Source organism: Mesoplodon bidens (genome assembly GCF_964165515.1).
Source record: "Mesoplodon bidens genome assembly, chromosome: 15".
NCBI lineage: Eukaryota > Metazoa > Chordata > Mammalia > Artiodactyla > Ziphiidae > Mesoplodon > Mesoplodon bidens.
In genome coordinates this window covers 72,176,142-72,320,320 of record NC_138171.1, presented here as the reverse complement: position 1 = coordinate 72,320,320, position 144,179 = coordinate 72,176,142, and the positions used below count along the sequence as shown (strand labels likewise).

General features: G+C 41.9%; 1 protein-coding gene and 1 pseudogene across 5 annotated transcripts; one reads left to right on the top strand and one right to left on the bottom strand.

Annotated features, from left to right (window-relative positions):
* Nucleotides 1-26,721: 26,721 nt before the first annotated feature.
* SHLD1 (shieldin complex subunit 1) lies at nucleotides 26,722-129,811 on the bottom strand. Of its 4 annotated transcripts, none has more exons than XM_081256670.1 (3): nucleotides 129,777-129,811; nucleotides 118,950-119,131; nucleotides 26,722-31,160 (listed from the first exon to the last, which is right to left on the bottom strand). In XM_081256670.1, exons 2-3 carry the CDS (start codon nucleotides 119,125-119,127, stop codon nucleotides 30,718-30,720), a joined length of 621 nt encoding a protein of 206 aa, XP_081112796.1. In that variant the 5' UTR covers nucleotides 119,128-119,131; nucleotides 129,777-129,811; the 3' UTR covers nucleotides 26,722-30,717. The 4 variants fall into 4 exon arrangements, with proteins under 4 accessions (XP_081112796.1, XP_081112795.1, XP_081112797.1 ...); XM_081256669.1 differs by lacking the exon at nucleotides 129,777-129,811 and adding an exon at nucleotides 120,935-121,055; XM_081256671.1 differs by lacking the exon at nucleotides 129,777-129,811 and adding an exon at nucleotides 120,838-120,912.
* Nucleotides 107,796-112,630, top strand: LOC308629138 (RNA guanine-N7 methyltransferase-activating subunit-like protein; annotated as a pseudogene). Its single transcript has one exon. The product of its transcript is annotated as an RNA guanine-N7 methyltransferase-activating subunit-like protein (transcript).
* Nucleotides 129,812-144,179: the final 14,368 nt, after the last annotated feature.

Genomic DNA, 144,179 nt, shown 5'->3' with positions numbered 1-144,179 from the left:
TAAGGGAACACTACAGATACAAACCTAGAAATGCAAAACTATAAAGGGACTGGCTGGAGAAAGAACTTTTTTGAAGAGAGTTTGTAGGGAGCCCTGTACTGTTTCATGATGCTTCTTCCTATCTCTGCCAAGTTGGGGGCCGCAAGAAGCTAACATAAAGTGGAGTTGTCTGCAGGAAGGGAGACTGAGATCTCATTTCCTTGCCAGATGCTGGCTGAGCTGCAGAAACCCACAGACTCGCTCCAATGCCAATAGAGGAGAGTGGGAAGGAGATCACAGGGCAGTTTAATCTGTGTCCCCAAGAGTTTGAGAGTGAAGTGAGCAAGGTGGAAGTGGGCAGGGGGTCAGCTGGGGCAGCCTCAATGGCAAGTTGAGGGGAGAGGACAGTGGCTGGAACATCTGCATGTGCAGAGTTTTCCCTGGGCTAAGTGGCCTCCACAGAATGCTACTGGTCTCAAGTCACCCCAAAAAGCCCCTGCTTGAAGGAGCAAGGGGATCCCCAAGATGTGCTGATAATGGTAGCGGAGAGGTGTTATGAGAGGTCAGAGAGCATCACTCTTGTCAGGGACTGGGAAATCAGAGAACATTAAATAGCTTCACGGCACACTCTGTTAATGAGACTGTGGTGCAAATAGACCCTCTGAGACACGCCAGTGAGAATCCGAGTTGCTGCCGCTCTGGAGAAGGGGAACCTGGCAACGGCGAACAAAACTACACAGGCACCTGCCTTTGACCCAGCAACACCAATTCAAGGAATTTACGCTAAAGATGCAGATTGAACAATGCAAAAGCACACATACGTGAGATTATTCACTGCAGCATTGTTTATCGTTGCAAAGTGCTGAAACCTTCCTGGGGCCCAATGGAGGACTCTAAAGAATCCACAAAGGTCCCTTGTGAAAGGGCCAGCCAGCATGTGGAGCTGTGCCATAGTAGAGGGCACTGAAAACCAACAGAGGACCACAGACAACACTGGCCGTCTCTGAACCCTCCTCCATCTCTGTCATCCTCCTCTTCGGTCCAGACTTGAAGGAGCTGAAGGGAGGGGTAGGATAGGAAAGAAAGAAACAAGGGAACAAAAGGAGAGGCCAGCCCTTTCCTCTTCCCCATGACTTGTTCCAGGTCAGGCAGCAGGTGGGAGTTAGAGGGGCTTTGAATTGGGTGAAAAGTAGAAGTTTGGACTATTGTAGTAGTCCAGAGTTAATGAAAAGCTATTGTTTCTGCCTGAGATATGGTTCAAGGGTCAGAAAAGGAGCTTTGACAGAAATGCTTGCAGACAGTTGTAAGAGAAGATTGAAGCTGTTTCCTGAGTGTACCCGCCAAGTTCATCATGTTCAAATGCGTTATGTGTAACATAGGATAGAAAAATGCTTGCACATTGTTTACACATATGAGTACTGTAGTATAAGGGGGAATGCTCCAATAGGACCAGAAATCATGAAGAATCCTCGAGAGATAAAGGCAGCTGGGTAGAGAGTGAAGGAGAAAAATCACAGCTCCTAAGATAGGACTAATGCAAAAAATCAGAGGAGGTTTGGAGTTCTGTCAAGCCCAGAAGCAGGGGAGGAATGTGGGTGTGAATATTGAGGAGTTTGAGTGGGGTCCCTAGTGGAAGCACACACAGATGGTGTGGTCCTCCCCTCTTCCAGCACTTGTGCCAAGCAGTAAGTAGCAGAGATGTCAAGACCTGCATCCTGTTCCGTTGGGTTCTTTCCACCTCTTAGGAGCAACCTCTTTCTATCTCTGATACCTTGATGTCCAGGGGCCTATTTCTCCTCTTTTCCTAAAAAATCCTTCTCTATATGACACTCTTCATAGGGATTTTTGAAGTTTGGTTTCATTCCAAAATATGTATCTCAATTTGTGGAATTTCTAGCAACAAGCCAGAAATAATGGTCATGACCTTGAAATCACAGTAACTTCAGGCCAACATGTCTGATACTGGAAAGCAGAAGCAGTCCTGTGCTGATTGTTTTGAAATCTCCCTCGTGTACTCTGTCTGGCCTTTTTCTCTGTGCTCATCCTCAGGAGTCATGAGCTGTAAGTTGGTTCCATCTCGTGATTCTGAGAGATCTGGTGGACTTAATAAGCACTCTTTGCTCTGAGAGGAGGCATTCTTTTGGCGGTGCTGAATTTTAAATTATTTATGATGAAGATTAGAGCTTACCAACTCCCAGGCAGGCCTCTCCTTTACAAAAATGTATTCTGTAGAAGTAAACTCCAGAAAAAAATCCATGTAGGCTAATTACAGTTTTATACCTATGAATATTTTATTTCTCAATAATTCATAATGGTCCTCAAGGAGCCATTACCACTAAGTAAATATGCATAATCAGAAACCTCCCAAGACTCTAATTGCCCATATTCTTGTTCTGGGTAACATGTATATATATAGTGGGCCACTTATCAGTTTTATTAAAGGATTGTTCTCCATCTCTTTCTCCCACTTTCCTAGCTGCTTTCCTTTCTTTTGCATTCACTCACAAAGCTGAGAAAACACACCGAATAATATTATCCTGCCATAAAAACTCAGTACTGCCTAAAACTAAGTTACCAATGGATGGGCCAGTCTCAACGTTTTTGTCTTTTAGAAGGCATATTATCCTATTACATATGAAAATAAATATTGGAAGACTTACTGGATTTGGTCTTTTCCCCCCAGAAGTAAAGTGAAGGCAGACTTCATAGCTCACTAAGGAAAGGAGAAAGAACCTTTGCAGGCATATGACCCAAGGGGCAAATAGGTACCCGGCTCCTGCAGACTAAAGCAAAAGTCTCAGGGTTCATCAGACCTGAATCTTGGGCCAGTTTCTAGCCTAGATGTGGAAGAGGAAGTAAAGGGGCATCCAAAAGTCCCCACTGAATCTATAGCCCAAGGAGAGGTTGAAGAAAGGCCAGAGCAGCCCGAAGAAAAGCAGTTGCTTCAAGGGAAATGGTTGAGTCACTGAAAAGTGAACTTGAATTACCCCCACTCCGGAATTCACCCAAAATGCCATGAAATGGATAGACAATATTTCTTCAAAGCTAGAGCAATGGTTTGTCTGCATAATAAGTAAGTGTTTTATTGTGATACTCTGGACACTGTTTTGACAGTGGGAATGTAGAGCAAGAAAGAAAACAAGAAGAGTATATAAGAGACAGAGTGTCATACACACAAGTTCCTAGCCCCTGCTCTAAGTAAACCCACACAAGGGTGTTTTTGGATGCTGCTACCTCTTGATTTGAGGTAAAAGGGCACAAAGAGGGACTTCCCTGGTGGTCTAGTGGTTAAGACTCCATGCTCCTAATGCAGGGGGCCTGGGTTCAATCCCTGGTCAGGGAACTAGATCCCGCATGCTGCAACTAAGAGCCCGCATGCCACAGCTAAAGATCCTGCATGCGGCAACGAAGATCCCACATGCCACAACTAAGACCCAGCTCAGCCAAATAAGTAAATAAATAAATTTTTAAAAGGCACAAAGAGGCAATGAAAAACTCAGAGAAGGCATTGAAATGCCAAGTCAGTCAGTGGTCCCCAAGCCTCTCATTTCCATAACCTCTTTTCCATTTCTCCCAGGCCCTCTAGACAAAAGGGAGACACCAAGATAACTGGGAGGTGAGGAAGAAGTAACCTGGGGACGACGCTCTGTCGCTTGTCATTCTGCTCTAGAGTAAGCATCCAGATGACCCAGCTTCCATCATCTTCCTGTCTCAGTACCTGATAACATCCCACCATACCAGTTCTAAAAGTGAAGGGGTAATCTGTACAAAATGTGCTATTACAAAGCGCTAATGAATGCTGGGAGGCTCCAAACAAAGCCAACATTACTCCTGGAGGCATTTCAGAGCAACATGTCCCTAGAGACCTCCAAAGGGAGAGAATCCATGAGTACAATGTCACACACAGCGAGAGGTTCCCCAGGGACCCACTTCAGTTAAGGATCTTCTCAGGATCTCTCAGCTCATACCTGTGGGTTATGGCCCACTTGGTGAGCCAGCTCTGCTCTTGCCTCACACGGAAACAATAACTCCCATAATTATATTCTTGGGGTGAGGGTGGGGCTGCTTAAGTGGACATTTCTGTGAACACTGCAAAGTGTGTGGTGGGAAGCCCTTCCAGAACTCCTGGGAGGAGGGTGCAGGCCTTTTTTAATCTCTGTCCCCTGACAGCATTTGATCCAACTTCAGTGGGTTAAGAAGGTTTTCGTCTTGGGGTGTCACTTGATTGCCTCTGCTGATTTCAAGTGTCCACAACGAATACACTTTACCCTGTGCCTATGGGCTCAGCCTTGCCCGAATCTTAGGACCCCTCTTAGCCTCTGTTAGGAGAGATTCACAGAGTTTAGCATCAGGCCACGTTTCTATGTGGTCGGGTTCAATCTGGAGTCTGACTTTTTGTGACTAGTCTCATTTCTGATTCGTCTCTGACCTGTCCTCAGCCAGCTCTACTGTAGCCCAAAACTGTATAATGTATGATTAAGAGTTTGGGACCTCACTCCTGTAAATGGTGTCTCCATATTTTCAGGTGCTCTCAAGACTTGGGGTCATCCTCAACTCCTCTATTCTCTCACACCAATAGCTGATCTTTTAGAAAATCCTGAAGACACTTAATTGAAAATAAATACAGAATCTAACTGCTGGTTTCCACCTCTAACTACTACTACCACTACTACAAGTCACCACCATCCCTCAGCTAGCTAAATGAATGACCTCCTCACTGCTCTCCCTGCCTCCACTCTGGTCTCTTTATAGTTCATCCTCCATATAGTAGCCAGACAGAGACTGAAATGTTTAGTCATGTCACTGCTCTGTTCAATATGCTCCAGTGGCTCCCATTTCACTCACAACCAGCCTTTCACGACTTGGCTTCCTTTACCCCTCTCACTTCTCGTCTCATGCACCCTGCTTCAGCCACACAGGCCTCTGTGCTCTTCCTAAAACATGCCAAGCATCCTTCTGCCTCAGATCCTTGGCGCTTTCTGTGGCTTCATTGCCACCTTTTCAGGGAGGCCTTCCCAGACCTCCCCTCTCCCACTTTGCCAGGTTTCCTTATCCTTTCTCCAGATTTATTGTTCTCCAAAGTACTTACTACCACTAATAAAACAGCACATTTATTTTACTTATTTGTTTGCTGCCTACCTCTCCCACTAGATTGCAAGCTCCATGAGGGCAGGGGTTTTTGCCCTTTTCATTCTGTACTCTATTCCTGGCACCTAGAACAGGGCCTGGTACATTGTGGCTGCTCAGTGCATGCTGCTGAGTGAGTGACTGCTGAACAACCAAATGTGGGAATCATCATTAGGGAGGACATTCAACCAATAGGGGGGTGGGTCGTCTACTTTTGAGAACATTAAAACTATGACACTGTGTAGCATTTACTGGGTTAAATTCAAATGTTAGATTATTTTTAAAAACTATTCAATTATGTTCATTGGCATTTACAATGTTTGGATATTTGCTGTAGGCTACAGTTTTTCGTAAATACTGCTAAGCTGTATGTTTCTTATATATTGAAATATTTTAAGAAATCCATAATAATGAGTAAAGAATTGCTATTTTTTCACTTTCAGTTTCTAAAAATTAATAGTTTTTGAAAAGTTAGAAACACTACAACGAGTGAGGATACAAAAAGTTTACTGAGAATTTGTTTTGAAACTTTACCCAGAGTCAGTCTTGTTCCTGGAGGACAAGTAACAGTTTCCAGGAGGCGTGGGCTTCTACAGGAAGCATAGATATTTAGTAAATGTCATAGGAAGCCACAGACAGTTGCTTTTGTTTGTCTTGTCTCCCATGTTCTCAGTTTCATTTAAAACATCATTTTACTTTTGCCTTGGCTGACAAGTCAGCTCATATGCCCATGGGGGCTTAAAAGAATGTGGCAACCTGAGTTGCCGTTTGGTTGTAGGATAAGCAGTTTCTTAACTACTCTGAGGCCCAAGTGCCCAGGGTGAAATCACAAGATCTGTGGCTTCCCACGTGCCAACTGTATGTTTTCCAGCCCAGATGAGTTTAGGTGGAGCAAGATGTGATCCAACCATACCAAGTTCTCAAAGGGCAGTGACTGCTCTCTTGAAAGTAAATTATTCTTTATCACAATAGTAGAGACAATTGTGTCTGCAGCAGATGCCCTCTGGTCCTGGGGGCTGGCAAGCAAAGAGAGGGCGTGAATGAAAATCATCAAGCACATGCTTAACTTCTCACCTCAAGCCAAGTCAAAATGGAAGTCTCTTTGGCTTCTTCTAGCAGGAACCAAAGTTGTCCTTTGAAGCCAGGACAAAGCCAGCAAAGAGTTCACAATTCCTACACTTTAGCAAGTGTCATCGACTGTGGTCATGCTCTGTTCCACTCACATTTTAGTATGTGGCTAGAGGAGGGAAGAATTAAAATTAAATTTTAATTTTAGATTAAATGGACCATTCAATCTGATGTAACATATTTGTATGTGGCCTGTGATACTGTGATCTATAATAAGAAATATACATTTAGTCTCTGTCCCTGTTTCTGGCAAAGAGCTCTTAAAACCCTTGGAATTTCCTAAGAGTGATAAAGTTGCCTTGATATTCAGAACAAACATCTTTTGACTGAGTTTATGTTAAGAAGGTGACTTTTGAAAGCACCTAAGGATGGGAACTGGTTGCTGGGGGAACCAACCACATGACTGGAGAGTTGGAACTTTCAGTCTCATCCCCTGACCTCCAAGGAAGGGAGAGGGGCTGGAAGTTGAATTCATTAATCAATCATGACTATGTAATGAAACCTCCATAAAAATCCCAAAGGATGGGGTTTGGAGAGCTTCCTGGTTGGTGAACCAAAGTGCTTGCATGTGCCATCATGCTAGGCCCCAAACTCCATGAGAACAGAAGCCCCTTTGTCTGAGACTTTGCCTTGTGCATGTTTTCATCTGGCAGTTGATTCATGTCTTTTAATATCCTTTGTAAAAAAACAGAGGTCTAGTGACTAAACTGGTTTCCTGAGTTTTGTTAGCCACTCTAGCAAACTAATTAAATCCAAGGAGGGGGTCATGGGAACCCTTCATTTACAGTCAGTCAGTCTTGAACTTGTGATTGGCACCTGAAATGGAGGGCAGTCTTGTGGAACTGAGCCCTCAACCAATGGCATCTGATGCTATCTCTGGGTTGACGGTGTCAGAATTGAGTTGACTTGTAAGACTCCCAGTTGCTGTCTTACAGTTGCTTGGTGGTGTAGGGAAACCCCAAACTGCCCCCCCCGACCACACACATTTGAATTGGTTCATCAGAATCTTTATGGTCAGAGGAGGGGAGAATTAAGATTAGATTTTAATTTTAGATTAAATGGATCACTCATTCCAATGTAACAAACATGCTCTGAGCTGCTAATTAGATACACAGGTAGATGTAGATGTAAAAGATGTAGGTTACGTAGATGCAGGTGCTGATATAGATGATGTGGTTTACGTAGGTATTGTAGATGTTGCTGTCAATCACATAGATGTAAATGCACATGTAAATGCTGTGGATATAAAGACAGATGTAGACAGAGTAGATTTCAATATAGGTGCAGATGTGCATGGCATAGCTGTAAACATGGATGTAGATTAAATTTTTTCAATCTCAGCACTATTGATATTTTGGGCTGGATATTTCTTTGCTGTTAGGGGCTGTTCTGTATATTGTCCTAGTTGCCAGGGGCACTCTCTCCCCCACCCACAAGTTGTGACAATCAAAAATGTTTCTGGATGTTGCTAAATGCCTCTTGGGTGCAAAGTTGCCCGGGTTGAGAGCCAGTGATGTAGCCAACGTAGATACTGATGTAGATTTAAGCATCAGTGTAGATGATGCATATGATGAACGTGAAAATGTAGCTGTAGATGATATAGATGTAAACATAGATGTAGGTAAAGTGTATTTAAATATGGATGTAGATGATGATGTAAGAGTGGATATGAATGATATAGCTCTAAACATAGATGTAGATGATGTGTTTGATAGAGATAGATGGCATAAATATAAATTTTATGATCTGGGCAGGAAAATGTAGGTGTTAATGATGCAGATGACATAGATTAAGTATAGGTGGTGAGATAGATATCTAGACAGATCAATATAGAAGTAAGTTTCCCAACTTGAATTTAAGTTCTTTGAAGGTGGTATATATTCATATCTCCAAGAGTAATTTGGAGGTGTTCATTAATGATCTGTTGATTGTTTAATTAGTTCTACCACTTAGGAGCCAATGAAGTTCTCTTTAGTATTTCAAGTATGCTTTCTATTAAGAAAAGATTATCTTTAGGAAACTTTGTGGTAATTTAAAACCCCAAGTTATAAACAAATGTATGTGGGTAGACATTTAATACACTTAAAAAAATATCCTTCAGGGCTTCCCTGGTGGTGCAGTGGTTGAGGGTCCGCCTGCCAATGCAGGGGACACGGGTTCATGCCCCAGTCCAAGAAGATCCCACATGCCGTGGAGCGGCTGGGCCCATGAGCCATGGCCGCTGAGCCTGCGCATCCGGAGCCTGTGCTCTGCAACGGGAGATGCCAAAACAGTGAGAGGCCTGCGTACTGAAAAAAAAAAATCCTTCATATATTTTCCCAACATTTTATTATGAAAAATTTCAAACATGCAGAAAACTTGATAAAAATTTTTATTTTTGGTTGCACTGGGTCTTCATTGCTGCATGCAGGCTTTCTCTAGTTGTGGCGAGTGGGGGCTATACTTCGTTGCAGTGCATGGGCTTCTCAGTTGCGGTGGCTTCTCTTGTTGCAGAGCACGGACTCTAGGCGTGCAGGCTTCAGTGGTTGTGGCATGAGGGCTCAGTAGTTGCAGCACGCAGATCCTAGAGCACACGGGCTTCAGTAGTTGTGGTGCTCAGGCTTAGTAGTTGTGGCACACAGGCTTAGTTGCTCCACAGCATGTGGGACCTTCCCGGACCAGGGATCGAACCTGTGTCTCCTGCATTGGCAGGCGGATTCTTAACCACTGCACCACCAGGCAAGTCCCTTGATAAAAATTTACAAATAAGAGCTGTATACCCACCAGCTTTTACCATTAACATTTACTATCCTTACTTATCTCATGTCTATCCATCTAGCCACCATCTATCCATCCATCACCTCATCTTACTTGTTGATGAATTTCAAAGCAAGTCCTACTTATGTTTTTAATTGATTTCTTAGAAGACTAAATTCCTGAAAAACTACTTACTTCCTATATTTAAATACTATAATTTTACTTGTGATGGTCATAGGTCACTTGGGATGTTCTGCAGAATAAATCTTTGTATTTATTTAGTGTTGAGAAGGTCACCATGACATTTACTAAAAATTTGAAGCTGAAATTCAAGCAAGGATAAGCCCAGAGTTTATTAAGGAGAGACACTGAGAACAGGGAGGCTGTGGCATTTCTCCCACCTCTCTTTTGGGAGAGTCTTCAGACCAAGGGTAAGCAGCTTCCTGTCAGGAATGGTTTAGTGTGGTGTTGCCTGAAGGCAGAGAAACTTCCCAGGTGATCTATTAAGGTCCTTTTCATTAGAGCCAACTGACTGAGATCTCCCAGTCTTTACTAAAGGTTGACAATCAGGGTGGAAGAAGAAAAAAAATGATGAAAACCAGAAAGACATCAGATTCAAGCTATCCCTTCATTAATATAAGATTATACATCAAGCCTCAGATGGCCTTTCAACTCACTCAGTGAATCTTGGTAGGATGTTCATACACCAGACAACAACTGAGTAAATGTTTCTGCTCTCCCTGAGGTCCCAGCCTTTCTTCCCAGACATCGCCACGTTGCCAACTCACAGCTGGCTGGCCCACAGTTTACACTGATGCTATCCATAGTCCTAAAGGAATCTGACCTTTTCCTTTGGAGATGAGAAATACTATATCCCCTCAAGATCCCATACCCCAAACTTATCATGTTTAGCAAATAGTAAATCTCTCCAAAACATCAAAGCTGACAGGGACCTGTCTAAAGTTCATTGGCTGTGGACTGTGGCATTTTCAAATATCTAGGATGTTACTGAATGGATGGAGGTTGGAGTCAGTCAGTCAGTGAGGTTTATTCAGTTATTCCAGGGCTGTGGTCAGGGTCTGAGGTGTTAGCATGTTACCAGACAGGGAGGAAGGAGGACTAAACCACAGGGCGACCCTGTGACATGGGTGGAGAGCTACTGAACAACGAGTAGTGAAGTAAGCAATCTGTATCAGTTGGAAATTTGGTTTGGGGGAGGCAGAGGATGTGCATCTCCCAGTTGATTCTGGGAAGATTTACTCTGGGCTCTGAATGGATGGGAAGCAGAAAGTGTGTCCACTAGTCTGGAGGATGAGAGAACACAGTGTAGCAGATGCTGAGGATACCCTGCCCATATCACCGTGGGCCTTGACATTTTGTGCACAGCAGACTGACTTCCAACTGCTGGAGGGCTTTGTCTGGTGCTTTGGGTTTGCTCTGCCTAGACACACAGCAGGCCAGAAGTGCTGGGGAGTTAGTGCCTTCCCAGCTGCAGCCTTCGACCAAACACTGTGGAACTGGTGTTTTTATACCCCAGCTCCATAACTCCTTGTTCAGGATAACTGAGGCTTACATTCTGCACTGCCCCCCGCCAGAGTCCCCCAATAGGGTTGAGTTCCAATTGTCCACAGTGGCATCTTCCTTAAGCAAGCACCTCCTATTGGCTTCCATCCCTCATGTCTCAGTTCCCCACTCCCCTACTCAAATAAACTACTTGCACTTGAACTTGTGCCTCAGAGTCTGCTTCTAAGGGAACCTAAACTAAGACACACAAGCAGCTGACAAATGCTTTGAAGATCCCTCTGTCTCATTATTTTCTCTCTTGTAATCTGTTAAGACGATCAGAAAACAGAGAAGACAGGGACTGCCAAGCACTCTTACCTCAGCCCAGGAAACGCAAGGACATCTTTTCCTGGTAACAAAAAAATTCTTTGCCTTTGGGAACAGCTGTCACAGTGTCAGTTCTGGCTTCATATTACTTACTCACACAATACTACCTCCCATTATAGAATTTGAGAGCCATCAGAAATACACTGAGAGAACAGTGGCAGAATCCTAGCTGTTGCCTCAACAAATCTCCTATGTTCCAGCTCATCTCTGCCCCAATCTGATATGTAGCAACATGAAATATTTTCAAATGCAAATCCAGTCACTAATGGAATCCTTGTAGAAGAAGTTTTAATGCCCTTGGAAGTCACTGCTCACACTGAGCATCTGAGTAAAAGTCAGGTGGACAGATCGATCTTCAGTGTTCCCCCAGAAATTAGGCCAGGAGACAGTCATTGGACTACTAGGACACAAAAGAAACTGTTTCTCCTTCAATGAGGTTAAATCCTTTGCAAAATCAGCACTTAGAATAGTGATGTTTGTCTGGGGATGTAATCCATTTTCTGGAGGTGGTAGGAAATATCTCTATATTTCATAGAATTAAAATAACTCCTGTTGTCTATGTCCTTACACTAACAGAACTTCAATTGTGGAGATAAAGTGTCATCTGCTATCATGGGAGGATAATTAGCATCCTAAGGCTCTTTCCTCTATGATGTGGGTCATGGTGGGAAGCAGGATTCACTTCCTACTGTAGAAGCAAGCCAAGCCAGATGGCCCTTTCCCTGACCCCTGGCTGAAGAGGACAGTCACATTATCTAGCCTCAGCAACTCAGGTGTTCCCACCCCGGATTTTTAATTTAGACTCAGGGACAGTTCAGAATTCCATGGCAGCAGAGGCACTTGGGCTCTTGGCCTCAGCTGTGGTGGTGTCCATCGGCCAGAGGAGCAGCAGGGCCAGGGTTAGAGACATTCAAATCAGTCCGTCCCTGCAGCATGACCTCAGCTGTGTTCCTGCTGCCCAGCCTCTCTCAGATCCTGCCTGTCCTTAAAACCCAGTTATCCAGGCTTCTGGTCAATTATGTTAGCTCCCATTATCCTTCTACTAAAGTTAGCCAGTCTACTCCTGTTATGTGCCATCCAGAACCCTGAGGGGCACAGAGAGTGATATCCCCAAGTGTACAGAGTCTCCCCTGTAGGTCAGAGACCTAGCTCTTGTCTAGGGGGCATCTAGATGTCTAGATAACTAGTCAAAGGGGCCTTATCTCCTTCGCTGCAGGGAGCTTGATTGCATAATTGTTAAGTTTCCTTTCCTGTTCTAAAAGTCTATGACTCTACATGGAGTGTTGGACAGTGAAGACACAAAACTACTTGAGCTTCTGTATCCTTAGTGGTAATAAGAGGGTTTCTGGAAAAGAAAAATGCCATTGTGTGAAGTCCACAGATGGATCTGGTCCAAATCGAACAATCAAAGGGTATCTCAAGTCTATATTGTGCATATGTCGCCAAATATCTCAATTCTATATCGTGCATATGATTGTATCTGGTAAACATTGTCTGGGGCATATCAAGGCAAAGGAAACCCATAGTTCAATTAACAATGTTCACAGGTGTCTGTTATATGAATGGTCCTATTGGAGACAAAGAATCAGAGATGTTAAGACAGGGAGAGTGACTGGCACTTTTACGTACTCAGTAATGTGAATGACTTTGTAGCCATGAAAACAGTCTGGAGAGTGGGCAGTGTGGTCATAACATGCATAGATCATGGAGTTTGGTGGGGAGAGTAGAGGTCATTTGTTTTTAAGCCCTTCCCATGGGCACACTATAAAAATTTCAGGAAAAACCCACTTGAAACATTATGAATCAGGGAAACTTTTGTAGTTAATGATAAACCAATCTAGAGAGTGGTTCAAAACAGTCTTTGAAGGAAAGGGAGACGATTATAGATTAAAAGAGGCTTAAGAGATATGTCAGCCAAAAGCAATGGTAGATCCTTGTTTAAATCCTGATTCAACTAAAACTGTAAGAACACGGACTATTAGATGATGTTAAGGAGTTATTGATGATTATCTTGGAGGTATTAGTGGTTGGTGGTGTGTTTTTTTTCCCCAAGTCCTTATCCATTAGACATACATGCTGAATCTATGGGTGAAATAAAAGAATGTCTTGGATTTGCCTTAAAATACTGTAGCACAGTGTTACTGAAAGTGTGGTCTGTGGTCCAATGGTGTGCTATTAGTCTGTGGTAAGTGCAGACATTGACAATGAGTGTTTAGAAACTGTGACAGAACTTTGCATTGTCATGGCATCCAAGCAGCTATGAGTGGACTTGTCTCATTGACCAGCGCAGAGCCCAGTTGGGTATTGTTGAACTTGCATGCCCAACTGCATGTGGTCCATGACGGATTGGAAATTAAACAGAAGGATTCTTCACCACAGATAGCTTAAGAAGAATTGCTTTAGCACACACACAAAGAGGGGCAGGGGTGGGTAGAGATAGATGAAAAAGAATGGCAGAAAGTTGATGACTGTTGAAGCTAGGTGATGGGCACATAGTACAATTCTCTCTATTTTTGTGAAGGTTTGAAAATCTACATCATTTGGTTTATTAAATAGTTTTTAAACACCCAGCCTGTTAATGGAGATATTTTAAATACATACATTTTCAATGCATATATTTATATCTAAACATATAGTATATATGTATGTGTGTATTTCAAATAAAATAATATAGAAATGACACAGAATTCATAGCTCACACAGCTTACATAACATATGTAACTTTATTTTACAGAAATCTTAGGTAAACAAAGTAATTTCCTGGATCATAAGCTTGGTGAGCTTTTATTTTATATAATTATAATAAACAGATTATATAATAAACACCTTAAGGCCAAGGATCCTGTGAGACATCACTTCTGTTCCTCCACAGCACTCAACCCACAGTACTGCAGAGTTAGTCGTCTCTAATAAACCCTGGCTGATAGGCTAAACTCAGGAACTGAATTGTTATGAAGAGTGGTTTAACTCTCCATGCACTAACAACACACCACTCAATCAATTTGAAAATCAGTTTCCTGAATCCACCCTCACAGAGATTTGTCACGGAACATTTGAGACTGAGGAGGACTTGGAGTTTTGCTAATGTCCTCATTTTGCAAATGGAAATGAGGGTCAGAGAAGTTGTATGAGCCTCACTGGATATTCTGCTTGTTAGTGGCAGTGCTGTTGCTTCTGATGCCTACAATTGGACTGTTCCTTCTGCCATGATGTTTCTCAGAACGTACAAGTCCACCTCCCACCCCCTGCCCCTTGCTCCTGGTTTAAAATTATATGGTTTCAGTTGTAGGAAAGAGAAAGAAGTTGTCAAGCTGACTCCACCAGGAGGCTGAACAAGAGGTGCGACTATAGAATAGGTTCATGTAATGGTCAGTATTTGCCCAACACTGCTCTGTGCCTCTGGCCTTCAGGAACTTTCTGTCTATACGGGGAAAACAGATGTACACATGTTAATAGAGGATGGTCCTGATGTGTAGGATTAAAGCATAAATGAGTAGCTGGGTACAGCCGTGGGTGGGGGGTGGGGCTGGAGAAGGGAGGAATATCTTGGAGGCCATAGAGCTTGGGCATGAGGTCAGAGAACCAAGGAGAGGGAAGAATCCTAGGGTTAGAATCACACAGACCTGGGTTTGTGCTTCACCCTGTTGGTATTAAAGAGCTTGGGAGGTTTCTGTGGGGAACAGGATGGGATCCAACACTGACTGGATTTAGAAAGACCAATATGGTAGCAACAGTGTGTGGAAGTGTCTGGCAGCAGGGAGAACCATGAGGAGGGCCTAAGGAGAGGAAAGCGTGGAGCAGGTGATGGCAGTAGGAAGAGAGAGAAAAGGCAGATGTGAGAACTTTGACTTTTAAGTAAAAAAAAAAACAACAACACCCAAAATCCCCCCAAGACTATGTGATGTGCCAGATGCTGTTCTAATACCATACAAATCTGAACTTATTTCAACACCCTGAACTAGTATTATTGTTATTCCTGTTTTACAGATGAAGAAACTGAGACACAGGTAGGTTAAGTCACATGCTCAAGGACACACACTGATAAATGGTAAAGTCAAGATCACACCCAGGCATTTTGGCTGCTGGGTCTCAGCTCTTCACCACTGCATGCTATAGTGAAGTAAAGGCGTTAGAGGTTAAAGTCATGATGACTCCATCATGACTAAGTGACTTAGAAAATGTTAATGCCATTGACAATTTAGATACATTAAATGAGAATATTAGCCTGAGGGAAAGCAGATACATATACTTGGATTTTATATATTTTGTTTAAGTGGACGAGGCTGCATCTGAGTAGAATGTCCTGTGGGAAATTAGAACTACAGGACAGGAACTCAGGAGAGATGTGGTTGTTAGTTCCTTTCTGCCAGCACTTGAAAAAAGTTGTGCCACTTCATTCTGGCCTCCATGATTTCAGATGAGAAATCTGCTGTCATTTGAATTGGTATTTGCCTGTAAGTAATGCATCATTTCTCTCTTGTTGCTCTGAAGATTTTTTTCTTTAGTTTTCAGAAGTTTAATTATGATATGTTTTGATGAGGAGTTTTTTAGATTTATCTTATTTCAGGTTCACTTAGCTCTTGAATCTGTAGGTTTCTGTCTTTCACCACTACTTCAGCCATTATTTCTTTGAATGTTTGTTTAGTCCTACAGTCTCTCTTGTCTTCTGGGATTCTGATGATATATATGTTAGAGCTTTTGTTACTGTCCCACAGGTCCCTCTTTTTCCCTAGTCTCTTTTAGCTCTTTTTCAGATTGAGTGAATTTGATTGAATAGTCCTCAAGTCCAGTGATTCCATCTTTTGTAATCTTCACTTTACCATTAAGCCTATCCTGTGAGTTTTTTATTTTAGTGGTTGTACTTTTCAGTTCTATAATTTTCACTTGGTTCTTTTTTGTAACTTCTATTTCTTTGCTGAGGTTTTCAATTTTTTCATGTTTCTGGGGATTTCATAATTGCTTGCTGAAACCATTTTATAGTGGCTGCTTTAAAATCTTTGCCAGGGCTTCCCTGGTGGCGCAGTGGTTGAGAGTCCACCTGCCGATGCAGGGGACACGGGTTCGTGCCCCGGTCCGGGAAGATCCCACATGCCGCAGAGTGGCTGGGCCCATGAGCCATGGCCGCTGAGCCTGTGCGTCTGGAGCCTGTGCTCCGCAGCGGGAGAGGCCACAGCGATGAGAGGCCCGTGTACCACAAAAAAAAAACACACAAAAAACAAACAAACAAATAAAATCTTTGCCAGATAATTCCAACAAATGATTCGTCTCACTAGTGGTGTCATTTGATTATCTTTTCTCATTCAAGTTGTGATTTTCCTGCTTCTTGGTATGACAAGTGATTTTTTTATAGTATTTGGACATTTTGCATATAATGTTAGGAGACTCTTGATCTTATATAAATCTTCTATTTTACTAGGCAGCCACCCTTTTTAGTTTTTTCTTTAAGGTTTACTTTTGTAGGCTATCATTTCAATGACAGTTTAGTTTTCTGAGCCCTTGCAATGCTGTTCTGATCCACATTGTTCTTCTGGCTCTGCTTATGCTCCAACTGGATCCCTACACATGATGCCTACATGAGTTAAAGGTGCTTCCCTGGGCTGCTTGGTGTCATTAGGCAGATGAAGGGAGATGCCCTGGGTTACCTTCTGTCACTGCATAGAGGCTGGAGACACTGAGCCTGCTGGCACTACTAGTGAATTTGGAGGGGCTTGCCTGTTGTCACCTGGTGTGGGACAGTGGATGAGCTTGGCTTCTGGGTTTCTCTGTTTCCACTGATGTGGGCAGATTGGGTTGACTGTTGTTGGGGGTTGGAGGGTAGGGCATGGGATGGGTTGGCCGACGTGCATTTTGCTATTACCACCACTATGGGCAGATCAGTCTGCTGCTGTCTGTGACTGTGGGGTGAAGGATGGGTTGGAAATTCATTTCTGCTTCTTGCTGCTGCTGTGAGCGGGTTGGGCCTGCTGCTACCACAGGGTATGAGTCTCCCCACTAAGGCTTTGCTATCATTGTCTTTTCCAGGTCCTTTAGCCAGAGAGAACAGGCTTTGCTTCCTTCCTCCTCTCCTTCCTTCCTTCCTTCCCTCCTTCCTTCCATCTCTTTCTTGCTTGCTTCTTCTTGCTCTTTCTTTCTCTTTCTCTCTTTTTGTCCATTTTTTTTTAATCTGTTGTCTGTTGTTGGTTTCAGGTTGCAGGCTGGCTGGTACCCAGGATCTATGGAAGATAAAAGAACACCCAGGGAATTCACCATGGTGTTGTTCTTCAAGACATGAGGTCCCCAGCCAGTCCACTTTCTTCTTTCCATCTTTAAGAGTCCTTCAGAGTAGGATTGTCTGTAGAAGTCTTTCCATGGCATTTGGTTGTTTTTAGATGGGAGGAGCCAGGAAAAATGAGTCTATATCATCTTCTCCTGGAACTGGAAGCTGCCTCAGGATTTTGAGTAAATGTTTTTGTTTAAGCCACTGTATTAGCTGCTGACTGCTGCTGTAAAAAATTACCACAACCTTAATGGCTTAAAACAATACAAATATATTATCTTGGGGCTGCATTCCTTCCAGAGGCTCTGGGGAGAATCCATTATTTGCCTTTCCAAAGAATGCTATCTGTGGTCCCCTTCCAGCAATGGCATCACTCTGACCTCTGCTTCCATCATCACATCTCCTTCTCTGACGCTCAAACTCCTGCCTCCCCTATATAAGGACACTTGTGATGATATCAGGTCTACCTGGACAATCCAGGATGACCTTTTCATTTCAAGATCCTTAACTGAATCATACCAATCATATCTGCAAAGTCCTTTTTGCCACATAAAGTGACATATTCCCAGGTTTCAGGGATTAGGTCATGGACATCTTTGGGGACCAGTCTTTTGTTTGTTACAAAGCTAATAGATGTACTTTTGGATATAGATTCCCCAGCTCCCCAGCTCTTCTTCACAGAGGCAGCAAGAGTTATGTTTCTTCTGCATGTCTCCAAAGATATTTTATGCATCCACAAACATTTCTCTTTTGCCTCCATTTCCCCCACACAAATGGTAATTTACTGCATAGACTCTTTTTCTCCTTGCTTTTGTTTTCCAGTTAATAATAGAGTTTGGAGATCTTTCCACATCAGAATAAAAAGAACTTCCTCATTCTTTTACAGCTGCATAGTGGTCCATAATGTGGATATGCCATAATCTATCTAACCACTCCTTACTATGGGACATTAAAGGCTCTGCTGGGATTTGAGGGGGTGACTAACAATGGCCTTACTTTCAGGGGGGGAGGGTGCTAGTCACAGTCATGGCTGAAAGGGGCTTCAACTGAGCAGCAGTAGGGTAGAGGCCAGATTAGAAAGGGATGATGAACTAGTGAGCACAGAACATTACTGCCATTCTTACAAATTCACAATTTCACTGTGCTCTATAATTTACAAAGGGCTTTCAGGCACATTTTATATTAAGATATGTTGAATATTCATTAACTTATGAGAGCCTCATAAAGACTTTGAGACATAACAATCACCTATTATGTATAATTTGCAGATAAGTAAATTCAAGCCCAGAGAGGTTAAGTGACATGCTTGGGGGTGAATAGCAGCAGAGCCATCTCAGGGTCTTCTCTGTTTCCAAATTCCGGCATCTTGTGTCTTAGCTATTTCCTTGGTCCAGAAGGTGGAAGCAAAGGGAAGAAGAGGAGCTGGACAGAGCTAACATCATTAAATGAAGGTTTTGTTTTTTTTGTTTTTTTTTTGCTGTGTGTGTGTGTGTATGGGTGCGTGTGTGTGTAAGTTTTTTTTTTAAGATAAAGGAAACCTGGAAATACATGATGGAAAAGTGAGAGGAAATGGGAGAAAGCTGAGGATACAAGACAGTGGGGAGAGAATGTGAAAGATCAGGGAAGGGTTAGGCAATGCATCCTTGAGCCAGGAGTTCTTGAACCAGAGTATCTGAGAATTCCACACCTTATATCCAAATGGGCCACACACCTTCTAGAGAGTCAGTGGGGCAAGCATTAATCAGGATCCCAGGGGTATCTGGCAACGGTAACCAGAACACTTTCATAGCTCGAATACACATGAATTACATTCTCATAAAATAATAAAGTGTGCTTAAGGCATCTGACATTAAGCTGCAAATGCTGAAGGAGGCCAAGGAAAAAATAACAGTGACAGAGGGGTCCTGAGTCTTGTGTCTTCTGTGAATGCGCTACCCAGAGAGACCGCAGTTGGAAAGGATTCACTTGCGTGGATTTGTAGAATTCTTGCTTCAGCTGCTGGTAAAACCACTTTCTCCAATGCACAGCTTTCAGGTATTTAAGAAAAAAGCAATGAGAGAATAAGGCCAGTGGGTTGCAAGCAGGTAAGCAGGCTTGAGTCTGGTCCACAAGCCTATTTGCTGAGAGAATCATTTATCCCAAAGGGGCTGTCATTTGGGTCTCCTTAACATGGGCTTTCTCCATCCAAGCAAGAAACTGGCATAGGTCGCCACAGAAATGACTGCGCAGAGGTAGTCCAAGCCCGCAAGGGACAGTTTGGGTTTTCTGAACACTGTGTTTTTCTGGTAAACGAACCATGAGGACTGATCAGCTCTGAAAGGTCTAAAACCATGGCCCATGGACCAATAACATTCAAGGATGTGGCCATAGAGTTCTGTCAGCATGAGTGGGAATTTCTCGACCTTGTTCAGGAGAAGTTGTACTGGGATGTGATGATGGAGAACTATAGTAACTTGGTCTCAGTGGGCCATTCCATTTCTAAGCCAGACATAATTGTTTTATTGGAGCAAGAGAAAGAACCCTGGATGGTTGTGAGGGAAGAAACAAGAAGCTGGAGTACAGATTTGGATTCAAGTTATAAAATAATCAGCGATAGAAAAACTTTTATATCTGGAAAACGTTCATCTCTTTTTCTGCATCAGAGAATTCATAGTGGTGAGAAACTCTATGAAGATAAAGAATGTGGGAAGGCCTTTAGTGATGCTTCAAACCTTGCTCAACATGGAAGAGTTCATATTGGAGCAGATAGCCAGGACTCCAAGATGGCATCAGTTGTACCACTGAAGGAGAAGTTCCTGGATGTCAAATTAGGGGAGCTGCCACACTGGATACTAATGCAGGATTTCATCCTTAAATACATTGCTGGAGCATTTCAAAGAGGTTATTACCGGTATTACCACAAGTATTTTAACGTGAAGAGGGGAAGTGTTGCTGGGCTTTCTATGGTGCTGGCAGCTTATGTGCTTTTCAACTACTGCCATTCTTATAAGGAACTTAAACATGTGAATTCCCTGGCAGTCCCGTGGTTAGGACTCCACACTTTCACTGGCTAGGGCCTGAGTTCAATCCCTGCTCACGGAACTACGATCCTGGATTTTGGGGTCTTGGTTCCCCAGCTGGGGGTCAAATCTGAGTCCCTGTGGTGGGAGTGCCAAGTCCTGACCGCTGGACCACCAGAGAATTCCTGGCCCCAGGGAATATTAATTGGCATGAGCTCTTCCAGAGGTCCCCATTTCAGCACCAAGACCTGGCTCCACCCAACAGCCTGCAAGCTCCAGTGCAGGACGCCTCATGCCAAACAACCAGCAAGACAGGAACACAGTCCCACCCATCACCCATCAGCCTAAAGTTGTACTAAGCTCACAGACACCTCAAAACACACCCCTTGACATGGCCCTGCCCACCAGAGGGACAAGACCCAGCTCCACCCACCAGAGCACAGGCACCAATCCCTCCCACCAGGAAGCCTACACAAGCCCCTGGACCAATCTCACCCACTGGGGGCAGAGACCAGAAGCAAGAGGAACTATGACCCTGCAGCCTGCAGAAAGGAGACCACAAACACAGTAAATTAGACAAAATGAGATGACAGAGGAATATGTTGCAGATGAAGGAATAAGGTAAAAAGAAAATAAATCTTCCATAAACATGAGTAGCCAAATGAGTACCACTGAAGAGGACACACTCTACATTCCTGACCATGACCTTTGCCTGGCAGCCCAGAATCCTTTCATATCCTAATGGAAAATTAACAATAAAAGATGACTGGTTAAAAAAAAAAAAAGGATCTCTCTCTCAGCAACTTTCAAGTATGTAATACAGTAGTATTAACTCTGCACACCATGTTGTATGTTACATTCCCATGACTTATTTTATAATTGGAAATTTGTAGCTTTTGACTACCTTCACCCATTTCGCCCACTGCCTCTGGCAATCATCAATATGTTCTCTATCTACGGCTTTGGTCTCACTTTTGGGGTATTTTTTTTTAGATTTCACATATAAGTGAGATCATACAGTATTGGTATTTGTCTTTCTCTGTCTGACTTCACTTAGTGTGATGCCCTCAATATCCATCCATGTCGTCAAAAATGGCAGGATTTCCTTCTTTTTATGACTAATATTTGACTGTATATATGCCACATTTTAAAAAACCCATTCATCTCTTGATGAACTCTTGTTGTTTCCATGTCTTGGCTATTGTGGGTGGTGCTGCATTGAACACTGGGTTATAGATATATTTTCAAGATAGGGATTTTGTTTCCTTTGGATGGATGCCAAGAAGTGGAACTGCTGAGTTATATAGTAGTTCTAGTTTTAATTTTTTGAGGAACCTCCTCACTGTTTTCCATGGTGGTTGCACTAATTTGCATTCCCTCCGGCAGTGCATAAGGGTTCCCTTTCTTCCACATCCTTGCCAACACTTGTTATTTCTTGTCTTTTTGGTAATAGCCATTCTTACAGGTGTGAGGTGATATTTTATTGCAGTTTTGATTTGCATTTCCCTGATGATTAGTGATGTTGAGCACCTTTTCCTGTACCTGTTGGCCATTTGTATGTCTTTTTTGGAAAAATGTCTATTCAGATCCCCTCTCTATTTTTTAATTGGGTTGTTTGTTTTATTTTCTATTAAGTTGTATACATTTTTGAAAATATATTGTGGATTGTAAATCAACTATACTCCAGTATAAAGTAAAAATTAAAAAAAAAACAAAAACAAAAAACGTGGGCTTTCTCTGAATGTAAACTTGCTCATGGAGATTGTGCTCTCTGACAGATAGGGAAAGTGGTTTTCCCCTGGAAAAGAAAGTAGAGTCTGAGAGAGTCAGCCACTGCAAAGTTACCTGGGAAAATGGGAATAGAGAGAGGAAAGGAATAAAAAAATGTTTTGAGTAAAAATGCAGACAAAAGCAAACTGGCTTGTCATTTACTTGGATGTACACAAACCAACATGTGAATGAAATTGATCGTATCTGCTTCATCTTGCTTCCACTGAAGTATTTTAAAGTAAATTACAACCATCAAAATGTTTTACCGCTGAATGCTTCAGTACACATCTCTAAAAAATACGGACATTTCCTACATTTTATTTTATAAATATAAATAAGTATCACTGTTTGCCAGTCTGGACGTGCTAGGCATGGGTGAACAAGATAGAGCTCATGTTCCTTTGGTGGGAGTGGGAGATAGAGAGGTGGGAAGAGACTTAAACCATGTACCACATCGTTACATTTGTTTGGTGTAATCAAGTTATGAAGGTGATGCTCTGTGCTGTAGCCATCACCTATGGAAGGTAGCCCCTCCCATAAGGGAAGGTGGGAGGGAGTGGTCCCAGAAGGCTTCTCTGAGGAAGGCACACTGTGGGTGACCCTGGGGTGGGAGGAAGGCCAGCATTCTGGAGCAGGGAGCAGAGAAGGATAGCTTGGGGTTAGGTATGGGCTCTGACACCACCTCCACTACCTATTAGTTCTCTGTGCCTCTCTTTCCCCATCTGTAAAATGGGGCCAGTAACAGGGGTGTTTGAAATGATGGTTGACACTTATTAAGGAATCCACAGTCCTACCCAAAACCTGTTGGTTAAGGAGATGGCATGTTGAGCAACTGAGAAGCCACTGTGGCTGCAGCAAAGAAAGTAAGGGTGAAGCCCTGGGATGGGCAGGACCAACTGCTAGACCAAGGGCAGCAAGAAGCATGGAAGGCAAGTGGCAAGGTTGGGTCTATATTTTTAATTTTTCAGTTACTTATTTCATTGCAAAGGTAATACATGCTTTAATTTTGGACTGCCATGTCCCCCCACCTTTGTTAACACTTCACGGGATTGATCTTTTCAATTTCTTACCAATCATATATATTCTAAAATGGCAACACTTTTTAGAAACTGCATTTCTTTTTTCTTGGCTGTGTTGCATCTTCATTGCTGTGCACAGGCTTTCTCTAATTGCAGCGAGCAAGGACTACTCTTTGTTGCGGGCGTGGGCTTCTCATTGCAGTGGCTTCTCTTGTTGTGGAGTGTGAGCTCTAGGCGCACGGGCTTCAGTAGTTGCCCTGCATGGGCTTCAGTAGCCCTGGCGCGCAGGCTCTAGAGCTCAAGCTCAGTAGTTGTGGCTCACAGACTTAGTTGCTCGTGGAATGTGGGATCTTCCCAGACCAGGGATAGAACCTGTGTCCCCTGCATTGGCAGGCAGATTCTTAACCACTGTGCCACCAGGGAAGTCCCTAAAAACTGCACTTCTGTGATAACTTACATCAAGCGGCTATTCATACTGTCCATTGAGAAAAAATTGCACAACCTAACAGTTTGGAGTTATGTTTTTATTCAAGGAACTTACTGAGGACTATAGCTTGGGAAGGCAGCCTCCCAGATAGCTCTGGGGAACTGTTCCAAAGAGCTAAGGGAGGAGCCAGGATATACAGGAGCTTTTGCTGAAAAGCACAAAACAAAACATGTAGTTGAACATCAAAAGATTACTGCTAATGCCCCAAACCAGACATTTCAAGTTAATGATTTTAGTGCTTTAGTATGGGAAGATGCAAGAGTCTGGGCTCATTGAAATTATTCCTTTGATATGCACCTTAACTATGAAGGGCCAGCATCTAGTTTTTCTCTGTCCTGAGTTCCCCTCAGGGTGCACCATCAGGGCAGCTGCCTTGGCTGAGGGCGTGATGGCTGCAACAGTAATTGTTTACTGAAATGCCAGGCAATGCTTTTTGTCCACAATATTTACTGACAATTTGCATTTCTTCTGTGAAGTACCTGTTCATACTCTCAGTTCATCTTTCTATTCATTTGCCATTTTAGCATTTATTTACAGAAACTCTTCATATATTACAACATTAAACTCTTGTTTGTTAATATCTGAGCAAATTTTTTCTCAAGTCTATCTCTTGTCTTTCAACATTTCTTTCCTTCTTTTTTAAATAAACATTTTTTTTCTATTATTAAGATTTCATACATAGAAAAGTAGAAAGACTAGTGAATCTCCATATACTCATTACCTAGATGTGGTAACTGATAACATTTTGTCATATTTGTTTCATTATCTTGTTTCTGATAAAGTATTTTAAGTATTATAAAATTTTTTTAATTTAATAAAAAATTATAGACATTAAGACATTTACCCTAAATCCTCCAGTATACATCTCTATTTTTTTTTACAAAACCATAATACCATTATCACATATTTATGATATCTTTCAAAGTTTTTTACTTTTATGTAGTCATAACTGTCAGTCTTTTATTGTTTTGCATTGCTGTTTTAGGAAGTGCTTTCTCATGCAAAGATTATTAAAAAACTTATCTTTATTGTCATCTGCAATTCTATAGAGTTTTTTTTTTGCACTTAGATCTTTAATCATCTGGAATTTATTTTTGTATATATTGTGAGGTGGAGATCTCACCATTTATAGAATATTTAGGTAGTTCAACATTTACCAGAGTTTTGAAATGTTGCCCTTAACACAGACTAAGTTCCCATGGGGACTTCCCTGGTGGTCCAGTGATTAAGAATCTGCCTTCCAGTGCAGGGGATGTGGGTTCAATCCCTGGTTAGGGAACTAAGATCCCACATGCCGAGGGACAACTAAGCCCACGCGCCACAACTACTGAGACCGTGTGCTCTGGTGCCTGCATTCCACAACTAGAGAGAAGCCCGAGAGCTGCAATTAGAGAAGCTTGTACACCGCAGCGAAGAGCCCATGTGCCGCAATGGAAGGATGCCACATGCTGCAACCAAGACCCAAAACAGCCAAATAAATTAATTAATTAATTTTAAAAACTTCCATGAATATGGCAACTTATCTTAATTTTGCTTAAAATCTTAAAGTCCCACTGTCTTTAGAATAAAATTCTAATTCCTCATCTGGGCTTAAAAGGCCTCCCCCTGCTTACGAAACTCATCTACCACTCTGCCCTCTGCAGACTGTGCTCTAGCCCCAGGGACCTCCTTCCATCTGGGCACTCAGAGCTCATACCAGGCTGTTTCACACTGATTTCGCATATGCCATTCCCTCTGCCTGGATGCTCCAGCCTCTGTGCGGCTGGCTCTGGCAAACTTTGCAGCTCTTAGTTCAATGGCACTTCTTAGAGTCCTTCTCAGACCACCCAGTCTAAGCACCCACCCCAGGCACTACTACATCCCTTTTATTGCCCCAAAGCACCTCTCACTATTTGAAGTTACCTTGCCTTTGTCCGTCACCCTCACTAGAGGGTAAACTCCATGACAGCAGGAGACCTTCCAGGTCTGGTTCCCTGCTGTTGGGTCAAAGAAAGTAGACTTTCATCATTTTGATAGAAGTCGCCAAATTGCCCTGAGAAAAGCTTTGCCACTTTACTTTCCCCTTGATAGTCAATCAGAGCACTTGTCTCCCTGTACCCTTGCCAGAACTAGCGTCCTTCCAACTTTTTACCACCTCCAAAATACAAAAATCAAGAAACAAAAACAGACAAACCCAAAACAACTAAGGGTATCTTATTTAAATAAATTAAAATTTAACCTCATAAATTGCAGTTCTTCATGTTTGAGTATGGTTGTTATGCTTATTAGACATTTTTCCCCTCATTTTGATCTTGTTTATGACCTTAAATATTTTTTGCCTGCAGAATTTTAATATTTCTAAAAAGTCAAATTTATCACATTTTTCCTTCAGGATTTTCAGGTCTTGTGCCATTCTTAGAAAGATCTTCTCTATTCCAAAATAGCTAGATAGCTCTTTCCATATATGTATATGTATACACTCATTTTCTATTCTAACATTTTTATGATTTTATTTTAAAAATGTGAACTCTTTAATCCATCTGGAATTCATTTTGATATCAGGAGTGAGGTGAAGAATCTAACCTTTTTTCCTTTCCTCCTCCAGGGTGGGGAGCCAAATGTGCTAAGACCATTTGCTAAAAAATCCACTTTTCCTCATGGATTTGAAATGCTACCTTCATCATATATTCACTTTCCATCTACATTTATATCTATTTATGGGCTGAACTATTTTTCTTTCTTTGTTTTTCTTTTCTAGTTGCTTTAATCACTGTAGAGTTAGAAACATTTTCACATTTGACAAGGCTAGCTCCTCTTTAATTTGCTAGCTATTGATGCATATTTTGCTTTTTAAAAGGATTTGCACTGGGAATTCCCTGGTGGTCTAGTGGTTAGGACTCTGCCCTTCCACTGCTGGGGTGGGGGTGGGGGGCCCAGGTTCCATCCCTGGTCAGGGAAATAAGATCCCACAAGCCACGTGGTATGGCCAAAAAATAAAATAAAATAAAATGATTTGCACTACGGCTATAGGGTAAAGAGAATGGAAAAGGTGGATGTGGCTTCACCTGATGGAACTTCCTTGCAGTATTCCAGGAGAGAGATGGTAGAATAGAGAATAGAACACAGAAGTTACCATAGATTACCCCATTGTATTCCAAATTTTAGTCATTTTCCAGTATACCACCTTTCATAATTATTGATATATCTAAATGTCACCTACACTATTAAGTTAATTTTTCACTACTTCAACTCATTTTAAAATTTTAAATACTTACATTAGGTGTATCCTATGTAATATCTGTAAAAGCATAGATCAGACATAGTAGTTATAATATTTTATAGTTATAAATGAATAGATAACAATGAAAATAAACATTGTCCATCTAGCACCTAAAGTTCTTTTGTGTACAACCAGTGGTTTGAGAAACACTGATCTGAGCAAACCATTCTGATCAGTTCTTTGAAAATCTCCACTCAGCCTGGGCTGGCTGGTAGTGCCTGCTGCCTGAGCAGGACGCTGGTTAACAGGTGGGTTCAGTTTGCAAAAATCTTCAAGATGTTCACTTATAAATACTTTTCTGTGTGATTATAACCAATAAAAAGTTTAAAAAGTAAGTTTTTAAAAGTTTTAAAAGTATCACTGTATTGTTTTGTGCTAATTACCGGTAATAAAATCTATTACATATATAGGTCATGCAAAGAAACAGATTAATGAAATGAATAACAGTTACACAAACTTAAAACACTGGTAGCAGTTCTCTTCCTTAGAATTCTGAGGTTTCTGCAAGCAAATCCATCCTCCCATAGATCTCTGAAATGGGCCACAGATGATATCCTAGATAGAATGCTCAGAGGATCATAAGATGTCAGTGAAGTGATGTGTAGGGCAGAATTAGACAATGATGCCAGAGGCCAGAGCCTTAATATCCTTATCTCTTAGTCTTTATTAAAGGTAAACAGTGATAAATGGAAAATGCCATCCTAACTGCATGAAGATCAAATTAAGGAGCGAGATTGCAGGGAATCAAATATTTTGTACTGACCTGTCACAAGCACTTACTCAGAAACAAGTAAACACACACCAGTCTTTTTTTACCCTAAGGTGATCCTGGTTTTTAGACTTCTAAATTCTCTGCTTTCAGAGTTTACCTTTTTTTCTGAACAGCCACAGCACTGATATTAATAAAGTTTACAAAGTCACTGATATTAAAATCTCACTGCCAAACAGAAGCTGCTGCTTCCCAGCATGGAAATTCAAATAGCTTGTATCTTTTGTCCTTCAAAAACAGTATAAAATAATCTAGTTTCCTTCTGTTGGTAGCCATGGAAACTAAAGTCCAATATTTCGGTGACAGAATCATGCTACAGACTACAGCATTCAAGGGCATCTATGGATTTGCTACACATCAATAAACAATAAAACTAGCAACTTCAAAATTCAACCTGTAGATTTTCAATTATAAGTCCCCCTGGTTTCATAATTATTGGGTGGGGGGCCATTGAAGTGGAGAAAATGCAGATGATTGCTTGTCAGAGGAAGATCTGGAGTCTTGTTTTCTCAAAGACATGTTCATTTCCTATTTCCTTTCTGTTAGGTCTCCTTCCAGTGGTGCCTGACCTTCGAGGTGGATATTCTTCCTACCTCTAATCATCCCAAAGCTGGAAGCCTGACTATGTAATTCCCGACTTTTAAAAGGGCTTCTCTCTCCAGTCAAGCGTCCCTAAGATACCCGGCCTGAGAGGGTGCCCTCACTCTTAACATACACATGTAGGCTGATCTATTTGCATAATCTGCTTTCTGGAAATCTTACGGAGTCTTATGCCAATTAAATTTCATCCAGAGTTTCTCAAAATCGAATTGTTCAGTATTTCCAGCTTCTCTCACTGTTCCCCCAGTCAAGTGATAGAGCCCTTTCTGTCGGTACAATTTGTTCGAAGGACCTTCGAGAGAGGGATTAGCGCGGGGATTAGCGCGAGGCTTCTGATTACAATTTCAGGGAGCTCAGTGCAGGGAGATGTCCTTCTACCAACCAAATCTCAAACGAATATTCGGGACACAGCTGAGGAGGAGAGGACCTGCCATCACAGGCCTGCTCAGGCTATTTAAAGCTGCTCTCCATAAAAAAGAATGAAATAATGCCATTTTCAGCAACATGGATGGACCTAGAGATTGTCATACTGAGTGAAGTGAGACAAAGAAGGACACATATAATATGATTTCACTTATGTGTGGAATCTAAAAGAAAGGGTACGGGGACTTCCCTGGTGGCGCAGTGGTTAAGAATCCGCCTGCCAATGCAGGGGACACAGGTTTGATCCCTGGTCTGGGAAGATCCCACATGCCGCAGAGCAACTAAACCCATGCGCCACAACTACTGAAGCCCGTGCGCCTAGAGCCCATTCTCCACAACAAGAGAAGCCACCGCAATGAGAAGCCTGCACACCACAACGAAGAGTAGCCCCAGCTTGCCTCAACTAGAGAAAAGCCCGCGTGCAGCAGTGAAGACCCAAAACAGCCAAACGTAAAAAAATTAAATAAAAATTAAAAATATAAAAAAAAGGGTACAAATGAACTTATCTACAAAACAGAAATAGAGTCACAGATGTAGAAAACAAACAAAACAAAGGGGGAAAGGGGGGGAGGGATAAATTAGAAGATTGGGATTGACATATACACACCACTATATATAAAATAGATAACTAATAAGGACCTACTATACAGCACAGGGAACTCTACTCAATACTCTGTAATGGCCTGTATGGGAAAAGAATCTAAAAAAGAGGTAATATATGTATATGTATAACTGAGTCACTTTGTTGTACACCTGAAACTAACACAACGTTGTAAATCAACTAAACTCCAATAAAATTTTTTTAAAATTATAAATAAATAAAGCTGCTCCCTGGCAAAGCAAGGGAAGGACAGGGGTGAGGGGCCAGCCATTCAGAGGGTGACAGAGGGTGCTGGCAGCAGGCAGGCAGAAGACAAAAATAATGAGAGGAACGAGTCCACTTGGGCAAAGGATTCCTTTTTCTTTTCCACCACAAATTGACAAGCCTGCATCCATCAGCCTAGCTTATCATAAGTGAGCTTACACATACTTTGGTGGGTGGTACACAATTTTTTTTCTCACCTTTAATGTTTACAATCTGGTGGAGATGAAAAGACTTTTTAAAAAAAATTTGCAAATCTTAGCTGTCATTTTAGATGGTTCAAATGTTCCTTCCATACCCAGTTAATGTTATAAAACAGGAAACTCTGGTTTTGGAGAGGCAAAGGTATGATTAAGATGTGATGCACTTTTTGGAACCATATTTAAATCTTTGTATTATTGGGGGACGTACGTTCCCAATCACATGGTCACAGTTTTACAATTTGTTAAAATTCTTATACTCGATTCAGCATAAGGCTTTGTTCCCTTCAAAAAAACTCACTGAGGGCTTCCCTGGTAGTGCAATGGTTACGAATCCCCCCGCCAATGCAGGGGACACAGGTTTGAGCCCTGGTCCGGGAAGATCCCACATACCGCAGAGCACCTAAGCCCGTGCTCCACAACTACTGAGCCTGCGCTCTAGACCCCGCGAGCCACACCTACTGAGCCTGCGTGCCACAACTACTGAGGCCCGCGTGCCTAGAGCCCATGCTCCACAACAAGAGAATACAACACAGTGAGAAGCCCGTGAACAGCAACGAAGAGTAGCCCCTGCTCGCCGCAACTAGAGAAAACCCCCCATGCAGCAACGAAGACCCAACGCAGCCAAAACTAAATAAGAATAAAATAAATACATTAAAAACAATAAAAAAACCTCATTGAACGGAAGCCTATTCTCTTAGGTCGGCTTCTTCCAGAAGTAGAATCTGAGTCAAGCGTTCAGGTGCAAGAGATTTACTAAGGAAACGCTCCCAGGAGACACCAGTGAGTGGGAGAAGGACAGGGGAAGGAAGGAGCCAGGCAAGAGTGAGCTTTCACGTGAAGCCCCAGCCTTGGCTTGGTCAGGAGGAGAGCTCTGGAACTTGAATCACGCCTCAGAGCATGTCCTTCCTGGAGATAAGGAAGCTGGACTTTCAGACTCCCAAACCAGTTGGTCACCAGCCTTAGGTCAAAGGGTCGGGTAGGAGATGGGGTGGCCATGGAGGCAATAAAACCCCCAGACACTGCTGGCTCTCCATTCGGGCCGAATTGGCTCCAGGACCAGATCACAGATGCCAGCCTTTGCCTGCAAAGCACTTAGCTGGGGGTTGGGCACACAGAGCTGGCAAGAGACCTGAGGGGTTCTGGGTGATGCACCAACAGTCTCAGCCACAGGGCTACCCCCCATATGCTTGCTCTCACCACCAGGCAACAGTTATGGGTCTTTCATCAAGTTCTGCTGCAAGAGGAAATGAATAATTTCTTTTGAAAGTCCTGGGGTCAGCTTTTCATCCTCCAGAGACGCACTTCCTTCTCTGGTTGGGTAAAAGTGGGCGTCCCTGGAATGCTTCTGTAAGATGGAGCAGCCGTCCCGGTTGAAGATGACCCGCGCCATTTGAAAACTGCGGAGGGTGTACTTTTGGTTCTCCTTGGCCTTCAGTTCATTGATTTTCTGAGACAGGCACTGGTAGACAGATGTGGAGAGTGAATTTCCAGAGGCTGGCTGTGGATGGCCAAATACTTCATAGAATCTGTCCAGAGATTTCCGAAGTCCAGCATCCTCTGCCTTGGTCTCTGGTGGGCCCTTCCCAGAAGGGTCAAGCCAGGAGTTCTCAGAGGTCCAGGAATCATTTTGTTCAGTATTTAAGTTACTACTGTCTGCAAGACAAAACATATTCCAATACTCAGACACATATTTTAAAATATCAGAAAGCAAGGCAAGAGCAGATGATGTTTCTTTTCAATGTAACACACTCACTATTCCTGGGTAACTGGCAATGGACAGAATTAGCTGATTTCAGAATCTGTTCCCACTATCCCGGGGTTCTGCCACTTGTTTGCTCAAAGTAAGATACTTGCATGTGTCAGGGGTTCTTAACCTGGGAGTCCTTATATAGAAATTCAGGGTGGCTGTGAACTAGTATGGGGGAAAAAAATCTTATTTTCATTAACCTCTACCTGAAATTAGGAATTTCATGATGAATGTAGGCAACAAACTTATTAGCAGCAGCACCTGTAACCCTGTTACCAACAGATCACAGTTCTTTTCATTTCATATTAGAGCTTGTTGAAGATGTTTTAAAAATACCATTTATGCTTATCATTATGCTATAGAACAAACTGTGTCCCTCCAAAATTCATATGCTGAAGGCCTAATCCTTAATGTGACTATAATTGGAGATGGGGCTTTTAGGAGGTTCTTAAGGTTAAGTGAGGTCATAAGGGTGTGGCCCTAATCGGACAGGACTGAAGGCCTTATAAGAAGAGGAAGAGACCCCTCTCTCTCCCTATTGCCTCCTACCCCCCACCAGATGTGCAAAAACCAAGGAAAGGCCATGTGAGCCTGTGAGGACACAATGAAAAAGTGACCTTCTGTAAGCCAGAAAGAGAGTCCTAACCACAACATGACCATGGTGGCACCCTGATCTCAGACTTTCAGCCTCTGGAACTGTGAGAAAATACATTTCTGTTGTGTGAGCCACCCAGTTTACAGTACTTTGTTAGGGCAGCCCGAGCAGCCTAAGACACACTACTCTGAAATCACCATAGTTATTAGTTCGGACACTAGATCTTATTATGTAAGTCAATAAAAAAGCATTACAGGGCTTCCCTGGTGGCGCAGTGGTTGAGAGTCCGCCTGCCGATGCAGGGGACACGAGTTCGTGCCCCGGTCTGGGAAGATCCCACATGCCACGGAGTGGCTGGGCCCGTGAGCCATGGCTGCTGAGCCTGCGCGTCCGGAGCCTGTGCTCCGCAACTGGAGAGGCCACAACAGTGAGAGGCTCGCGTACCGCAACAACAACAACAAAAAAAGCATTTCATATTCTTTACAATGTCATATCTTTGTTCTTTAAATATTTTAATAACTACATTTCAATATTTTTTCCTTAGTAATCCCATATGTTTTACTTCATGCATTTAAAAACATTATTCTGAGAAGGGGTCGAGAGGCTTCACCAGATGCCAAAGGGATCCATGGCACAAACACAGCAGTGACCCCTAATGTAGACGATTCTGGGCATTTATGCAGTTCAGACATTTTCTTTTCTACCCCCTACAATAATCCTATAGACTCTTTACCTCCAAATTAAAATTACCACCTTTGTGCTTTTTAAAGGAGGGGTAACAAACTAAGTGATTTAATAATAGACAAGAAGAAACCAGAACTGAAGACAAACCCTAGTTCTTGTAACTTTCTGTAACAGAAAGATAACTTTCTGTACCTCTCTGGACACCCTAATTCTTAACATAGGAATCTCTTAGGTCTTTTGAAACAGAATGTTCCTATCGATGTGTTCTAGAAAAGACTTCATACAAAAAATTAATTTGCAAGTTGTAGAATTCCTTATAAAACTACCAGGTTTATTCTTTAAAATTTCACACTTTAAATCAAAATATATTTTCCTTTTTTCACTCTGACATAAGCTTTATTAAATTGCTAACTTTAATTCCACACACACCCCACCCTTGGTAATTCAACAAGTAGTTATAATAAAAAATATTTGTACTTGCTAATGATGAGGAATGTTGAATGATGCAGTGGGTGAAGTTTTAGAAAAGGAGGCAGGATTTGGGGTTTTGACTCTAGTTTTACTACCAGGTAGATATGACACCTTTCTGAGCTTCGGCTTTCTCACCTACAAAACAAGAGTTTTACTAAACAATCTCTCGCCTAGACCTTCTATGGTAATACAGGGAATGGAGAAGTATAATCCAAAGCATTAGAGTATCCAAAAAGAATGTGGACACACGTTCTGTGAGACACATGCAGGGTCACACGTGGACAAGCATTCGCTGACTCAACACACATTTACAGAAAGGTGATGATATAAATGTAACTCATTACAAGTTGCTACAAGATAAGCAGAGAATGCTGAAGACCATGTTCTTCACCTGAGATAGTTAGACCTTAACTAGGAAGAGGGGACATACTTCTAGACATCAAACAACTGGAAAATACTCACAGGATATACATAAATACACAAAGATGTGATGACATTGATTGGGGACAGTGTGGATGCAAAGACAAATGCAGAGTAAGGGAAAGATCAGCGTGTAGCAGAATTAGTGAGGAGTGCCTCTTTGGAGAAGGCTACGTGCAGTCTTATTAGGAAGGGACCAGAATCAGAAACTGTGGAAACAGGAGGGTTAATGAACAAGGCCATGTGGCAAGAAGAAGCAGAAACTAAACTACTCCATGGCTGGTTGTCATTATCCCCCTCTGCCAGCTGGCTGTACCTTCAGCAGCCTGAGACCCAGCCTGGAGGCAGGAGAGAGAATTCACAGAGTGGCCAGACAGGCTCCTGGGACAGACAACAGCGACCATGCTTTTTAAAGAATTCAGTGGCAGGGATAGCTTACATTACACTGGATTTCAGCAAGCCTAGTTTATGTCCCAGGCCCCTCAAGCCTAAAAAATAAAATAAAATTTTTAAAAGAGGAAAAGAAATTTCCTTTGCTGCTGCTATGCCCAGAGCTCCTGCCTAGTTCTGCCTAAGTTCCTCCCAACAAGCCCATTGCTGAACTGCAGGCTCCTGGACGGGCAGAGGGTGAGGGAGGCAGAGGCTGGCCTCTTTAGAGTCCTGAGTCAGAGAAACTGCAGGAGAGGGCTTCCTGGCCACCTCACTTGGAATGCTGAACACACTTTCCAATAGCAACTTTCTTATCCACATAGGTCAATAGGTTCTACAACGTGGAAGGTGATGTGGATAGACAGAGTGGAAAGCTGGGGATAATCTAAAGCAGAGTGATGTGTAACACAGTCTCCAAAGTCAAGCAGACCCAAGTTCAAATCCCTGCTCTGCCAAATTCAAGTTGTGCAACACTAAGTTACTTAACATCTCTGAGACTCAGTCTCCTGGTGTGCAAAATGGAGACACTACCAGTTATCGGCTCATGATTCTCATGTTGTGAGAATTAACTAAGATAATATATGCAAAGCACTTAGCCCACCTTGAAGAATGGCTGATTCCAGGCTGGTGATAAGAAAGTACAAGATGAGCCTGGAACATCTCACCGTTCTCTAATGCTCGAAGAATGCTGGGGGCACAGCAAGGGGGAGCTGAGGCCGGCTCAGAAGGGATGACCTGGCCAAATCTGGAACAACTTGAGCATCAAAATAATGAGAGTTAACAGATTATAACCCATTTATTAAAACAGAAAACCATGAATCCATAAAATAATTGAAAGTTTGAAGAGGAATGGGATACTTACAGCCTCAGAGTACCTCCCCATAAGATACTTATTAGTTACAAAGGGAAAAAGAATAACTTTAAATATAGTGGAGAAGTGTGGCAAATATCACCATCCACAAGTCCCATCAGTAACGGGACAAATCAAAATCATGTGCCACCTGACCAGGTGTAACGGGAAGACCCAGCATCACTTCTTGGATAGTCCTGCCAAAGGTGAATCACCTGAACCAATATGAGGAAGTGGCAGACAAAACCAAATCAAGAGACATTCTACGAAATAAATGGCCTGTATTCTTCAGAAGTGCCAAGTTCATGAAAATCAAGGAAAGGCTAAGCAGTTGTTCCAGACTGAAGGAGACTACAGAGACAGGACAACTAAATGCAGCACATGATTTCCTCTGGCTCCTTTTGCTCTACAGAACATTCTTGGGCCCTGTGAATGGGGTCTGGGGATGAGATGGTAGTAATGTGTCACTGTTAATTTCCTGATTTTGATGGTTTCATTGGGCTTTGTAGGAGAATGTCCTAGTTTGTAGGAAAATCAAGGATGGTGGGCAACAGGTTGGTGGCTTACTCTCAAATAATTCATGAAAAAACTGTTACTTGTACTTGCAAGTTTTCTGAGTTTGAGATTGTTTCAAGAAAAAAATTAAAACAAACCTCTGGAGGAATAATTGTTAACATTTCTTTGGTTGGCCTACTTTCAAATTAAAACGAACAAAACAAACTTAGTCCAGGGCTTGGCAAATGTACTTGCCTAATGAAGGTACTGCCATTAGAGAGGCGAGGGGAAAGGGGAAGGGGAAGGGTCGCATCATGGCAGGATGGGGTGTTCCTTCCCACCTTCTTCCCCACAGATGATCTGGTCCTGGGGGGTAAGGCAGGAAGCCAGAGGCTGAGAAGTGTCCATGGGAAGAGTGGGAGAGAGAAGGAGAGCTCAGCAGTGACACTCCAAGTAGCAGGGCCTGTACTTATTAAGTAACTGGTCAATAACTTTGATATGCAGATTTAAACTTTTTCATCTGTGTCTCACTGTTATATTTCATTTAATTTTTGAAACTCAGTATCCATGAAAGAACCTAAAAAACTAGCCTGTCTCCTCTATTTTACATGCAGATGTCAAGTAGACAGCAGCTCATCTTCAAAGAAACCCTCCTTCCCCTTTCCAGAAGAGTAATGACAATACGCATTGAGTTATTTACTACATCCGTTCTTTTGAACACTGCCTCCAGTTCATTTCGGACTTTGATTTCCTTTGAAAATTTGCTCTATTTCCAACTACAAAGCCATCTCTCTAATCATGTGGCTCGTGTGGCCTTTTGGGTATATTAAATGTTTGGGTAAATTATTTAAATGTAAAACATTTAATTTAAACATTTAATATGTTTGGGTAAATTTAATCTAAAAATTCATAAGAGTTATTGTACGCTGTTCAGTTGCTAGGGAATGTACTGCCATTCATGCATGCTGCACAAAGCAGGTGTCAGCACTCAGTCAGCATTGACTGTGCTCCCACTGGGTGTGAAGCACGGTCCTGGTGGAGTAAATCCAACCAAGAATGAGGCTCTGAGGCATCTAGGCTGTCTTCGTCACTCCATCCTGGGAGGAAGGCATCCAAATCATTTTTAAATGTTTTTATTCTAACATAAAGTAAGCCATTTCTTGATCTGTTCTCTAAGACATGAACTTTTCGGTCAGCTCTATCCTGTTGCTGTTGCAGTTGAAGGGTTTTGTTTTGCTTTGATTTTTATTTATGTGTAAAGAAACCTGCTGCAATGATTTCACAGATGAGAGACAGGCAGAGAGATACAGGGGTTTAAAAATTTGCACAGCTAGTTAGTAGTGAGGCTCACACTTGACATTGGGATCCTGACATTTCATTTCTCAGATAATTCAAGGATCAGTTTTGGCTTGCAAACAACTCCTTATTTTTACATTGGCTCATACGATTTCTTAGCTACTTGTACCCACCATTCCCTTGACCCATCTCCAAAAAAGGTAAACATTTCATTAAAGAATTCCCAATTAACATTTATAGAACAAATAAAAAACATTATATCATGAAAAAAATTATTTAAATTTAAATTTACCCAAACATATTAAATGTTTCTTCACCAGTATACAAAGCCCATCACTTCTCTTCCTGATGCACCTACACATGGACGGAAGATGGATCTCTGATAACTTGGTCAGTTCCTGCTCAGTGGAGCATCCTCACAGCTATATTCAAACCCCACTTTATTCTACCTGTTGTTAGAGCTCAGACCTGTAGGGCTCTCAACTGGGGACTCTACTCTAGGGACAGACAGGGGACATTTTTTTGGTCAGTGCTTGGAAAGCGCTACTTGCATTTAGTGAGTGGGATCAAGGATGTAAACATCCTACAATGCACAGGACAGTCCCATATATCAAAGAATCATCCTCCCCCCAAATGCCAGTCGTGCCCTCCACCCCCAGAGAGCAACACTGGCTCAAAGGATTCTGGAAGGAGCGGGAAGTGAATGCTGAATCCCACTGAGTTGTAATAGATTGATTTGCCTTGAGCTCCCCAAGGCACCTTTGCTACTGAGCCCTGCATAGTGAAGGCCCTTCTTGCTGGCACCTATTTGCACCATGGTTTCCTTCCCTCTCAGACCTTGAGATGGCTTTTTTTTTTTCTCAGTAAGGGCCCCAGTCTTAATGATTTTGGCATTATATAAATTGGGTGGAATTTCCCTTTTTATTTCAATATGCTTTCCATCATGAATAGATTTCTTTAGGATTTGCAAAAAGAGAGAAGGATGGGGCTTGACGCCACAATGCTCTTACATGCATTGCTTCCAGGTCATCTATCCACCAGAACATCCGTTTGTTAAATTTTCTTTTGACCAAAGAGAGGAGAGATAACGTATAGATATTTGAGATTCTTATAAACCTAAAACTATGTTTATATCTTGAGGAGTTACAGAGGTTATTTGAGTTTAGTAATCTGAGATAGTGAATTAGCGTGGAGCATTTGAGATTCATGGCTGCATTCTGAGATGAATACCATTGGCCGTCAGAAACCCAGATATTTGATGGGGGTTTCTTCCAGTGACACTTCTGTGCCTACTCCTGCGGCTGGTAAGTGCACAGCGGGGTTTGACCTCTGCGGCACGTTTTAGCTTCTGTCCTTAACAGGTTCCCTTTCAATGGGCTTGACGTCTAACTCTGCCTCCTCCAGGCAGCAGCATCAATAGCCGCCCACTCTGCCTATTTGTCCAGAGTTTCTTTTACCAGCAACTGCTAATTGGGAGGATCTGTGGCTTAAAGGCTGTACAGAGCTGAAAGAAATCTACTCTAAGACAATAAAAATATGGCAAATTATCAGGATTCAAGGAAAGAAGGAACATGTGCTTTGTATGGTCTTCTATGTTGCTTGGAGGGGAAGCTGCCCCTTTCTCAGGGCACTGCATGGCACACTCCCAAGGGTGAGCCTGCTGCCTTGGTTTGTCTGTTGGAGGCTCTAAGAAAAAGTCACGGGCATGAGAACAAGGTGAATGGGAGGAGGGCACTTTGGAGGCACTGACTCATCTTCTTCCTGACAGCAGTCAGAGGCCTCCCAAGGTTTCCGCATGGGTGAGCTACCAATTTTAGTATATTACGGTTTGTGGTCCAAGGATGTGGGGCACCACTCTGCTAGGCTGCATCTTCCTTCTCACCTACCTTTCCTTCATATCCTCTCCTATGCCTCTCATGCCTGCCTCCCCACTCCATACTTTGTGGAGGAATAGAGAATTGAGCAGGATCACTGGATGGACAAGAATAAGTCCTACCTCCAGCCCCACAGGCCGCAGGGTGATGATACCTCTGCATCCTGGCTTCTTTCCTGATCCTGGAAACGCATCAAGAATGTTCCCTCTTCAAAACCTTCCCACTTGTTGTTCCTCCCTGTGGAACATGCCTTTTCCACATATCTGCACAGTTGGTTTCCTCACAACCTTCAGTTCTCTGCTCAGATGTCACCTTCTCAGTGAGGCCTTCTGTATGAGTCAGGATGGGCTAGGGTATGCTACTTAACAAGCAAGCCCCACATCTCATAAAACAACAAAGGATGGTTTCTTACTACTTGCACTCTGTGTCAGAGTACAAGTGGATCTGTGTCATCCTTGCCCTTTCCCTGGAACCCAGGCCACTGGGGCAGCCACGACCTCAACATTGCTTAGTGACTATAGCAGAGGGAAAAGAGCACGGTGGAGCAGACCGTCACCAGGAGAGCTCTGTGACTTCTGTTCACATATCATTGCCAATGTTAAGTTGTATGGCCAAACCTGATTTCAAAAGAATGAGGAAGAAAAATTCTCCTGTAGGGAGAGGCAGAGATTACTGGTGAACAATAATCTAGTCTGCCATACGTTCCTTGAGCACACCATTTAAAATTACATTTCCTTCACTCCCTAGACCCTGGCTGTCCCTATCTCCCTTGTCTGCCTTAGACTGTCTATATAAACCTAATAGTACCTAATAATATATGATTTGTTTGTTTATTGTCAATCTTCTCCTACTCAAGGTTTTTTGTCTCTCTTGTCACCTGGTGTATCCCCAGGGCCAGCACATGGCAGATACATTTAAAAATTTTTGATGTTCTGTTTTATTTGATGAGTTTTACTTTCAAATGCACATGTAAATGTGTGTATTACTAGGGTGACCACTATTCACGAGCGTGACTGGGGTGTTTGCCCAGGAAATCCCCAGTTTGTGCCTATTGTCTCAATTAATTATTAATAGCACCCTTTTTCACTCTCAAAAGGGCCTTGGATTACACAATCCACTAGGTGAATACATGAATCGTGATAAATTACATATATAAGCTGATGCTGGAGGAGGGGGCAGATATATCTTGGTCAACAGTGAGACGTTCCACCACACATACCTGGGGCGGGGCAGGGGAGTTGAGTTTGATGCCAGAAATAATCCCAGTCTGTGGTATAGATAATGTACCTACAGACTTTTTTTTTTTTTTGCTAAACCTTCTGTGGATTTGTTCTACTATACTCCAAGACCATCCTCTTTTCCTTTCTCCTCTTTTTCATACCTGGTATTTCTCCTACCCTCTTGCTGTCCAAGAACCTTTTTATTACTGCCCTGCAAGTGAAGGGCCTCAGTTCACCCTACCCCATCAGCAGCTTGCTTAGATTCCTCTTTCTGGCTTCATCTGACTGTCCCCCTCCCCTTAAGGTATAACACCAGCCCTGTTACTTACTTCCTATCTTATTAATAAGTAAAATTAATGACAAGAAAAATCAATCAGCTTAAGCCTCCTTTTGCCTGATGGTTTATACACTTTATAATTTGCTGCTGTTCCTTTAAAGGACAAAAACCTTTAAAGGGAGCCCAAGGAGGTGTGGACATCAAGATATTTAATCCCAGTTAACACCTCAAAGGATGGATGGTCTGATCAGGTGCTTTTGAAACCACAGTCTAGGTCTGTACTTACTTACATCTGAAAGTAAAAACTGGATGAATCACCCATGCTGTCACCTTTCATCCTAGTGACGAACAGATGCAGTGGGCAGAGGACAGAGACCTCCAAAAGGCAACTGCTGAGAAATAAAATGAATGCTGGAAAAATACAAAAATATGTGTGATAGGTGAACAGCCCTAAAAGTAGGTGCCCAGGGCAATTAATAAGGTCAATCTCTACTGTCTGATTCATAAGCTATCTTAATTTTACCTTGGCATTTTGTTTTTTTCTAAAGAAATTAAAATGTTCTGAAAATTACAGGGAACTATAATATCCAAGTTCACACCACTCCAGATTGACAATTAACATATGTCATATTTGCTTCAAGTCTTTTTTCCTATTAAAGAAGAACTAAACAATTCAATTAAAGTTGACATAGAAATAGAAATTCCTACATAGAAATTGATTCCTTCCAGCCCATTTTTATACCTTACATATATACGTATCCCTAAGCAAGACAGAGTGTTGCTTTATGTGTCATGATCTTTTTAATCTTATTTTCAATATACAAAGTTTTGCTTTTTTTCACCCAACCTTATGATTTTTTACTTCTAGCCATTATTGATATATATATATATATATATATATATATATATATATATATATATATATACATGAATTTAGGGACAGGCTGCATTAGTTTTCATCCATTCTCTTGCTGAAGGACACGTAGGTTGTGCCTAATTTTTCACTATCACAAACAAGGCCTTAGTGAGCCTTTGTGCACTTGTGAGACTTTCACTGGAAATACATACAGGAGTAGAATTGCTGAGTTGAAGGAAACATGCGTTTTCAATTTCACTAGATCCTGCCAGATCACTCTCCAAAGTGGTTGCAGCATTTACAGTCCCACCAGCACTGTCTAGTTTTTCCTGTTCCTCCACAGCTTTGCCAAACCCTGATATTGTCAGACATTTCAAGTGGCATCTCATTATTGGGTTCACATTTCTCTGATTACTCGCATGGCTGAGATGCTCTTCATATACTTATTGGCCACTTGAGTTTCCTTACTGTGAACTGCCTGTTCATATTCTTTACCATTTTTCTTTCTGTTTTTTTGTCTCTTTTCTATATTCTTTTTAACGGCATAGAAAATGAATTATAAAGAAAACAATATCTTTGTCTGAGTTTTCTCCAATTAATCTCATGACTAGTTTTTTTCCAGTCTGAAGGGGATTTAAAAAAAAAATGTGAGGATGAAAAAAAGACTTCACGAGAAGCCTCAAGTTCTGTTTTTGTTTTAATGGCAAACCTTCTAAAGCAAAACAACTCTCTTGGTGTCAGCTTATCATTACCAAAAAGTGATATTATGTTTCTACTCGATTTAATAAAAAAGTCATACACCAAGCCTGATCCAGGGGCAGGGATCACATCGAGCTTACCGAGTCTTATTTTCCAGGCAAGAAAATTAAGACAGGACCAAGTCTCCAGAGTCATTTAATGCAGGGATTGGCAACTAGAACACAAAGAAAGGCTAATCTGCTCATTAATTTTCTTAATTAAAATCATTTTCATGTAACTATCATTTGCCATAATGAGGATCGCTGTTGGTTTTACATGTTGGTGATGATGAGCCAGGCAAGGGGTTCAAGAGCCTCCCGAGATGATTCATAATTGACGTTTAGAGACCACAGGCTTGGATCCTAGAAATGCATAACAATTCTCTTCTTTACTATGAGACTGAGGATTAGCCTGAGGCTTGATTTAAAACAGCTTGGTTTTGTATTTTTGTTAAGTAGTAACCAAGTTAATGGGACAGAGAACCTGGCCCTTTCACAGCTGGAAAAGCCATGGGGAGTTACCTTGTTCAACTCTCTCACTTTCTGGACCAGAACTGTTTAGCTAGAGTTGGAACAAGAACTGTGGTCCCCACAGACATAGAGAATAGATTTGTTGCCAAAGGGAAGGGTGGGTGGGGGAGGGATAAACTGGGAGTTTGGGGTTAGCAGATGCAAACTATTACGTATAGAATGGATAACGACAAGGTCTTACTGTATAGCACAGAGAACTATATATAATATCCTGAGATAAACCATAATGGAAAAAAATATTTTAAAAATGTATATATATATGTATAACTGAATCACTTTGCTGTACAACAGAAATTAACATTGTAAATCAGTTTTTTCAATTAAAAAAATTGTTAGAAATAAAGTACTGTGATCCATTGATTGTTAAAAAAAAAGAACTGTGATCCATTGACCCCGTCCACGTCTGGGTATGAGGAGCCCTGAGAAGGGATGACCAGGAGAGGCCATCAGACAAGGGACCTAAGCTCCTTCAGGAGCCACTGCAAATTAGGAGCTTCACAGTAACACTTAAAGCCTTTGTTTTAAAGTGTTTTTCCCCCAGGTGGTTTTTAAAATCTCTTTTACATGGGATGTTTCAGCAGATTTGTTTGAAATCCTGGCCTAGATAGTAAGGAACAATTGTGAGCAGAAAAAGCAAATGATTTGGATTTCGGTTGCTATGGCAACGTTACCATTTTTGAATATGGCTGTTTACTTCAGCAGAGTTGATTTAAATTTGAGCCTCTAATTAAGATGATGCTTGAAACTTTAACCTTAACCCTCACTGTAAGAAAAAAGTCAGCACTTTAAAAATGATGCTTGAAGTGTTGCTGGAGACATATTTAGCAAGAATATCATTCCCCTTTGCTGGAGAAGCAGAAACCCAATCCGTTTTCCTTGAAAAAGAATGAGGGCCTACTCACAATCTGTCCAAATCCACAAGTCAGTATTTCCTAGTTTTAAGATTTAAAGAGGAACAGAACGGAATGCCTGTCAAAACTGAGCCAGTTCCAGTGTTGACACCAGCAGTAAGACTTTCTGAGAGTGACAGACAAGGGAAGTCTGATACTTCTCTACACATAGCAATATTTTTGTTAGACACCTATTTGTGTAAACAGATTTCACTCCACATCAAATCAAAGTTAAGTACATCTATGAAGTGACAGATTGAACTGGAAACAAATACTCCAGAATGTAAAAATGTAGCTGAGTGTTCCCCCTTCAAAGGAATCACCCTGGGGAGTGGGGGGCAAGCTCTTATTTTAAAAATGTTGATGTTGCTGAGAACATTGTGGAGCCTCTTAGAAAGTGACTTCGCTTGCTCTGGAAACTTTTTTTTTTAACATCTTTCTTGGAGTATCATTGCTTTACAATGGTGTGTTAGTTTCTGCTTTATAACAAAGTGAATCAGCTATACATAGACATATATCCCCATATCTCCTTCTTGTGTCTCCCTCCCACTCTCCCTATCCCACCCCTCTAGGCAGTCACAAAGCACCGAGCTGATCTCCCTGTGCTGTGTGGCTGCTTCCCACTAGCTATCTATTTTACATTTGGTCGTGTACGTAAGTCAATGCCACTCTCTCACTTCGTCCCAGCTTACCCTTCCCCCTCCGCGTGTCCTCAAGTCCATTCTCTACGTCTGCGTCTTTATTCCTGTCCTGCCCCTAGGTTCTTCAGAACCTCTTTTTTTCCTTAGATTCCATATATACATGTTAGCATATTTGTATTTGTTTTTATCTTTCTGACTTACTTCACTCTGTATGACAGACTCTAGGTCATCCACCTAGCTACAAATAACAATTTTGTTTCTTTTTATGGCTGAGTAATATTCCATTGTATACATGTGCCACATCTTCTTTATCCATTCATCTGTCGATGGACACTTAGGTTGCTTCCATGTCCTGGCTATTGTAAATAGAGCTGCAGTGAACACTGTGGTACATGACTCTTTTTGAATTATGGTTTTCTCAGGGTATATGCCCAGTAGTGGGATTGCTGGGTTGTATGGTAGTTCTATTTGTAGTTTTTTAAGGAACCTCCATACTGTTCTCCATGTGGCTTTATCACTTTACATTCCCACCAGCAGTGCAGGAGAGTTCCCTTTTCTCCACACCCTCTCCAACATTTATTGTTTGTAGATTTTTTGACGATGGCCATTCTGACTGGTGTAAGGTGATACCTCATTGTAGTTTTGATTTGCATTTCTCTAATGATTAGTGATATTGAGCATCCTTCCATGTGTTTGTTGGCAATCTGTATACCTTCTTTGGAGAAATGTCTGTTTAGGTCTTCTACCTATTTTTGGATTGGGTTGTTTGTTTTTTTGATATTCAGTTGCAAGAGCTGTTTGTAAAATTTGGTGATTAATCCTTTGTCAGTTGCTTCATTAGCAAATATCTTCTCCCGTTCTGAGGGTTGTCTTTTCATCTTGTTTATGGTTTCCTTTGTTGTGCAAAAGATTTTAAGTTTCATTAGGACCCACTTGTTTATTTTTATTTCCAATTCTCTAGGAGGTGGGTTGAAAAGGATCTTGTTGTGATGTATGCCATAGAGTGTTCTGCCTATGTTTTCCTCTAAGAGTTTTATAGTGTCTGGCCTTATATTTAGGTCTTTAATCCATTTTGAGTTTATTTTTGTGTATGGTGTTAGGGAGTGTTCTAATTTCATTCTTTTAAATGTAGCTGTCTAGTTTTCCCAGCACCACTTATTGAAGAAGCTATCTTTTCTCCATTGTATATTCTTACCTTGTTTATGAAAAATAAGGTGACCATATGTGCGTGGGTTTATCTCTGGGCTTTCTATCCTGTTCCATTGATCTATCTTTCTGTTTTTGTGCCAGTACCATACTGTCTTGATTACTGTAGTTTTGCAGTATAGTCTGAAGTCAGGGAGCCTGATTTCTCCAGCTCCATTTTTCTTTCTCAAGATTGCTTTGGCGTTTTGGGGTCTTTTGTGTTTCCATACAAATTGTGAAATTTTTTGTTCTAGTTCTGTGAAAAATGCCATTTGTAGTTTGATAGGGATTGCATTAAATCTGTAGATTGCTTTGGGTAGTATAGTCGTTTTCACAATGTTGATTCTTCCAATCCAAAAGCATGGTATATCTCTCCATCTGTTGGTATCATCTTTAATTTCTTTCATCAGTGTTTTACAGTTTTCTGCATACAGGTCTTTTGTCTCCTTAGGTAGGTTTGTTCCTAGGTATTTTATTCTTTTTGTTGCAATGGTAAATGGGAGTGTTTCCTTAATTTCTCTTTCAGATTTTTCATCATTAGTGTATAGGAATGCAAGAGATTTCTGTGCATTAATTTTGTATTGTGCTTCTTTAGCAAATTCGTTGATTAGCTCTAGTAGTTTTCTGGTAGCAACTTTAGGATTCTCTATGTATAGTATCATGTCTTCTGCAAACAGTGACAGCTTCTTCTTTTCCGATTTGGATTCCTTTTATTTCTTTTTCTTCTCTGATTGCTGTGGCTAAAACTTCCAAAACTATGTTGAATAATAATGGTGGGAGTGCTCAACCTTGTCTTGTCCCTGATCTTAGTGGAAATGGTTTCAGTTTTGTACCATTGAGAATGATGTTGCCTGTGGGTTTGTCATATATGTTCTTTATTATGTTGAGGTAAGTAAGTTCCCTCTATGCCTACTTTCTGGACGGTTTTTATTATAAATAGGTGTTGAATTTTGTCGAAAGCTTTTTCTACATCTATTGAGACGAGATTAGCTAATCCAGCAGCACATTAAAAGGATCATACACCATGATCAAGTGGGGTTTATCCCAGGAATGCAAGGATTCTTCAGTATATGCAAATCAATCAATGTGATAAACCATATTAACAAATTGAAGGAAACTTCTTTTGGATGTCCTCATTGGTGGCAAATCTCCATCCACAGAGGACAGAATTATCCTTTTGGAAAATGTCAAGAGGCATTAGGAGTGAAATCTGATAAGTAATGTAGGTGATCCTGCAGGGTAACTGGGCATGGGTTAAAAAGCAAGGTTTATCTCCAAAAGGAAATTGCTTTTCTTATGTTTCGCATGCTGGTTCTGAAAGTAGTTCTCACAAAGGAATTCCAAAGTCAGTTCTATGTAATAGCAAGCAGCATGGTTTCAATGTACATATATGTTCAAATTTGCTGCCTTCAAGGACAGGCTAATGCGGATATAAGTTCTGGCTATTGTAAAAAAGCTCATAGTCATAGATTAGAAATCTGAATATTTTTGTCCTGACAGATAAGATGTTGGCGAGCGTGGACTTTGTATTTAGAAGACTTGAGTTTAGTCCTACCATGGCCACTTACTGCCTATGTGACCATGGGCAAGTTACTTAACATCTCTGAATCTCCATGTCTTCATCTGTAAAATGGGAATAATAGCTCTGCCTCATAGGACTCTTGTAAGAATTAAATGATTTTTTAGTATAAAACCTAGCATGTAGTAAGTGCTCAACAAATATAAGCTACTTTATAATTATCACAGTGACAAGAGTAGTATCAGAAGCAGAGTTGTTACATGTAGGTATTAAGCTATTTGCCATTTAGCATCTAGGACTTTTTTTTTTTTTTGGTCACGCTATGCGGCATGTGGGATCTTAGTTCCCTGACCAGGGATTGATCCTGAGTCCCCTACACTGGAAGCATGAAGTCTTAACCACTGGACTGCCAGGGAAGTCCCAGCACCCAGGATTTAAAAAAGTGAATTGTAAATGCTCCTGTAGGTCTTCTCTGCAGTGATAAATTAACATTATAAGCAAAGTCTAGATGAACAAGCATTCATTCCTGACTGGAAGGAACATCACTTTTACTTACTGCTCCATCCTGGTGTCAGAGTTATTGGGATGAATCATAGTGAACATTGCCCATCTCACAGCAGTAGGACTATGATTACAGAGAGGCCCCAAGTGCATGCTCTGCAAAGCAAACACAGTCCCACTGTGGGTGGAAACAGCAGGTTCCTCAGCGTGTGGGCATGTCAAACACGGAAGCCCAGGCTGGTGGAGCCCTCATCTGTCCCAAGGAGCACCAGCACCAGAGTGTGGGTGGGACTGAAATGACTCAACCTCCAGGGAGTCTGTGGGGGTGGTTGTTTTAGAAGTAGATGGAGATCAAGTGAAGAACTTCAGGGAAAGTTTAGGTTAATAAATACATATGAAAGAGAAACAGGTTACATTAAAAATAAAAAAAGATTTAGAAACTAGGAAGAAAAGATCTGGGTTCACAGAATGACTGCTGGCTGAGTCAGAACTGTAGTGCTGAGTTAAATTTTAAAAGGCAAGATGAGACTGGGAAATACAATGAGAACAATTATAGGAGATAATTCTTAATTTCCTTCTCTTCTCCCTTCTCTCACTAACAGCTGATTCTGAAGAAAGGCAAAGCTTTGTGCCTTCTCTTCTGTAACAAATAACTTCAGAGAACACAGAAAACTCAGTGGAAGTGGATAAAAGCCATCAACAAAATTTTTAAATAGCATAATATACAACCTATGCAGAAAAGGCCTATAAACAGCAGAGAAATGAAAGCTAAGGCTGACTGAATGACAGAAAATATGGGCTGTGAGGGGTTTAGGATGTATTTGTGTTGAAAATGTTTCTAACATGGAAACATGAGCTAGAAGGGCTAGAAGTGGGTGCAGATATGGAATTTTGAATTTTCACCTTTACAAGGATATGACAAATCCTCCCTGTGACCAAATATCTAAAAATGCTGGCTAAGATATTTTTTAAAAATCTCTTACAGTGCATGACTAAGCTGGAATAAAGTAAAGAAAGTCCTCAGAGACCAAAAGGAAAACAAGAATGGGTGTTCCAAGAGGTAAGTGAATCCTGAGCTGGTGCCTAAACCTAGCATACCAGCTTTAATGGTCACACAGCATTCAGGACACAAAGTCTAGGTCATGGCCAGATGGGGTGCTTGAAAGGAAACTCACTGCACAAGGCCGAGAGCCCTGTAGCTCCACCCTCAGAGAAAAGATGGACTAGAAAGAAATGTGCCTTGGAAAGGGTTGTAGGAACTTCCCTGGTGGTCCAGTGGTTAAGACTCCAAGCTTCCACTGCAGGGGGCATGTGTTCAATCCTTGGTCGGGGAACTAGGATCCCACATGACATGTGGCGAGGCTAAAAATATTTTTAAAAAATAAAAAAATAAAAATAAAGAAAAGGGTTGCACTAAAAAAACTTGTCTGTCTTGGCTTTGCTCTGAGTGGAGAGAAAAAAAAAAGAACCATCTCTCCAGAAATATAACCATGAGCCAGACCTCACATATATTTGTGGCCTGAATTGAGACTATTCTGTAGTCTAAAATCCTCTATGCCAGGTATTTATTTTAATATGGTTCCAGATTACTGTGCTCTCATATGTTTAGAGAAAGCAAATGCAAACCCTTTTTAGAAGACTGTACTCTCACTCCAAATCTCAAAAGAAACCCTACACACAAAGTTCCATGGAATATGAGTTTACAATAAAAACAACACTCACAAAATACCTATTTAAACAAGGCACCTTTGTTGGGAGGGAGTAAAGAAAAAGCACCAGCACTAGAATGAGACTAACAGAAACAGATTATTTGAGTTAATAGAATATAAAATAAATGTGCTTTTGTTAAAGAAATAAAATAGGGATTCAGAAGTTTGACTAAAGAACAAGAGACTACAAAAAATAAACAGGTAAATTAGAAAAAGAGGTAAAAAAGCTTAGAAGAATGTAAAATTATAATAATAGGTATTTATACCTCAGTAGATAGGTAAAACAGAAGATTAGACACTGCTGGACAGAGAATTAGAAAATGGAAATCAGATTTGAAGATTTACTCAGAATTTACCACAGAGACAGAGATGGAGAAAACAAAACAAAACTGAGATGTGTAAGTCAAAGTGAGATGTTCTAACGTGCATCTAATGGGAATTTCAGAAAAAGATAATAGAGAGAATGTAGGAAAGGCAATGACAATAAGTTAATGAGTGAGAATTTCTTAGAACTGATAAAAGCATGAATTCTCAAATTTAGCAATCACAGTGTTTTGCAAGCAGGATAAATAAAAAGAATTCTGTGGCTAGGTACCAGAAAAAAACTGTAGATTATCAAAGGCAAAAATCAAAATCCTAAAACCAGCCATAAAGAAAAGACAGATTACCTATAAATGAATGATAATTAAGTTGACTGTTGATGTCTCAATAGCAGCAATGCAAGCAAGAAGGCAGGAGAATAATATCTTCAAAGTTCTAAGAGAAAATAACTGCCAACCCAGGGCCACTCAGGAAATGATGAGGAAATTAAGACATTTAACTGGCCATTTAACAAAATCATAAATGTCATAGCCAGACTGCCCTCATATCCAAAGCTCATTCTCTAAGAGTGCTTAAAATGGACAATATTCATACCACCTAAGTCAATTTATGGAGATTTTATCTTAAGGCAGAGGAATGAGCTACATAGAATTTTCATGTTTTCTATTCCTTTTGGTGATTCACTAATATAGTTCAGCTATCCTTGAAATGGTATTCCAAAGCTAGACTTTGATCCCAAATCACAGGTGATCACCTTAAAAGTGTAGCTTATTCTACATTTTGTTTCCCAAAAGTTTCATTCTGTAGTGAATTAATTATGCAAAATCGTTCAACTTCAAAGTTGTTCTAGTTGGTTTTATTAAAAATGTAGATGCTTTTAATGTTTTGCAGATGTCATTTTCTCTCTGTAATCAACTGTTTCCATATGTTTTTCAAAAATTACTAACTTGATCTTCCTAAGTAAGCTCATGCTGCTACTCTAGTGCCCTCAGTATTGCAAAATTAATTGTGCAGCCATTGGCCTACAGACCAAGCACTCTTTTGGGAAAAAAAGGAAAGTAATTATTTTTACTCTCTCATGATATTCACTCTCTTTGAAGAGATCACATGAAAGAAGAAATATAGCTTAATTTTAAGAAAGCAAACTTTCTTTTAGCCAATGAACTATGCCAGTCATAAGAAGATAAACAGAATAGAGGTGATGACTCACAAACTTATGAGCGGTAACATTTACTGCCTTATTGATTTTTTGTTACCTAAGATCCTTCTTAAAGTCATTTCATCTCACATATAAATGAAACAGTTTTCTTGCATAAACCTAGAAAGTGGTACAAATTTGTAGGGGATTATGAAGAAGGAAAAAGAGGAAAATGACCTAGTTATACTGGTCATTCCAAATAACTAAATTTCTTTGACCTCTGAGTGGCAAAACCTCAGATGCATTTGAAACTTCAGCTCTTTTAAAAGGAGCCCCCCCAGACCCCATGCACACAATAAATCTTTCATGCATATTTCTGTTTTCCTGTACCCTGACCTAGGTAGTAAATAACTGGGTATACACATATGTAAAAATCCACCAAGCTGTAACACATAAGACTCGTGCACTTTATAAGAATTGTATCTCAATTTTAAAAATATCTACATACACAGACACACAGACACACACACACACACACACAATCCCTGTCTTCAATAAGTCTTGAATGTGGCATAGACGTTAAGATTTTTTTTTTTAAAGATTCCCAGATGATTCTAATGTTCATCTAATGTTCAGTTAGGATCAGCTGCCCTAAGATAGCTGGAACATGTCTTGATTAGAATAGCCATTCAGCAAATATTTGGTTCAATAAATGTATGAATGAGTGAATGATGAACCGACAAACTAATAAATATCTATGTTATTCACAGTTGTAGGTATACCATTGTTGAGGCCACAAAAAACCCTAAGAATGTCCAAAAAAAAAAAAAAAGGCATGCCACATGTTTTAAGCACTTTAAATGCCTTATCTTTCCTCACAACAACTCTGTGAGGAAAGTTTACTGTTCCTGATCTTTAGTTGCAGCCAACATCAATCACTTTGGCTACCTTAAGCAGAAAGAGAAGTATTAAGAAGTATAACATAATTCACACCATTGTTAGGAGAACTGCAGAGACAGAATCTAAGCTAAACTTTTAGGAATTACTCCTTAAATCACTAAGCAGAACTGAACAGCCAAAGGGGCTGCTGGAACCTAAAGAACCAGGAAGCTGCTGCTACAGATGCTGCTCCAAGCTTCTCAATCAGGAAGCTGCCTGTCAAGTCAGGAAGCTATTACTACAGTTGCCAGTTTCAGAACCATGCTGCCTCTGCCATTATCCACATCAGCTAGAAATGAAGGTCTCAGCCCCATCTCTCTTCACACATAATCTAAGCCTGAATTCAGAGGTTTATGGGAATGCATTTGATTAGCAGATCTAACTCACATCCAGAACACTAGCTGCAACAAGTTCTACAAGTGAAAACTGCCACTCTCTGTAAGACAAGAAATGATGCTAGGAGGAGGTAGGAATGGGCATTAAGTGGGCTAATTAATAGACTCACAGATAATAAAACTGAAGCACAGAGATTAAGAAACTTGGTCAAAGACACATAGCTAGTAAGTGGCAGGGCCAGGATTCAAACTCAGGAAGTGGCCCCAAAGACTAATAAGGCATTGGAGAAAATGATAATAATTCAGTGCACAGGCAGGCTCATGGGTGTGAGGTTTCCAGTCCTGACATACAAACTTTTTTGCTTATAAAGAGCAACTTCTAATTTACTATACTTATTAATCCCGACATCACCTCTAGAATTTTAAGTCTGGTAGTTTCTCATCTTCAAAATTCAAAAATATATCACTAATTTATTTGACCATTTTAATTTTGGTCTAGAAAGTGTTCTTAAGTGTTTCAGGGTGGGGAGGGGGCAGGGGAGAAAGCTGAAAAAGGTTATGGCACCAACTAGTGACGGAAGACATCCATACTCAGGCTTCAGTGACCACCTCCAACTCCAGCTCCTCATATTACTTCCATGGTACAAATTAAAAGAACATTTAAAAGTATCTTGAAGTTATTTAGGACTTTCTAATGGAACATCTTACTGATTCTACTTTCATCAAAAATTTTGAGAAACTATATTGCATGAAGTAGAATGATGGTTGTTTAGCTTCTGCTTGGAAAGCTGACCATTATACAGCTCTTATGGACTGGAAACCTTGAGAGTAAAACTGCGGTGTATTCTCTGTTATCTGGAACTGTATTTCCACACATCCTTAGCACAGTTCCATCTGTCAGTCTGCCTATCCCTCTCTCTCTCCATCTATTCACCCACCCATCCATCTCTCTATGAGAATGACCCAGATAGCCGAATAAAAACACTAAACTGTATCCAAAATAAATATATCAATAAGTACGGACTAAGGCTGAGAGGAGTGAGAAGGGTCATTTCCAAATCATAGGATGGAAATGTTGAAAGTTCCCCACAGAGGAGAATGTGTCAGCTACTTTTTAAAGACTATAATTTGGAACAGAAACCCTTCTGGGGTGGGGGAAAGAGGAAATGCTTCATCTGACATGACAAGTTATAAATCACAAAACTGTCAGTTTGGGAAGGGTAAATATTTGCTGAAGATTAAGCACATGGCAAAGGTATGTCATTAAATCTAAAGTGATTAAAAAGCTCAATTTGTTACCACATACCTCTACTCCATCTTTAATGAGCACACAGCCTCAATAACCATGAGCTGTAGTCTTATCTATCTCCACGGGTACAGAAGGAAATGATAAATGTTTTCAGCATGACTTCCAACAAAGTGAGTCTGAATTAATTATTCCGTATGCAAGTGCAAATGGATTTGGTTAAACAAATGAGCCTACCCACCAAAGACATCAGCCAGATACTGGACTGAATTCATGTTAATCAAATGTACATCAGACTGAATCAGTGACGTGCACAGAAGTAGGACTGCTCAACACTTACATTTTATTGATAATTCCTAACCAACTTTTATGTTTATAAAAGTAGTATGTGTTCAGAGCTTTTAAAAGTCAGATGAGGCTAAAAGTCTGACAATGAGCAACAATACTTTGGAACATCCCTGGTGGTGCAGTGGTTAAGAATCCGCCTGCCAATGCAGGGGACACAGGTTTGATCCCTGCTCTGGGAAGATCCCACATGCCACGGAGCAGCTAAGCCTGTGTGCCACAACTACTGAGCCTGTGCTCTAGAGCCCACAAGCCACAACTACTGAGCCCATGTGCGGCAACTGCTGAAGCCCGTGTGCCTAGAGCCCTTGCTCCGCAACAAGAGAAGCCACTGCGATGACAAGCCCGCGCACTGCAACAAAGAGTAGCCCCCGCTCGCCGCAACTAGAGAAAGCCCGCACGCAGCAACAAAGAGCCAACGCAGCTATAAATAAATAAATAAATAAATAAATAAACTAGCTTAAAAAAAAAACAATACTTCCCTGCCTCCTCCATCCTCCTCCCCATTCCTCAGCGTCTACATTCCAACTTGCTGTTCCTCCTGGTTTTTAAAATCTTTTTATGTCTAATGACCATGATCCTATATGATAACTTAGTCTTAGACACTATATGTTGATATCATTAGGCCTCATCACATACACTTACACATGCCCCTGTGCATAGAGACTTACCTTCCCCTGTTCTCTAAATACAATTATGTCACATTTTAAAATTAAATCAACATTCAGTGTTTAAGTTATTATAACTATATAAAGTTGATCACTGCTTTATTGTATGATATTAGTGTTTCTGTGCTCAATAGTTATTTCTCTTTTGCATTTGCTTGCTTTGCTTTGTAACTATCCCTAACTCTACCTACACCCCCCAAGAGCCTCTCAGCGTAACGTCCACATGTCCACCTGGCAGAACAGGCTTTCAGTTCCCCAGCCTCCTGAGCACTTGCCTTTGCAGCTCTCCACCCTCCAGCTCCAGGCCTGATCCACGGCTGTTACCCGGGTCTCCCCTTTGTTGCTCTCCTAAATTTTTTGTATTATTTCTATGATGACTTCCTCTGCCCCACTTTTTGTTTTGTTTTTTGCAGATTTCTTCTGCTCCATCATCGTCTCTGTTTCTTTTGAGTTCTTTATTTCATATTAGTCTTGGTTTCTACATTTTACAATGGAGGATTTCCACAAATACCTGGTGATCTTTGGCTATGAGTTCATAATTTAAGGGTGAGGTATTAAAACTCTAATTGGAAGCTCTTGCCATGGGTAGGGCTTATAGACTGGTGGACTTCATATAGGGTGACTGATTTTCATTCAGGTTTTCCAGAGATGGATCCTCTCATCTCCGCAATGGCCAGGAAGTGATGCATGAGGATCCTGTTTTAGACAGAAAGGTCCAGACAGTCCTCTTTGATGAGATGACATTGAACTGGGAAGCCCTAAATGCAACGAGGGAGGAAGCAATGTAAATATCTGGGGCAGATGGGTTTCAGCAGAGGAAATGGCAAATGCAGAGTCCCTGAGATAGAAACAGGTTTAGCAAGTATGAGGACCAGCCAGGAGGGCCCTGTGGCTAGAGCAGAGGAAGCAACGGGGAGACAGAAGGAACGATGTGCATTTATAATTTATGGAAACGATTTTCACATAGACCTTGTCAGAGACATTAAAAAGCCTAATATCAAAATATTTAGTGACAGTTTATAAAAACGAATCTGGGGGCTTCCCTGGTGGCGCAGTGGTTGAGAGTCCGCCTGCCGATGCAGGGGACACGGGTTTGTGCCCCGGTCCGGGAGGATCCCACATGCCGCGGAGCGGCTGGGCCCGTGAGCCATGGCCGCTGGGCCTGCGTGTCCGGAGCCTGTGCTCCGCAACGGGAGAGGCCACAACAGTGAGAGGCCCGCGTACCGCAAAAAAAAAAAAAAAAAAAAGAATCTGAACCATTTTTATGGTACTTGACATCAGACAAAAAAGATCACGATGACTTGCCTTTGTTTGGTTAATCAGGCAAGCTTATAGCTATGTGAAATTATTTACCCTTGTTCAACCTTGTGAAGATTGTGAAAATTGAAAAATCTATACCTCATAAACACGTACACTAGAGACTCTGAATAAGATATAAATCTGTCCACACATCTTAGCTAAATCAAAGGAAGCAGCTCATGTTGGGAAAAATCGAAAGCTTAAAAAAAAAAAAACCCAACCAGTTGTCAAGGCAACAAGAAAAAAAATTAGACAGAAAATATATTTTCCATCTCAAACACTATCACATTCGAAAGCTGAGTATCTTCTGGCCCTGCTTTCGAAGTTTTATTTAACCTTTATTCAGTCATTCCTGGAGACGGTGGAAGAATTGAGAATCCACAGAACCTAGGCCTCTGTCAAAGGTGGGGGGTGGGCAGCACACTAGTAAAAAGCACTGTAAGGGGAGGGGAATAAACCCTCTGGTTCACAGGCTAAGGCATAAGAACTACCTTCTTTACTTGAAATTATTCTGCGACTTTTCCTGCATGACACGATTTTGCAGAGAACTTCCACTTATGAGCTAGACACCAAATGGTTATTGAGAGACTGGAAGGTCAAATAATGTGCTGGAGGATTTCCAGATCCTTCCCCTTGAACTTGTATAATTTCAAAGGGTGACTCAGAGCTGACATTAAACACCATCTGTGCTCCTCAACCAGCCACCCCGCTAAAAGCCCTGCCGCCCGCAGGCTGCCAAACACGGTCCCAACTATCCCCTTGCCAGCTTTCTCCACCTGGAGGCTCCAGTCCTTCTTGGGTTCCCTGTGCCCCCTCCTCTATGAAGCCCCCGCAGGTCCCCAGGCAGAGCTGACTGGCCCGCCCCATGCCCCGCAGGGTCCAGTGTGCGGCACCCAGTGGCTCTTCCACATCCTGCTGAAGGCCTGTGCGCAGCCATTTTCTTAGATCTGATTGTGGCTTCCTCGAGACAGGGACCCTGTCCTAGCTACAGTGAGACACTGGGCCCAACACGAGCCTGGGGAAAGTGGTTTTAGCGAATGAGACAGAATGAATTAATATACTGCTCTAGATTTTAATGCTAAAGAACAATCTCAAAACACCATCAACAGGAAGCGGGAAGAATCTGGAAAGCTGGTGGAGGGTAGAGGGAAGCAACTGTTTGTGGCCCCAGCTCAGGCCCTGGCCAGCCGTGTGACTGCTGATCCTCTCTCATTTTCCAAACTGAGTCTGCAGAACGCCTCCTGTGTCCTGAGAGATGGTGGCAGGTGTTCCATGAAAAAGGGGCTCAATTTTCCAATAAGTTCCAGATGGTGGGGTCAAAAGCATAAGTCAGGTCTTTTTACCGTAGGCCTTTGTGCAATAGTGTCTCACCTGGAGGAGGATGGAAGAAAGCGGAGCAGGCCAAGCCCCTGAAAACACTGACTCTCATTTTCATTATTGTTGCTCTTCTCATCCATCTACACTCTGTAGATATTTTTTTCCATAATGACTATAGATTATTTTTAATTTTAAAAAAAGCTATTTTACTAAAGGAATTAGTCAAATTAGAATGAACCTAGTTGGATGAGCTTGTATTTATTTTTCCTGTATTATTATAGAAATGATCATTTTCTAAAGTTACACACTCTTAGTTTCACTATCAAAAAAATTTTTTTTTAACTTTGGAAAGTTATATTTGAAGAAAAGCACTCACAGGATAGGAGAACCTCTCACCCTGGGTGTGGGAAGCCTCCACCACAAACCTTCCTCCTGGCAGGCAGTTCTGTTCCGGCCTCCAGAAGGCTTGGGCTTAGAGGGTAGCTCCCAATCTGCTTTCCCCAAAGCTGTCACTGTGTTCCTGACAATGAGGGCATAAATACCACATCTATGAACACACACTTAAGCAGATATCTGCATTCCAAGGGTCACAAAGATGAAGGGAATCAAATGTAAACACACGTGAAGTTTTGTCTCCTCAATGCCAAGGACAGCAGGCACATCTTAGATGAATGGGTTCTAGGCAAGAGAATTATAGGACCACTCAGGTAACGGAACATAGGCCAAGGGTTAGACAAAATGGAAATGATAAAGATGCAAATCCAAACTTTAGCCTCCTTCTCTTTTCTATAACTATTTCTACAGCTAGCTTTTATATAACTATTCTGTGTGTGTATGTGTGTGTGTATTTCTCTCTCTGTCTCTCTCTCTGTCTCTCTGTCTCTCTCTCTCTCACACACACACACACAGCACAGGACCCGCATTAGATGGACTCTGTTCAGGACAATCATTTATATTAACATGGTGAAGCAGAGACCTAGAGATAATGCAGATGTCACGAGGCCCCCAACCAGAGCTGAGCTGAACAAACAGTGTTCCCATTAAGGTATTTTAAAGATCAAGAGAAACAGTTTTTCAGGGTTACAGGGGTGATTTTTTTTCTTACCAATGAATAATCTCATTTAAATGAGTACCATTTAAATCCTTTAAGAGTCTAAAGAGAAACTAGGGACAATACTCAGAGGAATCTGGAGCAAAAAACTGAAGAAAGGAAGAGGAGAAGCAGGGAAGCCTATTTTGGGACTATTTTAAGAGGAAAAAGCAAAAGTACAACACTGTAAGGTGTGTGCACCCAAGGGCACGACAGATGGGGAGCTCCGGGTGTGACAGGGGGACAGACCCACCAGCCACATAGTACTGCTGCAGGAAGGCAACGACCACCTTGCTCCAGAAATGTAAAGAACAGCACAGCCTTGGACAGCTGCCCAGAAACCTCCACCTGGAGAAGCAGATCTTCTGTAAGATTCTTGAGCAGAGACCTAGGATGAATGGGATGTTAAGGTCTAAAAGATGTTAAACTCTAAGAGATCTAAAAGATCTCATCCTGCTTTCAGCATGAGACTGAGAACAATACTATTAGTAAACAGAATGGCTCTATGCTGGAAGAATTCTAAGTCTTTTCAGTGATTTGGAGTATAATATACCCACCAGCCATGCTAATCTCAAAAATGTAAGCAGTGATGAAGAGAAGCTTCAGTTAAATATCATGAAATACTATTCTACGGCCTAGCGCTCCATCTAAGCTCCCCCTTCACACAGGGAGAGTAAAGGAAACCGAGGCAGGAACACATGCAGTTTCCACTCGACCCAAGAATCCTTCAAAAATGTGGAGAAGTCTCTCCTAGGCTCACTTCCATTCCTCTTACGAAATGAAAAAAAGAAAAAAATAGGGGGAGAGGAGGACAGGGAGCATGAAAGCAATGCATTGTAAGAAAAGAAAAAGAAAATATAGCAAAATTGTAAGAGTTTCTCTCTGAGTGGAAGGATTATGGGTGTTTATCTTTTTCCTCTTGTGCTTTTTTATATTTTCCAATCTTCTACAGTAAACATGTAAACAAGAAAATGTTTAAAGAGAGAGAGAGATCAAAGGGACTAGAGAATCAAATTGAGACGACTCAAAGGAAGCGACACAACTATTGCCACTTAAAAGCAAATGCTGGGCTTCCCTGGTGGCGCAGTGGTTGAGAGTCCACCTGCCGATGCAGGGGACACGGGTTCATGCCCCGGTCCGGGAAGATCCCACATGCTGCGGAGTGGCTGGGCCCGTGAGCCATGGCCGCTGAGCCTGTGCGTCCGGAGCCTGTGCTCCGCAACGGGAGAGGCCACGACAGTGAGAGGCCCGCGTACCGCAAAAAAAATAAATAAATAATTAAAATAAAAGCAAATGCTTGCTCTGTCCTAGGCAGTGTCTCTGCTCATCTTCCTGTTTCTTCAAGGACAACAGTCATTTGTCAAATATTTATTAAATGTGCACCAAACGCCTGACCCTGGATGGAGAAATGAAAGGTGGGGCTGTTGTCCTCAACAAACTTGCAGTCAAGAAAGACTCCAAAAGAAATAAAACACCAAGAGCACTATAAAATGCTAAACCATGTTCTTTTGATGACAGCTATACTCAGAGCTTATAGAGAACAGAGTCAGAGGTGCCATAAAGAGTTCACTGAACCGGGACCCCAGACCTGGCTCCTAAAAGAAATGGGGATTTGGATAAACTCCCGTGGTTCTCCACAAAATGATCAAGGCTAGGTGGAAGTGTCTCTGCTTTCTCTTGGTAGTTAATTAATATGGTCCTGTTTAAAGACAATGCAGGTCTTGTGTGCCCTTGAACCTTTTGTCAAAGGGTCACTGTAAACGTCTACCATTTCTAATGAGATGGCATGAAAATTATAGCAATGTTATATTTGCAAATTGATATGTTTTTAACTTTTTATAAATTATACATATATGAAAGTGCATAAATCATAGCTCTATTCATCTTCACAAACTGAACATACCCGGTATAACCAGCACCCAGATCAAGAAACAGAACAGCACCAGAACCCCAGGAGCCCTTCTTGTGCCCCCTTCCAGTTACTACCCTTCCAAGTGTTACTCTCATTCTGACTTCTAACACCTAGGTTGCTTTGTCTTTTTCATAGTGTATATAAATGGAATTACACAGTAGATACATTTGATATCTGCCTTCTTTCACTCAAACTTCTGTTTGTGAGACTCATCCATGTTGTTGTAGAGAGTAGCAGTTAGTTCATCTTCAATGATGTATGTGTTCCATTGTATGAATTCATGACCATTTAGTTATCCATTCTACTGAAGATGGGCACGTGGGTGGTTTCCACTTAGGGATGTTATAGTTGGTGCTGCTATGACTATTTCAGTGCATGCTTTTCCATGAACATATGGGTGCATTAACTGCTGGGATACAGGGTACACAAATGTTCAGTTTTTAGAAATCCTGCAAGTAGGTGTCATAGCTTATCTGAGAATTAAGGGCCCATCTCTGCTTTTTCCTGTTCCTGGCTCTAATGATGGAGTCCTATATCAGGCCTGGTCCAATCTGATCTATCACCGAAGATGGGGAGCCCCCAAACCATTCTATTTTCATCTACCTTAAAACTACTGTCTTCATAGACATTGCCTATGCCTATTTTTTCCTAAAGAAAAGGCTGTTAACTAAGACGGGCAGAAGAAATTACATTGTTATTAAAGGCAAATTATAAAGGACAAGCTGTCTAGTAAAACACAACTTATAATTACAATTATCTTCAAAATAAATCAAATTATCTGTATAAGCCCAATGACTCACTGGTAAATTAATGAAAAATATGACAGTGCTGAGCTTTTAATTGCTTCTATTGCAAAACCCCCAAACCCAAACTTCAGTTATCAGGCAGAAAAGAGACAATTAGTTTGTAACAGATCTGTCAGTAAAAACCTGTTACAATGTGGACCCAGAGTTCATAGTTTCCAAATTCATGAAGTCCATCTGTCCAATTTTTTCAGGTTTTCACTTTAGAGAATCCTACTTAGATAGTCCCTCCAAACGAATTGCTTTTTGTTTTGTTTTGCTTTTGATCGGGGTCTTTTTTTAAAAAACATTTCCAGTATATAAGCTTCATATGAGCCCTGTTATCTCAAACTCCAAGTTTAATTTCTTTTCCAGAACATTTTTTTCATAATATTAAACCTCAGAAAAACAGCAGATGACAAGATTATTGAGCAATGGTAGGGCTGAAACAAATTAAGGCTTTCAGGCTGTGTTGCTACTTCTGTTTGCAAAAAGTAATCTTTTTCAGGTTATCAAACATCACTTGTGACCTTTAAAAAGAACTCCCTGAAGTCATTCATTCATAATAAAATCTGGTTAGACTATTACAATAGTGAATAATGTAAAATGATGCCAATTTTCAATTATAAGACCTGATAATGCTTATTACACGTCTTCAATATTACTGAATAGGTTTGAAATGATCCAAATAACAATCAAATATATCTTGCTTGGCACCATCAGATGAAGAAACTACAAATAAACACAGTAAGGAAAGAGATATGAGAAATAGAATAATTTCAGGGAAAAAAATTCCCCCAATAGTATATCTCCTATGGAGATGGAAGGAAAAAAGAATTTGCTCTTGGTACAAGATCTACTCCTATTCGAGTAGAAAGGGTGGTTACTCTACTGATGGGAGAGTGGGGTCATAAAGAAATGACCCCTTAAAGCATTAAGGAATAACTTGAAAGGCATGAAAAGGAACTTCATGGGCCCTTACATGGCACCTAGAATCCCTACTCTGCTGGCTTCCTGAGGTTATGACATGCCACAGACCAATATGTTTATTCATTCAACAAATATTTATGAAGAATCAATTATGTACCATACACTGTTCTACAGTCTGGAGATTCTGTGATGAACAACACAGCTATGGTCCCTGCCCTCATGGAGCTAAAGATCTAGAAGAGGAGGTAAGACAAGAAATAGATAACTCCACAGATAAATTCTAGTAAGTGACATATAGGGTGCCCCAGACAGCAATTAAATACTGGATATTGTAGGGAGAGGTGGTCGGGGGTGACTTAGTTACATGCGACATGTGATACCAAGTGTTAACCAAGTGTTAAATATGCTGAATCCATTATTCAGAACTAACACCATCTGTAGCCAGGTAAGTGATGTCAATATTTACTGCATCTTTCCATTAGTCATTTCAATATAACTATTTGGGGGGGCACTTATTTTTATGTCAACCACAAATAAAGGCAGAGTTGAGTATGGTGTCATCTCTCTTCAAAGAGTGGATGATCAAGTCTACAGAGGAAGCAGCCCCACAAATAACCCTCCAGACCACAACATGAAAGGCACTATAATGAAGCTGTGAGGGAGTCTAACTGAAGGCAGGGTGAAGACTGCAGAGAACGAGGGCATCCAGGCTGGACCCTGTGAAAATGTAGCCCTTCTCCAGGCCTAGAAGGAGGGAAGGGCACTCTTGGGAAAGGGAATGGGCATGAAAAACCTTAAAGTGGTACACAGGTCATGGCACGTTTTATGGGCAGCCTGCAGACTGTCTGAGTGGCAGGGGAGGGGACCAGAGTGGTGGATTCCAGGGCCGAGACAGGAGGGCTTATGGGTGGAGAGATGGGTGTGGGCCAGACTACAAGGGGCCATGACTCAAGGCCGAGTGGGGGCTGCAGAGCAGGGGTACCACAGGGCACTATGCAGACATTTTCCACCCACCCCCTTACCTAGATCCACTCTTTACCTGGCTCCACCTTGCTCTGCCCTGGGAGGCTGACCACATGGACTGCACAAATGGGCACCCCTGCCCTCTCTCTTGGGGTTGAGAACCAAAGAGAGGCCTGGCAGGAGATGCAAGGAGGGAGAAAGGTAAGGTGGGACTACTTCCCTGGCTCCCTTCCTGGGTGGTTGCCATGGGCTGACTGCATCCCTCCTCCAAGCTCACAACTCCCGTCAGGCAGCCCACCCACCACGACTCCTGGGAGCATGCTCTCTCAGGCCCTGGCCATGTTTCCCCTTGTGGTTTTCTCACTCCTGCTCACAGCTTTGTACATAATCTCTTTATTAAGCTTCCCTCAAATTACCTGGTTGGGCTGTGTTATCTGTTCCCCACCGAGACCTGAACGGATGCAGTCATGCAGCAAGGAAATCGGGAGGTGGCTGAGGAAGGCATTAGAGGCAAATGCAGAGAGGGAGATGCCTGTGGGAGAAGGAGGGGACTGGGGGATGGAAGGTCATGATGACAGAGAAGAGTGGGTCATTGGGGATGTGGAATGCCAGACTAGCCACAGATTACAGCACTTATGTGAAAACTGCTGTGTGCCAGGCACTATGCCACAGGCTCTAACAAAACTCATTTAACTCTTACAGCTTCCTAATGAGGCATCCCATTGAACAGATGAGGAAACTGAGGCACAGAGAGGGTGAGTGACTTGATTAAGGTCCCAAGCTAGTAAGTGGTGAAGCTCAGATTTAAACCCAGGGAAGTCTAGTACCAGAGTCATGTCCTGAAACCTCTGTGCTAGCCTGACCGCTCTGGCTGGGCAGAGAAGGGCCCTTCAGAATTCAAGATCTTGGAGGAGGCAAGGCAATGGTGACATCAACTCTGGGGAAAGCCATCTGTGTAGATTGCTGAAGTAAGGCTACTTGAAGAAAACCTTGCTACCCTGTACAAACTCTGCCTTAGTGACAATGTAGAATCTTGTGCAGAAATCTAAAAAAAAAAAACAAAAAAAGACTATGTCCAAATAAATTACAGTCAGTTGGGAATTCCCTGGTTAGGATCCTGGGCTTTCACTGCTGAGGTCCCAGGTTCAATCCCTGGTTGGGGAACTGAGATCCTGCAAGTTGCGAGGTGTGGTCAATAACAGAAACAAAAAACCCCACAGATTTACCACAAAACCATAATTATGTTCCTAAGAAACCTCACACTATCAAAACACATATCACATAAATAGTTATTTCAATATGGGAAAAGGAGGATGGTGGTGAGAGCTGGCGAGACTAGATAATTTTTCCTGTAGGAGCTTCGACAATAAAGAGTTTAATTATATTTTGTTTACCATCTAAAAAGAATAAATGCCTTGATCACAGACCAACAGAGAACCAAAAGCAAAACCTGAACAGCACAGAAAAATAACCTGCATCCAAGTTCACAACCAATGAAGACAAAGAAAAGCTGGCCTCGGGCCACTCACATAGTGCGGCCATGTGCCCTGTGCTCCACGGGCAGCCGCTTCCTTCCTCCAGCCCAGGGGGAGCCTGTGAGGGCGCTCACATCACAACCGCTACTGGTCCAGAAAATGCAAAACATGCTTCCAACACACTCAGATGCATAATAACCAGTTCTCAGAATGAACTTACACCGTAAGGAAAATATTGGTCAATAATGTTTGTGTGGGGTCTCCTGCAGCAGATAAAGTCATGAAATCAACAGGGCTCTGTGATGTGTAATTACAGCAGGGCATGTCCCGTGACTTCTTTTAAACGGCATCTCACCATCTCAACTCACTACCTTAACTCAAATAACTTCCATAGCAACAACTTTCCTTTCCTTAAGGAGAAAGAGAGGAAGGGAAAATGCTCCCTAGCCAGACTCGGGTCCGCTTCTGTGGTTGTTCCCTTGACATCAGGGCAGGTTGCCATGACTGTGTGTACACTTAACTTCTTTTTGCAAGAGGGGGCAGCTGGCAGATGACATTTGTTAATCAGTACTGTTCCATACACTCATATTAAAAGGAGCCAAGAAAACCTACGCTACTGTGAATATTTATCCTTTCAGGTTCAAACTGCTAATTTGTTTTAAAGGAGGACACCGTCTCTTTGCTGTATAACAGGAGACAGTCCATAAAGGACTTTGAAAGGGATATGGTTTAGCTGAGTGTATTGCCAATGTTTAAAACTTCCTATTTTCTTGACATCTCAACACCCCTGAGCAGAGGCTGTGAGCACCCGCCAGGCGACCAGAGGCGCAGTGTGATGAGGCTGGTCCCTTCTTGCCCTTCCCTGACTGTGACTGAGTGACATTCAAACACACCAGTAAAAATCCCTTCACACCTTTTGCTTGTGTGGGGATCGTGCCTGAACCTGGGTGCTCACTCTCTCTCAGCTCCTAACCCTCTTGCTGAGTCTGTTCCTCCAGTGCTCCTCCCACGAGGCCCCCTGCCTAGCCTGCAAGCCTCCCTCCTCTAGGACCTGTGAGTATATAAACCCTCTCACTTCGTATGCTTCTCCAAGTGCAGCTGTGCTGACAGCATCCTTAAGGACCCCACGAGGGGCACTGGCTCCCCATTTTCAACACACTAAGCAATCTGGTGTTTCTGAAAAGGAAGCTAAGGCCTCTGATGACTGTGGCAGTTAGGAAGACACAAACTTCAATCCACATTGCAGAAAACTGGAGATTTCATCACTAAACTCTTCCATGGGAACATATTTCCCTTAAAAATGCCAGTTAGGGAAAGAGAAATTTTTTTAGCCTGGATATGGTCAATTTATATACAAATGTATATAATTTTAACTAATTCTATTTCTTAGGTTTCTGATCTATTTTAAAACATTGAATCCAGATTTCTTTTAATATGATTTATCCAATGACTGGTAATATTTCTCTCCCTGTTACCATTTGCTTTCAGCTTACTCAATTCCCTAAGCCCCCTCCTTTTTCCAAGAAGGAGAGGTTCATTTCACTCAAACCATGATCATGGGTAAAATTCATAGTCAAAATTCTAGTCCACTATAAACTACGTTTGAGAGCTACCATAAAGAGTAGCACCTCTAGTCCTCTTGACTAAAGGGTAAAAGTAGACAGTAGATAGCTGTAGGCTTTAGATCCTTGTGCAAGATGGTAACTTGGGCTGAATCTTGTCGATTCTACATTGCTACTGCTTCATTTGGGAAATAACACTTTAGATCAAGGCAAAAAGTGGATACACAGGTTAATATTTCATCCCAGATCTCTACTGCAGTGTTTAAACGATAGCTCTTCAATTATGGTGGAAGAGGAATATTAATTAATTCATTCATTGTTGAACACAAATTTCTTGAACAGCGGTTATGTGTCAGGCATTATTCTAAATGTTGAGGATACAGCAGTGAAGAAGAGAAACAAACAGCTTGCTCTCATGGAGCTTATGTTCCCACTGGTAAAACAGACAATAAACAAGCAAAGAGAGACTTTAACTAGAGACAGTGATAAATCCCATGATGAAGATAAAGTAGAGGAAGGGGATAGAGAATGATGCGGATGGGGAAGCCAGGTTGGATAGGGTAGGCCAACAAGTCTTCTGGGGAGTCACATTTGAGTAGAGATCTGAAGGAAGAGAGGGAACAAACAATGTTCCAGTGGAAGAACATTCCAGGCTAAAGGACCTGTAAGTGCAAAACCTCAGAGGTGGGAATGAGCTTGTGTGTGGCTGGTGAGAAGTGGGTGAGGAGGAGGGAGCATAGCCAGGCAGGGAGGGGCCAGATCACGTGGAGCCCAGAGACCAATGGAAGAGATTTGGATTGTGTCCTAAGTACACTGGAGGGGTTTAAGCAGGAGAGTGAAGTGGCAGAACTGAAAGTTTACAAAAAGGTTGCTCTGGCTGCTGCTGGAGAGTGGATCAAAGAGGGCAAGAATGTGCCTGGAGGCCAGTTAGGAGGCTACTACGGAGTTAGTGCAACATGGCAGCTTGGGCTTGGGTGGAGTGATGAAGGTGGTGAGACGCTGCCGTACCCGGAACACATCTTGGAGATAGAGCCTGTGGGACTTATTTGCGCTGGACACAGAGGATAGGTTTGGGGCCTGAAGAACTGGGTGAAGAGAAGAAAATTAGGAGGGAGGCTGAGTTGTTTGTTTGTTTGAGGGGGATCAAGAGTTCTATGTGAACTTAAGTTTGAGGTACTTATTAGATGGCCATCTAGAGCAACTGAGTAGGTAGCTGAATGCACGTGTCTGGGGCTCAGGAAGAGCTGGCACCAGAGAAGTTAAAAGAGATCACCGAGGGACTGAGGCAGAGGGGGAAGGGAAGAGGCCTGATGTCTGAGCCTGAGATGCTCCAAGGGGCTGGAAATCAGTTAGAAGAGCCAGAACCCAACAAAAGGAGCTGAGAAAGAGCAGCCAATGAGGAGGAGGGAGAAGCAAGAGGAAGGAGTGTCCCAGAAGCCAAGTGAAGAACAGGTGTCCAGGAAGGGGGTGAGCAGCTGCATCAACTGTGCTGTTTGGTTAAACACGATGAGGACTGAGAACTGGCCACAGGATTTGGGAGACAAAAGGCACCACAAGTCCACAATAATAGCAGGGGTGCAGTGTGTGGAGGTAGGGGAGGGGAGGGCTGGTGGGGAGGGGAGGCAAAAGCCCGACTGAGTGGGTTGGAGAGAAATTACGAAGAATGAAGAGAGTGTGTCAGACAAGCTAGACTCCTCTTTCACAGCCCCCCTTTGCTACAAAAAGGAACAGAGAAATGGGGCAGTAGCCGAAGAGCAATACGGGGTGAAGGGAGGATTTCTTTTTCTCAAGATGAGAGATTTTACTCTGGAAAGAATGACCCCGTCAAGAGGGGAAAATCAATAATGCAGGAGAGAGGAGATAATTGGAGGTGTGATGTCCGTGACCAGGAGAGAGGAGTGGGAATTGCGTACGAGTGGAGGGAATGGCCTTAAACAGGAGCACAGACTTAGTCACTGTAACAGACAGGGGCCTCTGGGGACAGAGGCAGGTGGTAGGAGATGAGAGGGTTCTTTTTCTGCTGTTTGAATTTTCTCAGTAAAATGAGAAGCAAGAAGCAAGGTTTATGGCTCATAGGGTGATGCTTAATAGAGACCGAAATGACCCTGCTTCCTCTAGACCCGGGCAACAAGCAGCCGATGGTCCGATGGGGGCACCAAAGTCCACTGGGCAGCCCAGCTCCCCACGTGAGAACTGGCAACTGCCAAACCCAATACTTTTTCTTTGTTTCTTTTTCTTTCTGTCTCGCTCTTTTTTTTGTTTGTTTGTTTGTTTTGTGATTGATTCCCATTGCGGAGTTTACTCATGTTGTAAACTGAGCTACAATTTAGTTTTAGCAAAATAATACAGTGTATAACATTTAAATTAATGCTGTTAATTTTTTAGTTTTGTCGTTTATTGCTTTGGTTTTTTAATTGTATTAAGCACAGTTAGCCTAAGGAGCTTTTTTTTTTTTTTTTATCTTAAGCATTCTTACCGCACACACACAAAACTTAAATTAACTCTGTGAGGTAGTGAATGTGTTAATTATTTTGATCTTGGCAATCATTTCACAGTGTACAAGTATATCAAACCATCACACTGTAAACTTTAAATGTATACAATTATATTATTGTCACTTATTTCTCAATAAAGCTGTAAAAAAAAATGCTAAGCCCATTTCTAAGAAGAGGAAACAGTTGGGAGAACCTGACTTAGCAGCCAGGAGAAGGCAAAAGAAGGCAAATCTCTGAGGAATCAAAACCAGGCAGGGAAAAACTACTAATCCTTCAGCCACACTTAAAAAATTAAAAATATTTGATCCATTTGCTTTCAATTTCCCTAGTGAACCTTTCCTACTTAGTGAGAAAAATATTAATGTTCCAATAGGGAAAATAGGATAAGGACATTTACAAAGAATTCATAGGTAAAAAACGTGAATGGCCAATCCATACGAAAAAATTACTGCATTTCACCCATAGAGGCAGAAAGTAGAATGGTGGTTGCCAGGGGTGGGGGTGAGGGAAATAGAGAGTTAGTGTTTAAAGGGTACAGAGTTCCAGATTGGGAAGAAGAAAAAGCTCTGGATTTGGATGGTACATAAAAAAAATTCTGGATTTGGGTGGTATAAAAAGTCCTGGATGGTACAATGTACGTATTGCCACTAAACTATCCATTTTAAAAAATGGTTAATATGGTAAATTTTATGTTATATGTTATATACCACAAATTTAAAAAAAATTGCATTTAATTGGTAAAGAAATGCAAATTAAAACAACGAGATGGGGACTCCCTTGGTGGCGCAGTGGTTAAGAATCCACCTGCTAATGCAGGGGACACGGGTTTGAGCCCTGGTTCGGGAAGATCCCACATGCCACGGAGCAACTAAGCCCATGTGCCACAACTACTGAGCCTACACTATAGAGCCCGCGAGCCACAACTACGGAGCCCGTGTGCCTCAACTACTGAAGCCTGTCCGCCTAGAGCCCCATGCTCTGCAACAAGAGAAGCCACCACAATGAGAAGCCCGCGCACCGCAATGAAGAATAGCCCCCGCTCGTCGCAACTAGAGAAAGCCCGCGCGCAGCAACGAAGACCCAACGCAGCCAAAGAAACAAAAACAAAAACAAAAACGAGATGACAGTTTGCACCCATACTCTATCCTCAGTGAGGTCACCGGGTGGGTAAGACCCTGTGGAAAAGGTGGATGTTCCCCAGGATGCAGGTAGACCAGCCCCCCCTCCCAGCTTGCTGGGTGGAGGATAAGCAGTGTCACCTTCCCAGAGGGCTATGGGACTCAAATGCTTTGACACTGTAATTCGGCTGTCAAGAGTCTATTCTAAAGAAAGCATCAGTAGCCAGGCTCAGAATATCCAACTAAGTGCATATGTATGCATCCACTGTATGCTGGAAGGCCAGGAGGGCACCACCAATGGATGACAACTTGGAGGAGTGTCTGGAAGACACAAAGCACAATGGGCAAGACAGACCATAAAACTCAAAGGTGCTGGACACCCACACCCCACCCAGCTGAAAGAAAATGGAATGCAAAAAGTGAGTTTTCTAGCAGAATCTGAAATGATCCTGCAGGAAGAAGCAGGAGGAGCTGGAAGGAGAAAGTGTGGGGAAGGGAGGAGGAGGACGTCTGTCTGGATATTATTTAAAGGGATCAGTAGAGTTGAGCCAGGTCTCCCCCATCACACACCATAAACATGTTCCTTCTCAGAGCTGCCAGCTCTGGTGTGTGTCAGCAGGATGCAACACAAAACGCATGCAACACTGATGTGCACAGTGGCATTATCTGTAAGAGTAAAAATATTAATAATAGCTGGCAAAAATGGTTAATAAATTATGGCATATCTATATAATGCAATATTTTTCAGCAATTAAAAATGATATTTTTGAATTTAGATGATATCAGAAAAGGCTCACAGTATAATGTCTAAAGAAAACAGACAATTGGCAAAAACTGAATCAGGTCTGTGGAATAATCCACAGTGGAGCTCTGTATAAATGTTGATTTTTCTGATTTTGATAATTCTACTGTAGTTGTATAAGAGAATGTCCCATTTTAGGAAATACACACTGTACTGAAGTATTTATGAGTGAAGGAGCATTATGTCTACACTTACTCTCAAATGATCAAGAGAAAAAATAATATAATTCTCAAATGAATAAGAGAATGATGAAGCAAATGTGGTAGAATATTCTCAATGGGAGAATATGAGTGCAGGGTATAATTTTTTAGAAAGGCAAATAACCCAATTTAAAATAAAGAGCCAGTGATATGGACAGATAATTCACAGGAGAATAAATTAAAATATCTAAGAAAATTATATAGGATGATGCTCAAACCTTACTTGTAATCAGAGAAATGCCAATTAGAACAATGAATTCTTGTTTTTCACCCATATCAGTAAGGATGTGGGAAAACAGTCACACTCAGACATTTTTGGTACAGGCTTTTGGAGTGTTAGCAGTACTTATAACAAATTTGGAAATGTGCATGCCCTTTGATGCAGTAATTCCATCTTCTATGCACCTATTCTACAGAATGAAAAAAAGCAGCATGCAAAATTATACGTAGAGAATGACCCTTATTTAGTTTAAAAAAAAAAAGAGCTACAAGTAAATCACAAAAATGGTAACAATGATTAAGGATTATCTCCAGGTTTTAAAAAGGAGATGGTTTTCTTCTCAGCATTGCTTTTAAAAATGTATGAAATACTCAGACAAGCAGGAAACATGCAAAACCGAAAACAGCAAACCTCCATGTACCCAGCAACCATAGTTAAGTGATGTTAAGAGTTATGAGAAAATAAGTCATTAAATATATTTGAAGACCATCCCAACTTCTTTCCATCCTTTTCATCCTAGAGTTTCTTCTTTCTAAGCTTTTTTCTTTAAGCTTGTTTGTATTTTACAATGTTAACCTATTAGCATTATAACAAACGCGAACCTTTTGAAAAGCAGCGTTGAATGGAAACAAGCAAATCATTTGCACACTGCTCAGAATGCCTGGGAGACCTCGGTAATTCCCTCTATTTGTTATTGGAGAAACTGGGGTACTGTCAGGTACCTCCACTTGCATGCCATAAGATTGGCTAGTTACAGGTCTCTGAGTGGAAACAAAATGCCATTTAGAAACCAGTAGATTTCACATCTGAATGCCCAGGTAACTCTTCAGTGGATCAGTACCTGGTGAAACAGCAGTTGCAACATGACTGAGCGGGAAGGAAGGCCTGTGCAGATCACCTTTCTTTCTAGTACAACCACTTTGTTACTGTTGAAGAATTTAAGTCCTAGAGCAAGCATGTGACTTGCTCAAGACCAGACCAGGAACTCATATAGGGGAAAATAAAGGAAGGGCTCTACCAGCAGCCTGGTACTGGATCTCTCTTTCCCTTTTTGGAAAATGAGGGCTAAAAGGCACCATAGCTTTGAGAAGGTATCCCAGGATGTTCCACTGAAAATAGGTTCCCTCCAGATTTCCCACACCTTGAGCCTGGTCAGTGCCCCCTTCAGTGGACACAAGAGAAGGGGCTTTTCCCTTGTACTGGGTCCCTGGTCTTGTTCAGGTTGAGATTGTTCATCCAAATCCAAAAGTCTGCTTGGTGATCAATCTGTGCTTCTCAAGTATCAGCTCTTTGGCCCTACTGTATGATAAGAAATTATATAATTGGCCTCATTGTTGGGATTTAAGGACACACACATGAACGCACACAATCACAGCCCCACAGCTCTGGATTTTCACTTTATATCTCTCAAGAAGATGAACAACAGAAGCAGTAAATATCAATTCACCTGACCCAACATGATGGACTTTTAAATGAAATGACCACCTGACCAATAGCCCACGTGGTTGCCAAGACTCCAAGATGACCCCTAATGATCCCCATCTCCTGGTATTCACACTCTTGAGTAGCCTCCTTCCATGCTGTAGTGGGGTAGGCCTGTGTGATGCATAGAACATGGTAGAAGTGATGGTCTGTTGCTTCCAAGACTAGATTATAAAAGGCACTGTGGCTTCTGTTTTGAGCACCCTCCACCTCTCTCTCTCTTTCTCTCAACTCACTTGGGGGAGAAGTCACCTGTTATGTCTTGAGGACACTCAGCAGCCCTGTGGAGGGGCCTGGAGAACGGAAAACTCCAGCCAGGAGTGACATGAGTGAATCTTCTTGGAAGCAGATCCTCCAGCTCCAGTCAAGGCTTTGGCTTGACTGTAACCTCATGAGAGACTTAGAGCCAGAAGCCCCCAGCTAAGCCACTCCCAGATTTTTGACCCCCAGAAACTGTGAGGTAATGAATGTTTGTTGTTTTAAGCTGCTGAATTTTGGGGTAATTTGTTTTCACTCCCAATAGGTAACTGAGCTCACTGTCCCTCAATACCCAGTATGCTACAACAAAGTTTTTACCAAACTGTATTTTAGAGGTTAAGAAATGTTGGTCACAGACTTCCACATGATTTTTTTTGAATTTTATTTTATTTATTTTTTATACAGCAGGTTCTTATTAGTTATCTAGTTTATATAAATTTATTTATTTATTTTTATTTGTTTATTTTTGTCTGCACTGGGTCTCCGTTGCTGTGTGCAGGCTTTCTCTAGTTGTGGCGAGCAGGGCCTACTCTTCGTTGCAGTGTGCGGGCTTCTCATTGCGGTGCCTTCTCTTGCTGCGGAGCAGGGGCTCTAGGCACGCGGGCTTCAGTAGCTGTGGCGCACGGGCTTAGTTGCACATTGGCATGTAGGATCTTCCCAGACCAGGGCTCGAACTGTGTGCCCTGAATTGGCAGGCAGATTCTTAACCACCGAGCCACCTGGGAAGTCCCCATAATTTCTTATGTTCTCAGTTGATTAAACTCTGATTGTAAAAGATGTTTCAAAGGACTACAGATTGTTGCCATAACCCAATACCTGAGCAAACTGTGCCTTTCAAAGTAGGACTGGGAAACTCTCTCATAAAGGTTTTCAGGGGGCTGCCTCCCAGCAGGCTCCCCCTGAGCAGGCTGCTGAAATCCTCCATGTGCCTCTCAGATGGCTCTGGATCTGGGACAATACATCAGGCTCTTAGGTATGGCCTGGCTGGCTTTGTCATCCCTGGTCTCTTTCTCCAGGACACGGTAAATCAAAGGCCCCGGCTAAAGCTTATCCATTAAACCCGGAGATGAAAAGAAGACAAGACGAAAGGAGACATAAATAAAACCTTTCCCCTGTGAGACAGCCTGGCAGCAGCCTAAGCGATCATTTAATATCAGCCTGAAGTCACATTTTCCTTTCTTTATTTTATGAACTTTACTTGGACTTCCACAGTCATTTTTTTTTTAAACCTACCCGTGACAAACAACTCTGAGTTTGCTGATAACTATATCACTGTGGGAAAATGTCTTCTAATCTGGACATTTCAGAAATGGGTTGCTTGGGTTTTCTATCCCTAAAGGGTAAATTTAAATTCGAAGACAGCAGAGACTGTATCTAGTTCACACTTTCTCCCCAGGAGCTAGCACAGTGCATTTATTCACCACCTATGAATTTACTTTCCTTCTTTGAAGGCCTATCAGTCAAAGGGTATCTGCTGAGTGCCTATGGGTACAGCATGGTGGAAGGAGCTGTAAGGGCCATGAAACTTAACATGGCATAGACCTGAGGCACTGATAAATACCATCAGGTCCCCATGTGTGTCCACTGGAATTCAGCAGTTCTTTAGGCATAAACACAAACATGTGACTTTCTTAGCAAATTACCTGCTGTTTAAATCGTCTATAGAGTTGCTATGGTGCCTGAAATCAATAAACATTCATTGAGTATTTATTATATGTAATGAAGGCAAAGCAGTTACAAAGGTGAGCATTACAGTTAATAAGCAAAGTTTGAGATTGAAAATAATGGATAAAGGTAAGAGTATAGTGATCTTTTTCCTTCTAATGTTCTGTATTTTCAAAGTATCCTAAAATTAGCATGCATTGGTTTTAAAAATCAGAAGAAAATGAATGGTATTCCTGAAGGGGTGGAATTAGGGGAAAGGGGGCTAAAATATTAGGCAAGTCAGCAAAAATGAGTCAGGGAAAGGCGACCTCTGCTGGTGAACCATTACGATGAAGAGCACGCGCTTTGGAGTGCAGGTCTGGGTTCAAATCTCAGCATTGCTGCAATATTAGCTGTGTCTGTGGGGAGGTAATTTTGCCTTTCTGAGCCTCAGTTTCCTAATCTATAAAATAGGGATAATAGTGTCTTCTTTAGGTAGAGAATGAAGATTAAATGAGATAATACACTGAAGGATCTCAGCTCAGTAAATGGTGGCTATCATTTCTATATTATTATGGGTGACAGTGAGTGATATCTGATACAGCTCTTGGTGTTACTATAGCAACCCCAGATTTCTCTCCTGATACACAGCTGTAGAGCTCTCTCCTACCCCATTCTTCTACCACCTTTCTTTTTTTTTTTTTTACCGTTTTCTCTTCTCTTTTCTCCACTGCTTTTGTCTCTGCCAGTTGGAACCAGTAACACTCACTGGGGTGCTTAGGTTTGCAGGCGGGATGTGGTTTAGTGAAGCAGGGCCAGATAATGTGGTCCACAGTTCCTGCCATCCTGCCAACTCAGTATGTGATCTCAAACCTCTTAATCACTCTTGGCAACTCTGTCATCTAACTTATAACATGGGGACAAGATCTCTGCCTTTACTTACTACAGAAGAATAGTAGAAAAAAAAATCTAAGTAAATAACCTCCAGCAATGACAGACTAACTGGTACCAGACTTGCACTTCTGCTGGAAACAACTAGAAAACAGGACAAAATGTATGGAACGACTGTCTTCAAATATTGGACACGGGTAGTATAGGACTTTGACCTCTGAGAAAAGGGAAACAAAACAAGATGTGCCTGCGACTGCCCCAGCTTCTTGCCTGGAGGCACTTTTTGGACCACAGTGCAGGGAGTGGGATCCAAGCAGAGCACAGCAGTCTCCACAGTGAGGAGACAGAGATTTGAGCTTAAGGTACCTGGAATTTGTGAGGCTAAGTCCTAGAGAGAAGGGAGCTACACAGAGAAAGAGCTCCAGAGACTGGAACAAGGATTCTTTTTGAGTCTTCCACTGAACACTAAGCTGTGCATATTTATGGTGAAACTCCATAAGGCCAGGCAAAGCCAGGGAGGGAAACTGAGCTGAACAACTCCAAGAACTTGCACAGGGCTGGGAGACCTCCATGTTCTGACAACCACAGTTGGAGAGACCTTGTTGAACAGCCAGTGTATTCAGTAGAGACCCAGCAAGGGCACACCTTGGTAGTAAGCTAAACTAAGTACAGAGTAAAGGCTACTCCAAAATCTCTCTAATGAACTTAAAAACAAGCCTGAAACCATCAAGTTGATAAGCAAGTATCTTAACTGCCTGCCAAAACAAACTTCAGTACTTTTTTTTTTTTTTTTTTTTAAATTTTTATTTATTTATTTATTCATTTATTTATGGCTGTGTTGGCTCTTCGTTTCTGTGCAAGGGCTTTCTCTAGTTGCGGCAAGTGGGGGCCACTCCTCATCGCAGTGCGCGGGCCTCTCACTATCGCGGCCTCTCGTTGCGGAGCACAGGCTCCAGACGCGCAGGCTCAGTATTTGTGGCTCACTGGGCTAGTTGCTCCGCGGCATGTGGGATCTTCCCAGACCAGGGCTCGAACCCGTGTCCCCTGCATTGGCAGGCAGATTCTCAACCACTGTGCCACCAGGGAAGCCCTTCAGTACTTTTTAAAGACAGCAAATTCCAGACACTTAACAATGTAATATCATGAAGTCCAACCATCAAGTAAAACTTGATGGAGAAGAAGCAGTAATAGGTATTTTGAAAAAACCTGGCTCATTTCTAGATAAGTCCCAAACAACCATCAGTCCTTTTTGTTTGTTTCTTTCTGCTTTGTACTTTGAGGAAATAGTGCTGTAAATATATGACGATTTCTCTAATTGTTATTTTCTGATATTTGCATTTTCTCCTCTTCCATAGAAAAGTATAGAAGAGGCTCTTTATCACAGAATTAACTTTACAAGCAAAGGAAAAATGTACTAATTTACTCCACTAAAACTAAAATTCCTCCAGCCTCTCTGCACATGTCACCTGTCAGAGGCCTTTCCTGGCCATGGTGCTTAAATTGCACCCCATCTCTTATGCTGCATGCCTTTTCTTCATAGCACCAGCTGATACAGTATTTATTTATTAGTTTTGTTGTATATTTACCCCTTCTGTACCGCCTCCAAACAGGACCCTGGTAACTGGAATAAAAGCTCCTTGAAGGCAGGGTCTTCATCTATTTTGTTCACTATGTATGCCCAGTGACAAGCACAGGGCCTGGCACATAGTAGATGGACAATAAACATTTATTGAATGGATAAATGAACAACAACCACTGCATTTTAAAGAATCCAGTCATCAGGGGTTCAGGTAAACAACCGATTACAATATGGAGAAAACAGAAAAGAACTCAGCATGTTGGTGAGGCATTAACACCTGGTGAGAGAGCTACACATGGAAAAATTACTTCTCATTAACCTAATGATTTGCTCTAGAAAGCAGAGAGACATTTTAACTGAGCTTGAATCTTGGTATAATCTACTAAAAATATGACCCACAAACTTTACAGAAATCTCTCCACCACAGAAAATTTAATCAACAGAAACGAATAGCCAGCCACCCATTCACTTGTTCAAAGATACCAGATTTTTTTTTTTTTTTTTTTTTTTTTTGCGGTACGCAGGCCTCTCACTCTTGTGACCTCTCCCGTTGCGGAGCACAGGCTCCGAACGCCTAGGCTCAGCAGCCATGGCTCACGGGCCCAGCCGCTCCGCGGCATGTGGGATCTTCCCGGATCGGGGCATGAACCCTTGTCCCTGGCATCGGCAGGCAGACTCTCAACCACTGTGCCACCTGTGAAGCCCAGATATGAGAATTTTTAAAAATTGAAGGACTCAAATTTCATGCATCATAATCTCTAAGAAATAGTTATTAATAGTATTTATTACCATTTTCCAGTTGCCTATTAAGTACCAGGGCACAGTAAGCAGTGCTTTATATTCTCTGTACATCAAAGCGTCCTGGCCTATAAACTCATGCTGGGCCATGATGAAATTCTCACCAGTCCACGGCCAAGTGGGAAAACTAGTGACCAGAGACTAGTTATTTGGGGATTAGGTTCTTCTTCCATTTTGGATATTAAAATATCCTTCCTTGGGCTTCCCTGGTGGCGCAGTGGTTGAGAGTCCGCCTGCCGATGCAGGGGACACGGGTTTGTGCCCCGGTCCGGGAGGGTCCCACATGCTGTGGAGCGGCTGGGCCCGTGGGCCGTGGCCGCTGAGCCTGCGCGTCTGGAGCCTGTGCTCTGCAGCGGGAGAGGCCACAACGGTGAGAGGCCCACGTACGGCAAAAAAAAAAAAGAAAAAGAAAAAGAAAATATCCTTCATTTCACAAAATGATGGGGGATTTGTGGAGTGACTGGTATAGGCTGTTTTTAAGATCTTTCGCTGGCAAAATAAAAAGTTGGGCCAATCTCTGTTGGGCCTCAAAAAAAGGAGGAGGAAGGGCCTCCCTGGTGGCGCAGTGGTTGAGAGTCCGCCTGCCGATGCAAGGGGATACGGGTCCGTGCCCCGGTCCGGGAGGATCCCATATGCCGCGGAGCGGCTGGGCCCGTGAGCCATGGCCGCTGAGCCTGCGCATCCGGAGCCTGTGCTCCACAACGGGAGAGGCCACAACAGTGAGAGGCCCGCATACTGCAAAAAAAAAAAAAAAAAAAAAAAAAAGGAGGAGGAGAGAGAAGAGGAGAACCCAAACTGTATCCAAACACTGCCAAATGTCTCCAGGGGACAAAATCACCCCTGGTTGAGAATCACTGGTATGGAGTGAAAACTTGAGTTATCTACACAAGTGAGGGAGCATGGATACATTGTTATAAGACATAGAATAATAGTAATTAGAAGAAAATTTGTCCTGGCCTGTAGCTGGAGCTGCCGAGGGCCATTCTTAGTGGCAGAGTGGCAGTCCCCTCAGGAGCAAGCTGGAGTGTGGCACTGGGGACCCACCTCACAAGAGACACACAGCTTTCCCAACGTGGACGCCGCTAATCAGACACCTGACCGAAGGGATGTGCCCACAAAGGGAAAAGGGGATTTAAGTGTGAACGCAGAACAAATAAATCTAATTCTAAGGATCTGTTTAAGGAGAGCATATCTGTTCCCCACCCCTGTAAATTATTTTTTTATTTTTATTTTATTTTTTAAAATATCCTATTGGAGTATAATTGCTTTACAATGTTGCGTTAGTTTCTGCTGTACAACAAAGTGAATCAGCTATATGTGTACATATATCCCCATATCCCCTCTGTCTTGAGCCTCCCTCCCACCCTCCCTATCCCACCCCTCTAGGTCATCACAAAGCATCGAGCTGATCTCCCTGTGCTACACAGCAGCTTCCCACTACCTATCTATTTTACATTTGGTAGTGTATATATGTCAATGCTACTCTCTCACTTCGTCCCATGTTACCCTTTCCCCCGTGTCCTCAAGTCCATTCTCTACATCTGCGTCTTTATTCCTGCCCTGCCACTAGGTTCATCAGTACTATTCTTTTTAATATTCCATGTATGTGCATTAGCATACGTTAGCATAGTATTTTTCTCTTTCTAACTTCATTCTGTATGACAGTCTCTAGGTCCATCCACATCTCTGCAAATTGAATAATTTCGTTCCTTTTTATGGCTGAGTAATAATTGCATTATTTACATATGTATCACATCTTCTTTATCCATTCTTCTGTTGATGGACATTTAGGTTGCTTCCATGTCCTAGCTATTGTAAATAGTGCTGCAATGAACATTGTGGTACATGTATCTTTTTGAATTATGGTTTTCTCAGGGTATATGCCCAGTAGTGGGATTGCTTGGTCATATGGTAAATTTATTTTTGGCTGCATTGGGTCTTTGTTGCTGCACACAGTCTTTCTCTAGTTGTGGCGAGCTGGGGCTACTCTTCACTGTGGTACGTGTGCTTCTCATCGTGGTGGTGACTTCTCTTTGTTGTGGAGCATGGGCTCTAGGTGCGCGGGCTCAGTAGTTGTGGTGCACGGGCTTAGTTGCTCCACAGCATGTGGGATCTTCCCAGACCAGGGATCGAACCCGTGTCCCCTGCTTTGGCAGGAGGATTGTTAACCACTGTGCCACCAGGGAAGTCCTTATTTTTAGTTTTTTTAAGGAAGCTCCATACTGTTCTCCATAATGGCTGTATCAATTTACATTTCCACCAACAGTCCAGTAGGGTTTCCTTTTCTCCACACCCTCTCCAGCACTTATTGTTTCTAGATTTTTGATGATGGCCATTCTGACTGGTATGAGGTGATACCTCATTGTAGTTTTGATTTGTATTTCTCTAATGATTAGTGATGTTGAACATGTTTTCATGTGTTCGTTGGCAATCTGTATGTCTACTTTGGAGTGGTGTCTATTTAGGTCATCTGCCCATTTTTGGATTGGGGTGTTTGTTCTTTTGATATTGAGCTACATAAGCTGCTTGTATATTTTGATGATTAATCCTTTATCAGTTGCTTCATTTGCAAATAGTTTCTCCCAATCTGAGGGTTGTCTTTTTGTCTTGTTTATGGTTTACTTTGCTGTGCAAAAGCTTTTAAGTTTCATTAGGTCCCATTTGTTTATTTTTGATTTTATTTCCATTACTCTAGGAAGTGGGTCAAAAAGATCTTGCTGGGACTTCCCTGGTTGCACAGTGGTTAAGAATCCACCTGCCAGTGCATGGGACATGTGATCCAGCCCTGGTCTGGGAAGATCCCACATGCTGCAGAGCAACTAAGCCTGTGTGCCACAACTACTGAGCCTGTGCTCTAGAGCCCATGAGCCACAACTACTGAGCCTGCGTGCCACAACCACTGAAGCCCATATGCCTAGAGCCCGTGCTCTGCAACAAGAGAAGCCACCACAATGAGAAGCCCGCACACTGCAATGAACAGTAGCCTCTGCTCACTGCAACTAGAGAAAGCCCGCATGCAGCAATGAAGACCCAACACAGCCATAAATAAATAAATAAATAAATAAATAAATAAACTTAAAAAGAAAAAGGATCTTGCTGTGATTTATGTCATAGAGTGTTCTGCTATGTTTTCCTCTAACAGTTTTATAGTGTTTGGTCTTACATTTAGGTCTTTAATCCATTTTGAGTTTAGTTTTGTGTATGGTGTTAGGAAGTGTTCTAATTTCATTCTTTTACATGTAGCTGTCCAGTTTTCCCAGCACCATTTATTGAAGAGGCTGTGTTTTCTCCATTGTGTGTTCTTGCCTCCTTTGTCAAAGATAAGGTGACCATATGTGCATGGGTTTGTCTCTGGGCTTTCTATCCTGTTCCATTGATCTATATTTCTGTTTTTGTGCCAGTACCATACTTTCTTGATTAATGTAGCTTTGTAGTATAGTCTGAAGTCAGGGAGCTGATTCCTCCAGCTCCGTTTTTCTTTCTCAAGAATGTTTTGGCTATTCGGGGTGTTTTGTGTTTCCATACACACTGTGAAATTTTTGTTCTAGCTCTGTGAAAAATGCCATTAGTAATTTGATAGGGATTGCACTGAATCTGTAGATTGCTTTGGATAGTATAGTCATTTTCACAATGTTGATTCTTCAAGTCCAAGAACAGGGTATATCTTTCCACCTGTTTGTATTGTCTTTGACTTCTTTCATCAGTGTCTTATAGTTTTCTGCATATAAGTCTTTTGCCTCCTTAGGTGGGGTTTATTCCTAGGTATTTTATTTTTTTTGTTGCAATAGTAAACGGGAGTGTTTCCTTAATTTCTCTTTCTGATTTTTCATTGTTAGTGTATAGAAATGCAGGAGATTTCTGTGCATTAATTTTGTATCCTGCTACTTTACCAAATTCATTGATTAGCTCTGGTAGTTCTCTGGTGGCATCTTTAGGATTTTCTTTGTATAGTATTATGTAATCTGCAAAGAGTGACAGTTTTACTTCTTCTTTTCCAATTTGGATTCCTTTTATTTCTTTTTCTTCTCTGACTGCTGTGGCTAAAAATTCCAAAACTATGTTGAATAATAGTGGTGAGAGTGGACAACCTTGTCTTGTTCCTGATCTTAGAGGAAATGGTTTCAGTTTATCCCCACTGAGAATGATACTGGCTGTGGGTTTGTCATATATGGCCTTTATTATGTTGAGGTAGGTTCCCTCTATGCCCACTTTCTGGAGACTTTTTATCAAAAATGGGTGTTGAATTTTGTCAAAAGGTTTTTCTGCATCTATTGAGATGATCATATGGTTTTTATCCTACAGTTTGTTAATATGGTGTATCACATTGATTGATTTGCATATATTGAAGAATCCTTGCATTCCTGGGATAAACCTCACTTGATCATGGTGTATGATCCTTTTCATGTGATTCTGTTTGCTAGTATTTTGCTATTGTTTTGTTGAGGATTTTTGCATCTATGTTCATCAGTGATATTGGCCTGTAATTTTCTTTTTTTGTGACATCTTTGCTTTGTTTTGGTATCAGGGTGATGGTGGCCTCGTAGAATGAGTTTGGGAGTGTGCCTCCCTCTGCTATATTTTGGAAGAGTTTGAGAAGGATAGGTGTTAGCTCTTCTCTAAATGTTTGATAGAATTCACCTGTGAAGCCATCTGGCCCTGGGCTTTTATTTGTTGGAAGATTTTTAATCACAGTTTCAATTTCAGTGCTTGTAATTGGTCTGTTCATGTTTTCTATTCCTTCCTGGTTCAATATTGGAAGGTTGTACTTTTCTAAGAATTTGTCCATTTCTTCCAGGTTGTACATTTTATTGGCATATAGTTGCTTGTAGGAGTCTCTCATGATTCTTTGTATTTCTGCGGTGTCAGTTGTTACTTCAAGGAGAGCATATCTGTTAATGCTATCAAGATTTACTCTAAACAGTAGTTAGTATTCATTTCATGGAATTAAAATGGGTTGCCCATTTTTGTGCAAGCATGTACATTCAGCTCCTTTCTACTATTTAGTTGTACATCTAGTTCTTTAGTGACTTTTTGTAAAGCTGTCACTTTAATCACTTATGAACACAGTTTTAGAAAGAAGAATCCACCCCAACACTTCTCACCTCCTCTTATGAAAAATTCTTTTATAGTTCCACCTCTGGAAGGACATTCTAATGATGCATGTGCCACAGCTCTGTATCTGCCACTATGGAAACTCATTTTAAAATGCCACCCCCCTTAAATTCCTTCATGGCATATTAATTTGATGTTCTAAAACAAATATTTTACCACGAATTAACTCCTAGCAAATAGTAAGATCAACCTAACTAAGCTGACTTCTATAGCCCTTCCGCCATCTGTAAATGTGTTTCTTATACATTCTTAAAGGGATCTTTTGTTAGTCATTAGGCTTTATTATATTCTCCACTAAAATCTACTAAATCACTAATATTTAAAATAAAGCAATATAGTTCTCAAGATATGATTCTATTAATGAGAGTATTCATTCACCAAATGCATTGGGTAAGATACGTTATGAGGAAACCCACTCAGATTGTCTGAGAGTTAAAAAGTGGGGATGACCTAAACATCCACCAACAGACATCACATCAGATAAAGTATGGTCCAACCATACAGTGGAATACTCTGCAGCCACCCAAAATATGAGATTTACATGTACTAAAATGGCAAGATGCCTTAATATAGCATTAAGTGAAAAGAGTAAGATACAAAATGGTATGTATAGTAAAATCCCATTTGCATTTCTAAAAAACAGATATATGAGCTGTTTGTGTTATGTGTAATATATGTGGTGTATGTGTATGTATGTGTAAGTATAACTATATGTATGTATATGCTTATAATTGCATAGAAAATATCTGGAAAGATGCACAGAAGTTATTTATGATGATCTCTAGGGAGAAGTACTGAAGAGACACGAGACTTTTATATTTCATTTCATACCCTTCTGTGTTATTTACTTAAATAAATTTTTAAAAAGGATGACTAATGTCTTCGTCACTAATATCATAACTATCATACATATACCAAAGCGGGGACCTCCCTCCAAAAATGTAGCAGCAAGTCTGCAACAAGAAAGATATGCTTTGGATTTTCTCTACAGCTCATTTTCTGAAATCACTAATGGCTTCCAGGGAGCATGAATCCTGAAGCCTGACAAAGAAAGGCTATATCTTTAAAAAGGAAGTCTCCAGGGCACTGCTTTTCCAGTAGTGTTCAAATAATTCTAGGGTTAGCTGGTTTGCCAAATTGGGAACATTCCACAGAAATAGGACTCTAACTTATGAAACTGCTTTGAATAATGCAGTATCCTATATATTATTTTCAGAAATATTTTCAGAAGTCAGGAGTTTACACTGTATTTCTGGATTTTAATTTTTTTAATACCAAAATGATATCATTGTCCCAATTTTGAATCACAATTCAAGCAGAATCAAATGTGGCCAAGAGCTGCCCTTGGCCCAGCATAGGAAAGGGACCCAAGACAGACAGCACAGCCCTGCGGGGCTGCAGCTGAAAGCAGTGGGCGCTGTCCCAGCATGTGGCTGCTAGCCAGCTGACTTCTAAGCTAGTGTGCTCATGAACACAATGAGGATTCAAGGCAGAAAATTACAGGTGATGGTTACAGGACAACTCACTTGCTCTCAGGTACTAAAAGCAAGTCTTGCCGTGAAAGACACAATGTGTGGCATATTAGTGGAGAAGATGGTGACAGAGGGCTGGCAACCATCACTGCCACTCCACACCCTCTCTCACCCCAAGTCACTCAGTTTACATCCCCTGGGTGCACAGAAACAAAAACAGGGGATACAAATAAGGAATGTTGGTACACCTTAACTGATCAGCACAGCATAGGCAGGCAAGATGGCTAGGAAAGTCAATTCTCCCATCACTCTGAAGAGACATAGTGATGCTGAATCTCTCTGTCCATGGCCAGAAGCAGATTCCAGCGACCTCAACAGATCCAGGGACAACACTGTGGGCCTCTGTTCCACTTTTATCAAGATTATTGTTTGATTTCTTTTAGCCCTAAACCCAATTCCTTCAGAACTTGGGAAGTAGTTTATCAGAACTCAGGCCTGACTGGTAAGAGTAGAAATGGGCAAAAGGCATTTATTGCAGATAATACGCTTTCTCACAGTAATACAGGAAAATGATCAGTGCTCTTAACCATCACAAGAGATGGATATATGATAGAAGAAAAAGAGACAAGTGTCTTAATTTTCAACAGGGAGGAAGAAGGTATAATCCAGAAATCTATACATTATGGACCATTGAGCCTGATGCTTAAACAAGAGTTAAAAGTATAGAGGTGAGGACTGTCATTTGTGACACCTGTTGTGTGTCCAACCCCATTGGTTAGGTGTTATTAGCCCCATAAAACAGATGAAAAAACTGAGGCTCAGAGAAGTTCTTAACATGCCTAAGGACACCCAGTAAAAAATGATAAAGCCCTTTAAACCCCAAAAGCTGTACTTTCTCCCCATTCAACAGAGAAAAGGAGGTCGCCAGGCCCAGCCATGTGTCCTACAACATTAGGCTCACCTCTGTCTGATCACAAATTTAGCAGACAGTTCAAATATTTACATTCATACTTTGTTGCCTGCCCCAAAGTACCTTTTTCCTGTCTAAAGAAACCGAAAAATGTACCACCTGTAGAAAGGTCTAATTTCTTTATTTCAAGAAACTAAAAGGGTGATGGGGAACTGATTGATAAAGGACAGTGAGCAGGGGAAACACAGTCATGTTACAGCAGCTTCATGACTGTTAGACCAAGAGTTGAGCATCAGGTACAGCTTTCCTAGGTCTGGCAAGACAAGATTATCTTCTGGGAGGGAAAGGGGGCATTTGGGGACAGTGCTGTAAGATTTTTGTTTTTCCCTCAGCTGATCACTGTGGGATGCTGCCAGGGTTCCTGCTGCCTGGACTCCACAAGATTTCCCGGGCTGGGCAAAGGCCCTATACACCACCAGCACATAACTCTCTTTTCAGTAAATAAACTGCCAAAGAGTCTGAATATGTGGCATCTCTTGGGTTGTTTGTTGTTTTTCCCCTTGTCTTCAAACACTTCAAGTTTACCAAGTCAATAGGAAATATCTCATGCAAAGCTGAACAAGAGGGCTTCCCTGGTGGTGCAGTGGTTGAGAATCTGCCTGCCAATGCAGGGGACACGGGTTCAAGCCCTGGTCTGGAAAGATCCCACATGCCGCGGAGCAACTAAGCCTGTGAGCCACAGCTACTGAGCCTGCGCGTCTGGAGCCTGTGCTCCGCAACAAGAGAGGCTGCGATAGTGAGAGGCCCGTGCGCCGCGGTGAAGAGTGGCCCCTGCTTGCTGCACTAGAGAATGCCCTCACACAGAAACGAAGACCTAACACAGCCAAAAATAAATAAATAAATTTATAAAAAAGAATTATTATTTTTAAAAAAAAGCTGAACAAGATCCGGCTTCTAAACATAAATCCCTGTTAGATGCACCAGCACATGTATCCACATATCCATGCCAGTGGAAAAATGTCAAGTGCACTGGTCTACAGGGTTAGGTAGGTGACAGACAGCTTCATCTAGGGCAATGTCTGCAATGGAATTCCTGTTAGGCCATCACGGAAATGTTCTTCTACAGTCCCAGATTGGTTCCAAGACAGTGAAAGATTTTTACAGGATGTGGCAGACCCTGAACAAACAAAACTAGCCTGCAGGGACCTTAAAGTCACGTAGAAAACACACAAGAGACCGAGTGGAAGATAGATTATTCTTTTCGGGAACTATACTAATGTTTTGCGTTAATTTTAATGATCAAGTCATAGGAACAGGCAACTTCCTCTTTTGATTGAGGAGGAAGGAGACAGCCTCCCAACCCCTAGTTAGCAAGCCCACCAACACCTCCTCTTGTCGTTGTTGTTTTATTCCTTTAAATGTTAAATCAAGGCCTAGGCTTCTGGCGGGGGTTCCCCCCAAACCGCATGCTACATTTGAGGCCCCCTTTTTCCCCCCATGGGGAAAGTTTTCATTTTTTCTATCAGATTCTTTTTTTTTTTTTTTTTTCCGGCTGCGCTGCACGGCTTGCAGGATCTTGGTTCCCCGACAAGAGACTGAACCTGGCCCCAGCAGTGAAAGCATCGAGTCCTAACCACTGAACGGCCAGGGAATTCCCCAGATTCTTTCTTTTTAAAAACCATTTTTAAAAATTTGAAGTATAGTTGATGTATAATGTTGTGTTAGCTTCAGGTGTACAGCAAGATGATTCATATATATATACACACATCTATCTATCTATCTATATACACATCTATATCTCTCTCTCTATATTCTTTTTCAGATACTTTTCCATGATAGGTTATTATCAGACATTGAATATAGTTCCCTGTGCTGTACAGTAGGTCCATGTTGTTTATCTGTTTTATACATAGCAATGTGTATATGTTAATCCCAGACTCCTAATTTATCTCCTCCTTTGTCTCTGCTATCCCCTTTGGTAACCATAAGTTTGTTTTCAATGACTGTGAGTCTATTTGTTTTGTAAATAAGTTCATTTGTATCATCTTTTTAGATTCCACATAGAAGTAATATCATATAATATTTGTCTTTCTTTGTCTTACTTCACTTAATATGATAATCTCTCGGTCCATCCATGTTTCTGTAAATGGCATTATTTCATTCTTTTTTATGGCTGAGTAATATTCCTTTGTGTATATGTACCACATCTTCTTTATCCATCTATTAGATTTTTGAAGGAATCTTCAGTCAAACAAGGTGAAGAACAAATGTCCTCATGCCTCTCTGGTCTTCAAGAATGTTGTGTTGAAATTCAGCCCCTCTTGAGTTACAAGTGTTGTGGGCTTATTGAGCATATGCTTAGGGTGAGAATAAGCCCAGGACAGTGAAAAGGGAAGGCCAGGGCTGGTGATCAAGCCAGATGGGAGCCAGAGCAAAAAGTCACCCATTTCCCTTTATCCTGGCCCTGGCCCAGGAGTGTGTGTGACAGAGAACTTGATGGTGTAAGTCTCGGAGGAAACCTCGAGAAGCACTGCTGCTTGAGGGAACCACTTGGGCAATATTGTGTATGGTGGTCACTGACAAAGCTCTGGAGTGAGACTGCCTAGTTCTACCATAGCCTTGGTTAAATAACCTAGCTGGGCCTCAGTTTTCTCAACTCTAAAATGGGGATGAGGGAGTTCCCTGGTGGTCCAGTGGTTAGGACTCCATGCTTCCACTGCAAGGGGCACGGGTTTGATCCCTGGTTGGGGAACTAAGATCTCACATGCCACACAGCCAAAAAAAAAGAAATCTCTAAAATGGGGATGAAAACAGTATCTCTCCCCTTGCTTATTGAAGGATTACCTGGGATAGGGCCAAGGAAACAATAAATGTCAGCTATTGTGATGACTATTTATAAGTGACTTTATACTCCCTTTGTAATCATTCTTTTGTGTGAACTTTGCAGTGAGCACTTCCTGAGGGTGAGAGATGTATTATAATCTCTATGTTAATTCTTCTTTTTAAGAACTTCCAGCCACATGTCTTAAAAGTATATTCTAAAAAAAAAAAGTATATTCTTAGCTCTGCTACTTAACTATTTCAGAACTTCTATCTTCAAAGGCCCAAATAAAGTTTATTTCATCCACATTTTTCTAATATTTTATCTTCTGTAGATATCGCATGAAGTCTACAATGATTTGAACATTTCTAACCTAACAGACAAAATGACAAAGTGGATTTTCCAACCTCTGCCATTGATAACACTCACTGGCTAAAAATTTCTCATATGTGTGATGCTTTGAACTTCTTTCAGTGCTTTCATAACTACTCTTTATTTTATTTATGTGGTTCTTTACTTACTTATACCTCTACCTTTTCCCATCAAGGACTGAAGGTGGCTTTAAGGACACACAAAATCACAAGATAGCATAAAATAAAGACAGAGCCAAGGAAGAGAAACAAGGAAGAAAGAACACCAAAATCCCTGGGAATTGGGAAGAAAAAGGCCTTGTTCCTATTTCATAAGAAGGAAAGCAGGGCACAGAACCACTAAATGACTTTTGAAGCTGTGTGGGTTAAAAGCTAGAAATATCTGAGACTAAGGCAGTGTTAAAAATGATAACCTGGGACTCTGGAGTACTGGGAAATTAATTCAAAACAAAACAAACTAATGTCAAAGAGACACCATCCAGGTCAGCGGAGCTCCAGGGAGAAGTCCTGGGAGCTAGATGTGGATGGACCTTGGAGGGGAGGTGGTGTAGACAGCCATGATCATAACCCTTGGTACTCACAAAGTGCTGGGCACCATTCTAAGAACTTTCTGAGCATCACCTCATTTAATACCACAGTGCCTTATGACATATATACTAGTATTATTCAGATTTTGTAAATGAGGAAAATGAGGCCCAAAAAGATGAAGTAACTTGCCCAAAGTCATGGAGTGAGTAGTAGGTGGCAGATTTGGGCCCAGGCAGTCTGACCAGAGCCCACTCCCAACCTCCAGTATCTCCAGAGACCTGATGCAGACAGAGGTCACCAACAGGAAGGCTAGGCCTGGAGGACCAGGGACATCCTTTCTCAAAGCTGAGAGGGAGAGAAGAGCAGGCATGGTGGGTGGGTCAAGAAAGTTGCAAGGAAAAATGAGGACTCAGCTAGATAAAAAGGGAACTCAGGATCTAAAGCCCTAGGCTTCAGTGCCCTTTATTTGGACCCTGCCAGCTCGCTGGGCAGGAGAAATTCCTTAAAGTGACCTCACAAGGGGTCAAGACACTGACTTGTTTCCAAAACCAAATGTATCTCTGAGACAAGAGGATGATGATGATGATGATAACTAATAACAACAATGCTTGCTTTTTCCTATTTTCCTAAGTTTAGAGCCATCATTCAATCAATTAGTATTTATTGAGCACATACTATCTACCAGGCACTGCACTAGGCACACTGACTTTGAACACAGGACTTTAAGGAAGGAGATTTTTTGTCATTTCCATAGCACATTAAATATTTTTTAAACATTAAAAAATTTCTAGGGACTTCCCTGGTGGTCCAGTGGTTAAGACTCTGCCCTTCCAATGCAGGGGGCCTGGGTTCGATCCCTGGTCTGGGAACTAAGATCCCACATGCCACATGGTATGGCCAAAAAAACAAAAAGAAATCTAAATTTTAAAATAGAACACCCCTACTTCTCCCAGCTCTAGGGTATGGGTGGTTATCAATCTCCCAGGCTATTCCTATTACAGAACTCTAAAAAATTGCTCTATTTTTGGTACAGGTTCCCTCCTCCTCCCAGTGTCTTTAGGAGCCACTCCACCTCCGCAGTTCCTCTCTGTGCACACTCTGAGCTGTGGCTTCTTCCTTCCGTTAGATCCCCTCTACCTTCGCCTTTTAGGGATCAGTAAAGCTATATGCCAAATATGTCTAATTCTCCCCTCTCCAGGCCACTGACAGGATTGCACTTCCTGGCTTCTTTGTGGAAATGGGGCCACATCATTAGTTTTGGGCAATGAGCTGTGAGTAGAATTCCTGATTTAACTGCCAATGAGAGGCTCTCTGGAGTTCTTTTTTTTCCCTCTACATGACAATGGCAGCATGTGAGATGGTGGCTAGGTCCCGGGGTGATGAGCCATCCTAACTGCCCAAAATGAACGTGCAACATGAGTAACAAACTATAGAGTTTAAAATCACTTAGATTTGGGGATTGTTTGTTATCACAGCATAACTGACTGACTGACACAGCCTTTCAATGAGGCTCAAAGTTTCTGGTCCATAGTTTCTGATCACCCCTTCTTTTCCAAGAAAGAGACAGAGATACATAGAGTCATATATAGATATAGTCACAGAAGTAATTTTTTCTTATTATTTCTTAGATTTTGAAGTGGGAGGAAGAGGGTAGAACATGTGGAAAGCCTACCAGCCATCTCAATCCAACCTCTGCATATAAATGATTTCAATACAAAAGTAAATAGAAGGGCTTCCCCGGTGGCACAGTGGTTAAGAAGCCGCCTGCCAATGCAGGGGACACGGGTTTGAGCCTTGGTCCGGGAAGATCCCACATGCTGTGGAGCAACTAAGCCCGTGTGCCACAACTACTGAGCCTGTGCCCTAGAGCCCGCGAGCCACAACGACTGAAGCCTGAGTGCCTAGAGCCTGTGCTCCTCAACAAGAGAAGCCACCGCAATCAGAAGCCTGCGCACCGCAACAAAGAGTAGCCCCTACTCGCTGCAACTAGAGAAAAGCCTGTGTGCGGCAACTAAGACCCAATGCAGCCAAAAATAAATAAATAAAATAAATAAATTTTTAAAGAAAAGTACATAGAAGTTGCAGCTTTAAGAGCCCTAGAGAAATCTCACAATTTGAATCTGGAAATATACAGATAAAAGATTTTTTTAATCTATAAAATGAAAGGCACAATAGATGTCTTGGAGTATAAAAAGCAATGTGCTCTGTATGAACTTACAAGACAGTATGGGAAGAATCTTTGCTCTGGCTCAGTGTTTCTCAACCTCTGAACTATTAACATTTGGGGCTGGAAAATTCTCTGTTGTGGGGGAAGGGCCGTCCTGTGCACTGCAGGATATTTAGCATCACCTCTGGCCTCTACCCACTAGATTCCAGTGACACTGCCCCCAACCCATTTTGACATCCAAAAATGCCTTTAGGCATTGCCAAATATTCCCTGAGGGACAAAGTCACCTTCAGTTGAGAACTTCTGCACTAGCTATGGTCACAAATAGACTTAAACCTTCTCCTACAGACTGGATAACAATTTTCTTTCATAAGAGATTAGATAGTACCATGTTTATGTACTGACACAACCGGACCCAAAACAAATCAGTCCAGGTTCTGAATGTTTAGGTCAATGATGTCTCACCACCTTTTCCAGAATTGCTTCTGGGACACGAACCTTGAGCCTGTGAGTGTCCTTTTAAAAGACTTAGACTCGGGCTTCCCTGGTGGCGCAGTGGTTGAGAGTCCGCCTGCCGATGCAGGGGACACGGGTTCGTGCCCCGGTCCGGGAAGATCCCACATGCCGTGGAGCGGCTGGACCCGTGAGCCATGGCCACTGAGCCTGTGCGTCCGGAGCCTGTGCTCCGCAACGGGAGAGGCCACAACAGTGAGAGGCCCGCGTACCGCAAAAAAAAAAAAAAAAAAAAAAAAAAAAAAAAAAGACTTAGACTCAAGGCAAATTTAAAAGAAAGTGAGGTTTACTATGTTGTAAGATGGCCACTCATCAACTCCTTCCCCGCTCTGTATGTCATTCCCAAATCAAGAGTGGAGTCAATTCCTTTCCCCACCTGAGTTTGAGTTGGCCTGTCACTGCTTTGACCAGTAGATACAACTGGTCAAAGAAGTGAGCCAAGCTCCTGAGAGGACTGGGAGTTTCTGATTTTCTTCTCTTGGAATGCTCACTCTTGGGATTTTCCCTGTAGGAACTCAGCCACCATGCTGTAAGAAGCCCGGGCCACCTGGGCATGGAAAGGCCACATCCAGGTGCTGCAGCTGACAGCCTACCTGAGCTCCCAGCTGATGCCCATCATCAGCTGTCAGTGACATGGATAAGCAATCTTGAATATTCCAGACCATTCAAGCTCCAGGTGACTGCAGCCTCAGCCAACATCACTTGGAGCATAAGAACCATCCACCTGGGACTTCCCTGGTGGTCCAGTGGTAAAGAATCCGCCTTACAATGCAGGGGATGCAGGTTCGATCCCTGGTCAGGGAAGTAAGATCCCACATGCTGCGGGACAACTAAGCCCACGCACCACAACTACTAAGTTCACACGCCACAACTACAGAGCCCATGTGCCCTGGAGCCTGCATGCCACAACTAGAGAGAAGCCCGCACACTGCAATGAAAAGCCTATGGACCGCAACGAAAGATCCTACATGCCTCAACAAAGATCCTGCGTGCCACAACTAAGACCCGACCCAGCCAAAAATAAAAATAAAATAAATAAATGATAAATAAATCTTAAAAAAAAAAGAACCATCCATCTGAATCAAGTCAACCCACAATATTGTGAGAGAGAATAAAATGTGTTTCAAACCACTAAGTTTGGGAGGAGCTGGGCAGCAACATAACCAAAACATGACCTCAGATCCAACTGTCGTTAGTGACAGAGACCAGACGGGTCACATATACATGTGGGACAGGCATAATGTTCAAGGAGTGGCCCAGGAAACAGTGAGTGGAGAAGCCTGTGACAATGGCAGGGTCTAGGATTGCATGGCCAGGAGTGTGAAATTCCCAACTATCTCAGAGATGTCAGTGAAATCAAGTGATTGAATGTGAATGAGTGGCAAAGTAGAAGGTGACTTGCTAAACAAATGTAGACATGTGTTCGAATACTATTCCCTGGGATGTACAATTTTACATGACCATCATCATGGCAGATATTATTAATAGTGTGTCTAGCATGTGTGAACACTGTACTGGGTGCTTTACATACATTATCCTTAATCCTTGAAACAGTCTTGGAAGATAAGCACACTTGTCTCTTCCTCCACCCTCCTCCTTCCCTACCACCCTTCCTGCTTCCTTCTTTTATCAAGAGGGCAGTTAAAAAATTTTTTAAATCGTATCATATACTGTTAGACAAAAGAAAGCTTCCTGTCACTACTTTGAGCAAAACACAGAATCCAGAGCTCTGTTTTTGTTTTTCTTCCCAGGTCTTAATATGCTGAAAGACACTCGATAACCCTTTTTAGGTTCCGGGCTAGTTGCAAACAACTTCAACTTCTCATGCCTGTTGAAGGTTAATATTTGAAAAGTTATATGTAAGTTTGTAGTCTAATAGTGGGAGAGACCAAGTATCTTTCAACTCACCTCCCATGTTCTAACTCACGCTGTAATTGTTTACTGAGTGCCTACCACATGGGTACACATCATGTCACCTCCTCACTAGATGAAATCTAGAGACAGATCACAAGTAGGAAGATTCTATTTGGAAGGACTTAAACAGCTTCAGGTAGTGGCAAGGGTTGTGGCCACAATCTAGCAGTAGGAAAGACATTTACTTTCTACCATTCTGTAAAGTTCCTGGATATCCAATACAAGACACAGTATTCAAAACAGAGCATGCACTTATTCAGTGCTTACTGGATGAATAAAAAGCATTAAATAGACAGTAACGTGAATGTGTGGAAGTAATGTAAGACAACTGAGTTCACTGTATAGAATAAGTATGATTATCTGATATTATTAGTTCATACTGACCCCACAAAATTCACCTGAATGTATAAAAAAATTCTCATTTACAGCATTATATAGCCAATTCCAAACTTGTTTTTCCCAATTTCTGAATCCTGCCAATTTCTATATTTTTTCAGGCTGCTATTATCTTGGGATAGTTGCAGGGAGTTATCACATAATCCACATCCATGAGCTCCAAGTTTGAGAGACAGCACATTTTGATCACCCATTCTTTGAAGGAAGAAATCATGATTAGCCATGGACTTGGCCACAAAGATCAATGATCTTCTCATCTTCACAAAGTAACTCAAATTCAAATTTAGGAAATTAGCTGAGAGTTTATAGGCAGAGGTAAAGCAGCAGGAAACTCTAGGGTATCTGAGATGTACCATAAAAGGAAAAACTCAGCTGGGACCACCTTAAATCATAACTGAGCAATTACCGATTCCTTATTATGACTATTTCTCTCTATATTTTTATTAATAATATATTTTAAAAAACTATAGCCAACTGGGCAATTTAAAAAAAATAATTTAAAACTCTACAGGTAATTTTCAGAACACTCACAATAAGAAAACTGAGGTCTAGTAATAAAGTTATAAAAATGTTTCCTCTAAGATCTGATTAAATTTGGTATTACTGCTCTTCTGCCATAAATGTAAAATAAGATGCTAATTTCTAACCCCTGAGTAATATTTTTTAGTGTCACGAGAATGTAATAGATTCAACAGCTAATCTTTTCATACAGGATCCTGACATGGGAAAATAAGAAGACAACTGCTCTTTTTTAAAAATTTTTGGCCGTGTTGGGTTTTCATTGCTGCGCGCAGGCTTTCTCTAGTTGCGGCGGGCAGGGGCTACTCTTGGCTGCAGGGCTTCTCATTGCAGTGGCTTCTCTTTTTGCAGAGCACAGGTTCTAGGTGTGTGGCCTTCAGTAGTTGTGGCACGAGGGCTCAGTAGTTGTGGCTCGTGGGCTCTAGAGTGCAGGCTCAGTAGTTGTGGCACATGGGCTTATTTGCTCCGTGGCATGTGGGATCTTCCCAGACCAGGGCTCGAACCCATGTCCCCTGCATTGGCAGGTGGATTCTTAACCACTGCGCCACCAGGGAAGTCCCAACTGCTCTTTTCTTGAATGAATTTGTTCATTTTATTTGTTCTGTGTAGTCTTGAAAGTCACACTGCCTGATTCTTATTTTAAGTTTTATTTAAGATTTTGCATATCTTATTTTCCTAACTAGACCATCAACTCCTTGTGTACAGGAATCATGTATTCTGAGTATTTTATATCACCCTCAATCTATAGCATGGAGCTTAACACAAAGACAACAATCTAAAAACTCTTTCATTTGACTAGTTAGACCTGTAAAAAACATGCCATGTAATACATTCTCACAGACCCAGCTATAATTAAAGCCACCTCAAATTAATTGAGAGCCTTCATCATAAGATTATTTATAAAGACTACTTAGCAAGGAGCATCTGCAAATACTAATCAAAGCACTTTGCAAACGAGAGGCATCTGTTGACAAGCACAACATTTGAAATGAAGAGTTTATATGAGAATAGGATTAGATGATTTGCCTAAAAATATATCCAAAGTTAGTGGGCTTCCCTGGTGGTGCAGTGGTTAAGAATCCGCATGCCAATGCAAGGGACACAGGTTCGAGCCCTGATCTGGGAAGATCCCACATGCCGCGGAGCAACTAAGTCTGTGCGCCACAGCTACTGAGTATGAGCTCTAGAGCCCGTACTCTGCAACAAGAGAAGCCACCGCGATAAAAAGCCCGTGCACCGCAATGAAGAGTAGCCCCCGCTCATCACAGCTAGAGAAAGCCCGCACAGCAACAAAGACCTAACACAGACAAAAATAAAAATAAATAAATTTTAAAAATACATATATATATATCCTCCAAAGTTAGTAGAAAACATATACGTTAATAGCAAATGCTAGGAAGTAATTCTACAGATACTTTGGGTCAGTGTTAATAACTTCTCTGTAAGGGCTCTGTCCAGTACAAATTCCTTTTTTTGCCCAGTACTGAGCAACTTGAAGGGGGACAAGGCTTGGTCGCCTCCTGAAAGGAATTCAGTAACGAAGACATGGGAGTCCAGAAACATCCCGAGAGGCAGTACTAGTTCTAACAGCAGCAGCTGTAAGGGCTGCCACTCAGTGTGCTAAGCTCCAGGTGCCTCACTCAATTCTCAGGACAACCTAGGAAACAGGCATTCTCCTTCTACCAGTGAGGAAACTGAGCAAAGCAAAGTACAGCAACTTGCCCAAGGTCAGAAAGCTAGTAGGTATAGAATCAAGGTCAAACCCAAACTACTCTGGCTCTCAAACCAAAAATAAAGAATAAAATTTTTTTTAAGTCAGGACACCATTTAAAAAACCAGAGCGAAAAAGATAAAAGTAAATAAATAGCATTAAGACAATTGGTTCCCATTTGGAATAATAAAGCTATCACCTTGTCCCACACCTTTCACCAAAACAAAGATTTCAAAGTACAAAAAAAACTAAACCTTAAAAATTCCAGGAGGGACTTCCCTGGAGGTCCAGTGGTTAAGATTCCATGTTTCCACTGCAGGGGGCACGGGTTCGATCCCTGGTCGAGGAACTAAGATCCTGCGTGCCACGTAGCACAGTCAAATAATAATAATATCAGGAGGTATCTATTTATATAATCTTGGGAGTGAGAATGATTTTCTAAATATTACACCACAGTAGAAGCACTGATTGATAAAACTAACTACACAAGAACCTAAAATCTCTCACATCAATAAAACAATGTATTTATTTGTAATTATCAGAACTTGGAGATGAATTAATGGCCATTAATAGGGAGATAGATAGTTAAAATAGTATAGGATATTTGCACTCCAGAATACTATGCAGACATTAAAAGGACTGAAGTATTAACATTTAATAATGGCTGTTATAGAATGTGGTATTTTAAAAGACAAGTTGTAGAACAATATGTTTTTGTTAGAGATATTTTGGGTAAAAATTGTGCATAAACAACTTACTAAAATACATAATTCACATGCATAGATTTACCCACACTGAGACATATTTATGGGTACACTACCAAAAACAAAATACACGCAACACTACAGGTTACTACTAGGACATAGAAAGGGGAGAGTGAGAATACAGAATGTCCCATTTCTACTTCCTTTTGGTCTTCAGTATTTTAATTTTTTTTTAAAGTACATATTACTTTAGTCACTTTAAAGAAAAACTTTAATCAATACATACAATTAATAATCAATATATTAAAAGGCAAAACTGGAAAAAATATAACTGCATTCCCGATGTATAGAGAACTTTCACAAATTAGTAAGAAAAGATGAAAATTTTAATAGAAAACAGGCGATTCATAGAAGAAAAAACATGTCCAAGGAAACACAGAGAAATGCAAATTGAAACAAGAAATCATTTTTTGCCTATAATAGAATTATCAAAGTATTTTTAAATTATAATACTAGTGTTGATAAAAGTCTTGAAAAAAGTGATTTTTTTTGGTCCCCAAAGCACTGTATATAAGTGGTATCAAACTCTATGTATCCTTTTGCAACTTGCTTTTTTTGCTCACCATTAATGATTTATATAAGTTGACACTTTGTGGGTAATAATGATACAGGTAGCTCTTGTTCATTCATCTTAACTGCTACATCATATTCTGTTATACATTTACCTTAATATGTTTACCCGTTCTCCTCTGGTGGACATTACTTTGTGTCCATTTTTTCCTTCTGTTTTAAACAATGTTGCAATAAATATTGCTATAAATGTAGGAGCACAGGTGCTAAGATTTCTCTCTTGGATATTCACTGAGAAGAGTAAACTGAATAGGTGGGGCAAAGACTATGAGCATATTCACTTTGCTCTCCAAGGGCTTACACCAACTGACTCTACCAACCATAAAGGAATTTCATTCCTCTACATCTCCATCAACAGCTGTATTGTCAGATTTTAACTTCTGCTTAGGTGGTAAATGTAAAATGGTATCTCGTTGTTTTATTTTGCAATTTCCTTGATTACTAGTGAGGCTGATTTATATGTTTGTTGGTCATTTGGGGTTTTTTTCTTCTGTGAATTGCCTCTTCATTTTTTTTTTTTTTGAAAAAAGTGATTTTTATCCCTTTCGTTCTGGAGAACAAACAAGCAATGCGTATTAAAAAATTTATTGTGATACAGCAATTTTTCTTATAGGAACATAGCTTGAAGAACAATTTAAGGTATATACAAGGGTTTAACCATGAGGATGTTGAACACAGCCCTTTATAATAGCAGAACATTAGAAACAGTGAAAATGATAAAAGATAGGCAACTGTTTATTTGTATAATGATTTTAAAAGTTGTTTCAGAGAAATATAAGGCACAACGAGGAAAAGGTGATCTGACAAGCATTTTAAAAGAAAAAGGACCAGTATTTCTTGAGATGTCCAACAGATTTTTTCACAGGAAGTTTTATTGAAATAAGCCTGAGAAATAATGCAGATAGACCCTGTGAACTTCTACCCACTTTCTCCTAATGTACTGTACTTCTAACTGTAGTATACTGACATTGATAAATCCAACCATCTTATTCATATTTCTCAGTTTTACTTAAAATCATTTATGTGTATCTATACGATTTTATCACATGTGTAGATTCACACATCCACAATCACCACGAAGATACAGAATATTTCCCTCACCACAAGGATCCCTCATGTTGCCCTTTATAACCAGGCCCACATCTTTCTGCCCACCCCAAACCCTGGTGTCCACTAATCTGTTCTGAAATTTCTAAAAATACTGTCATTTCAAAAATATTATATAAATGGAATACAGTAGGTAGCCTCTGGGAATTAGCTGTTTTTTCCCATGCAGCCTAATTCCCTGGAGATTCACCCAAGCTATTGTGGGTATGGCTAGTTCATTCCTCCTTACTGCAGAGCAGTGTTTCATGGTATGAATGCACCACAATTTAACAATTCTCCTATTGAAGGATAACTGGACAGTTCACGTTTTTAGCTATTATGAATAAACCTGCTATGAACATTCATGTACAGGTTTTTGCACAAATCTAAGTTTTCAATTCCCACAGATTAAATGTCCAAGAGTCCAATGACTGGATCATGTGGTAATTGCATGTTCAGTTTTACATAAGAAACTGCCAAACCATTTTCCAGAGTGGCTGAACCATTTTACATCCCCACCAGCAATGTATGAATGATCCAGTCTCTCTACCTCCTCACCAGCATTTGGTACTGTCATTATTTTTTATCTTAGCATTCTGATAGGTATCATTATGGTTTTAGTTTGTATTTCCCTGTGGCTAATGATGTTGCACATATTTTCACATGCTTATTTGCCATCTGGATATCCCCTTCAGAGAAATGTCTCTTTGTGTCTTTTGCCCATTTTCTAATTGGATTGTTTATTTTTTCTGTTGAGTTTTGAAAGGTTTCTACATACTCTAGAGATGCTGGTCCTTTGTCTGCTATCAGATTTGCAAATACTTCTCCCAGTGTGTATCTTATCTTTTCATCCTCATCATGTGGGCTTTCAGAGAGCAGAAGTTTTAAATTTTGATGAGGTTCAATTCATCAGTTTTTTGGCTGTTGTATTTTTCATTCTACCATTTACATTTGCTTCTTTTTCTAATTCTCTGCTGAGATTTTCTATTTTTCATTTATTTCCAGAGAATTTGTAATTGATTGTCAAACATTTTTATGTTGGTTGCTTTAAAACCCTTGTCATTTAATTCCAAATCAGTGTGATTCATCTCACTGTTGGTGTCTGTGACTGCTTCTTCATTCAAGTTGCGACTTTTCAGCTCTTGGTTTGACAGGTGATTTGGGGTTGTATCTTGAACATTTGTCCACTATGTTTAGAGACTATTCTGTTTAGAGAATCTTGGTCCTATTTAAATCCTTCATTTTAGCAGGCAGCCGTTCTCTTTAGGTTCAGCACTCAGGTTCTGGCCTGCTTTCATGGGCTGCGGTCTAATTTTCAGAGACTCTGCTGTTCATTGTGGTTTGTCTGGTGCTACTGAGGCCCCCACAGGTCCCTGCTGGTATTGTCTGAGGGCCTGGCTTGGCCTATAGGTGTTCCTTGGCAGGGGGAGATCTCAGGTCCCTGGGCAGACTTCCCAGGCAGGACTGCTTGTAGAGGTGGGGTTCCCCTTTACAGTGCCCCCCTCTTTGCTGCTCCCCAGCTGCCCGAGTGAATGTGGGTAAAGGTGAGTCTCAGGCCCATGAAGATAAAGGGACTTCCCAGGCTGGGTCACTTGCAGGGGGGCAGAATCCCCCCGTTTGTGCCTCCTGGATGCCTAGGTCTGGCTTAGTAGGGGAGGGGCATCTCGGGCCCAGTGGAGGAGAGCACTTCCCCTGGTCACTTATTGCTAGGTCTCCTATAGGCTCCCCCTTGCTGGGTGCTGGGTTCTCCTGATGATGTTGGACAGACAACCAGTCAATCATGGGGCAAGAGGAGCCTAAGTGACCCCTTCTTGTTGCTAGATGTAGGTCAGGGTGCACTGGTCCTGGTCACCTTCTCTATGCTGTTCCTTCAGTCCTGGGGCCCCCAAACCAATTCATCTTCTTCTTACCACTGCAAATGTTCTACTTTGGATGCCACTTGTGTTTCCAGGGTTTATAGTTGTACTTAGCAGAGAAAAGCAGGGAGAAATAGGTCTACACTATTTTGTCAGATTACGAAAGATTTTTAAAATCTCTTAAATTTTAATGCTCCTATAATTTCATCAAATAAGGCATATGTAAATCCTTTGATCTTATCTTTTCAGAAGAAAACATAACACTTACTTGGCAAATGTACAAAAAAAATCAGATAGTATTTTTATATCTGTATTCTACCCTGTAATCAATTAAGCAAGATATGTGAAAATGTGTCCTCAAATTATATAACAACATGTGCAGTAACTAGGTCTAATTAATAAGTTAGCTTCTCAGACTTCAAATGAGTAAAATAATCTCTAACAACTTTAAGTTTTAAGATGAAAAAAAACCCTGCAAAGAATAAATTACAAAGGCTTAACACATATGGTACATTTAAATTCTTTTTCTCGGTAAGGCTCAGGAACATGAAAAAAGTGGCCACAAGAGGGCAGCAGACTCAAACTCTGCCCCATAGCAAGAGCCTGCCAAGCACGTGTCCAGGCTTAAGTATTACTGGCTAAAAACACGGGATATTATTTTAACCCATTCTCCCCTTACACTTCACTTCTAAAATGGCACTGGTCCATGGATAACGTCCTCATCTTTTTATCTATACTGTGCTTAACATGCCCCAATATTTTCCCAAAAGTTCTTTGTAAAAGAAAATTCTGGACATAACAATTACTGAATACATTGTAAAGAAATGAAGTTAAACCTCTTTCCTTGTTTGTTTTTAGAATTTATCTTAATTTTCCACTCATTTGTATTATTTTGTAAGCAGGAAAAAACTCACAATACTATAAAATATAAGAATACAGTTTTCTTAAGAAAATAGCTTAAAAAGACAGTCTTTAGGGGTATCCTTAAAACTGTAATCTCATGTACTACAATGAGAGATTTTTTGCTAAAAAAAAATGAAGGAAACAACATACTTTCTTCATGATGGGGAAATGTAGTGATAATTCTCTACTCTCAGTAGCATTATAGCTCCTCACATATATTCATTTCTCTGCTGTTTTCTTGACTTTTTAAAAAAATTTTATTTATTTGGTTGTGTTGGGTCTTCGTTGCTGCATGCAGGCTTTCTCTAGTTGCATTGAGTGGGGGCTACTCTTCGTTGCGGTACGTGGGCTTCTCATTGCAGTGGTTTCTCTTGTTGCAGAGCTCAGGCTTTAGGCGCCCGGGCTTTAACAGTTGTGGCACGTGTGCTCAGTAGTTGTGGTGCATGGGCTTAGTTGCTCCGCAGCATGTGGGATCTTCCTGGGCCAGGGATCCAACCCGTGTCCCCTGCATTGGCAGGCGGATTCTTAACCACTGTGCCACCAGGGAAGTCCCTCAAAGAAAAAAGCTGGGGGCTTTAGAGAGAGACCAGTCTGGGCTAGTCTGAACACTTCATATGAGAGTTGAGCAAATCTGCAGGACTTATGTGAGAGTACACGCTATTTTTTAAAATTTTATTTATGTTATTTATTTTTGGCTGCATTGGATCTTCGTTGCTACGCGTGGGCTTTCTCTAGCTGCGGCGAGTGGGGGCTACTCTTCATTGCGGTGCGCGGGCTTCTCATTGCGGAGGCTTCTCTTGTTGCAGAGTATGGACTCTAGGTGCATGGGCTTCAGTAGTTGTGGCTCACGGGCTCAGTTGTTGTGGCTCGCGGGCTCTAGAGCACAGGCTCAGCAGTTGTGGTGCATGGGCTTAGTTGCTCTGCGGCATGTGGGATCTTCCCAGACCAGGGCTCAAACCCATGTCCCCTGCATTGGCAGGGTGGTTCTTTACCACTACGCCACCAGGGAAGTCCCATATGTGCTATTTAACTTAGAATCTTTTTTGTCCTATAGTACACCTAAGCTCAATCACAGCTTAAATTTGATGGTAAAGTTATAAACTGGTGAACAAGGTACCATGATACTTGATATCTATTTTAAAATCTTGTCAAATTTCACTTAAGTGTGTTGTTCATTTATTCAATCAGCCTCCGCTGAGCACCTACTATGTGGCAGGCACTGTACGCTTATTCCTTACAGGCCAGGGTTCAGGTCTGGACAGTGGCTGCAACAGGCACTGTTCTTAGACCAGGCAGAGAGCAAAACAAGAACCCACACAGGGAAGCACCAGGCTCCCAGGAATGAATTAAAAAACACTTATCCTTGCAAGTTATGCCAGTAAGATGGGTTTTTGTAACTTCGAGCATGTTAGCAAAACCTAGCTCCATCAAAAACTCCAGGGAGCTGGCGGGTTGGGAAACAGCAGCCACTCAGCAAACAAAGAGCATGATTTACAGCTTCAAAGGGCAAAGAGCCAAGAATAAGAAGAGTTCCGGGTCCAGGTGAGAAAATCTTTTCTGGACAGAAAGAGTTATCGAGAGTTCCATCCATTCCAGCAAAGTTAAAAAAACCCTGACTTTATTTTCTTCCTTCAGTTTTAACATAAGAAGTTGGAACCTGCCTGGTGTGAGAAATTTATCTATAAAGGAAATGCCTTCTTTCCGACAGGTCTACAGGTAGGTAGAGCTTCTTCAGTGATGGGAAGATGAGAGGCTGAAAGGGGAACTCAGTGGGCAGCGGACATGATGCTGGTCAATGAACCAGAGTCCTGGTGGCCCGAGACAGTGCTGAGACTGCTGTGAAGATATTCAGAGTTAGAGAAAGAGGCCCACAAGGACTTTCCAGAAGAGGTAACTGCAAATATTTAAGACAATATTTATTACTTAGTACTTACTCATACCTTGACGTTTGCATTTCTTTAAAGTTCTGCCTTGAAGTCAATGTAACCCAGATTTGAGTCTCAGTTTTCCAAAGTTTGTGGAGTAAAACATTAATATGTTACATATTAACCTTTCTATGGCTCCATTTCCTCATGGGTAACATGGAGATCATAACATTATTTACTGCTTGGGGTGGTTGTGAGAATCAGAAGGAACAATGCATGTAAAACACATAGCACAGTGCCTGGAGTGCAAGTGTACAATAAATGATAAACTACTGATCTTCCTGTTTCCCCTTAATTTTTTTTGTGTTTTTTATTTGGCTGTGCTGTGCGGCTTGCAGGATCTTAGTTCCCTGACCAGGGATCCAACTAGGGCCCCGGCAGTGAAAGCACCAAGTCCTAACCACTGGACTGCCAAGGAATTCCGTCTCCCCTTAATTGTATATGATCTTCTTTGTCCTACCAATATATGACAGTGAATGCAACTAGTGATGGTGTATGTTTGACTGTTTCCACCGAGTTGTTTCCTCATATTGTAAGAAGACACAGCTGAGTGACGAGTCAGGAATGAATGTTCACTTGGAGAAGCCCCTGAAGAGTTATATGGTCAGGCCACAGCGCCACTGCTGTATGCCTGGACTGAACAGTAAATGCCTGTTGGTGCAGCTCTCGACAGGAACACAGCCTGTCTTTAAAAACTGTAACTGCAGGGGCTTCCCTGGTGGTGCAGTGGTTGAGAGTCCACCCGCCGGTGCAGGGGACACGGGTTCATGCCCCGGTCTGGGAGGGTCCCACATGCCGCGGAGCGGCTGGGCCTGTGAGCCATGGCCGCTGAGCCGGCGCGTCCGGAGCCTGTGCTCCGCAACGGGAGAGGCCACAATAGTGAGAGGCCCGCATACCGCAAAAAAAAAATAAAAAACCAAAAAACTGTAACTGCGGGCAGAGTGCACAGAAGTAAACAAGCCTCTTCTCCCACAGTGAGTGTCCTTGACACTCAAAACTAAGGATGATGAGAGATGGCACAGATCACAAATAGCATTCCTGAGCCTTAAAAATAATTCTACTCGGGCTTCCCTGGTGGCACAGTGCTTAAGAATCCTCCTGCCAATGCAGGGGACAAGGGTTTGATCCCTGGTCCGGGAAGATCCCACATGCCACAGAGCAACTAAGCCCGTGTGCCACAACTACTGAGCCTGTACTCTAGAACCCATAAGCCACAACTACTGAAGCCAGTGAGCCACAACTGCTGAAGCCGGCGTGCCTAGAGCCCGTGCTCCGCAATGAGAAGCCACCACAATGAGAAGTCCGCATACAGCAACAAAGACCCAATGCAGCCAAAAATAAAGAAATGAATAAATAAATTTATTTTAAAAAATTCTACTCAAACTGTTATCACCTCTACTATTTAACATTGTCTACAATTTAGCTAAAATACAGAACTATATGTATGTATGTATGTATGTATGTATATATATATATATATATATATATATTTAAGGGATAGAAAAGTCACAGAAGTAGTCTATAAAGAGGGTCTCCAAGGAAATAGGAGTTGTCAGGTCACTATGTGACTTTGGGTGACTTTCTTCAATATCCTGGGGTTCAACTTCCCCTTGGAGAAAATGAGACAACTAGGAGACCTTGGTAGTTTTCAAACCTTTTTTTCCGCCCTGACATCCTTTCTTCCAATGAATAATTATCTGGAGGATGAGCAAGAGTGGAGAGTCCAGGGCTCACTACTGTCTCCCAGTCCTGACCTGAAGCTCTCAGAAAGCTGCCTGGAGCACAGTTTGGGCACACTGGCCCAGAAGCTGTACCATTCTCTAACTCTGTGGGCCTTAATCATGTAGGGTTTACCCTTCACTCCTTGGGCCACACAATTAGGACACATTGCTGCCTTCCAACAGTGGCAAGAAAAGAGTTCAAAACCCGTTTAGAACCTGAAAATTAAGCCTAGTTGGCTGAATCTGCATAACTCAATCCAGGAAGTGGTAACAAAATGCAGAGATGCATGCCATGAAGAATACTCAAAGTTCCCAAATAAAACCCATCAACTTGAGATGTGATAGGAAGTTTCAGACTTTGTTCTATGATTTCTCAGAGAATTGGCTTATCAGTCTCCTTTCCCTTCCTGAGTGTACCTTAGGCCCAGTTTAGAGGAGGCTCTGTCATTAGCTACTAGGTTGGGTACTATTTAATGCAGCTATAAAGAAAATGTCTTTAACATTATTTCCATGTCTGAAATATACCCTGACTCCTGTTTAAAATGACAACACCACATCCAAAATTCCAGTTATTATGCAAATTCTATTTTGAGATTTTGAATTTAAGAGCTTATAATTTCTTATGGAAATAAAATTTTCAAGAATTACAAATGGATACCACATGCATAGCAGAAAGGAAAAAGACATACTTATCTACTCTTAAAAAATAAATTCCTTAGATGAAATGCCTAAATACACAGGTTATAAAATGGCCTTTGAAGATTGGGATGTTGACAGATTCCGAAAGAAGAATAAGGAGCATCAAACCACCATTTACTTTAAACTTATAACCACTTGTCAGCAGGGCCTTTAATCATCAAAGACACTGTGTTTAATATTCAACTTGCTGTATACACTCAACCAATTTCCCCAACAAATGCTCTTAGAAGTTCAAGTTGGAGGAAAGGGCTGAGGTTTCCCACCTCCACGCTGCAATGTCAAAGCAACTGCAGAGGAACCCTGTGTCCTGCATTAGAATACATCTTGGGTGCTCTCCAGGATAAAGGTTTGCGAGGGCTCTCGTCAGACAGGCCACGTGAGCTACCCAGAGTTTATCAAGCTAGAATGGTACACACAGGACTGCACCTCCAGGAAGCCTTTGTGACCTTGAGTTTGAGAGGTTTCTCCAAGACTATTTGCCATTTCACTCTGCACTTTCATTCTGTTTACTATATGCTTTCTTCGAGCCCAGTAATGAAAGAGAAAGGAAATGTGTACCTAAGAGGCAGGGAGTTCAAGTCCATCAACAAAAATGTACTTGGGACTAATTGCCAGGTTGAATTCATAAGTCTCTGGAGTGGACTGGAGCTAACCGGGGAGGGGAGAGCACACTTCAATGAGGGAAACAATGCAGCTGAGGCACCAGGGTCTGACTCAGCATGGAAACAGGCCCAACTGGAAAGGCAGGCCTGTGTTAATGAGTACTTAGACACCAGCAGGGGCTTGTATTCAGCTGGTGTGCACCTGCACAGCCTTGCCAGTTGTTAAAATATTGCAATACTGTTGAATTGGTTGTTAAATATTTTGAACAAATACCCCAGACATCAGATTACCCCGTCCTGAAAATGAGGCACAAGAGCCTTGAGAGGAGTTGGCAGGAAAGTGAAGTGGATCAGGACATCTCAAGGGGACTAAATAGAGGACGTGAAGACAACTGTGCTTCGGGAGGAACTTCTTGGCGTGTGGCTCTTCTGCCTGATCTCCCGAGGAAGCGCAAAGGGCGGGGGTTTCACAATCCTGTGCTTGGCCAAGGTAACAAGTTGATGTTTGCTCCCCAGCAATTCATAGGAAGTGGCTCATCGGTCACTTCAGGACAGATGAGCTCTGTTTATTTAGACAGAGCCCGGCCTCACCTGCCTTTGGTACCCAGACAGAAACGACCAAGGCTTTGAGGTTTTTCTGACTAATACTCTCAGATTCTTATCAACCCACGCACTTCTTGGAAAGCACTCTCGAGCCTCACGTCCTTTGCCACCAATCCCCTCCCCCGGGGCACGGAAAGTGAGGTGGCAGCTGGGCACAGCAGATAAGGGCAGAGGAGTATCTGTTTCGCTCCCGGCCCCTGAGCAGGAGCAGTTGGGGCGGAGGTCACGGCCGGAGAATGAGGAAGAGTCTTGCGTGAGGTGACGAGGGAGGAGGCAAAGCAGGGCCTCCTTCCAGAAGTTGGGTCAGTGACAGGCCCACCACAGAGGCAGCTGCATGGTGACACGGGGAATCCGTACAAAAGGAGCCAAGTGCCGTGAGTCCCAGGTTGGATGCGCCCAATGCTGGGCGACCCTGGTGTCTGCAACTGGAAACTTTTGACCGTCCACCAACCCCCAGAGGAGCAATTTCCTAACAACACACGGCAGCAAAAAGCAAACCAAGAATGAAGTTGGCTTGGGAAGTGGATGTGTTGAGAAGCTGAGACGGGATGGCCACCATCAGGACACGTGCAGATAGGCCGGTTCTCTGACAAACTAGGGATCCGGAGTTATTGGACTAGATTAAAACATGGGCCAAAGTCTCCAGAGGGCTGGTGAGGGAGAGAGCCTGTAACCACAGGCACCTAAGAACATGCAGTGAGGGGAGGAAAGCGACTCAATTTACAAGTAGAAAGTGAACCCTCAGGCACCTGGACAGTCTGAGAAACACGTGGTGGAAGACGGTCAGCACAGAGCCCATCGGCTGGGCACACAGGGCAGTGACTCCCCCAGAGGTTAAGGCTGTCCATCTCAAGTTCATGGCTTGCTAAGGGCCAGATTACCAGTGACAACCTAAGTTTACTTGGTAGAAAATCTTCTCACCAAAGGCAGATCTGGAATGTTCACAACAAAATAAACAGCTTTCCATGTAAGCATCTCCTACTGATGTCAGAATGAAGTTCTTTTGTCCTGGATAGACCTGAGCCCAGTTATTTCCATTTAGCATAAACTCTCAGATGCGGGCTCTTAAATAAACGGATGGCTGCCTCCCATTTGACCCCAGCATAATCCTTGCTCCCATCATGGCTCAAAGATACCATTTCCACTTAGTTCGCAGGAACCTCTGGGTGATCTGGTCTGTTTTTAAAACAGTCACGAGTATTGTCAGTAATACATGGCATAACCTACAAAAGTACTACAGAGTGGCCGAGTGTACAGCCAAAGAAAATTTTTGAAAATATTTAAGTCTGAATAAAATAGTATCAAAACCTAATATTCCTCCCTAAAATTACCCCCTCCCAAAATGAGCTGTTTGCTCTATCAAGCTAACAAACTTGCCTACATTTATTTCCAGCAGCTCCTTGTCCCAAGGCTATCAGCCCCTTGGTTACTTTCCAGGTTAGAAAAAAGCAAACTTGTCTCAAAGTATGACTCAAAATGCTGCCTTTGGATTCACCCCGGCTCTGCCATTTAATTAGTGACACTGGGCAAGTTTCCTAACTTCTCTAAGCCTCATGTCCTCATGTATAAAATAGGGCTAATTTCCATTTCTCAGGTTTGTGGTAGAAATGGAAAGTGGCAAAGGTTTGTGAAACACTAAGCGTGGAGCCCAGCAGCACAGAACCTGACGGGCAGCAAGTCCTCCACAAACAGAAGCAATCATTGCTCACCCATTCTAAGACATTCCAGAACCCTGTTGCACAGAGAGAAATGCCCAGGCACAGAACCTTCCTTGGGGGACTGTGTGCAGCCCAGCGGGAGTGCTGGGAGTGCTGCAGAGGGTCAGGCACAGCCACGGGTAAAAGGCGGGAGATGGGCACTAAGGGTGGTTCCACTGGGAAAGGTCAAGCTCGGGGGTGGGGAGGGGAGGGGAGTGTGAGAAGGTGTGGGGGTGGGAAACCTAAACAGGATGCTTTTCAAGGACAGCAGACAGGCAAATCCCCAAATCTCTCTCCTACCTGCCCTGATTCCAGAAATTGAACCTCTCTTTTAGGTTAAGGCTCAGTACTCTTAAGAACTGGGACTCCAAGAGTACAGAGGCGGGTGACTCACCTGTGTGTGTGTGTTTGCCCTGACAGAAGCTACAGAGTTTAAGCCACTGCACAAGAGTCTATAACTTACTTTACACATGACATATATATATATATATTTTTGCGGTACGTGGGCCTCTCACTGCTGTGGCCTCTCCCGTTGCGGAGCACAGGCTCCGGACGTGCAGGCTCAGCAGCCATGGCTCACGGGCCCAGCCGCTCCGCGGTATGTGGGACCTTCCCGGACCGGGCCACGAACCCGTGTCCCCTGCATCGGCAGGCGGACTCTCAACCACTGCGCGACCAGGGAAGCCCCACGATATGTATTTTTTTAATATTTATTTATTTGGCTGCGCTGGGTCTTAGCTGTGGCATGCAGGATTTTTGTCACCGCGTCCGGGATCTTTGTTGCAGCATGGGGGATCCTTTCTTTAGTTGCAGCATGCGGGATCTTTAGTTGCGGCATGCGAACTCTTAACTGTGGCATGTGGGATCTAGTTCCCTGACCAGGGATCAAACCCGGGCCCCCTACATTGGGAGTGCGGAGTCAGACACTGGACCACCAGGGAAGTCCCACTTTGCACATGTTAAATGGCTGACAGTTCTGCCATGTCTCCATCAGTTACACATTTTGACTTTTCTTTTGGGAGGCAGAGGAAATCTGACAATCTCCTCCTCCAACACTGACCATGCTATGGGGCTAAATTTAGGCTTTGAAACTAAGGAGGACCCTGTGGGGCTCCCGGGCATGGAGACTTTTCTGTCCCCCGTTTCTTGTGAGCAAGACTCCAGCCTCCATAACCTTCCCTGAGTTCCAAAGGGCAGATTTGAACTGCTGCTAATCAAGGGAGGAGCAGCCAAGAAACCACCTGAGGCAAGATGAAAGGGACCAGAGAAGCTCATCAAGATGAGGAGATCACCTGAGACCCTGCACACACCCTCATCTTGTCAGCAACCCCACCCTTGAACTATTGCTATAAACTCATCAAATCCTCCCAGGTGGGGACACATAGTTTTTCAAGACAGGAGCCCACTGTGTCCCCCTTTGCTCAGCAAAGCAATAAAGCTATCCTTTTCTTCTTCACCCAAAACACTGTCTCCAAGATTCACTTTGGCACTGGTGTACAGAGAGGCTGAACTTTCAGCATCAGCTTCACCTAATTCAGTGCTGCCTATGACTCCCAACCCTTATTCTGGAACCTTCCAAAGTTATCCATAAGCATCCTTAAGCTATGTATGTGCATGGGGAGTGGGGAGGGGAATGGAGACATTTTATATTGTGATCAACTTCAGCCCTAAATAAATGTGGGCCTGTCTCGTAATGAAATAATAACAGCATTTACTCATCCATTCTTTCTTTTTAATTTTTGTTTTGTTGTTGTTGTTGTTTTTATTTTTACTCATCCATTCTTCATACAGTACCTGCTATCCTGGAATTTATGTTCTAGTTGGGGGAGACAAACAAATAAATTAACAATAAAATACATAGGGTGCCCAGTGACACTAGTGCTGTGGAAAAGAATAAAGCCAGGGAAGGACATGATGAGGGAGCATCAGCAGGAGAGAAGCAAGGCTGGGCCTCTCTGAAGGGTGAGCATGCTAGGCAGCAGCCCAGCCTGGGGTGGGAAGGGTGGGTGATGGTACAAGGTGAGGTCAGAGAGGCCAGGCCCAGGGCCCCAGGGGTATGGGGCCAGGTTAAGTCCTCTTAAGTTTGGCTTCGGCTCTGAGTCAGATAAGAAGCCACCAAAAGACTAACATAATATGATTTACACTTTAAAAGGATTCTCTGGTCTCTGTGTTAAGAAGAAACTGTAGGAGGGAGGAATCAAGATGGCAGAATAGGAGGATGCGGAATTCACCCTTCCTCACAAGTACATTATGAATACACCTACAGGTGTGACCCTGTTACCTTGGAGAGCTGAAGGGGTCCGGAGGTCCTGTGACGGTGTTCTGGGACGGAGATCTAAACAATATAAACATTGAACAGTAGAGCTGCCTCAAATCCCTGGGAATTTCAGAATGACTGACACTTCTGACGCTGTTCCAAATTTTGAAGAGATGTTTGCCAGTAGATTCACAGAAGATGACAAAGAGTACCAGGAATACCTGAAACGCCCTCCTGAGTCCCCTCCAACTGTTGAGGAATGGAATAGCAGAGCTGGTGGGAACCAAAGAAATAGAGGCAATCGGTTGCAAGATAACAGTTTAGAGGCAGGGATAGCAGACGGGGGTGGCCAAGTGACAACTGACCCAATCAATGGCATGGACGAACCTGGGGTAACAATTGCTCACAGCACAGACAAGAACCTTACTACCCCCATCAATATGGACACTACGGTCACAACCAACGGCTTCCCTGTGGCTACTACTGATAGAAATGTCAGCAGCTTTTAGTAAAACCATTTACTCTGTTAACATGACAAAAATTTATGTTGTATTTTCTGTTGGTCATCGTTTTACATCTGATTGTAGAGAGTGGATTGATTTTTTGGAACTTGAGACTTTTTTTAAATTAGATCTTACTGGAGAGATATGCTGGCTGCTGGAAATATCAATAAATACTCCCCTAAAAAAAATACATCTACAAATGGAACAATTCTCACAGAGCACCTGCTGAACACTAGCGGAAGACCTCGGACACCTAAAAATGCAATTAAAAATCCCCACACAACTGGGTAGGATGAAAGAAAGAAAAAACAAAAGAAAAGAAATGAGAAAGGACAGCATCCTTGGTGGGGAAATGAAGGTGGGGAGAGGTTCCTGCGCTCAGAAAAGCCCATTCATGGCGGGAAAATCAGCCGGGGCAGAAAGGGACCTTTGGGGGATTGGAGGTGAACACAGCAACCGGTCTGTGGAAGGCAGGACAAAGTAACAACTGCGCACATGGTCCGTGCCACAGCCCTGCACACTCCAGCCTGAGTCACGTGTCTCCTGGTGTGGAGGGGGCTGGGTGCTGGAAACTGGGGTTTGGAGAGTGGACCCGGGGAGGACAGCGATTGGCTGTGAAGAGACAGCCTGAAGGGACAGGAGTGAGGAGCTCCACAACAGGGAAGGTTTTTGGAAGAAACTCGGGCTGCTATAGAAGTAAGGTATCACTGTTGAGTGGCACACAAGGAGCGGAGCTGCCATTGCAACCCCCTTCCCCCCTGCTGGCCCCTGCCTCCACGGGCACTGGGAGGAACTCCCACCACAGCAAGCATGTCTCAGTCTGTTGCAACTTCCTGCCAGTCTCTGTCACCGCAGACACTTTACACGACCCAGTTGTGGCTGCCTTATCCCTCCACAGCCTGAGTAAGTTCCCCAGTCAGCCCAGGTGCCTCAATCACCGCTGCTTTCGCCACCTTTCGCCTGGGTGGGGAAAAGACACCTAATGGTAGCCCACATGCAGAGGTCTTTGAGCAAAACCAAAGCTGAGCCTCAGGGGCTGTGCTACTAAGGAAGAGGAATGGAATTCTCTCTGTGCAGCTGCACAAGCTGTGGATTAAATCCCTGTGATCTGCTTGGTAAACCCTGCATCTGCGGAATATCTGAATGGACATGTGCTCCCACAACTAAGACCAGTCTAGCTTTAGCAGCGGTGGACTCTGGGGGCAAGTACATGTGGGAGATGGGCCAGGTCAGAGTCTGGGCTGCCCCCACAGGGCCCACAGCGGGTCCAGAGACCTACCTAGAGGTATTGAAGGGCCTCCTGGGGAGGCAGGGGTTGGCTGTGGCTCACTGTGGGGTCAAGGACACTGAGAGTGGAGGCCTCAGGAAAATATTATTATTACTATGGTTTTTCTATTTTTTAATTAATTTTTATGGGGTATAGTTGCTTTACAATGTTGTCTTAATTTCTACTGTACAGCAAAAAAGTATGGAATGCTTCATGAATTTGCGTGTCATCCTTGCGCAGGGGCCACGCTAATATTCTCTGTATCATTCCAATTTTAGTATATGTGCTACCAAAGCAAGCACTCTTTTTTGGTTTGTTTGTTTCATTTTCTGTTGTTGTCTTGTTTTAATTTTATTTAATTTTTAAATATAGTTTTTACTTTTCTATTTTTACTTTATTGTGGTTTTTTTCTTGTTTTTCTTTTTGTTCCTTTTTTTAAATCGTCTTTGTGTGTTTGTTTTATGTTACCTTTGCTTTTTTTTTTTTGCGGTACGCAGGCCTCTCACTGTTGTGGCCTCTCCCGTTGCGGAGCACATGCGCCGGACGTGCAGGCTCAGTGGCCATGGCTCACGGGCCCAGCCGCTCCGCGGCATGTGGGATCTTCCAGGACCGGGGCACGAACCCATGTCCCCTGCATCGGCAGGCGGACTCTCAACCACTGCGCCACCAGGGAAGCCCCATCTTTGCTTTTTTAGCTTTCTTTCTGTTTTTGTTCTGTTTTGCTGTTTTTGTTAATTTTTTATTGTTTCTTTTTGTTTTTGGGTTCTTTTGTTTGGTTGTTCTCTTGGGTTGTTTTGTTTGTTTGTTTGTTTGTTTTGTTTCTTTTTTTCTGTTTGGTTTTGCTTTTATCACTTGTCTTGGGTTTTGCTTGTCTGCTTGTTTTCTTTTCTTCTTTTTTTTGGCTGCACAGCTTGTGGAGTCTCCGTTCCCCAGTCAGGGGTTGGGATAAGAGTGCCAAGTCCAGGACACCGGACCACCAGAAAACTCCTGGACCCAGAGAATATTAGTCAGCGTGAGCTCTCCCGGAGGTCTCCATCTTGACACCAAGACCTGGCTTCACCAAACTGCCTGCAGATTCCAGTGCTGGATGCCTCACACCAAACAACCAGCAAGACAGGAACACAGAACCACCCATTAGCAGACAGGCTGCCTAAAAGTTGTACTAAGCTCACAGACACACCAAAACCCACTACCTGACACAGCCCAGCCCATCAGAGGGAAAAGACTCAGTTCCAATCAACAAAGTGCCGGCACCAGTTCCTCCTACCAGGAAGCTGACACAAGTGCCTGGTCCAACCTCACACACCAGGGGGAAGACACTAAAAGCAAGAGGAACTATGATCCTGAAGCCTGTGGAAAGGAGACCATAAACACAGTAAGTTACACAAAATGAGACAACAGAGAAATATGTTGTAGACAAAGAAGCAAGGTAAAAATCCACAAGACCAAATGAATGAAGAGGAAATACGCAGTCTACCTGAGAAAGAATTCAGAGTAATGATAATAAAGATGATACAAGATCTTGGAAATAGAATGGAGGCACAGATCGAGAAGATACAAGAAATGTTTAACAAGGACCTAGAAGAACTTTCAAAGAACAAATAGTGATAAACAATACAATAACTGAAATGAAAAATACACAGAAGATAGAATAAGTGAGCTGGAAGATAAAATGGTGGAAATAACTGCTGAGGAGCAAAATAAAGAAAAAAGAATGAAAAGAAATGAGGACAGTCTCAGAGACTTCTGGGACAACATTAAATGCACCAACATTCGAATTATAGAGGTCCCAGAAGATGAAGAGAAAGAGAAAGGGTCTGAGAAAATATTTAAAGAGATTATAGTCAAAAACTTCCCTAACATGAGAAAGGAAATAGCCACCCAAGTCCAGGTAGCACAGAGAGTCCCATACAGGATAAAGCCAAGGAGAAACATGCTGAGACACATATTAAATACCAAAAAAAAATTACAAAGAAAAAATATTAAAAGCAGCAAGGGAAAAGCAACAAATAACATACAAGGGAATCCTCAGAAGGTTAACAGATGATCTTTCAGCAGAAACGCTGCAGGCCAGAAGGGAGTGGCAAGATATATTTAAAATGATGAAAGGGAGAAACCTACAACCAATATTACTCTACCCAGCAAGGGTCTCATTCAGACTTGACAGAGAAATCAAAAGCTTTACAGACAAGCAAAAGATAAAAGAATAAAGCACCATCAAACCAGTTTTACAACAAAAGCTAAAGGAACTTCTCTAGGCAGGAAACACAAGAGAAGGAAAAGACCTACAAAAACAAACCCAAAACAATTAAGAATATGATAATAGGAAAATACATATCAATAATTACCTTAAATGTGAATGGATTAAGTGCTCTAAGCAAAAGACACAGTCTGGCTGAATGGATAAAAAACAAGGCCTATATATATGCTGTCTACAAGAGACCCACTTCAAACCTAGGGACACATACAGACTGAAAGTGAGGGGATGGAAAAAGTTATTCCATGCAAATGGAAATCAAAAGAAAGCTGGAGTAGCAATACTCATATCAGACAAAATAGACTTTAAAATAAAGAATGTTACAAGAGACAAGGAAGGACACTACATAATGATCAATCCAAGAAGATATAACAATTATAAATATTTATGCACCCAACAGAGGAGCACCTCAATACATAAGGTAAATACTAACAGCCATAAAAGGGGAAATCGACAGTAACACAGTAATAGTGGGGGACTTTAACATTCCACCTATACCAATGGACAGATCATCCAGACAGAAAATTAGTAAGGAAACACAAGCCTTAAATAACACATTAGACCAGATAGATTTCACTGATATTTATGGGACATTCCAACCGAAAGCAGCAGAATACATTCTGTTCTCAAGGGCACATGGAACATTCTCCAGGGTAGATCACATCTTGGGTCACAAATCGAGCCTTCGTAAATTTAAGAAAATTGAAATCGTTATCAAGCATCTTTTCCGACCACAACACTATGAGATTATAAATCTATTACAGGAAAAAAAACCTAAAAAAAATAAAACATGGAAGCTAAACAATACATTACTAAATAACCAAGAGATCACTGAAGAAATCAAAGAGAAAATCAAAAAATACCTAGAGACAAATGATAATGAAAACACGATGATCCAAAACCTATGGGATGCAGCAAAAGGAGTTCTAAGAGGGAATTTTATAGCAATTCAATCTCACCTCAAGAAATAAGAAAAATCTCAAATAAACAATCTAACCCTACACCTAAGGCAACTAGAGAAAGAAGAACAAAGAAAACCCAAAGTCAGTAGAGGGAAAGAAATCATAAAGATCAGAGCAGAAATAGAAACAAAGAAAACATTAGCAAAGATCAATAAAACTAAAAGCTGGTTCTTTGAGAAGATAAACAAAATTGATAAACCTTTAGCCAGACTCATCAAGAAAAAAGGGAGAGGACTCAAATCAATAAAATTAGAAATGAAAAAGGAGAAGTTACAACTGACACCATAAAATACAAAGCATCATAAGAGACTACTACAAGTAGGTATATGCCAAAAAAAATGGACAACCTGGAAGAAATGGACAAATTCTTGGAAAGGTACAACCTTCCAAGACTGAACCAGGAAGAAATACAAAATATGAACAGACCAATGACAAGTAATGAAATTGAAACTGTGATTAAAAATCTTCCTGCAAACGGGACTTCCCTGATGGTGCAGTGGTTAAGAATCAGCGCTCTCAATGAAGGGGGCCTGGGTTCAATCCCTGGTCAGGGAACTAGGTCCCAGATGCATGCCGCAACTAAGAGTTTGCATGCCTCAACTAAAAAAGATCCAGCATGCCACAACTAAGGAAACAACGTGCCACAACTAAGGAGCCAGCAAGCCACAACACGGGTTCGTGCCCTGGTCTGGGAAGATTCCATATGCCGCGGAGCGGCTGGGCCCGTGAGCCAAGGTCGCTGAGCCTGCACGTCCGGAGCCTGTGCTCCACAATGGGAGAGGCCACAACAGAAAGAGGCCCATGTACCACAAAAAAAAAAAAAAAAAAATCTTCCAGCAACCAAAAGTCCAGGACCAGATGGCTTCACAGGTGAATTCTATCAAACATTTAGAGGAGAGCTAACACCTATCCTTCTCAACCTCTTCCAAAAAACTGCAGAGGGAGGAATTCTCCTAAGCTCATTCTACGAGGCCACTATCACCCTGATATCAAAACCAGACAAAGAAGTCACAAAAAAGAAAATTAGAGGCCAATAGCACTGATGAACATAGATGCAAAAACACTCAACAAAATACTAGCAAACAGAATCCAACAACACATTAAAAGGATCATACACCATGATCAAGTGGGGTTTACCCCAGGAATACAAGGATTCTTCAATATATGCAAATCAGTCAATGTGATATGTCATATTAACAAACTGAAGGATAAAAACCATATGATCATCTCAATAGATGCAAAAAAAGCTTTGGACAAAATTCAACACCCATTTATGATTAAAAACTCTCCAGAAAGTGGGCATAGAGGGAAACTACCTCAACATAATAAAGACCATATATGACAAACCCAAAGCAAACACCATTCTCAATGGTGAAAAACTGAAAGCATCTCCTCTAAGATCAGGAACAAGACAAGGATGTCCACTCTTGCTACTTTTATTCAACATAGTTTTGGAATTCCTTGCCATGACAATCAGAGAAGAAAACGAAATAAAAGGAATCCAAATTGCAAAAGAAGAAGTAAAACTGTCACTGTTTGCAGATGACATGATACTATAAATAGAGAATCATAAAGATGCTACCAGAAAACTACTAGAGCTAATCAGTGAATTTGGTAAAGTTGCAGGATACAAAATTAATGCACAGAAATCTCTTGCATTCCTATACACTAACAATGAGTGATCAGGAAGAGAAGGAAACAATCCCATTCACCACCGCAACAAAAAGAATAAAAAACCTAGGAATAAACCTACCTAAGGAGGTAAAAGATCTCTACTCAGAAAACTGTAAGACACTGATGAAAACAATCAAAGATGACACAAACAGATGGAGATATACCATGTTCTTGGATTGGAAGAAGCAATATTGTGAAAATGACTATACTACCCAAAGCAATCTACAGATTCAATTCAATCCCTATCAAATTACCAATGGCATTTTTTACAGAAGTAAAACAAAAAAATCTTAAAATCTGTATGGTGACACAAAAGACCCTGAACAGCCAAAGCAATCTTGAGGGAAAAAAATGGAGCTGGAGGAATCAGACTCCCTGACTTCAGACTATACTACAAAGTAACAGTAATCAAGACAATATGGTACTGGCACAAAAACAGACATATAGATCAATGGAACAGGATAGAAAGCCCAGAGGTAAACCCACACACCTATGGTCAACTAATCTACAACAAAGGAGGCGAGGATATACAATGGAGAAAAGACAGTCTCTTCAATAAGTGGTGCTGGAAAAACTAAGTTAAAGAAGTCAGACCACTTACATGTAGAATCTAAAAAATAAACTAGGGACTTCCCTAGTGGTCCAGTGGTTAAGAATCCACCTTCCAATGCAGGGGACGCAGGTTCAGTCCCTGGAGGGGGAACTAAGACACCACAGGGCAACTAAGCCCGTGCGCCACAACTACTGAGCTTGCATGCCTTAACTAGAGAGCCCATGTACCACAAACTACAGAGCCCATGCGCTCTGGAACCTGTGTGCCACAACTAGAGAGAAGCTCACGCACCACAACTAGAGACAAACCCACGGGCCACAACTAGAGAGAAGCCCAAGCACCGCAATGAAGGGCCCAAGCACTGCAACGAAGAGCCCAAGCGCTGCAACGAAAGATCCCACATGCCTCAACGAAGATCCCGCGTGCTGCAACTAAGAAACAATGCAGCCAAAAATTTTTTTAAATAAATAAATAAAATAAAATAAATTTAAAATAAATAAATAAATAAATAAAACTAGTGAGTATAACAAAAAAGAAACAGACTCACAGATATAGAGAACAAACTAGTGGTTACCAGTGGGGAGAAGGAAGGGAGGAGGGGCAAGATGGCGTAGGGGATTAAGAGGTACAAACTATTATGTACAAAATAAGCTACAAGGATATATTATACAACACAGGGAATATCGCCAATATTTTATAATAACTATAAGTGGAGTATAACCTTTAAAAATAGTGAATTACTATGTTGTACACGTGTAACATATAATATTGCACATAAATTACAGCTCAATTAAAAAAAAAATGGAGCCTAGTCAGCGTGGTGGTGTGTTGAGGCGCCCAGGTGCTGAACTCATGAAGAGCTGGATTTCCAAAGCCCACCACATGCCAGGCATTACACCTCATACACTTTGACCCTCGTTATGGCTGCCCCATGACAAGGTAGGCATTACTATCTCCATTTTACAAATGAAGGAACCAAGACATGGAGGCCAAGTGACTTGCCCAAGGCAAAACCACAGAAAGAAGCAGAACCAGAATTCAAACTAGACAGTCAAATGCAGCACCACCCCTCCCCATGCCGTGCAAAATGGTTGTCTCAGGATACGAGTGCTCCTTCCCATGTTTAGACCTTTATAAGGGCTTCCAGAAGAATCTTTTTTCATGAAATGTCTAGATTTTAAACAAGTACTCCAATATAAATAGTTCAATGGTCAACTCAATTCAAGTTAATAACAGTTGCTTTCTTTGGGATGGAAAGTAATGTAGAGGCAGCAGGATGGGAAGGGAAGAGGAAAGGTTAAATGAACTAAGATTCTGAGCCTAGAAAGAAAAAGGATAAGAAATGATCTAATTCTTACTCTGGAACTAAATTAAACAGCAATCTGACTGATCCTGATGACTATGTCCTGAAAATCAGAACAGAATCATCAGGGAGTTTAAAAGTATTGTTTTTTCATAGAATTCTTAAAGATAATGACAGGTACACACCCTACTTACTTACCAATGTTGAATTCATCTTCATTAAGGCCCACATTTTCTTAGTACCTGCGTGCTCTTTAAAAATATATATTTGGGTTTCTTAATATTAACAACAACAATAATAATAGCACCAGAATACTGTAATGGCAATTGACTGAGCACCAATGTATGGCAAACACTATGATGTGTCCCTGCACTGTTCCCTGAGTTAAACCTACTCCATGAAGCAAGCATTTTGATCCCCATTTTGTAGATGATTCTGGAACTCAGAGGGGTTAAGAAATACGACCTGAGTCACACAACCAGTAAGTGGCAAAGCTTTGAATATGTGGACCTACAGGTCTGGATTAGGCAATAAACAGGGAGGAGATGGGCTTTACAACCAGAGATGGTCACTAACTATGTCAAAGAATTATCATTAAGCTTAAAAAACAGACTTTTCGGCAATTCGGTCAGGGAAACTTACAGAAAAGTTGTTACCTAAATCCAGAGTATACTTCATAAGAGGAACACTAAAGTCCCTATGACACACAACAGGCCCACATGGCTCTTTTCTGAAGTTTTAAAAGAACAAAACAAAAAAAAACAATTCTACCCTCTCCCTAGTGAACCAAGTGCTCCCTGCCTCTAAATGGATTTGGATGGAGATCAGAAAGGGACTCAGACAAAAAGGCCTCCAGGAAACAGCTCCTTGTCCTGGTTCCACCAGGGAGGCTGTCCTTTGAAGTCTCTCCCAACAGTTTTGCTTAGATAAGATGTTTTTCTCCCTGAGACAATGAATGATTCCTCAGAGATCTGCCTTTGGAAGACAGAGAAACAAACTATCACATATAGGTATATGTCAGGATTTGTTTGTTTGTTCAATGTTAGTTTGTTTTAAACTGTGCTTCTTACCTGGATCCGTATCAGAAGAGCAAGGAATAGAAAGGGCTTCCTCAGAACTATAAGCCTCACTGTTGGCCTCCTGGCTGGGTCTCTGCAACACGTAATCCCTTATGTCATAAGCTGATGGCAGGTCCAAAGCACTGCTCTCCTCTGACTGGCTTCCTGGAGTGGCTTCCTGATTTGCCATAGTCCTGCCATGGAAGAAATAAAACAATTCAATAGAGAAGGCATTGTGTAAGAGGAGCCTCCATTATAGCCATGGCTTAAAGCACCTTAAAGGCCAAACAACAGTAGAACCAAAATAATTTACTTTCCTGTTATTAACAGTCTTCCTTGTCTTCACTTTACTTTCCTGTTATTAATGGTCTTCCTTGTCTTTGCTTTAGACCCAGTATTTGTTTACCATGTTTCTTCATCATGAGAAACAAATAACTCTCAGCAGAGAAAGAAACCATGAATCATTTCAGCTGGAAAGTGAACTGCTTGCCTGATAAGGATGAAATACTGTACTGCACTATAATCCAAGGACTACACAAATATTTAATGAGATGGGAAACGGTCCATGATATGTTAAATGGAAAAAGATTTAAAAACTATAGGTAGGGTTTGATCCATATTTTATAAAATATCGTGTGCGGGATGTGTGTGTATGCAATATGCAGACCTATAGCTAGAAAAGAAGGTCAGAAGGTTATATCCCAAATTAATTCCAGTGATAATTAACTCAGTGGTTTAATTTCTGGGTAGTGAAATTACAGGTGATTTGCATCTTCTTCTGTGGCCTTCAGACAACTGTTAACATGCCAGGCCCCAGGGATGCAAGGATGAATGTGATAGACACCTCCTTTGAGTTGCTCAGGTTGGGATGATCCAAACACAGAGACAGACAGTGCTAACACCATGATAAGATGAAGAGGCGCCCAGAGAGGGGCAGTAGGCTTTCTGGAGGAGGCTGTCCCCAAGTGTGGGGCAGGCCATGGCCAGGGGACAGTATGAACCCCAGAGGAACCAGCTTGGGCAACCACAAGTGGCAAGAGGTGTTGAGAGTTTTGGACATTTCTTGTTAAAAATTAGGTGTCCCTCACCCCTCCTGGTTGATGTCTAGGTGTGGGCTGGAGGGCTCTTTGCAGTACATCCAGCCCTGCCCACCTCTCTGTAAAATAATTATGGGCCTGGGGAGATCCTGGACCCTCTGCTACTCTCTGCCTCTTACGTTGTCATCAGTAAATCTTACTATGGTCAACAGCACACGCTGTGACTACCACAGGCCACCATGTACCATGCAGAGGAGACACATGGTCAGATCTGCAGATTTGGCAGCTGGACAGCAGGCAATCTCAGGAACAACAGGAATTCAGACAACTGTTGTGGTCCCGGTGAGAGAGGAAGAGCATGTGAATGAAGGCAGGGCACTAGCAGCCAAGAGCAGGGGACAGATTAAGAAGATATTTAGGAACAGAAATAAGAGTCGAACTTAATAACTGAATGGATAAAAGGGCTAAAGAGGAACCAGAAGTCAACAAAGAGTGGTAGCTTCAGTGACAGGGTTGTATTCTCAACTGAGTGAGAGCAGACAGGAGAAGGATAGGTTTGGGAGGAGGCAGTATGCCAAAGTATGGGATATTATCCAGCTGTTAAAATGACAGTCAGAAGTTGAAAGATCTATGTCTGAATGACAGAAGCAATTTCAGAATAACATGAACAGTATAATAATGCGAGTAGTTAGCATTTATTAAGTGCTTTTTGGTGGCCAGGCATTGTGCTAAGAGCTTCATCTGCAACAGCCCTATGAAGCAGGTAATCTTATTATTACCCTCATTTACAGTCAGATAGTCGGCCCCAAACACAGGAGAAGTAGAGTAACTAGCCCAAGGAAACCCGTCCAGAAAGTACCAACCTAGGATGAACCCAGCTCCAGAGCCTCCCGACTGCAGCCCAAACTACCACCTGATCAAGCAAAGATAGAAGGTGTAAAAACAAATCAACAGAGAGACCTGGCAAGACCCCTCTCATGTGAGGACACCCAGTCACATGCTGTTGTGGACATTCGCTCAGGCAGACAGTGAGCCAAGACATCAGCTGATTGCTTCTGGAAGGAGTGAGGTGATCAAGATTCCCAAAGAAGCAAGAACATCCTGTCTTTGCACGCTGCTATATTAGCCAACCAAGCCCGGCGTTTCAGCAAACACCTCTGCTGCAGGCATCTGTGGCTCCTCTTTCTGCCCTCATCTTACCAAACACTGCTCTGGAGGTTTCTGGAAGGGAACAAACAGGTTAATAAATGACAGCCACGTATCCTGCTTGCCTACAAAGGTGCCTTGAAATCAGCCAGCAACAGAAGTCGTTCTTAATGACATGGAACAAAAGGAATCCTTTTTGAAAACACATAGCACCTTGATGTGATATCTATCTTTTCTTTTATAATCACTTATATTAAATGTCAAATACATCCCAAACTGGTTATTTGAACAAAAAAAGAAAAAAACCATCTACTGAAAGGCAGAATCCTGTTTATTACAAAATAAGTACCTGTGCATGTAAAACAGTATTTGGGACTCAATGAATTTGTACAGGAGAAATCAAATAATAGGGACAGGTGAGACCCTTCTAATGATCTGAAACTACCTAGGCTGGCCAAGTAGAATGCAATGATTATCCTTTGCCCCAAAACTTTTGATATGTGGTTTAATTTCCTTCTCCAGAAGTACTTATTTCCTTCTCTTAAAGGTGCTTTAATTACACAATCTAAGTATTATTTTCCAATACTTGTGAGTATAGGATGCCTTGTGACTGCAGGCACAAGAAGTTTCTCAGTACATAAATACCTGCTTACCAAGAGAAAGCAGCCATTGCTCTACAGATTCTTACAAATCTACAAAAACAACTCAGTCAGGGTCCATGTATAAGAAGCAGTTTAATTTCATTTACTTTTTTCTTTTTCTTTTTTTTTGGCCGCACCATGTGGCTTGCGGGATCTTAGTTCCCCAACCAGGGACTAAACCCAGGCCATGGCAGTGAAGTGCCAAGTCCTAACCACTGGACTGCCAGGGAACTACGTACTTTTTTTGTTTTTTTCCAATTAAGTCTCTTTCCTCCCAATATTTTACATGAAAAATTTCAAACAAAGGATAGTGGAAAGAATTTAATACAGTGACCATCCATATAGCTACTGCCTAGATTTCTTTATTCTTACTCAAGTTACTTAAACACCAAAACAAAACCAAAAACAGTTCACCCATTTCTTCCACCACTCTCCCCCAGCCACTTCTGACAACCACCAATCTGCTCTCTGTATCTATAAGCTTAATATAAAGTATTTGTATTTCTCTGACTCATTTCACTTATAATGCTCTCAGGGCTATTCATGTTATTGCAAATAGCAAGATTTCATTCTTTTTTATGGCTGAATAATATTACACTGTACATATATATCACACCTTCCTTATTCACTCATCCATCAGTGGACCCTTAGGTTGTTTTTCTGTCTTGGCTATTATAAATAATGCTGCAATGAACATGGGGGTGCATATATCTTTTCTAATTAGTGTTCTTGTTTTCTTTGGATAAATACTCAAAATTGGAATTCCTGGATCATATGGTAGTTCTATTTTTAACTTTTTGAGGAACCTCCACACTTTTCTATAGTGGCACCAATTTACATTGCCATGAGGTTTCCATTTTCTCTACATCTATGCCAATACTTGTTATTTCTAGTCTCTATTTACTTATTTATTTATTGGCCTCGCCCTGCGGCCTGTGGGATCCTAGTTCCCTGACCAGGGATCGAACCTGCACCGCTGCATTGGAAGCGCAGAGTCTTAACCACTGGACCGCCAGTCTTTTTGATATTAGCCCTTCTGACAGGTGTGAGGTGATATCTCATTGTGGTTCTGATTTGCATTTCCCTGATGATTAATGATGTAGAGCATCTTTTCATGTACCTGTTGGCCATCCATATTTCTTCTTGGGAAAAAATGTCTATTCATATCTTCTACACATTTTTTAATTGGATTGGTTGTTTTTTTGCTATTGAGTTATATGGGTTCTTTATATATTTTAGATATTAGCCCCTTATCAGATATATGATTTGCAAATACCTTCTCCCATTCAGTAGGTTGCCTTTTCATTTGTTGATGGTTTCCTTTGCTGTGCAAAAGATTTTTAGTTTAATATAGTCCCACCTGTTTATTTTTGCTTTTGTTGCTTTTGGTTTTGGTGTCAGATTCAAAAAATCATCATCAAGACCTATGTCAAAGGGACTTCCCTGGTGGCACAGTGGTTAAGAATCTGCCTGCCATTACAGGGGACACGGGTTCGAGCCCTGGTCTGGGACGATCCCACGTGCCACAGAGCAACTAAGCCCTGTGCACCACAACTACTGAGCCTGCGCTCTAGAGCCAGCGAGCCACAACTACTGAAGCCCCTGCATCTAGAACCCATGCTCCGCAACAAGAGAAGCCACCACAATGAGAAGCTGGTGCACCGCAATGAAGAGTAGCCCCCACTCACCGCAACTAGAGAAAGCCCACAAGAAGCAACAAAGACCCAATGCAGCCAAAAATAAAGAAATAAATAATTTTTAAAAAAAGACGTATGTCAAGGACTTTATCACCTCTATTTTCTTCTAGGATTTTTACAGTTTTAGGTCTCAAGCTCAAGTCTTTTAATCCATTTTGAGTTAATTTTTGTGTATGGTGGTCCAATTTCATTCTTTTTCATGTGCTGTCAATTTTCCTAGCACTATTTATTGAAGAGGCTGTCCTTTCCCCATTGGACACTCTTGTCTCCTTTCTCATAAATTAATTGATATATGCACAGGTTTATTTCTGAGCTCTCTATTCTGTTCCACTGATTTATGTGTCTGTTTTTGTGCCAATACCATAGTGTTTTAATTATTATAGCTTTGTAATATAGTTTGAAATAAGGGCACATGATGCCTGCAGCTTTGTTCTTTCTCAAGATTGCTGTGGCTATTTGGAATCTTTCATAGTTCCAAAATTTTTATATTTTTTTGTTTGTTTTATTACTGTGAAAAATGTCATTGGGATTTTGCTAGGTACTGAATTGAATCTGTATATTGTTTGGGGTAGCATGGACATTGTAATATTAATTCTTTCAATCCATGAGCACAGAATACCTTTCCATTTATTTGTGTCTTCTTCAGTTTATTTCATTAATGTCTTATAGTTTTCACTGTACAGGTCTTTCACTTTCTTGGTTAAATTTATTCCTAGGTAAAAACAAAAATCTTTTAAAACGAAAAAGAAAAAACTTATTCCTAGGTATTTTATTTTATTTATTTCATTTCATTTATTTATTTATTTATTTTTGCAGTACACGGGCCTCTCACTGTTGTGGCCTCTCCCGTTGCGGAGCACAGGCTCCGGACACGCAGGCCCAGTGACCATGGCTCACGGGCCCAGCCGCTCCGCGGCATGTGGGATCCTCCCGGACCGGGGCACGAACCCATGTCCCCTGCATCGGCAGGCGGACTCTCAACCACTGCACCACCAAGGAAGCCCTATTTTATTATTTTTGATGCAATTGTAAATGGGACTGTATTCTTAATTTCTCTGTGATAGTTCATTATGCAACCGACTTTTGTGTGTTGATTTTGCATCTTGCAACTTTGCTGAATTTGTTTATTAGTTCTAACAGTTTGTTGATGGAGTCTTTAGGGTTTTCCATATATAATATCATGTCATCTTCAAACAGTGACAGTTTTACTTCTTCCTTTCTAATAGAGATGCCTTTTACTTCTTTTTCTTGCCTAACTGCTCTGGCTAGAGCTTCCAGTACTATGTTAAATAGAAGTGGCAAAAGTAGGCATCACTGTCTTGTTCCTAATCTTAGCTGTGGGCTTGTCACATATGGCCTTTTCCTAGATTTCATAATTAACATTTTACTATGATTTTCTTTATCAGATAACCACCTATCCAGCTCTATTTTCATCCATCAATTCACTTATTTTTATACATATTTCCATTTAAAAATTGATATAATGAAAGCTTCTGAGGGGATGTGTATGATATAATCAATTTGCATCTTCAAAGGCTCACTCTGTCAGCTGAGTGAAACACAAATGAGAGGAGGGTAAACGTGAAGTAAGGAACACAGCTAAGAAGCTCTGGAAAAATGCCCAGAGATGTGCAGGGGCTCTGGAGTTGGAGAGACTGCTCTCACTTTTTAGCTGTCACCTTGGGCAAGTCACTTAACCTCAATTTCCTCATCTATAAAAATGGCTTGATTACTATGCTTACCTCATAGGGTTGTCATAAGGATTATATAAAATGAATGCATGTAAAATACTTAGTACAATCTCTGTGCTCATGATGGCTAGCTCCAATAAGTAAAACAGCAATAATTAAAAAACAAATCACAGGCTCCTCTCTTCCCAGCCAACCACCAGCCCATCTGCCCCTCTACTTCCCATCCTATAGCCATCCTGCTTCTTTTCCAGTAGATTCTACGGTTCACAGTCTTGTCAATACCCTGAACTTCCCTGCCCTGCCCATTCTGTCTTTTCATCACACTCCTTTGGCAAAATTCAGCCTAGACGACCTCAACTATCTCCCTATTTTCCGTGTGCTGGACATGAGAGTCATCAAATAGGTCAGGGCAGACTGGCTCACTCTAAGTGTCTGAGCACCCACCTGGAATGGGCTATCTGGCTAAATGAATCCTGAGATGTTTATCTCATAACTTCCTCTCAACCCCCCTCCTTGACTCTTTCATATTTTCTCCACTCTTCTTCAACTCAGACCCTCTCCATCACTCACAGACCTTCCTCCTCTTTTCAGCATATCATCTCACTTCCTAATTGACAAGGGAAACAGAAGCCAGCAAAGAGGAACTTCTTCAGCTCTATCAACATAACAAAGGCTCCCACATCTGCACACTGCTTTACCTCTCCGTAAAACAGGGAGCTGTCCCTTGGGTGGCAAAGGCCAACCACTCCACCTGGGCTTTAGATTCCACTCTCTGGACCTTTCCAGAAGCCTTCAGAGACGATAATCCCTTCTCTGGCTTCTGTTCCACTGGACCTTCACTTACGCTGTTCAACAGGCCCAAATCACTCCCATTTTCAATAAAACCTGGTGTGTAAAAGAATATCCTTATTCTTTGGAAATACCACTCAAATATTTAGTGTTAGGGAGACATGATGTCTGCACTATATATATATATATATGTATATATATATATATATATATATATATATATATGTATGTATGAAAGAGAGAGAATGATAAAGTAAATGGGGCAAGTGTAGACAATTGATGAATCTGGAAAATGTTATTTGGGAGTTCCTTGTACTAGTCTTGCAATTTTTTGAAGGTATAAAATTATATCAATATGAAAATTGTCAAGAAAGAAAATCAAAAAGAAACCCTTTGACACCTGCCTTCCTCACAGCCAATCTCCTCTCACTTCCACAGACTTCTCAAGAGTCTAGAATTGGCTCATTTTCTCATCTCCACCAACTCAATCACTCCACCATAACTTCTAGAAATTCCTTCTTCTGACATTCTTTCTTTACTTTTCAGGAAGCCGCTCACTGAGCTGACATCCCAGCTCTGTCTGTTCCTTCCTGCCTGCTCTGTGGCTCATCTTCCATCTCCAATTGGACTTCCTCAAGGATATCCCAAGGTTTTCTCCTCTTCTTTCCTCCTCTGAAACATTAATTACCACCCAGAAACTTCTAGCCTAGTTCCCCCAACCTCTGACCCCACTGCTTTCTTTCCATCAGGTTTTCCAATAAGCCTTGCTTCTTCCCACTGCACCTGTCCTTCCCTCTTGTGGATAACTATTCTAAAAAATGGAAGAGGGAACACTTCCCAGTTTACCCAATGAGCCCACCATTATCCTCACACCAAAACTAGACAGAGACATCACAAGAAAACTATAGACCAGTATTATGAATACAGACACAAAAATCCTTGACAGAATACTAGCAAAATGAACCGAGCAACATATAAAAAGGATTACACTCCCTGACCAAGCAGAACTTATCCCAGAAAGCAAAGTTGCTTTAACATCTGAAAATCAATCAATGTAATACACTATATTAGGATAAGGGGCAGAAACCACAACAGACACACACACACACACACACACACACACAATCAACTGACAAAGTCAAATACCCATTCATGATCAAAACACTCAACAAACTCGGAATAGAAGGGAACTTCCTCAATCTGATAAAAGGCATTTTTGAAAAACCCATAGCTAGCATCATACTTCATGGTGAAAGACTGAACGCTTTCCTCTTAAGCTCAGGAACAATTTAATATTAACTGCTCTCATCACTTCCATACAACATTGTACTGGAGCTAAAACCTTTAGCTGCACAATTAGGCAAGAAAATGAAATAAAAGGCTTCCAGATTGGAAAGAGAGAAGTAAAACTATTTCTATTAGCAGAAAACATGATCTTGTGTATAGAAAGTCCCAATGAATCCACTTTAAAAAAACTACTAGAATAATTAAAGTTAAACAAGGTTGCAGGATACAAGATCAATACAGAAAAATCAATTGTATTTATATACACTAGCAATAAACAACCTAAAAATGAAATTAAGAATATAATTTTGGGGCTTCCCTGGTGGCGCAGTGGTTGAGAGTCCGCCTGCCGATGCAGGAGACACGAGTTCGTGCCCTGGTCTGGGAAGATCCCACATACCTCGGAGCAGCTGGGCCCGTGAGCCATGGCCGCTGAGCCTGTGCGTCCGGAGCCTGTGCTCTGCAACGGGAGAGTCCACAACAGGGAGAGGCCCGCGTACCACAAAAAAAAAAAAAAAAAAAAAAAAAAAAAAAAAAAAGAATATAATTTTGGACTTCCTTGGTGGCACAGTGGTTAAGAATCTGCCTGCCAGTGCAGGGAACATGGGGTTCTAGCCCTGGTCTGGAAGATCCCACATGCTGTGGAGTAACTAAGCCCATGCACCACAACTACCGAGCTTGCGCTCTAGAGCCCACAAGCCACAATTACAGAGCTCATGTGCCACAACTACTGAAGCCCACGTGCCTAGAGCCCATGCTCCGCAACAAGAGAAGGTACAGCAGTGAGAAGCCCGTGCACTGCAATGAAGAGTAGCCCTCGCTTGCTGCAACTAGAGAAAGCCCACATGCAGCAATGAAGACCCAACACAGCCAAATATAAATAAAATAAATAAAATTTTTAAAAAAGAATGTAATTTCATTTACAATAGCATCAAAAAATAAAATACTTAGGTACACATAATGAAAAATATGTAAGTCATGTACACTGAGAACTATTTTAAAATGTTGAAAGAAACTAAAGTTCTAAATGAATGGAAAGACATCCTATGTTCATGGAAGTGAACACTTACTATTTTAAAATGGCAATATTACCCAAATTGATGTACAGATCAATACGGTTCTTACAAAATCTCAGTTCGTTTTTTTTTTAAATTTGCAGACATTGACAAAACTGCTTAAAAGTACATATGGAAATGCAAGGGGCCCATAAAGCCAAACCAATCTTTTTTTTTTGCAGTAGGCGGGCCTCTCACTGCTGTGGCCTCTCCCGTTGCAGAGCACAGGCTCCGGACGTGCAGGCTCAGCGGCCATGGCTCTCGGGCCCAGCCACTCCGTGGCATGTGGGATCTTCCCGGACCGGGGCACGAACCCACGTCCCCTTCATCGGCAGGCGGACTCTCAATCACTGCGTCACCAGGGAAGCCCAAGCCAAACCAATCTTGAAAACGAAGAACACAAATTTGGAGTACTCATACTTTCTGATTTCAAAACCAATTACAAGCTGCAGTAATCAAGACTGTGTAGTATTGGAATAAAAACAGTCAGTGGAATAAAATTGAGAGTCCAGAAGTAAAATCTTACAGTTATCGACTGAAGTTCCCCAGGATGACAAGACAATTCCGCAGGGCAAGGACAGTCTTTTCAACGCTAAGACAGCTGGATATCCACATACAGAAAGGTAAAATGGCTCAAGTACTTTGGAAAACAGTTTAGCAGTTCCTCAAATGGTTTGAGTTACACTTGGATCAGGCGATCCAACTCGTAGGTATATGTGCTCAAGAGAAATAAAGACATGTGTCTACACAAACTGTACACAGATGTTCACAGCAGCTTTATTCATAAGAGCCAAAAAGTGGAAACAATCCAAATGTCCATCAACTGATGAATGGATGAACAAAATGCGGTATATGAATACAAGGAATATTTTTCTGTAATAAAGGAATTAAGTTCCGATACATGCTACAACAAGAACAAACTTTTAAAACATTATACTTAGTGAAAGAAGCTAGTCAAGAAAGACCACATACTGTACGCTACTATTTATATCAAATATGCAAATTGACAAATCTATAGAGACAAAAAAGTAGACTAGCAATTGCCTAGGACTGGGAGGCCAAGTGAATAGAGAGTGACTGCTAATGGGTACAAGGTTCTTCTTAGAGTTGATGAAAATATTCTAAAATTAGATTGTGGTGATGGATGCACAATTCTGGGGATATATGAAAAACCACTGAATTTTACACTTTAAATGGGAAATTTTTACAATATGTCAATTATGTCTCAAGAAAGTTTTTTTTAAAAAAGAAGAACCGAAGCTCATTTAGACACACTGCACGCAAATTCTGGGGCTTCCCCAAGGCGCTCGCTGCAGAGGCCGCCCGTGGTGGGGGAGGAGAGGTTTGGGAGCAGGCCAGGGAAAGCAGCCGTAACTTCCCAATTAGGAGAGAACGGCCTGATGCCTTGCGGAGACCCCCTCCCTTCCCCCAATCCGATCCACTCGTGAGTCCGCAGAGAAAACTGGCCCAGAAAATCACCCGGCCCCGATTTCACTCACCGCCCCGCAACAGCAGCTGCCTCAAACCGGAAGCGCTGGCTCCACGTTTGTTACCGGAAAAGCAGAGTTTGAAAGGAAGTCGCAGGAACCATCTTTGCTGAGGTCAGGAAAGAACAAGGGAAGGCAGTTACGGCCATCTTGACTGAGGGCATTGGCTCCGCCAACACTGCTTTCCACAAATGGCTAGTTTGGGCAATTTCTAGAGGTTTATTGATAAATGTGCTTGGTGGACACTAAAGGGAAAAGGAGAAATATTTTAAACGTTTAAAAACTTGGACGTCTACATTTAAATAAACATTAAAAAGTAGAGTGAAATTAACAAAGAGAATGTTAATATTTCAACATGTTGCGTTCAGGTAGCTGGACACAACTGTCAGAACTGCAGGACCACGTGAAAGAGATGAGGGTTATTGCTCCATTTCATCATCTTCTTGAAAACGTCCTGTACACTCACAGCCTCCTATAGATGCCTACACTGGGATAGAACCCCATAAATCAGGAGTCCTACACTAGCTGAGGTTTGGCCAATTACCTGCCAGATACTTTGAGCTTATGGCAAGTAAGCGGACTGATGTAGTGACCTTTTGAAGGCAAATTTTTTTTAATAAATTTATTTTTGGCTGCTTTGGGTCTTCGTTGCTGTACGTGGTCTTTCTCTAGTAAGTTGCGGTGAGCAGGGGCTACTCTTTGTTGTGGTGTGCAGGCTTCTCACTGCAGTGGCTTCTCTTGTTGCAGAGCACGGGCTTTAGGAGTGCGGGCTTCAGTAGTTGTGGCGCACGGGCTTTGTTGCTCCACAGCATGTGGGATCTTCCTGGACCAGGGCTTGAACCTGTGTCCCCTGCATTGGCAGATGGATTCTTTTTTTTCTTTTTTTTTTTTTTTTGCAGTACGCGGGCCTCACTGTTGTGGCCTCTCCCGTTGTGGAACACAGGCTCTGGATGCGCAGGCTCACCGGCCATGGCTCACGGGCACTCCGCGGCATGTGGGATCTTCCCGGACCGGGGCACAAACCCATGTCCCCTGCATCAGCAGGCGGACTCTCAACCACTGCACCACCAGGGAAGCCCATATTTAGACAAACCTAACAAAGTGACTGTAAATTTCACTTTTGCTTCCAGCTTTGTGCTTTGATAATCAGTGTATAATTTTTAAAAATATTTACTTATTTGTTTATTTGCTGCACAGGGTCTTAGTTGCAGCATGTGGGATGTAGTTCCCCGACCAGGGATCAGACCCAGGTCCCCTGCATTGGGAGTGCAGAGTCGTAGCCACTGGACCACCAGGGAAGTCCCAATCAGTGTATAATTTTTTTTTTTTTTTTTGCGGTACGCAGGCCTCTCACTGTTGTTGGCCTCTCCCGCTGTGGTGCACAGGCTCCTGACGCGCAGGCCCAGCAGCCATGGCTCACGGGCCCAGCCGCTCCGTGGCATGTGGGATCCTCCCGGACCGGGGCACAAACCCATGTCCCCCGCTTCGGCAGGCGGACCCCCAACCACTGCGCCACCAGGGAAGCCCTCAGTGTATAATTTTGATTTTCACTTTTTTCCATGTGTATCTCACAAAAACCACTCTTCCAAAGTAGCATGATAGATTGTGATTAGAGAAAGCCTGGAATGACACTAAGTTATTTTCCTGTCTGTTTTAGGAAAGACAAACTCAAATATAATTGAATGAAATTAATTATCTGATTATGCAACCATTAAAACTGACTTTAAAAATAACAACTTGTTGGGGAACTACAATCCCGCATTCTGTGAGGTGAGGCCAAAACACAAATTATGACTTGATACAGGACTTTCCTGGTGGTCCAGTGGTTAAGACTCCGTGCTCCTGATGTAGGGGGCCCAGGTTCGGTCCCTGGTCAGGGAACTAGAACCCGCATGCTGCAACTAAAGGATCCTGCATGCTTCAATGAAGATCCCGTGGCTCACCCAAATAAATAAAAAATAAATAAATAAGTAAATATATATATATATATAAAGAAAATCCTGGATCATGCATTGCATTCTCAGTTTTCATGTCTCTTTAGTCTCCTTTTACCTCCCTTTCTGTCTTCGTATTCTTGACGTTGACATTTTTGAAGAGTACAGGTCAGTTACGTTGTAGAATGTCTCTCAGTGTGAGTTTGATGCTACCACCTGGTTCTCAATGGCATTGAACATTACTGATCACTCCCTCCCTCTGGAAAGCCCTTGTCCCTGAGTTCCCCTGATACCACCTTCTTCCAATGTTTCTCTTTTGCCTCTCAATCATCTAAATCACCTTTACAAACTCTCTCTCTTCAACGTGGACCTCTCTCTTAGTGTTCTTAAATTGTCTTCTCTTTTCCCTCCCATGCAGATGATTCCCAAACCTCTAAGCCAGTCTCCTCCTGCGATTCAACTTAACATATCCTCCAGTGCCTTTATCTCAACCTCCTCCACCTCCCAATCAACCTGCTCCTGTTGCCTGAAAACGGGGTCCTCCTCTTGGTGGGTGTGGAGCCAAAAGACACAGTGCAGCCAAAAATTGTAAGAAAGAAGTGTTTATTATTTGCCGCAAGTAAGAAAAACATCAGGATCTTTCCCAAAGCAGTGTCTCCCCAAACAGCATAATTGGGGAATTTTTAAGCTAAGCATACGTGCTTATTCATGGAGGGGTCTGAGCAGAGGATAATTAGCATAGAATTGGGGCAAAGGTTGACAGAGTCCAAGCTTTCATCGACTGAAGTCATGAAGGTCAGTAAATGTCAATATCTTCATCCCTTAAGTTCCAATTGATCTGGTGGTTGAGTGCTGGTGGGAGCAGTGGTTAAATTCTGCAAAACAGCTCAAGAAATTGCTTCAGGCTAATTTTTACCACTGAAACAGAACTGGGAGTATTTACAACAGATTTATTATCTTTGTTATTGTTACTTCCCTTGCCTGATAACAGTCATTTGTTCCTGCATTCTTTTGTTCCCTTAAGATCCTTAATTACTGAGACTCGTTCAAGGGCAAGCATTGTGCCCAGGCTTAGATCACAAAATTGGCTTAGGCCAAAAATGGCTTCTCTTATGTCAAGAAAGCCATGCCTGGTTCTCTGCGGAACCCCTACCCTATCTGCTTACACTCCCCACCCACCCCAAATCTCCTGTCTCAGTGAGTCAGACCGTTTAGTTGCCAAAGACAGAAACTTTTTCTCCTCCTTTGTCAGCATGTCCCATATCCATCAGTAATCAAAGCATCTTACAGATTCTTTCTCTTAAAGATCTACTGAGTAGATCTTAATTCTCTCCATCCTCACTGCAACTTTCTGAGTACAGCTCACCATTATTCACCACCTAGATGACCAAAGCTTTTCATCTCCCCCTGAAGCCCGAGTTCTCTTTCTCTTCTTTTTTTTTCTTTTTTCTTTCTTTCTTTCTTTTTTTTTTTTTTTTTTTTTTTTTGGTCCCATGGCTCAGTGCTGAGCCCTAACCACTGGACCACAAGGAAACTCCCCAGAGTTTTCTTTTTTAAATGAGAAGGAATCATACCACTCTCTTGCCCTCCCTCAGGCTGAAACTCAAACTTTTTTTTCTTTCAATTATTTTTTATTTTTTAAAATATTTTTTGGGGGGCCATGCAGTGTTGCATGTGGGATCATAGTTCTCTAACTAGGGATTGAATGCAGGCCTCCTGCAATGGAAGGGTGGAGTCCTAACCACTGGACCACCAGGAAATTCCCTGAAACTCTTAACCAGGCTTAGAGGACCCCTACTCCTTATCTCCCATTACTATCCCCCAACTCTCCACCTATGCACCATTTTCTTTTCCTTAAATACTCCACACTTGCTCTCTCTCACCTCTGAGCTTCTTACCCATAAAATTTCCTCCGTAGGAACACTCTCCTCTCCTCTTCTTCTGTCTCTCCCATGCTTCTGATCTCAGCTTTAGGGAATTCTTCCAGGAAACCTTCTCTGACTTGTCAAATATGAGTTAGTTGTCCCTCCCAGGAAAGCTCACACTCCTCCTGATTATACTAAACTCCTTTGCCTTTTCAGTTTCCCCCACTAGACTGTAAGTGCCTTGAGGGCAAGTACCATGTCTATTTCAGACTTGTAGTCTAGAGCCCCGCCTAATGGCTCACATGTAAGTACTCAAGAAATTTGTGTTATATGCAGGAATAAATAAATCTCTTCCCAGGTCTCCTCCATTCCCCACCCCACTCAACACTTACATCCTCCAAGAAGTGTAAAAAACATGACTTTTCCCTGACCTGTTATCAGTGAAACAACCCTTGGAGCCTTTTGCCACTGTCACTCCTTCCCTGAAAAACAAGTTTGTTTGCTTATAAACTACATCTCATTTATTCTCCTGTGGCCTTTCTGTGATAAGTTTTATCTTTCTGATGGGAGCAATTTTCTGGAGCAATTTCTGAAGACTGGAGTGACTTTCTTTGCCATATAGCATGCCTCAGACCATCCTTTTTGGTAATACCACTTTCACTTGGTCAGTGCACAAGAAATGAAAACTAATTGAAGTCATCATCGAATCAGAATAGTTAATAATTGGGATCTTTAATCTGCAGAGACGGCAAAACAGTTTATTGCATTCCAAAAGGGCCAAAAGGGAATGCTGTTTGGCCATTGATTGTATAATGACTGTATAAATTGAGTTATGTCACAGTTTTATGAAACTCTTATATTTCATAGTTGATTTTTCTACCATCAGCTAAGCAAGCTACTTTAGCCAAATCTATTTCAGCAGAAAGAAGTCATTTTAGGTGAAAGATCAAAATAGCTCTTTCAAAATAGAATAATGTTGTTTGCAATGACCTTATCTCTCTTTGTCATTCTGAACCTTGTCTAATTGCTCTTCCATCTGGGGATTTACCTTTAAGAAAGAAGAAAGGAAAACATACTTCAAGGGTAGGTAACTGATGAATTTCAAGGCATTTTATTGTTTTTCAGTCATGCAATATTATAAAATCATAACTAAGCAATAAGTTGATAACAAAGGAAAGAATATCAGATAGATATTCCCTGACCAGACTGGAAGACCCATAAGGGTGGAGGTGCAGGTTTTATTTACCAACGAATACCCAGCACTGGACAGTGTCTCACTCATTATAATGAACATAAGCTTGGACCTTAAGATCTGAAAATCAGTGCTAGGCAAATAGTAAAGACTTTAAAAATACTGCTTATTGGACATTCCATGATACTGGAGAAAAACGTCTATTCCTAGCACTTCGACCCTATGAGGACTTAACAAATAACATACGATTTCATGATGAAGGGGACAGATATGTCTGACCAACAGCCCAGAGCCACCATGGACTGTCTACACTCAACCGTGGAGCAACAGGTGCCTGAATGTGCTGTCAGGAGACTGAGCTTCAAACCTAGCTCTCTTACTAACCAATTCTATGAGTGTAGCCATTTAACCTCTGTGAGCCTTAATTTTCCCATCTCTAAACCCTTTCCAGGACTATTTAAAAAAAAAAACTGCTTGATGGAGTAAATGACTGGCTGATGGCCAAAAATTCTAAATTCACTTTTCTCACAAATTAATGATTTGAACAATGCCAGTGTCTCCCTTGATGTAACAGGAAGAGGAGAACGACCAAATCTCTAGAAACTCTTATCAACGGAGAAGGCACTGACTTAAATCTGCATAACAGCCTTTCCCTTGTTTACTGTGCTTTTCCTGTGCTCATAACTGACTGGCCCCACCCTCAACATCCTCTCTTGTCTTTAGCTGAGGGTATTCTTTAAGGTGAGAGTTTGGGCCATTTTGGTGAGTTACTCAGTTTTCCTGGGTCTCTCCCATGTACACATGTTATTAAACTTGTATTTAATTTTCTCCTGCTATTCTGTCTCATGTCAGTTTAATTCTAGACCAGCCAGAAGAACCTAGAAGGATAGAGGAAAATGTCTTCCTCCCCTGCAGAGGCTTATTATCCCTTAGGGTTTCTGTGGGCCAGTTTTCTGGCAGTGGCATGGTTAGATGCAGTCGTGTCCATACTGGCCTCTTCACAGAGCTATAAGAGTGTGCTCACAGCAAGGTGCCTGGATTCCTCGAAGCAAGGGTAGCAAACTTTTTATATAAAGGACTAGATAATAAATATTTTAAACCTTGTGGGCCACCTCCAGGTTCTGTCATAAATTCTTCTTTTTTTTAACTATAGTTTAAGAATATAAAAACCAATCTTAGCTCACAGGTTATACAAAAACATTCTGCAGGCTGGATTTTGTCCATAAACCCTAATTTGCTGGTTCCTGCCCTAGAGTACGCAATCCAAGAGACCAAGATAAAGCTGCCACCTCTTTAAAGGCCTAGCCTGTGAAGTTACACACCGTCCCTTCCACTGTGTTCTGTTGTCACTTATGGCCTGATTCATTGTGGAAGGAGAACTACACGAGGGTTTGAAGACTGCTGAAGGCAAGGATCATCTGAGGCCACCCTGGAGGCTGACCCACATGGTGTGTTTAAACGTGTCTGAGAAGCATACATTTGATTGTCTCCAAATGATTTTTTTATTATCTTTGACAATGACCTTCTGAAAAAAGGAGAGATCATGCAGAAAACTGTGCTTACCATAAAATAATCTGCTCCTAATTGCTTGGTATTCTTCTAAATTATTCCCTGAAAAGGTTTAGAAAATAGCAAAGAATATAAATAACTAGATAGTGAGTGGAGACTATGATTTCCTTTTTCCTTTTAAAAAAACTTTTTGGCCATGCCGAATGGCATGTGAGATCTTAGTTCCCTGACCAGGGATCAAATCCGTGCCCCCTGCTGTGAAAGTGCCGTCTTAACCACTGGCCCACCAAGGAAGTCCCAAGACTATGATTTTCTATTTTCAAAAACCCCACAACTCCTAACAAAATTATTTTGAAATAGTAGACATTAATAAATGTTTGTTGAATTAAAAATATATATATTTCTTTCCACAAAATAGCCCTTCTTTTTTTAATTCCACCCAATTATTTGGTACTTTGTAAGCCAGATGTAAAGATTGTTTAACTATTTTTCAGCTAGTTGTACTGACTTTATACAGATACAATATGATTCTTTTTCTGAGAAAAAAAGAAAAATGTAGGAAAAAGCATGTTTTAAAAAAAGTAGAAATGCCTCACAGTCAAAGATACAGCAATCACCCTTTTTTTTTTTTCTTTTTAAATATCCACTTGTTGGGACTTCCCTGGTGGTCCAGTGGTTAAGACTCTGGGGACTTCCCTGGTGGCATAGTGGTTAAGAATCCACTTGCCAATGCAGGGGACACAGATTTGATCCTTGGTCCGGGAAGATCCCACATGCTTCGGAGCAACTAAGCCCATGTGTCACAACTACCGAGCCTGCGCTCTAGAGCTTGTGTGCCACAACTACTGAAGCCCATGCACCTAGAGCCCGTGCTCTGCAACAAGAGAAGCCACTGCGATAAGAAGCCTGCACACCACAACAAAGAGTAGCCCCCCGCTCACTGCATCTAGAGAAAACATGCGCACAGCAACGAAGACCCAACACAGACATAAATAAATAAATAAATAAATGTTTTAAAAATGCAAAAATAAAGACTCCGTGCTTCCACTGCAAGGGGTCCAGTTTCAGGGAACTAATATCCCACAAGCCTCCCAGGGCGGCCAAAAAAAAAAAAATTAAATATCCACTTGTCTTTTTGGCATATACCTTTGAGTGATATTCTCAACAATAAGTCTCAATGCCCAGGATGTGAGCAAGTATGCAGCGGACTTGGTGGACCTTGCAAAGAACTACTGGCTTTGGCTGGCTTTATCAGTCACTTTTGAGTCTCCAATTATTTTGCTTGTCATTATCTTTGACAATGACCTTCTGAAATAAGGAGATAAGGTTAAACCACTTTCTTACACACCATGATGGTTAAATCACAGGTTCAAACATCAGGCACCAAATTACCGACCTTCTCCTTCCTCCCAACACCATGACGTAGAGGAAGCCCGTGGGGTACAATTCAGAGACCTGTGCAGATTGTGGTGTCCTCAGGCCTGCATTTCTCATCATTAGCTGAAGATAGCATTCCCCATGACACCTAAAAGCATTTCAGTCATTTGCCCTCTTCCAGGAAAAAGTAAAATACACTCACATTAATGGATCACAAAATTTAATGTCGAAACTGTTGTCAACCCAGGTACATGTGCCCGACGCACGGTGGGGCCAAACAAACTGAAACGTCAGAGTTCAGAGCAGAGAGAGGTTTACTGCAAAGGCCAAGCAAGGAGTATGGGCTGCTTGTGCTCAAAAGACCCGAACTCCCCAGTGGTTTGGGGGGAAGTTTTTAAAGACAAAATTTGGGGTGAGGGCTATAGGTGTGTGACTTTCTTCTGATTGGTTGGTGGGGAGGTAACAGGGTGGTGTTCCAGAACTCTTGTGCTGGACTTGAAGTTACCATCCTCCACCTGGGTGGGGGCCTTAGTTCCTGTCGAACTTAGAGATTGTATCAGATTGTTCTGTATATCCACGGAGGAGGAACTAGAACTCTGCTTTATTGATGCACTATTGTGTGCCCTAAGTAGTAACTATTTGAATCTGCACTTTGGAACTCAGGGAAGATCTAGGAAGCTGAGGCCTTTGTTTACAAATAAAGAATGGGGAACGCAGAAAGGCTTTTGTACCTGTGATACAGAGCAGGGCTCTGTGGGGCTGCTGGGCACAAAGTCTTTCTGTGTCCTCCATTTCTTTGATTACAGGAAATAGCCTTCATTCAGCCTCCATGACCTTCCCTGAGTTCCAAGGGGCAGATTCAAGCAGTTGTTAATTAGGGAAGGGAGGATGTGAGACAAGCGAGAAACAAACAAACAGTCAAGAGAAGCAATAGTGCAGCCTTAGGGCAAGGTCCTCAGTCCCCATCAAAGGATACACACAACAATATCTTTGAGCTGTTTTGCAGATACTGAAACTCCCTCCAGGTGGGAGAAGTTAATGATTAACAATGATATGCTGCCCACAATCATGTAGACCCCAGACCAGTTGGAACCTGAAGGTTGATGATGCTGACTCCTACTTACCTCACCACCAACCCATCAGAAGAATGTCCACGAGCTGATCACCCCTCTTTGAACCATTACTGTAAAACTTCTGACTATCCTCTCCAAGTGGGGACACATTGTTTTCAAGGCAGGAGCCCGCTGTGTCCCCCTTTGCCTGGCAAAGTAATAAAGTTATCCTTTTCTACCTCACTCAAAACTTGGTCTCTGAGATTCGATTCGGCACTGGTATACAGGGAAGCTGAGCTTTTGGCATCACCTGGGGGAGCCTTGCAGAGCCCTCCTTGGTTTCAAAACTGAGTCTCCCTAAAACCGAATTCCATTACCAAGTTTATGATTAAGCTCTCTATCCAAAAGTTTATTCCCTTTCTTGTCCCCTCTGACCTCAGTCCTGTGCTAACTGAACACTAATCAAGCAGAGTCAGATGACTAAAATTGCTGTTGTCAATAACATCGTTAATGTACTAAAATTGCTATTATAGACACCACCATTAACATACAAACTCAGGTTGTTTCTCCAGGGCAAGATGAACTCACAGACCCCCGAGCCATGGATGACCCGGCCTGAGAATCATAGACTGGAAACATGCTGACTCCCAAAACTGGGAACTGTCACAGAAACATCACAAAAGAGTGATTAATCCCAGCCTTTTTGTTTTTCCCTTTAAAAAACCCCCTAAATCAAAGGCCAAGATGGACTGGATCTGAGGCTTGTCTCCTACTCCCTTGCTTGGTGCCCTGCAATCAATGATGTACTTCCCTTCACCACAACCTCCTGTCAGTAGATTGGCTCTTCTGCGAGTCGGGCAGGCGGACCTGAGTTCAGTATGGTCCACTTTGTATGTTCCAAAAGTTCTCTTGAGTTGTGCAACAATTTGTTTTCCAGTCCTGGGAAGTGTATTTCTAAACGCTAAACACGGAGAAGGTCTTCCTAAGCATTACAAACCCCATTAGGTGTGAGAAAAAGAGTGAGGATTTGACTACAGAGAAATGTGAAAGGCACCTAAACACATAATGGAGCCACAAACAAATCAGACAAGGAGCTAATAGCCATGTTATGTAAAGAGGTGGCTCCACAGGATCTGTTCTGGAAGGATGTCCGTGGTTAGTTGTTAGATGTGACAAGCAAAGTTTTAAGGCAGTTGCATGAATGTGCATAGAAAAATTGCAGTCAATATACACCAGTTATCTCTGGGAAGTATCTCTAGGAAGCAGAATAGGGTGGGGCTGAGTGAAGAGTGAATACTATCAGTTTTTACTTTATAAACATCCATATTTTTTAGATTTCTTTTTACAAGCACCAATTGGTAATTCAATACAACTATAATGTGTTAATAATAACTAAGTTTGGTAGAGAATTCTAGACTGTGCTTGAGCATCAATGAAATGTATTTCCTTACTTAATCATTTATAAAAATGCTATGAGTAAGGTACTATTATTACGCCCATTTTACATATGAGGAAACTGAGGTACAGAGAATGTAGGTAACTTGTGATAGAGCTCGCAAGTAGCTGGCTAAAAAGATGCAGTTTAAAATATATAAACTGCAAAGAATGCGATTGACTATCCTAAAAGGAACCAGAGCTACTATTCCCAGCTTTAGAGAATAATTTAAAAGTAAGTTTTAATTAAACAAAATTGAAGTGGAGCACACTGAACTCATAAGCATTTTTTAGAAACATTATTAAAATAGAGCAGATGCAGTCCTGTACTGGATATCTGTGACCCAAATCCTTTGTGTGTTTTAGAAACATCCCTGTGTGTGCCATAAATCCCCCACGTCAGAGTGCCTCGTTGCTAATGTGGCCCGTTTAAAGGACAAGAGAGGGAAAATCACTAACAAAGCATAAATGAGAAATGTGTAATTACAAAGCGTAAGTGCTCCAAATCAGTTGATGTTGAAAATAAAAATTTAAAAACATCCGTTTCACTGGGTTTACTATCTTAAATTGGCTCCCTCCTTTGTTGTGAAAGAGGCAGTGCTTGCTTGTAATCTGCAGTGACCCTCCAGGATCAGCAGTCTCACAGTTCCTGTGGATCCTGATGCCCCTGTTGTATAAAAAGGAGATAATAAAACCCATCTTCTCTAAGGCCTTAGGGCAATGTAGTAAACATATCCTCCTTTTGTTATCAAAGTGATTGTCATAGCTCCCTTGCTGCTCTCTGAAAAAAAAGAAGCTCTTACCTACTGTCCCCTGATAATGTCCAGTTATAAATACCCATTATCAGGAAGTCCTTTGAGCAGACTGAAATCCATTAACCTCCAAAGAAGACAATGAGTCAGTTGTTCCTAAAGTTCCAAAGGGCAAAGCCAACCTCTCAGGAGGGTGAAATGGGAGGCTACCTATTAGGTCATTTGAACAGCACAAGGTAGAACATTCTGCCTCAGAGTATCTTTCATCACTGTGTATGTGAAGTTCCACCTTTAGAAATGAATTCCTTTGAAACATGTGGAGCCCTCCTTAGAATGAAAATACTTTCCCATCAACTCTCCACACTGGCAGTCAGTTTGAAGTTGAATCACTGGGAATAATGCCTAGAAGGCCCCTGGTCCTCGAGTCCAGAGGTGTGAGGGGGCTGCCCAGGAGAGAGACATAGACCATCTCGCCTTAGGCCACCCTAGGATCCCAAGGGCTCTAGACCTTCCAGGTTAGCATGTCCCTACATAGACAAGGACAAGCTGACAAGCTGCTTTCCAACTGCACGGAAACTTCCAGCTTTGGCTGGGTTCCCCTGAAGTCTCCTCCCTCCCCACCTGGGAACAGCAGTTTCCCAGCACAGAGCTGGACTCAGGCAGTGCTTAGATGTAGACCTGAGCTTCCCAGGCAGGACACTTAGAGGCTTTTCCTTCCTTTGAACCCCAGAAGACTGTTTTTTTGTTTTGTTTTGCTTTTTTCTTTTAAATTATATTGTTACTAGAGATTTCCTAATCCTTTCCACAGAGAATGGGTCAATATTGTGCTCTGATTAAGGATCATTAGGTCCTCAATAAGCATGCCTTTTCCCCTCCACAAAAAGAACTCACTGCATCCACATTCTTTCTCTGGACATATAGCCTAACATCCCCTAAGCTCCAACACTGCCAAACTAAGGGCCATTCCCCCCAGCCCGGATGGGAAGAGGTTTTCATAACAGAAAAACATTAATGCACATTTAATCTATAGAGTGCATGGGGCTGGGGGATGGGCAAGGCGGGAACTAGCAAACTGCAGATGTTTATTTAGATGTTTACTGCCCCACAGTCAGTCATCCAGCCAGTTGAGAGGTAGACACACCCCATGTACCAGCCCCTTCAGAGAATAATCTCAGAGATTAATAGCTTTAGGAAGAATTAGGACTTTGAGCTCTGGACAAGGATTTACTCAGCCAGCCATGTCACAAAAGGCAGTAAGCTCTAGGAGTTTTCTGGTAGCATCTTTAGGATTCTCTATGTAGAGTATCATGTCATCTGCAAACAGTGACAGCTTTACTTCTTCTTTTCTGATTTGGATTCCTTTTATTTCTTTTTCTTCTCTGATTGCTGTGGCTAAAACTTCCAAAACTATGTTGAATAATAATGGTGAGAGTGGGCAACCTTGTCTCGTTCCTGATCTTAGTGGAAATGGTTTCAGTTTTTCACCATTGAGGACGATGTTGGCTGTGGGTTTGTCATATATGGCCTTTATTATGCTGAGGAAAGTTCCCCCTATGCCTAATTTCTGCAGGGTTTTTTTAATCATAAATGGGTGTTGAATTTTGTCAAAAGCTTTCTCTGCATCTATTGAGATGATCATATGGTTTTTCTCCTTCAATTTGTTAATATGGTGTATCATATTGATTGATTTGCATATATTGAATCCTTGCATTCCTGGAATAAACCCCACTTGATCATGGTGTATGATCCTTTTAATGTGCCGTTGGATTCTGGTTGCTAGTATTTTGTTGAGGATTTTTACATCTATGTTCATCAGTGATATTGGCCTGTAGTTTTCTTTCTTTGTGACTAGTTTTGGTATCAGCGTGATGGTGGCCTTGTAGAATGAGTTTGGGAGTGTTCCTCCATCGGCTATATTTTGGAAGAGTTTGAGAATGATAGGTGTTAGCTCTTCTCTAAATGTTTGACAGAATTTGCCTGTGAAGCCATAATTCAGAAAGAGTCATGTACCAAAATGTTCATTGCAGTTCTATTTACAATAGCCAGGACATGGAAGCAAACTAAGTGTCCATCATCGGATGAATGGATAAAGAAGATGTGGCACATATATATATAATGGAATATTACTCAGCCATAAAAAGAAACGAGGGCTTCCCTAGTGGCACAGTTGTTGAGAGTCCGCCTGCTGATGCAGGGGACATGGGTTTGTGCCCCGGTCTGGGAAGATCCCACATGCTGCTGAGTGGCTGGGTCCGTGAGCCATGGCCACTGGGCCTGCACATCCGGAGCCTGTGCTCCACAACTGGAGAGGTCACAACAGTGGGAGGCTTGTGTACTGCAAAAAAAAAAAAAAAGAAAAAAAAAGAAACGAAATTGAGATATTTGTAGTGAGTCGGATGGATCTAGAGTCTGTCATACAGAGTGAAGTAAGTCAGAAAGAGAAAAGCACATACCATATGCTAACACATATATATGGAATCTAAGAAAAAAAAAGGTCATGAAGAACCTAGGGGTAAGATGGGAATAAAGACACAGACCTACTAGAGAATGGACTTGAGGATATGGGGAGGGGAAAGGGTAAGCTGTGACAAAGTGAGAGAGTGGCATGGACATATATACACTACCAAACGTAAAATAGCTAGCTAGTGGGAAGCAATCACATAACACAGGGAGATCAGCTCGGTGGTTTGTGACCACCTAGAGGGGTGGAATAGGGAGGGAGATGCAAGAGGGAAGAGATATGGGGACATATGTATATGTATAACTGATTCACTTTGTTATAAAGGAGAAACTAACACACCATTGTAAAACAATTAGACTCCAATAAAGATGTTAAAAAAAAAGAACAAAGTTGACCATACACCCAAAGAAAAAATATTAAAATGACAGTGAAAGCCTGCTCTGATTTAAAAGTGATAAGATAAACTTATTGCTAGTCTTCTTCTAACAGCTGTACCTAACATTCCTCCCAGAAAGTTCTTTCTCTGCCTCTCTCCGTGGCTGATATTGCTCACCTGTTTTACCAGGCAAATTTAATGAATTGGGCATAATATTTTTCATGTAAATTAACTGCTTCCTGCTGACTGGTACTTCTTTTCCTCCCTCCTTCTGGTTCTCCAGGAAAAAAGTTCTTTTTTTTTTTTTTTTTTGTGGGATCTTAGTTTCCCGACCAGGGATCGAATCCAGCCCTGGCAGTGAAAGGGCTGAGTCCTAACCACTGGACCACCAGGAAATTCCGGAAAAAAGTTCTCACAAAGATGAAGTTGAATTAGAAAGAACTTCTTTCCCCTGAGGAGACAA

Coding starts and splice junctions, on each gene's coding strand:
- SHLD1 (XM_081256669.1), bottom strand. CDS start 120,987: ATGTCCACAACAGCATGTGACTGGGTGTCCTCACATGAGAGGGGTCTT. Junction 119,132..120,934: donor CATGAGAGGGGTCTTGCCAG/GTCTCTCTGTTG, acceptor CTTCCATGGCAG/GACTATGGCAAATCAGGAAG. Junction 31,161..118,949: donor CTCTTCTGATACGGATCCAG/GTAAGAAGCACA, acceptor TTTGTCTTGCAG/ACAGTAGTAACTTAAATACT.